Below are 144,179 nucleotides of genomic sequence, written 5' to 3'. Positions count from 1 at the left end.
AGCCACGTCATAAATATTCAGTGGCTAAGCAATATACACAAATCACCACTGCTAGAAGAAAGCTAGAAGTACATGTGATTATCAGTCAGATTGACCTGCCCTTCTTAAGTATTGTGCCAAGCTTGTTAAGGTCCGCAGGGGACTGTCCGTGCGGACGCATCATTTCACAGCACAGGAAGGTGCTCCTATCTCCAGCAGATTCTCCTTAAGGTACTACTGACATCCATAGAAGATGGAGGCCTTCAGATACTCAACTGGGGCAATACCTCTAGCATCCCCCCCTTACATGCCTATCTAGGTTTGTAGATCTATTCCTGGGACAGAGTTGCCCAGGGCTTGGAGAGAATGGGTCAAGATATTGAGTTCCAAGCTTGACATGGGCTCCGCCAGCCTGGGTAGGAGCCACATGTCAACCACTTTGCTCCTGTGCTCTTTGCAGCCTTTGGTGAAGTACAACAGGGCTCAGTGGGTGTCACCAGAGAAGGAAGGGGCAGGCACCATCTGTATTGCATACTTGCCTTACAAGGATCTAGGCTCTTATTTCAGCACCAGTTGGACAAGATCCATGAGATGTTATGATTGTAATTGGTATGGTTGATGACATAAAGGCTATCAGGTAATGTCATTCCTTAGAGATGGTGACATCTCTGAGTTCTGGGCTTACTGGATGTATTAGTGATTGCCCACACAGAATCTCATCCAGAGGCAACCATACCATTTCATGATGACATGGATCTTCTCTGAAGTTCCTGAAGCAGTATTGGTCAGAAGCAAGGTTTTCTGGAACATGTGGGAGTGAAGTGAGGACTTCAGGAAGTCCACTACCCTGGCAAGGAGCTCTGCTCAGCAACCAATACAATACTTCCTATGAAACTATTTTCCTGGCAGTAGCCAGGAAACTCAGGACTGGATGTGAGCTATTCCTTCCTTGGATTACTTCTTCCAGAATGAGACTGATCCCTTTGACTGGTATTTGTGACGTGGTAGTTTTGGCTACATCGCTTTGGCTCCCGGCAGGCTCTATGCACACACTCGCCTAGGAGCTTTTTGGATTCGTGGATAAAATACACACACAGTTAATTTTTGACATGTCATGACTAGCTCAAACTCTGGACACTCCTAAAACCTCCCTTGTTAGCAAACTCTCCCTTTCAGTACTCCTGAGACTCTTAAACCTTCCCCTTGCTACTCCAGGCCCAGTCGGGAAAGTAGCCACTGGCCACTTCCCTGAATTCTTACACAGCTGGTTGGCTTTCTCCCCAGCAGCTCTTAAATCCCATTCTTCTCCCCCAAGTCATGACAATTCTCTCACTTCCTCTCTCCCAGTTCCTAATCCACACAATCTAAAAGTTCTGCCCCCCTCCCTCCACCAAGCCATTGGCCATTGGCTCTTTACTGATCAATCAAAAAACAACTGGGGACAAGAACCTCCAGCATTTAGACAAGCAGATTCCCGATTAATTCAAAGCATTAGAACCAATTCCCAACATCACATCAACGGAAAATTAGGTGATTTCCCTTCTCTTTCAGGCATGCTCTTCTCTTTTGGCCTTCTGGGAGCTTCATTTGGACATCATTTGTTATTACCACATATATGCATCTTTGCCTAGGTGCATTTTCCCAGCTTGTCTTCTGGAGTGTTCTCTTCCGTGGTGAAGTCCCTAATGAGATTCACCATGTTTCTGTAAATAAACCCTCATCCATACTGCTGTAATCAGCGGATCATTAACAACAAAGATATGGATATAGAAGGGAGACTAACATTTTCACAAGCAAAGGTAGCTCCACAGTGATATGAGTTATCGAACAAGCTACTTTGGAAAAACCAAATGAGAAGATCTTTCCTTGGCTCGGTATGTTCAGATGATGTAATGTTTTAATAGGCTCCACCTTGTCTGGTAGGATCACTTTATCTGCACATTGAGAATGAAAAATATCACTATCTACCCCCTACCAGTGGCATTTACTATGGTGGGGTCTGTGTTGTGTAAAGCACACAGTTCTGTAGACAAAGCTTTGCTGGATAAGAATTCACAACTAACAAAGGGAGGGGTCTAGTGATCTTGCAGCTTTTATTAGCACTGAACAATCACAGGATGAGTCTTTAAGAAAGTCTTCTGGGAACTTCTTCCACCTAATGTGGACATGCTGCGTTTAGTCATGTTTGAAGAATCACCAAGTGAGTCATCCCTGTTCAGGAAGGAATTCACTTTGCTACAAAGTAGATTGCTGGAATGGCTCCTGAATGTAACAGGGAAGGAAGGGTGAAAAATGGGAATGAACTGTGAGCAATGGGAATGAACTTCGTATTTCTTTAGCACTCCGCCTTTCCTGGGTCATTTCTCAATTTATTTTTAAAGCCAAGCATATTCTTTTTTTTTTAAATTATATATATTTTTTATTTATATGAATACATTGTAACTGTCTTCAGACACACACTAGAAGAGTGCATCAGATCCTATTACAGATGGTTGTGAGCCACCATGTGGTTGCTGGGAATTGAACTCAGGACATTTGGAAGAGCAGTCAGTGCTCTTAACCACTGAGCCATCCCTCCAGCCCAAGCCAAGCATATTCAAGATAAGCATATCACACATGTGAAGATGCCTTTGCTTGGTATTTGCATATATATGTATATATATATATATATATATATATATATATATATATATATATATATGTATATTTGCTCTGAAATTGCAAGCTTTTCTTTCTTTTTAAAATTTGAGAATTTAATTTTCATTTAAAAAATACAGACAGGGGATCAGTCTTTATGGTTCAAAAGCCGAATAAACTGTTTCTTCCCTAAGAAACTCACTTGTGGGAACAGTTTTGGAATTTTGGTTTCTTTAAAAAACACACACATATTACAAGACTATGTTTTTGTCTTAATCCCAGGTGTGGGGCTATTCGGTTGATTCAGACTGTCCGAAGCAGCTGACTATGACTTGCCAAATGGTCTAGCAGAGGCATGGTTTTGCCAGCTGCAGATAGTTTCTGTGATTGTGTGGCATTTGGAATTCTGGGAACTTTTCAGAGAGTAGCCTTTTAACAGTCCCTTCATTTTGGTTAACACTTCCTGTTTGTTTCTCCCATCTTCCCAGCCTCTTCCTATATAAATATTTCCTACATGGCATCTCCTCTCTACCTAACATCCACTGGTCCTTATATCACTTCCCCACAATGGCATCTTCCTATATTTCTGGCCTCTTATAAGTTGAACATATAAATTTAGAGACTCAAAGCTCAGACTCACATATGAAAGAGAACAAGCAGAATATGCTTCTCCTGTGCTTATGGTACTTCAATATATATATACGTACATATATATGTATATATATATATTCAGTATCATCTTACTCAATTACTTGAAATTTTCATTTTTGCTTATAAATGAATAAAATCTCATCATGTGTAGGGAAGCTGCAATAGAGATGTAAAATAAATAAATAAATAAATAATCGGGAAAAAACTCCATCATGTATCTGCACCACATTTTCACTATCCTGTCAGCAGCTGGTGGACATCTAGGCTTATCCCATATCCAAGCTATGCAACTGAGTGACGGTGAACATGGGTGAGCAAGTATCTTGATAATAGGATATAGAGTCCTTTGAGTATGTACCAAGAAGTGGTGTAGATGGGTAATACAGTAGTTCTACTCCTATACTTTGAGAAATTCTCACACTATTTCCACAGCAGTAGTTTGTGCTCTCACTGACTGGCTTCCTCTTTCCTTGCCTGACCAGTATTTGTTGTCATTTAATTTCTTGTTTGTTTTGTGTGTGTTCTTTTTATTATATTTTATTACTTAAAATAATTTTTTAAAATTTAAACATATTTTAACATATATATTCTTTCCCTCTCCCAAGTCCTTCCAGATATTCTCCCCCATACCCACCCAACATTAAGTTCTTTCTCAAAAAAAACAAATTACTCAATAAAACAACAAACCCCCAAACTAAATGCCTTAGTTAGGGTTCTAATGCTGTAAGCAGACACCATGATCGAGGCAACTCTTATAAGGACAACATTTAATTGGGGCTGGCTTACAGGTTCTGAGGTTCAGTATATCATCATTAAGGTGGGAGCACCGCAGCATCCAGGCAGGCATGGTGCTGAAGAGTTGAAAATTCTACCTCTTACTCTGAAGGCCAGTAGGAGAAGACTAGTTCTCACACGGTTGGGAGAAAAGTCTCATTGCCCACCCCCACAGTGACACATTTCTTCCAACAAGGTTATACCTCCTAATAGTGCCACTCCCTGGGCCAAGCATATTCAACCAACACACTAAATAAAAACAGAAAATAAAAGTACATCCTAAAGGAAATACAAAACCCCCCAAACTCTAAACACACACACACATACACACACACACACACACACACACACATGACACACACGAGAGAGAGAGAGAGAGAGAGAGAGAGAGAGAGAGAGAGAACTGTGGAATCCATTACATGTTTGTGAACTACTCCTAAACATGAGGCCCGTCCTGGAGTGGTTTATATCCCCAATGTTGCCGGGCAGTGGTGGCGCACGCCTTTAATCCCAGCACTTGGGAGGCAGAGGCAGGCGGATTTCTGAGTTCGAGGCCAGCCTGGTCTACAGAGTGAGTTCCAGGATAGCCAGGGCTACACAGAGAAACCCTGTCTCAAAAAGCAAACAAATATATATATATATATATATATATATATATATATATCTCCATATATATATATATATATATATATATATATATATCCATATATACCCATGTCACTCTATTGGAGAAAACCGATTTTCTCTCTCCCAACAGGTAGGGACAGTTCAGTTATTAACTTTTACCCTAGTGGCTTGGTATTCATTTATTCATTCATTCATTCATTCATTCACTTACTCATTTATTCATGGACCTAGAATAAAACCAAATAATAGTTGCCAAAAGAAAAAAAATGTAGTGATAAACGACTGATAACGATAATCTACTATACACATAGATCACGGGCTTGTTCAACCAACATCAGAGAAGCTTCTTCCTGCAGCAGATAGAGACAAATATGGAGAACCACAGCCAGACACTGACTGAGAGTAAGAGACCTTGAAACACTCAGCTAAGGCCGTCTCCATCAAACCCTTTCCTCAGAGCTCAGGGAACTCTGCAGAATAGGAGGTGAAAAGAGTGTGTAGTGACAACTCTGGAACTTTGGTTTCTTTTTAAAAACACACAGAAATATTATAAGAATATGTTTTCACTTTAATCCCAGTTGTAGGGATATGGGGCTGCTTCAGACTGTCCACAGCAGCTGACTGTGATTTGCCTCATGCTCTAGCATAGGTGTGATTTTGCTAGATACAGATATCTTCTGAGACTGTGACATTTGGCAAGCTGGACACTTTTCAGAGGGTGTATAAAAGTCACGGAGAGAGGTTGTTGGTCACTCGGGGGGTTGGTTGGAATTTGTTAGTAATTGTGCTCAAAGAAGAAACAAAATAAAGAGAATTAGATTCAGATTCTCTCCTCCCTCTATCCTTCTTTCTCTCTTACCTAGTGATAGTAGTGAAATCTGCGAGTATAAAGGGTAGGAAAACAAAGATCTCACTAAGTAGCAAAGGTCAACTACAAGACTGTAAGAGATAGAGAGGATGGAGCACACCAAGAAAACAAGGCCTTCTAAATGAACATGACATCCATGTGACCTCACAAAGACTAAGTGTGCATGCACAGGGCCGGCATGGGTCTGCACCAGGTCTTCTTCAATCATATATACTATGGCTTCCAGTTTAATGTTTTTAATGGGGTTCCTGAGTGTGTAAAGGAGTAGGATCTCTGATCCTTATGCTTTCTCTTGAGTTCCTTTCCTTCGATTGACTTGTCTTGTACAACTTTAAATGTGATAGTTTTGTCATATCTCATACATAATTTTGTAATATTTAAAAATATGAGTAAATGTCATTTGATTTCTTGATGATAGATACTCTAATTGGGGTGAGATGAAATATCAAAGTCGTTTTCATTTTCATTTTTTACTGGCTAATGATGGTGTGAACCATTCTGGGTACTTATTACCCACTTGTGTTTCTCCTTTTACGCATTTGCCATTCAGATTTACAGCTTAGTTTGGACTGGGATGTTTGTTTTGTGTTGTAAATATTAATCCTTTTTTGTACAAATGATATACTTCCATTCAATAGGCTGCCTTTCTTTATGTTGATCTTCTTTGCTATAGAGAAGCCTTTTAATTTCATTACGTTTCACGTATCACTTATTGGTCTTTTTTTAAAGCAAGTCCTAGTACATTAGTGCTACAAGTAATTTTAAGAAAGCTCACTTACAATTTTTGAGATTTATTTATTTCTATGTGTGTGGAGATTTATAACTCTAGTTCTTACTGGAGTTCTAAATGTTTATGACCCATCATGTGGGAGCTGAGATGCAAACCTAGGTCCTTGGCAAGAGCATGATCCATCTCTTCGGTCCCAGAAAGCTATTTGGAGAATAACTTTCAAGTTCTTCACTTTGTTTAAAACATTTACTATTGACACAAACTTTAGCTCTTAAGATGGAGTTAATTAAAGGGCAAAATTGAACCTGCTGAGAAGGGTATTATAAATGCAGATTTTAAAATATGATATAAAGTAACCTATGTTAGAAGACCATACACTTTTGATTTTAACACTTATGAGGATGAGGCATGAGGCGTGGTTTAGAGGTGTGAGTCCCAGAGGCAGTCACAGAGGAAAATCCTTTCTCAATAAAATCTCAATAAATTCAATAAAATAAATCTATGTTTTTAGATTTAAAAAGAAGCATTTTGATATGGGTTTCTGGACAGCAGATTAGTAAAGGTAAGAAGAGTTCATTGCAATGAAAACTTGTTTGGTTAACAGTCCTGAACGGCTAGGCAGCTGGGCTTCCAGCTGAGGGGCAAAGATTTGAGTGATTTGTTCATGGTGAGCTCATAGTGAGTCAAATAATTAGTAGAACCGATAGTGGAGACTTTATTTAAGAACTTACTCATTGTGGTGGAGCAAGTACTGCTTGTCCAGGCTGGGCTTATCAAAATGGAAGGCACCACAGTAGAAGAAAAGAAAAGAGAAGAATAGAGCTATTATGGTGGCAAAGGGGAAGGTTCTGTATACTTCAGACTAAATAAATAATGTAATTATATCACATTCACCAGGAGGATTAAGACCAAGATCATTCAGCAAAAACCAAAGCATACAATTATTTTAATTACATTTAAGAAGAGCAGAAATAAATATTAACCTTGTTCTTCCTCCCTTCTAATTTCCTTATTAAGAGTCATAAAATAAGTAGTTAAAGGCACTCTCATGAGTATCCCTCAACTCCTCCCCATAGTCTTCCCTTTAGAAAACTGGCCTTTCAAACTGAATCTTACCATACTCCCTTCACTAAGAGGAATGTGAAAAACAAAATCACATAACTAACAAGTCTTCATCTGCTTTTGCTGGTGTGACAAAACATCTGTGTCTAGGTGGTTTGTGATAAACAGAAACGTATTCTTTCACTTTTGGAGAAAGAAAAGTTTAAGACCAAGACACCCATTCTGGGGTGGGTCTTCTTGTGTCATGACATGATAAAGGCCTACATGTTAGAGGGGTCATAAGGGGAAAGGGAAAGGCAGTCTCTCTCAAATGCCCAAGACGAAACAAATCCACCCCTTCGTAATGAACCTGTCCCTGTGATGAAAATATGATCCCACTCATGAGGGCCGAGGCCCTGGCCCCAACACCTGACAGAATTCTCACGATGACAGTCTAATTTCACCATGAATTTTGGAAGGGACAAAGATATGGTTCATAACAAGGTATGCTGGGTTCATCCATTCTAAGGATTTTCTTGCAATGGGATCAGGTGGCAATACATAAAGCGTCACAGCTTTTAGAAGTGTCCACTCGCCTTTCATAATAATTTGAAACAGAACCAGGGGATAGGCATCACCATCATGGCAACTAAGGCTCTACAACAAAAGAGACCAACAGGGACCTTACCTTGTATTTTGAAGAACTTGCTCACAGAATTCCTGAGGCTTCACAAGTCTGTAAGTACCACGTGCTAACCGATTGCGCCACTGGAGCATCTGAATTCACAAGTCTGAAATGTGTAACACAAACCTGAGAGAAATAAAGTCCAGCCTAATTTCTGCGTTTGAAAGAAAATTCTTTCCTTGCAGAGAAACCCTTTGGTTTGCTTAGAAGACAACAGATTTGAGGAGGCTCATACACAGTACCAAAGGGTCAGTGATGGTAAAGGCTACATTTACAAAATAATGTTGAGTTTGTTTTTGTTTGTTTTTCTCATGTGCCATGGAACAAAACAGCAGCTCAGTAAACTTAAGAAATTCAGACAAGTCATTCACCTAAGAACTGAGTTAAGAGTTCACTAAGAGTTCACCAACTCAATTTTGTAGTCCGTCTCTTGAATATTAGTAGGAGGGCTCTTACTATTTTACATGAAAATTATTTTAACCTCAACAGAGTTGCTTTCAATGTTTCATGATTATTTATATAGAATCCATTCTTTTTATTTGAAAGATCATTTTTTTGGGGGGGGGGTGTCTGTGACTTGTTCACTTCCTCTAAGCTTTGTGATTCCAAAGAATCCACCAAGCTTAGAGTTTTACTTGTCCAATGAAGAGACACTTGGACACAATGCCTTCCTCCATTATACCATCAGGAGAGCTAATTCAGAGGTGAAGAGAGTGGTTGGCACGGACAAAATTAAGACACTCAAATTACAGTGTATTGAGTCATCCAGCTTTGGAGCCAAGGGAATGAAGGGAGAAGTTTGCCATAGTTAAACCAGGTTATGGTTATGGGAGAAGTACCACAGTCCCCGAATCCCTTGTGCACCATGCACATTCCCTCCCCTACTTTGCTGCATGACTATTCTTGGCTCTTTATATGACTTTGAAAATCAGAGTTGGGCTGGTGAGATGGCTCAGTGGATAGAAGTACTTGCTGCCAAGGGTGACAGCCTGAGTTCAATTCCCAGGTCCCACAGAATGAAATGAGAACTGACTCCTGCAAGTTATCCTCTGATTTCCATGTGTGTGTCATAGTATTCATATGTGTGAACTCCCCACCCCTACCCAAATAAATAAATTTACATATGTATATATGTAAGCATGGATGTATGTATGTGTATATGTGTGTTTGTGTGTGTGTGCGTGTGTGTACATATGTGTGTATGTGTACTTAAGAAAAAGAAGAAGAAAGAAAATCAGAGTTAAGAAACTCAAGGGCAAATACACCTAGATATAACTCAGCAAGCCAATAAGCTTGGTGAGCCACTACCATTTTGTGTGTTGTTTCTTGGGCTGAGAATACATGGAGTACCAACAATCAGAGTGTGTTACCACAGCCATGGCTACTGTGACCATGAATTAGTTTTTACGTATTTCTGTCCTGTAAATAACACTTTCTCACCATATTCTCTATCAACTCTGTCTGTTTTGGTATGACCTAAACATTATCAATGTACTCTTGATATTTTCATCTCATAATTTTACCTGCTACACATGCGGTTTTTGTTGTTGTTTGTTTTGTTTCTGTTTGTTTGTTTTGTTTTTCCGAGGCAGGATTTCTCTGTGTAACCCTGGCTATCCTGGAACTCACTCTGTAGAACAGGCTGGACTCGAACTCAGAAATCCGCCTGCCTCTGCCTCCCAAGTGCTGGGATTAAAGGTGTGCGCCACCACATCCAGCTTGTAGGTGCTTATTTACTCATTGTTTATATGTTTACATCCTCTAAGACTTATCTTCAAATCATAAACTGATATTTCATTTATTGTTTATGCCCTACATTTTCTAGACTCTTACCTACACTATTTACTTTGTCTTTTCTAACATAATATAATTTTAAAAGAATTTTTATATTACACTTTTAGAAGAAATGATTGCCAACTTTGTAAGCCTGGAGCTCAGTAGGTAATCTTGACAACCCATCATAAACTACAACTTCATTTTGGAATTTTACCTATCACGACTTGGACTCGAAGCCAACTACAGATACAAGTACAGATTACAAGCATGGTCTTTGAGCTTGCATAACTCCAAGTCGAAGGAGAACAAGCCATGACTATCACAGAGAATCATGTCACAGTACACAGTAGTATAAGAGAGGTGGAGATGGCATCTTTTGGAGACTAGCATTATCTTAGAGGAGACATTGAGGTAGGACTTGATGAATAAAGACTTCCGAGATTCTAGGCTGCATGCAGGACAGCCGATAGTACACACCATGCAGAGACTATGTCGAAAAACAAGAGCACACAGCCTGAGCAGGGCAGTGGCAAGTTCAGACTAGCTGGAGTACAGCCTTTCTAGGACTTGAAGGATTAATAAGGTAAGGTAATGTATATGTATGACGTGGGGAACCATATAGGCTTTGTGTTAAGATGTTGGACCTTAGTGGTGATTATAAAAGACATTTAAGCTAGGGTATGACATCATCAGAGTTATCTTCCCAGATATCACCCAGTTTGGGTTAGATGGCTTAGATTCTGATCTTGGTTTCTACCTCAAGGCTCTGAGAAACTGTGGTGTGCTGCCAGCCTCTCCCATTGTGCCCAACCAGCACCCATGAGCTAACATCAACTTCTTATATCGCTCAGCCAACACTCCCCCTTTAAGCACACACAGAGCACACACTGTACTTTCCAGCTGTAGCCCAAGATGATGTCCCCACCTATCTGCCTATGCATATCTTGGCTGTCACTCTTTGTAGTACAATTCTGTCCATGCCAATGTAAACCGAAAACGTACAGAGCATCATGTTAGAACTTATTTGGGTCAACTTCCTCTTTCCACGCTACAGTGATTCCCATAAAGGAGTTTGCAGTGTTTTACATTATTGAGTTCTTAGTCACGTGTGACTATTCACAGCTCCCTGAATTTTCATTTGAAAGTCTCATTGCCATTCACCTTCAGTCAATTAAATTTTCACAGAAAATTTCCAGGAAACCATGAAAGTACAAACTTTCTAAGCAATACAAAATAACATTATTAACCATCTACGGGCAAAGCATATTTTTTTTCAAGAATATTCAAAGGAGTACAAATGGCTGATGGTCCTGTTCCATGGTTGCAGTGTGGGTCGGTGTAGGAAGCAAAGAATCCTTAGCTCTGCTGATGGCTTACACTGACTGAACTCCAGGCTGCAGCTGCCCCTGCTGGCTTCTGAAAAGGCTCTGCTTAATCTGCTTGAAGACAGTGAAACTCTTCTTTTGTTGTGAATGACAAGCATTCAGGTGTCACTCAGAGTTGGGAAACGCCCCTTTCTACCAGAGCCTGGGAAACTGTATAGGTCCTGGACTGAATGAAAGTGTTCTCTCCAAGAACAAAGGCTCAAATATCTGTTATCTGTCAGGCTCTCAGGAAGCAATCCAACAAGGATTTAAATTAAAGAATGCTTAAAATTTAGTGGGATGGTAAGAAATGGACAGACACTTTTATTTTTAAACTCCATTTTGCCTTGGTTTTATTAGAGGTAGGAGACAAAGCAATTTTGATGCTGAGTTTTAAGTTAAAGGTATTTAGACAATCTTAGTGGGAAAGAACAAAATCATAATATGATCTGGAACCTTTTACTCGATAATACATCATCAAGGGTTTCTTTCCAAGACATTGCTCTGGGAGTATGCATATAATTAAGTCTCCAGAGCATTGTGCATAGTAGTGGCCTTATAATTAAATTAGTTCAAAAAGCAACCAATAATGCCAGACTCCTTATAATTCAAAGGGCAGAAAAAATGTGGAGAGAAGAAGGAAAAGGGAGGTTGCCAGAATTCAAAAGAAAAAAAGAAGTAGATTCAACGGAAACACCTCAATTTCAGATGATCAGTGAGTGGATGCCGAGTGAGTCAGACTCAGTGAGTCTGGTGGCTGAGGAGGGAGGGAAGGGATAAGATGCCCTGGGGCTGGAGTTACAGGCATTTGTGAGCCACCAGACATGGGTACAGGGAAGTTTGCAAGACGGTGGGAGTGCTTTGAACTGCTGAGCCATCTCTCCAACCCTCTCTAATTTTTGTGGGTTTTAAGCCTACTTGATCATGGTAAATGATCTTTTTGATGTGTTCTTAGATTCACTTTGTAAGTACTTTTGGATTCTGTCTTTAAAGTTTATAATAAGTACCTCATCTCAGTGTGAATAAAAAGGACAGATATAGTACAACAAGGTGTTTTTAAAAATATGTGTGTACTGTGTGTACACGTATCGTCTGTGTACTACATGTTTGTCTGGTGTCTGTGGAGGCCAGAAGAGGGCATCAGATCCCCCTGAAACAGGAGCTACAGTTATGAGCTGCCATGTATGTGTTGGGAATTGAACCCTGGTCCTCTAGAAGAGCAGCCAGTGATCTTAACCACTAAGCTGTCTCTCCAGCCCCACAACAGGTATTTTTGATACCCATATTAATACACACATGCACACAGATATGTATAAATAACACATATTTAGGGAAAAAGCAAGAGAGGAGACTCTAACATCTCTTATTATGTCTAATTTACATTTTAACTGTTGTCAAAGGTGTATCTGCATAGGAAAAGACATAAAACAGTATGTAGAAGGGTTGGTACCATGTGTCATAGTAAGTTTTTAAAGAGCACCTTGAAGTGTGTCACTGAGGGACAAAAGAGGGCTATTATGAAGACACGACTCTGGGACTAAGAGAAATAGAGTGTCTTGATACACTCAAAGTAGTAATTAGTAAATGTCATGTTCCAATGCACGTCTCGTACTTCTGGTTTCCAAAGTACCTGGGATTCATCTGCTTATGTTTTTTGTGCTTGTTTGAATACGTTTTTAGTCTTATTTTATTACTAACTTACTGTGGGGCTTTCTATAAATCACTAGAGCATGTTGTTCCTTGTTCAACTGTAATATACAGATATCACCTAGTTTTAAGATTATTGTGAAGATTCCTTAGTGACCTGCCTGAGAGCCACCAACAACTCCAAGCATACCCTTGACCAACAGTTCACCCCTATTCAGGAATGGTCACTACACACACCTTGACAATACCACCCAACCCTGCAACCTTCCTGAGGAACATATGTCTAGCTCCTGCCTTCCTGCACACCCTGGTAGGAAGGCCCAAGTTATGCTGTTAACCCAATCCACCCCACTTGCACACTTGGCCCTTCTCTCAGCCGACACTAAATTTGTGCTGCCAAATCCATCCATCTCCAGGATCTTAGGGTAATTTGTATCTAGGGAGGAGTATGACACTCATACCAGCAACTCACCCTACCCTCTTGCCAGAGGACCACTGTACCTTGCCTCCTGCACTGGCTGGTTTTGTGTGTCAACTTGACACAAGCTGAAGTTATCACAGAGAAAGGAGACTCCTTTTATGAAATGCCTCCATGAGATCCAGCTGTAAGGCATTCTCTCAATTAGTGATCAAGGTGGGAGGGCCCAGCCCATCGTGGTTGGTGCCATCCCTGTTCTGGTGGTCCTGGGTCCTATAAGAAAGCAAGCTGAGCAAACCAGGGAAAACAATCCAGTAAGCAGCATCCCTCCATCGCCTCTGCATCAGCTCCTGCTTCCAAGTTCCTGACCTGAGTGAGTTCCTGTCCTGACTTTCTTTGGTGATGAACAGCAGTGTTGAAGTGTAAGCTGAATAAACCCTTTCCTCCCCAACTTGCTTCTTGGTCATGATGTTTGTGCAGGAATAGAAACCCTGACTGAGACACCCCGTCAACTCTACTCTTCACATACACATCCTAGACTCACACCACTAACTCCACAAATATCCATTGCCTGAGGAAACTTTCTGAACACCTTCCGGAGACTCCTGAAGAGTGGCTATGAGAATCTGTTAATGCTACCAAATCTCTGCTCCCTCCATAGCAACCTTACTTTACTCGAGCTGAGCTTACACTACTCCTGATACCACATTGACACCGAATTGCTCAAAGGCTGAGCCCTAAGTGCCATAGAGCTGGTCAATCACCTATACATTGAGTAGGCAACAGAGTTCTCTACATCCACTCAAAAAGAAAGACAAAATTTTCATACCAAGAAACACTTATCAATGACACGATTCCATAATATGCAAATATACAAACATCAGTAAGTGAAATAGTAAGTCTCTACTAAATTACTCCCATTGTAATATTCCCCCAAGAAAAGTTACTTAGAAGATAATGATTTAAAATTAACAATAAAAATCATGATCAAGGAACTCAAAGTGGGCCAGGCAGTGGTGGCACACGCCTTTAATCCCACCCCTTGGGAGGCAGAGGTAGGCGGATTTCTGAGTTCGAGACCAGCCTGGCCTACAGAGTGAGTTCCAGGACAGCCAGGTACACAGAGAAACCCTGTCTTGAAAAACCAAAAAAAAAAAAAAAAAAAGGAACTCAAAGTGGGAAAGTGGGTAAGAATAAACACTGAAACGAAGAATGGAAAAACACAGAGGCAGTTGAGCAAAATAATGAAAACAATTGAAGCCACGAGCACAGACTTTAATAGAGACAGAATCTCTGAGCAAAAACCAATATGATATAAAGCTGGAAATAAAAAATTCAAGAATTCAAGTAAAAATTCAGGGAAAAAAGATGAAACCCAAATAGCTGAAAGGTATCTTTAAAAACTCTTCAGCGTCCTTAGCAGGGAAATGCAAACTAAAAGTATGTCAAAATTCCATATCTTTCCAGTTAGCACAGGAAAGATCAGAAAAACAAAACAAAACAAAAAAACACAGAGACAAATGCTGGTGTAGATGGAGAGGAAAGGAACCATTAATTTTCTGCTGGTCAAGGTGCAAACTAGTGTACCCACTATGGAATCCAGTGTAGGGGTTCTTCAAGAAGCTACAAAAAAAATCAGTCTACCATATGATCCACCTAAGCCACTCGAGTGTATACTCAATGGACTCCATGATGTTACAAAGATACCTGCTTATCCATGTTCATCACCTCTCTCTTCGCAACATCCAGGAAAGAAACAACCTGAATGTTTACCAACTGATGGATAATAAAAATCTGCCATATGTTTGCAATGATCTATTGTTCTGCTGTTTTAAGAAAAGATAAAATTATAAAATGTACAGGTAAATGGGTGGAGCTAGAAAGCATCATTCTGAGTAAGGTAACCCAGACGCATAAGGACAAATGTCATGTTTTTCTCTAGTTTGTAGATGCTTTCTTTGAATTTTCACATATTTTTTTTGAAAGGCCTATAGAGGACAGGAAATTATTAAGGGACTATGGGGAAGGGCTTTCAAGAGAAGAGGGACAGGATGCACTGGTATAAAGGGTTAATGTGGAATAATGGAAAAAAGGGTGTTAAATTGGGGTAGGAGTACAGAATAAGTTAGAGGTGAGAGTATGGGGGGGGAACTAATATTAAAGACCTTTCAATATATTCTCATGGGACCCCATTACTGTAGTGTATACAACATTAAAATGGAGTCATCCCATAACAAGGCAACACCACCTCCAATGGACACCAAAAACTGATAAAGTCCATTGAGTGCCAGGAATAGGTTACCACAGAGCTCTCATTATAGTCTATTGTGTTGCTCCTACTTACCATCCAGGAGTTGGTAATAAGACCCTCTTTCTTGTTAAACATGCCACATACTTGAGTGATAGCGAAATTAAGCTTGTATGGCATCCCTTCTGTCTGGCTTTCGTGATGCTGGGAGGTGCTATGTATACTACTTAGGGGCTGGGAAGTAATCATTAATCATATTGTACTGAACACTACAGTAGTGACTGGCCTAGCAAGATTTATCCACTGGTGTAGTAGTGGTACAAACATCAGTGGAGTAACCAATCACTTTCTGCTTAGATTTAGGCTCACTCCACAAGATGAAACCCATAGCTAGCACCATTATCAGGCTGAGAACCTGTGGCTAGACAGGGCCTAGGGTAGATGCTACTACTATTATTTTTCAAAGAGTATAGTATTATTATGGCTACTAATGGCTTCATGATGCCCATAGATCAATGTATCTCTCAACTCTCATCTGAGAATTGCTGTAGACTATGAGAGACAGAGAGCCACAACTGACCAAGGTACAGGGAATAAGAGACTGGAGTCTCTTATTAATAAGAGACTGGAATTCCCAGCCACAGATGGAACGTGCATATATCATCTCCACCTTCCCATGATTCAGGGATCTTTATTGGGGAGGTGATGAAAAGGTTGTAAAATTTAGAGGTGATGGAGGACTACAAACAAGCAGTGTTTTCTGGATACAGTAGAACAACTTCATGTAGTGGTTTCAACAGCACACACTAAGTCTGTGCAAGCCTAAGCCAGACCAAATCCTAGTGTAGAGAAGGGAGTTAGACATGAAATCCTACTTCTGGCTGTGGAACAATTGGCAATTGTTAGCTGCCAGGATTGGGAGAGATAGCCCTTGTAAGTCGACATCAGTCCAGTAGTATACCACACAGTTAAGTATATTTTAACAGCACAAATTGGTCTTGATGGGTTACCAAGAAAGGACACAAAGCTGGGTGGGTATGGAAAGGGGGATAATAAGTCTGGGAAGATTTGGGCCTTGTGAAAAAAAAAAAAGGTTAAAAACTACATCTGTGAAGAATAAGTTATACATCGAACACCGTGTGAATGGTTGGCACACTGCAGAAAGTCTACAAGAGGATGGAGTCTCTGCCAATTCTTGGGATTTTGTCTGCATGCCACTGTTACCAACAACCTGTGAAATAAGAACAGTTGTGTGCTTCCAAAACATCATGGTGGCAACAAAGATGAGGTACATCCTCATTTTCAAGCAAGAAATCAAGAGGAAAGAGTAATGGTTCTCAAATCACGTCTACAACATTCCCAGAGGTGCTCTGTCAGATTCTACCAACTTGAGAATTACCACCTTTTTTTTTGATGCTTCCACTTTGGGTCCCCTAGGAAGACCAAGTAAACCTCTAGGTGAGGCCCCATCTGTAGAGTTTTGGTCTTGTATGACCTGTTTATACTGAGGCAGTGTCCCCTACTGATCTCTGGCTCTGTTCAGCGACATTTTTTCCTCTTAAAGGACAGAGTATGTACAATTGTGGCCTAATAGCTGTATTACCCCATCTTATCAAATCTAAGATGTCTGACCATCTTCTGTTATGTCATCCTTTCTCCATCATCTTCCGTTTTAACTGCAGTTTTTCTCCTTACATATTCAGATATGTTCTAACCTGCTCTGATTATTGTAATGAATACTATACATTTTAAGGTAACAATCTATTTCTCACATTCTTCTATTTGCACTGATGATTTTGCCTGTATGTATGTATGTATGTATGTATGTATGTATGTATGTATGTATCTATGAGGGTGCCAGGTCCTATGGAACTGGAGTTATAGACAGTTGTGGGCTGCTATGCGGGAGCTGAGACTCGAACCCTGGCACTCTGGAAGAGCAGCCAGTGCTCTTAGCTGCTGAGCCACCTCTCCAGTCCCTATTTCTCACATTCTAAAGTCTGGGAATCCTGAGATCAACATGCTTCCCTATTTGACTACTATCTTAGAGTCTCTGTTCTGCACAAAACGTCACAACCAAGAAGCAAGTTGAGGAGAAAAGGGTTTATTCACCTTACACTTCCATATTGCTGTTCATCACCAAAGGAAGTCAGGACTGGAACTCAAGCAGGTCAGGAAGCAGGAGCTGATGCAGAGGCCATAGAAGGATGCTGCAAACTGGCTTGCTTCCTCTGGCTTGTTCAGCTTGCTTTTTTATAGAACCCAAAACTACCAGCCCAGGGATGACACCACCCACAATGGGCTGGGCCCTCCCACCCTTGATCACTAATTGAGAAAATGCCTTACAGCTGGATCTCATGGAGGCATTTCCTCAAGGGAGGCTCCTTTCTCTGTGATAACTGTAGTTGTGTCAAGTTGACACACAAATCCAGCCAGTACAGCTACTGTGAGGGTTTCTTCCGGTTTTGTAGATGTCTGGCTTCTTCTTGCTGTGTCCTCACATCCCTGCCTTTGTTGAGTGGGGAGAGGCTAGTGACTGTCCTTTCTGGTGCATCTTTTTACAAAGGCATTAGTCCTGTCATAAGGGTCCTGCCATCATAAGCTTACCTTCTATCATTTCCTTCCTTGGGCATTAGTGACTCAACACATGAACTTCCTGGGAAACAAACAAACAAACAAACAAACAAATACAAACAAACATCTTCTAGCATTTGCTTGTATACTAAGATTGGAGTCAAAGGTGGAAGGGAAGGAAGACAGGAGCCGTAATATGTCAAGATGTGACACAACTAGTAACAAGAAGAAGAGGAAGAAGAAGGAGAAGGAGAAGGAGAAGGAGAAGGAGAAGGAGAAGGAGAAGGAGGAGGAGGAGAAGGAGAAGGAGAAGGAGAAGGAGAAGGAGAAGGAGAAGGAGAAGGAGATAAAGAAGAGGAAGGAGAAGGGGAGGGGGAAGAAAATTTAGAATAATTACAAAATTGTGACAATCACAAAAATTATTCTTGATAGATGTTGCTAAATGAAAGCACAAATCTCTTTACACACACAGACATACAGACATACACAGAGACACAAACACATACAGAGAGAGAGAGAGAGAGAGAGAGAGAGAGAGAGAGAGGACATTTTCAGCAGATTTTAATTGAGCTCTAACTGTTGAGAGCAGCTGAAATCTGAAAGGCTTTACCAGGTCAAAGGAGAAACTGTGGGTTCAGGTCCAAAAGGGTGAGTGAGGCAGGCAGACAACAATGGAGAATGCTGGGTCAACAGATAAGAGCCCAAGCTTAGCCAAAGCCTCAAGGATGGTAAGGACTTCTCTGCTTGTTGGTCCTTGACTCACACTGGGATCAGATGACCGATGAGTAGGGCAATGCTAGTTAGCCAGCACTTATGGGGGCCAGGTGAAGAGGTACACCCCTTCCTCAGTCTGATAAGTTCCTGGCCTGGTTCCCTGATAGGATTTAAGACTCTCACGAGCCCCTATAGTCTCAGTTCACCTTGAAAACTTAATATGGTAGCTTGCTTTCTACTCTAAAGGAATACAGTCTAATACACCTTCATGTCTTCCTTTCTAGTCCACGGAACAAGTCCTTCACTTCATCTGCTTGCATGGTGCCAGACAGATGGCGTGGTTTGCTACTCCATCCTGGTGTGCAGTAGTCCCCCTCCTCTCCTTCAAAGTGGAGTAAACAATGTTGGAGTGTCTCAGGGCAAGATCCAGCCTGAAAACCACACTTCTCTCCCTTCTCTCTCTGTCCTTCCCTCCCTTCCTTCTCTTTCTTTCCTTTTCATATTATAGAGTAACTTAAAGTAAGGCATATCTTGATCTCAATAACTTTTGTTTCATTCTAGTCTCAATTACCGTTTTCAATCATTTTATCACCCTTTACACTTACATATGTGTGTATCCATCCATATAAAGGCCAAGAAGGGGTTAAGGGGCTAGAGACTCCATAGGACTGGTACTAGTATTCTGAAGGTAGAGAGCTGACACAGGAAAGTCTCTGTAGAGGCCAGATAAGAAGTTGTCACCTGAAGGCAGGCCAGGTGACAAGCAGTTTTCAGTGTCACTTCAAAGTGAACTGTGTGTCATGTGCTGGAGACCTGGGGACAGATCTACCCTTTGACAATTTTCCTGGATAAGTGACAGGTGATGGGTTACTCGATCTGTCACATCTGTCCTTTCATAGTCTCAGGTGGGGGGAGGGTAAATCTGTATAATTGATAAGATCAAGGGTCAAGGTAACTGCTGCATTTTGATAAAGTCACTGATATCATTATTTATTAATGCAGATAAATGACCAGTGTGTGCCCCGGTGATGTGCTGGCAGATGGTAGCTGTTTGCTTGTACAAACACGATGCAGAGTCATTCTACCCTGGCGCTTGTACTCAAAACAGAATATCTCAGTTAAACTCCACTGCTTTATAAAGGGGAACGACTCGGGAATAGGTACAGCTTGGAAGCTGGGGTTCTCTACAGCAGCGTACCTCAAAGCAGGCCAGCCCTTTCAATAGGAAATTAGGAAATAGACAAGCTTAGAAGAAAAATCAACACAACTGGAGAGGAATGAGGGTATTGGTGCATACATGAGAGGTAAAGGAAGTTTTAAAATTAAAAAAAACAGATAAAATTATCTTTTAGCAATTCAGCTTTATGCTATTACTCATTCCCACGCCCCAACCCCCAACAAACAAACTCCCCTCCTTCCTCCAAACGCACAAAGAACCAAGTTGTAAAGAATGACTATCTCCAACTGCCAGTCAAGTTTGGTCCTGCACAGTTAGTAAGGGGAGGTGGGGAGGGAGAGGGGAAACATGACTCTTAAGAACTTGGCTCTAAGCCAACATGACTCAATAGCTATAATTTGCATTTGAATGCAATTAACTGGGCCAGTGCTTTGGGGGTAATCAGGCTGTCTGCAATACACACAAGCTGGAAACTTAACAGAAGTCCAACACACTTAACAGGGGGTTTTGTTCTTTGAATTTCCCCGAGGATGCGGGTATCTTAGCTGTAATTTTCAATTTAAAAATTATCCAAACTTTATCTTTTATTTTTTGATTTTTAATTAAAGGACGTTTAGTTACTTGCCATTTTTTTCCTTAGAAGAATAATTTTAGCACTTTAGCAGAAAGGATCTAGAAGCTTCTAGCAATATAGATAGATTATTTTTAAAAAAGAGAAATTCCCATTAATATTAAAAATAGAGATGAAAAAATGTCCACATTGTATGTAGATAAAATTTTGATTTTTCAGTAATGTTAAGATTCATTAAAAATAAATTGGCACAATTGAGTGGGTGGTGGAGGTCAGAAGACATGGCGCTGAAAGTGATCTTTACCTATACTTTGAAGGCAGACCGGTCTGTCTGTCCCCCAGACCTTGTGTCAAAACCACAAAACATAGGTAGCAAAAACATGTTAACAATTGCTTTTCTATATAATGAATGAATGACTCCTTCAAGAATTTAAGCTAACCCTTTTCTCAATTTTCAGCATACAATCTTCAGAGACTACACATGTAGGATATGATGTTTCTAAACTCAAAAGAAAAGGGGAAAAAAGTACACAGTGAAACTAATTTTGGAGAATTTAGAGCCCAGGCCAGGGAGTTGTGTAACCTGGATTTTAGTTTGTTGCAGTCTACTGGTAATTTATTGTGTAACACCTGTGTTACCTGAGGATTGTAGCGGAAGTTGGGGGCTAGCAATGGCAAGGGCCTTCAGTTCTCCCCTTAACTGTAAGATGAACAGAGGTGGATTGGAATCTAAGATGGCTTTGATCTCTAAAATGGGCTAATGTAGAGACCATCAAGTGCCCTGGTTTCCTTTCTGAGCCTGTGAACACTACCCTTTTCAGACACTGTGGTCTGGAAGCAGTCTTCTGAGAACTACAACCAGGAGGCAACTGCTTATTTACTATGAAAACATGTTCTGTGTCGACATCAAAGCATAGTATACCCTTCTTCTGGAAACCACTGATTTACTTATTCAACCGATAAGTACGGGCTGCCCTCTTGGGTATTCTACAAGTTCTGCCTTTTATAAATTGTTAACCTGGTTGAAGAGTTAGAAAATGATTATTACCACAACAAAGACAAAAGGAAAACACAGTACAGATCTGGCAGAAGGAAAAGTCCTGGATATGATTCAAGTGGAGGGGTGGAGTTATCAAGGACTGACTTAGGTCTTGCTTTTGTTTTGTTTTCAGTTGAACCTGAAATATACATAATGATTTTTATAAATAAAAGTTGTTGGAAAGCCTTCATTTCCTGCATATATGTAATGCAGTCATAATAGTTATATGTTTATATGTACTTTTTAGAGTCTTTGAGAAAATTAATTCATGTCAGTACTTAGCACAACACATGTTGTTACCATTGGAAAAAATTACATAAAGACTCATAGACGACATGAAGCTCATGAAGAAGGAAGAACAAGTGTGGGTGCTTCAGTCCTTCTTAGAAAGAGTAACAAAATACTCATGGGAGCAAATATGGAGACAAAGCGTGGGACAGAAACTGAAGGAGGGGTCGTCTGGAGACTGTTCCATGTGGGTATCCATCCCATGTGCAGTCACCAAAGGTAGACACTGATGTGGATGCCAGGAAGTGTATGCTGACAGAAGCCTGATATAGCTGTCTCCTTAGAGGTCTGCCAGAGCCTGAAATATACAGAGGCAGATGCTCACAGCTAACCATTGAACTGATCATGGGGTTCCCAGTGGAGGAGTTAGAGTGAAGACTGAAGGACCTGAAAGGGTTTGCAGCCCTATGGGGAGAGCAATAATACCAACCAACCAGAGCTCCCAGGGTCTAAACCACCAGCCTGGGAGCACATAGGGAGGGACCCATGGCCCCAGCTGTATATGTAGGGGAGGATGGCATTGTCAGGCATAGGTGGGAGAGGAGGCCCTTGGTCCAGTGAAGGCTGGACGGGTGGGAAGGTGGGAGTGGGTGAGTGGGTGGGTGGGGGCACATCATCATAGGAGCAGGAGGAGGGGGGATGGTTTAGGGGGTTCCTGGCTGGAGGGGAGAATGGGGAAAGGTGATAACATCTGAAATGTAAATAAAATATCCAATAAAAAAAATTACATAAAGAAAACCATCCGGGGATAGATTTGTTGTTCCTGTTGTTGCAGTATTAAATATTAGCTTGTTAAGATTTTTTTTTTTTAACCCAAAAAGGTTTCTGGGCAGATGGTTGTCTAGACATGCTTTTTCAAAACCAGTTGTTTGCATATGGAGTTATAATCAGAAGCTAAAAGAAAAAAATTTTTTTGCTTGCAGCAAAAAGGAAGAGCTGAATAACTTTTAATGAGTGATTAGAATGTGGAAACCAGAAAAACAGAGGAGATGGCCTAGAGGGAGAAATTCTGTGAGGCTGCTGCTCCACAGTGTGCGCTGTGGCTTCTCTGCGGCTGTCTGTGCAGGGCGCCCTGGAAGGCTCTCCCTTTGTTAGACAGGTGCACCTTCTCTGAAGGATCTATGGAAATGTCCATAGAAAGACTTCTGAGTAAAACAGAAACCATCACTTCTGCCTTGAAGCGAACATTAGAAACAGAGGGAAGAAGACAAAGGACAGCAAAAGCAGCAGAATGTCACCTACTGATAATGAAGAACAAGAAACAAACCCTTGAGCAGACAGGAGTATAGCGCCAGCCCCCTTGGCAAGACGTCTGTCCAGTCACCCAGAGAGAACCCTATCCTTAGAAGGGCTTCTTGGTTTAATGCTCCTTTGTCTTGTCACTCTTAATTTTATCTTGACGCCGGTGTTTTGTTAAATGAGGCCTGATTAGACGCTGGTGGGAAAGCAGAATAATATGATATGCAGCAGGCATTTTCTCCTCTTCTTGTGGCTCTGTTCTTAGGTAGCATTTCCTAACCTCTCCTAAGCCTAGAATTCTGCATGTGACAGAGCTTCCCGGAGAGGTCAGTGAGATTCACAGTCAGGGAGACTAGGAGGTAGACACCTGTGCAGTTGAGGAAGAATTTGACATTCCAAAACAACATCAACAGGAACACTGACACCAAAGAACTCAGGGAGCCAACCAGTGGCTCGCTCAACGCTGAATGAAAGGAACGGAAGGGTAGTTTTTCTTCACAGCCCTTCCGTTGCTTTTGAAATTTAATTTTAACATATGTATATGCGGGTCGGGGAGTACATATGTGTGCTTCTGAGTGCCAGTATCCTCAAAGTTGAATGAATGGGGTCAGGTCTCCAGGAACTGGAGTTACAGGCAGTTGTGAGCCTCCAGGTCTGCGTGCTGGGAAGAACTGCCCAAGCTCTTTACCTCTGACCCTGCTTGCCAGCTTCCTTATTTCCTGTTCACAAGTGTTAATCCCAAAAGATGTGAGAAGAAAGACCACAGACTCAACTCATCAAGGCCAAATTAATCAAAGCAAGCTTTTTTATTCTTGTACACCAGCTGCCTCATCTAAGGTGGGGTTCAAGAGGTCAGCATCGAATGTGAGCAAGGTGAGGTTTTGGTAGCTCAGGGGGAAGAGGTTTCCAAATGGGGGATTTGGTGGGCAAAATAGGTGGAGTTGCAGGAATAGAACATAAACCTAACAAGTTAGTCATAACGATCTCCCGGAACAAAGACCTGCTTGCAAGTTGGTCATAAGGTAGTCATAACAACAGGTACTTCCTTTGAAACAAAGGTAGGGTTACAAAATGGTTAGGGCAACTCTCTGAAGCAAAGGATGGTTGTCATTTCCTGGAACAGGCAGCTCAGAACCATTTGAAGTTATGGTGACAGGTGGAGCATAGCTCAGTCCTTGAGAAACATACTGAATCATAAGCAGGAGTGAGTCTAGTTTGTCTTTACTACAAGATGACTTTCAAGCCCAAGATGGAGGCAGGCTGGTTCATCACAAGCCTGAGTTAGTAGAATGGAGATGTACTAAGAAATGAAAGACCTTAGTGGTAGAGCATGCACCATGTACAAAGCCCTGGGGTTGTCCTCTGGGGTGGACCTCCCCAGTCCCAAGCTGATACCACAATTTCTGAGTTAGCCTTGTGCAATGTTTCTACTGTTCACTTAAGAAGGAATGAAATATGTATTCATGTGCGAATTTACAAATAGGAACTGTATAGTTTTTATGACTTCATGTGCATCCAATGCTTTTGTATTCCCATTTGAGCTGGCATGGCATGATATGAAGATGAAAAGTAAAAACTCGTGGAAATAATCTAAAAATTTTATGGTATGGAGAACTATGTTTCTTTACAGATGAAACATGCTAACTAAAGAGACTTGAGAAGGGGAAAGCCTCATATTTTTATTCTTTCAACAGTATTTTATTCACATCTCTAACACAGTTATCATTATAGATTATGGTTATGCATTAGTAATGCAAATCTATAAGTCGACCCTTGCTGAGTGGTGCTACTTTGCAGTGAGTGGTCAGGAAATCCTCTTTGGAAAAACTGAACTTAAATGGATATTGAAATATTCAAAAAAAATGAGACCATGAAAGACTTAGTGATAGAACATTCCAGGTAAAGGGAACAGCTACCCTAAAGACCCCCAGAAAGCAAACAATAGGGTATCCCCAAAGCAGAAGACTCACATCACCAAAAAGCAGTAGTTAAGTAGCAGGCAGAGTGGCTAAAGATGAGGCCAGAGTGTGAAGGGCTGGAGCGTAGAAGAATTTAGGCTCCTTGTGTTAGGTAACCATTGGAAAGTTTCAGGTCACAGAACGACAGGAATGGCTTATGTCATCCTGTTAGTATGGAGGCAAGAGTGGACTTTTTATAATTATAGAATTTACCCTTCTCGGTAGCATTTGTTATAGGCCTATCGTAATTTCTAATGTACTTACAGACTTTCAAATCCCAGAACTAAACGGTTAATTCTTTGTAGTTGTGACATCCGCCTATTCTCCACATCACTAATGTCTAGCACCTTTTGCGCATAGCAGTGGCCTCTGAAACATTCAGTAAATAAACGTTCGGAACAGGATTTAAATCCTTGCATGGTAAAAGCTCTGACTCTGGAATTTTCTTTAATGTAATGTTATTAATTGGAATAACTAGAAGGAAATATTACTTATAAAGAAATCTCCAACAAATCTTATTTCAGATTAACCATCGATTTTAGAACATCCAGCATTTAGGGCTCTGAAGTTTGACATGGCCTTTGCCTAAGACCATGCACATTATGAACACAAAGCCTCAGCTATTACTGATGCTATTTGACCAGGCATGTCCGTCTGGTGGTTTGGGACTAGAGATGGTGTTAATCTTTAAAACTGAGGTGTTTTTACATAAAGATTTGATTTTTCTTTTTCACCCGAGGAACAACAAACATGCAATCGAACCAAAAATGTGGCAGCCCAGCATCTGCATTCCAGTAGATCTAGTCCAGGCAGAACAGGGACAGCTACTTCCTTAAGAAGGGCCTGTCTTCTCTGTTTTATTTTATATATTCTCGATTTTGCTTCCTCCACCCCCTTAAGCTTCCTGCTCAGTTCTTGTAGCATATGTTTTGTGGCAGCTCTTTTTGAGACACGTAGGTACTGTTGCTATTTACAGTTGCTATATGTTGATCTGTTGTTCTTGTCCTTTGTGGGACATTTATCGCAGAAATGAGGCGGTCAAACCAGATCCATCCAGGCCTGGACCTGTCAAGTTAGGACGAAATGTGGCTTCATTATGTTGGTGGATAAATATCGAGGCTAGGGCAGGCTCTCCAGAGGGAAGCCAGAGGACAGCTTTGCTACCAGTTTGGGACACAGAGGGACACTACAACCTTCTTTGTCTTCCACTTATGTTGTCTGTAACGATTTGAAGGTGACAGGTAAGAAGCAGAGTATGCAGAACTATCGCTAAGAATAAATACCATAGGCCATCTTCCCATGGGTACAGAAGGTCCAGACTTCTTTCTTAACTGAATGCACACTGCCTCCTCGGACACTCTCTGAGCAGGGCGATCAGGTGTGTGATTTTAGCTTCTATCTGCTTGGGCCAGTGCTTTTCTTTAGATATCGACATTTAATCTGTTAGACTGTTTTGTGTGAACCCACATGTTTATTTACAGAAATGTACGGAACAGGCCACAAAAGATACTCTGTGGCAAAGCTAACAAAGGCTGTTTCCACAGTGCTATCTAAAGGCATGTGGAAGGACAATGATGACGTGCAGAACACACAATGGGACACTGTTGACAGAATCCCGGGGATCCCGGGAGGAGCTTTTTTGAAAGGCCAGCAGGGAGAGAAAATCCATTTGCAAGGATCTACCACGCTGCACGCCTCCATGGAAAACAGTTGTGGAAACGTTTGGCAGTACCAGGGTCCGGGGCACTTAGCATGTGCATAGGACTGAACAGTAATGCACTGAAGAGGCTAGGTGTGTGTGTGTCTGCGTGTGTGTGTGTGTGTGTGTGCGTGTGTGTGTGTGTGTGTGTGGTGTGTTGGGGGCAATCGTTCCATGTCCCAAGGGATCAGGCAGAGGGCAGAGCCGGATCTAGGAATGGGGTCAAGGTCCGTGCTGCAGAAGGAGCAGGTGGCTGCGGGGACGCGCCTCCGGGGGATGGGAGGGGGAGGGGGTCGGCTCGCCTCCGCGCGGTGCCGCGCCCGCCTGGCCGTGCCGCCGGGGCGGGGCGCACCGGACCGGCCACGGCTGACGCAGGGCAGCGCCGAGCCGGGCGAGTGGGGGCAAGGGGCGGTGCCGCCCTGAGTCACCGCCCCCTCCCGCGCCACCGCGCCGCCACCTTTCCATTCAGTCGCCCAACATGGCTGGAGCACGACGCTGAGCCCTCACCACCGTCATCGCCACCGCCGCCGCCGTCACCACCGCCGCCGCCTGCCCGGATCGCTCGGAGACCCGGGCGGCCGCAGGCATGTTGGGCGCCGCGGACGAGAGTTCGGTGCGCGTGGCTGTCAGGTGAGCTGCGGGTGGGAAAGGAAAGCTGTAGCGAGCGGGCGGGCGGGTGGGCTCTCCTGCTGCCCTCTCCGGGGCCCGTGCGTCGCATCGCCGCTTCTCCGGGAACAGCAGTGGCCGCCCCCGCACCCCCCAGACCCCCGCGGATCGGGCGCCGCTCGCTGCACGGACGCCTCACGTTTGGCCTCCGGGTGAGCGCCGCCCGGTGTCCCCGGGAGTCGCCGCCGCGGCTGCCGCCCTGCAGGTGGGCCCGAGGTATCTGTCCCCCACCCCCTTCTCCCCGGCCCAGCCCCCGCCGCGCTGGCTCGGAGCCGCAGACAAAGCGTCCCGGTGACAAGCGCGCGGCCCGCGCCCACTCGGGTCCCCGCGATGCCGCGCGTCGCGACACCTGGCCTCGCAGGTGTGCTGGTGGGGAGAGTGTCGCGGGACGTCTGCACCCGCGGCAGGTCTGGAGAAGGTAGGCAACGTCAGCAAGCCGGAGGGTTAGATGGGCGACTGGGAGAAACAACCTGAGGTTAGTTAAGCCCCGTGGATGTTGACAGTGACATCACACATGCCTGGGGTTGAGTTTTGAAACTCTGGCTATGTTACAGTGTTGTGGTTAGTGACGGTGACATGGGTATTAGATGTAATTTGGCTGTTTTGATGCAGCGCAAGAACTCCGACGGTTGCTCGTGGAAAACTGCAGCATCATCACGCTGAAAAATTAATGAAGCATTCATCCTAGACCGAGTGCATGGCTTCCATTGCTCGGATAAAATGCTGTTAACTCATTTACAATTTAAAGATTATAAAGTTAGCCTGTCTTCAGAGAAAGCCAGAATTAGTAAACATCTGCTGTCGACGCCTCTTAGTTGAAAAAAATTATTGAAAGTTACATAATGTAAGTGTTCCTATGGTTATTTTAGTGACAAATCTTGATTAAGCCCAGAAGTGGCAGTTTTGCATGCCCTAGGTCTTTGTCTTAAAGAATAAAAATAAAAGGGGAGGTATTTTGATTCCTTTATTTTTGCAGATAATGAAATTATCATCACAGAATGGAGGTGACAGTTTTACCATTCTTTACACACTCCTGTTGTAAAACATTGACATTTTTATTCCCCTGTTATTCCAGGACTATATTTTCCATCACTACATGAGACTGTTTCACCTACTCATCCTACTAACTTTGTTTTGGCCTTAAAATATGAATCATTGTGTGTGTCAGGACCAGGGAAATGGAAGGCCATTAAGAGCCAGTTTTATTAGGACCTCTGATTATGAATGGTGGGGGAGGGGAGAGAAGGACCCAAACACAAAATGAAATTGAAAACGGAAATTTTGCTTGTGAGAAACCATCTTTTAATAAAGATTTGAGATTCGTATGCGTGCATCTTCAACAATGTCATTGTGTGAATTTGTTGACCATTCTATTAAATCTGAGCTTGCTTCCAGTGGAAGTGAACAGTCATGACTAGGCCAATGGTGGTAATGACTAATAAATATCTTACAGTACGTTACAGAATGATACGGGTCTGAGTTTTGAGGAGAAGGTTTATCTGTCGTTTGGCTTTCCACATGCTAGGAAAACAGGTGTGAGCCATTGGGGTGGCTACAGAAACGAACAGAACTTGTTGACCTACATGGTGAAGGTTCAGTTTAGTGAAACTGGGATTTTTTTCCCCTCTATTAAATACATTGCTCTTTTGTCTGAACTTTCTAAATTTACTATATACAGGTTAAAAACTGCTTATATTCTCATACCATTACAATATTTATAAAGTACTTGTGCCAATGGTTCTCAACCTTTCTAATGCTGCGTGTGACACTTTAACACAGTTCCCCATCTTGTGGTGACCCGCACCCCAACCATAAAATTATTTTCATTGCTAATTCATAACTGTAATTTTGTTACTGTGATAAATCATAATTTAAATATCTGTGATTTCCATAGGTGAGCCCTGTGAGAAAGGGTTGTTTGACACTGCCCCCCACCCATCCCTTCCCCAGAGAGGTTGCAACCCACAGGTTGAAAACCACTGGCTTAGACACTTCCTAACAGATGTATTGGAATTCTGTCCAAGTCCATTATCCTGATTTCTGAGCTAAAATTCAGTAATAAATGTTGTACATATGCCATATATCAGAGTCAAGACAGTGTTCACCTGTTTTATATCCATGACTTTAATGCTGTTGTTTTTATGTCTATCTTACCCATGGGAACAGGAAGATTATTAAGTCAACCTTCCCAAATTAACTGGTAGCATATGACAGAAACAGTGTTTCAACCCAGACAGCTTACATTTACAACCCAGGTTCTTACCCCCAAGCCTGTACAGGTGAGAGACAAGACTAAGCCTCGGCAAGTATTACTCAGCGTGAAAGGTCATCTGCTTCTTCCTGATCCTGTACTAGGTCAATTACAACTGAATAGCCTTGGCTGACTCCTAGCTTGATATCCTAGAGGAGAGAGAGAGTTCACAAAGAGAGAAACTGAACTGAACTTTTCCTGTGTCCTCCAAGCCAATCTGTTTTCCAGTTGTGGCAAACTTTATCAGCAGGAAAGGTAAATGTATACAAATGTTGTGTCTGGACACAAAATTAACAGAGGCTTTGACCCATCTTTCTCCTTTAATGAATAACGAGTTGATGGGCAATGGAGACTGGGCTGTATTTCTTAAAAGCAAGAGCTTTCTCTAGGTGCTTGTGTTCTAGTGGACTTAGAGGTTTTGTAAAATACGCACCTGAGACATATACACCTTTGGGAGAGGGGAAGATGCTCACCAGAAAGTTTCTCACTGAGGGAGAATAGTTTTTTATTCAGTTTATTTGAAGGATATTTTGGTATTTGAGTTGTCTGTAGGCTGTCTTTCATTGAGACATAGATATAGATCGAGAAGATAATTCTCATGTTCACTTTCATGTGGCAGTTGAACCCCTGAGATATGGTTAAGCTACATCCTAAAATTTAAGTTTAAATTAATCTTTTTTACATTCATTCGTGGTGTGCGCATGTGTGTGTGTGCACGCACACACCTTTGTGACAATCAGAAAACAATCTGTGGGACTCCTTTTTCTCCTTCCTACCATGCAGAGTCTGGGAATTTATCTCAGGTCAGGTTTTAAGCCTTGACAGCAAATACCTGCTTACCTGAGCAATATTTTTGACCCACATTTAAATTTAAATTTAAAAGCTGGTCTTTGATCCAGTTACTAGAAACTTTTACTTATGCTTGAGTATCTTAGTTACATGGATTTACTTTTCCAGCTGTAAAATTTATGATATCTAAATACTGATAAACTGTTTCTGATGAAAAGTTTGTGTTACGATTAATCTGTGCATTAATGCATATGCTCAGGGTTTTGGTCTGAAAAATGAAAGCACTTAGCTGGATAACTTTGTCTTGTTTACATGTTGAAATATTTTGAATGTCATTGAATTAAATAAAATATTAAACTTAATTTTGTCTAGATTTTTCTTTTCAGAGATGTGGCTAGTATGAACTTTAGAGACCATATGTGTTATTTTATATGTTTACTAGTGATGTCGCTTTAATTAAGTATAAGGAAGAAGTATCAAGTACAGCTGCTCACAGACACAGAAAGAACTGCACACGAACATACCCTTAGACAGAAAATATACCAAATTTTGAGCATTAAAGTGTGTGGTTCTATGTGTATAAATGTACATGCATGATCATATAAACATACATACATGTAGAACACTACTTCATAGCAATTGAGTGGCTGGCTTAGGTGGATGGCACTTACAAAATCGAGCGCACCACTCATTCTATTCTCATCTTAACTGTCCTATTCTGAATTGACTGTTCGCTCAGCTAGAAATTGAGAAATCAGTTGAGCAATTTAAATTCTTTATGTAAGACATTGAGATATTATGAAATGATGTAGCCCTTTTTCGTTTCCTTTCTCTGAATGTTGACAAGAATTTGTTACTTTTCCCTTTTCAAAAACCTTAGCTTGCAGAATTCACCAACGAATGCTTATCAACGGAGATTCAGAAAGGCCCATTATATTTTCAAATAATTGTATATGGCAACTAAAATTTTTGTCCTTGGCTTTGGCAGGGCTCTAATATCCTTGACAGTGAGTTTGGATTAGTGTATAAATCAAATCTTCCTTCCTTCTTTCCTTCTGTCCTTCCTTCCTTCCTTCCTTCCTTCCTTCCTTCCTTCCTTCCTTCCTTTTTTTTTCTCCTGAGACAGGGTTTCTCTGTGTAGCCCTGACTGTCCTAGAACTCACTTTGTAGACCAGGCTGGCCTTGAACTCAGAGATGCTACTGCCTCTGCCTCCTGAGTGCTGGGCCTAAAGGCATGTGCCACAGTGCCCTGCTCAAATTTGTATTTTAATTTGCTGTGTTCTTAACTTACTGAAGCTTGTTTTTTTTTTTTTTTTTTTTTTTAAATTTGCAACAGGGTCAAACTGTGGTGCCCTGGTTAGTTTGGAACTGGCTTTGTAGACCAGGCTAGCCTTGAACTCATAGATCCACTTACATCAGCTTCCTTTGTCCCGAGGGCTGGTATTCTTAGTTTAGGAAGTAATAGGAAGGAAAGAGAAGAGACCAAAGAGATAGAAAGTGCTATGAATAGAAAGTCAACGATATCCTTTTATTTATAAAACACGGGTTAATTCTTTTTCTTCAGATAGGGATTAATAACTGTCTTAGTTTGCTCTCTATTGCTGTGAAAAACACAAGGACCAAAAATAAGTTGGGGAGGGAAGGGTTTATTTGGCTTTACATATCTTGATCACAGGAGATCACTGAGGAAACTCAGAGCAGAAAGTCAAGCGGGAAGAACCGCGGTGGAACAGTGTTTTCATATATAACCCAGGGCCAGCTGTCTAGAGGTAGCACCACAGTGTGCTGGGCCCGCCCACATCTGTCATTGGTCAAGAAAATGCCTTACAGACACGCCCACAGGCCAGTCTGACGGCTGCAACTCCTCAGTTGAGGTTCTTTCTTCCTAGAGTTTGTGTAAAGTTGACAAAAACTAACCAGCCCGTAAGCGTAAAAGGTGTGGTAGAGTAAGTTTATTAGTTTATTAGAATGGCACCGGATTTCAGTTTTCACATTTCATTATCGTTGCTGCCCAACGGCTTCCTGCCGTCTGATTTGCTAATTGCTTGCTGTTCTGATGAGTAATTAGAGGGTAGTGAATGTGTACCAGGACTTTCAGTTTAGTGAAGCCAGTGAAAGCAGACATTACCCGGGAGGCTAATGCCATAATCTGCTCTTTGGTTTTCATCGATTTTCCTTCCAAACAATGCAATATTTATTATTCTGGGTTTTCTTCCCTAAGACAGACATACTACATGCCTGTGAGACTCTGACTTAGAAATCATTATTTTCTGTCAAAATCATTCATGATCTGGCATTATCTAGATTAGGAAGCAAGATGCATATTTGTAAAAGGCAATATAAAAATATGTATAATTAGAGGAGTTTTAATCATAAGCAGCAAATTTGCTGGTATTTTAGTATTTCCGTCTGAACCGGGCACTTATGAACTGTATTTCATCTGTTTTTCCCTGTGGATTAGCTGTTTAATCTTCTCAGAGGATTAAAATAGTTTTCCTTTGGTTGCAGCTTCATTTCAAGCAAATGACAGTAGAGTCAGAGAACCTTCCATGATTCTTATGAAATATTGCTGAATGTTTAAGAATTACATTAAAATTTCTTGCCATTTGTTTCTTAGGAGTCATTGAATTGTGTGTTAAACATAATTTTGGTGTCCTAGAATTATTGGCAAAGTGGATTTTAAAGCAGAAGGCCCCTTCAGGAGGCGAGCTGCTCAGGCCCACTTACTGAGAGTTGACAGCAGAGGCCCAAGATGTAGAAGCCTCTGTTTGAGGGCACAACAGTCTTCTGTTGATCTGCAGTGCGGATCTAGGACTTCATACTTTCCTTGAATCATCTTGAAATCAAGTATCATATATAACTTGATAACACTTGGTACCAACAGTTTTAACCCTTTAACCATATATAACTTTTATCATATATAACTTGATAACACTGGGTACCAACAGTTTTAACCCTTTAAGGACATGAAACTTTAGTTGGTGCTGAGTGTCTCCACTATTGATGCCCACTAGTTTTACTTTATTAATCCCTCGACTCTGGGACTCAACTAGTAATTCTAATAAAGACCTTGCAAAGGTAAAGAAAGACCCCTGTGGTAGAAATTCATCTCTAAGGTTTTAAGATTCTGGCATATTAAAACATGAAAAATATCATAACTGTGTTGTAAAAAATACCATACAAACTTTTGTTTCAATTTGGTTTTTTTTTGTTGTTGTTGTTGTTTGATTTTTAAGGACAGGGGTTCTCTGGGTAACAGAACCCTGACTTTCCTGGACTTTGTAGACCAGGCTGGTCTTGAACTCATGGAGATCCCTCTGAATGTTGGGATTAAAGGCGTGTGCTGCCACACCTGAGTTATACAGGCTATTTTTAGTATTTATATCTAACATATTGATGCTTTTGAAACAGTCATATAAATGCAATAGCTAACAGTCTAATTAAGAAATAATTTAAAGCATACCCTCTCTTCCCTCCCTTATGAATTGTAGGCCTGGGGCATGTGGTTACCGCCTAAGCCCCATCTTGGTTCTTAAGTGTTTTTGTTTTGTTTTGTTTTTAGTTTCTTTTTGTTTTTCCTCCAATATACTAAAGAATTGTCACATCTCCTAGTAATAGTCTTACTTTAGGGAAGATGGCAGGGGAATGGAAAGGAGTGGTAGGGATTATTTGTAGAGATTGTGAAGGAGATACAGAGACAGAAGTCTGATTTTTGAGAGCGCTGTTTGCAGGTTGCTTCTCTACATAGAGCTCAACATTATTTCAGGATCTCTCCACCTTGTTTCAGAAGGACACAAAGAATGCAGCTTGTTTTGGTTGTTAGGGAGGCCGGTCACCTAAAATGTACGTATCCCTTATAGAGAACTCTTTGGGTCACTCTGTTCTTAGGGTCACAGTCGTTTTTCCTATAATGCCTCCCTCCTTCGTCCACAATAAAATACATAGCGCTTTTTTTTGTTTCTTTTATAAAGAAGGCAGTAATGTGTTATACTGATGGCATCATGACAAACAAACAGTTGAAGGTTTGTTATTACTGACATGAAGCAAATAGTTATCTAAATGTCCAGCCGTCATTCACACTTTAACCTCGGGGTTAATCTAATTGGGATCGTTCAGCTGCATCCTCTGTTTCAGTAAGAGGAAAGAACAAGAAAAGAGTTCAACTGTGGGTGTGGAAAGATAAGACTCTTAGGCCACCTCAGCAGCTAAAAATCTAAGGGTAGATCAAGGATTAGACAGAATTCTCCACTTTGAAAAGCTGTGTCTGTCACTAGGCATGAAGGTATCTCAGATTTCTGAATATGGTGAGGTAATTATATATATATGTGTGTGTGTGTATATATAAAATGTGTATACATATCTAATATAAAATATTATATAAATTCTTCAGAGTAGACATTCACATTTTTTTTTTTTTTTGGCATAGCTACAAAGTCAGCAGTGTTCTGAATCAGACAGACTTCTTCCAATCAGCAGAAGTAAGAGGCTTTAGGAAAGACAAGGGATAGTCCATTATTATGGTGTGCCGATCAGGCTCAGAACATTCGCAACAGGATTCGTTCTAGTCTTTAGTGTTTGGATCACAATTCATTTATTCATCACATAATTATTGAAGGTCAGTCGTGTACTGGTATTACATAAACTATTGTGGTGGTAAATATTAATAATAAGTGCTATCTAGACTTGTGGAACAGTAGGGCAAGCCCTGGATAGATGGTTAGGTATCTGTTGAAGTCTGGGTTCTTGCCTGTGACAAATGTGGTCTTGACTGGGTACTCTCTTCACTTACTTCAGGAGGTTCAGGTTCTGGAAAGGATTAAAAAAGATGACCATGTATGTAAAAGTACTTTTACTTCTCATGAACATGGAAAGTGATTTTTGCCATAGTGGTTTTGCTGTGAAAGTAATATTACAGATGAATTAGGTAGAGTGTGTCTTTCCTTTATGTTACAGACTCCAGTGATTGGCTTAGTCCTTCTAAGGTGTGTGACCCATTGCTGCCTGTTTTTGATTGTTTTATTGCTTTTATCGCAGCGAAAGGTACAGCAAAGTGTAAATACCTAAGCCCCTCCCTGTCTAGCCACCCAGCTTGACACATAGAAACCACATTCCACCTTCTTCTGCTGTACCTAATTTCTCTTTTTACAGTTTAGTAGAATACACCATTTTAATTCTTTCTTTTCATAGTCTTTCAGTTGACATGGTGTGTGTATGTGTGTGTGCATATGTCTGTATGTCTGTGTAAGTGTATGAGAGAGAGGGTATGGTTACTACCATACTAACAATTAATTTTTGAGTTGAACTGTTATTTATTTGTTTCACATATCATAATAGGGTAGGGACAAAATTAGATCCTACATTCTGAGTGTTCTTTCTGGATTGCTTATTATATGAGTTTTGAAACTATAGCTAACATTTTCTTAATGCTTTTTCTATGTTGGCAACAAGTCTTTACATTGTAGAATGGATTTAAGAATACATTAGTGTATAAACTGCAGGGCAGAGATATCAATGTTACAATAAATTTATTTGTTATTGTTACTGTGTATGTATAAAATGATGCATTTGGACCCTTCGACAGAGGTCAGAGGATAGCTTTGTAGGGTGAGTTATCTCCTTCCAACTTCATATGGGACCCAGAAACTAAATTCAGGTTCAGGATTGTGCAGTAATTATATTTACTGAGCCTTTAGCTTCTGAGCTGTCTGACCAAGCCCTCTTTTTCTATGTTCATTTTCTCTGGTATCTGGAGTTGATGGGGTAATGAGACACATTTGAAGCCATTGGAAGCCTTATTTGTGGAAATTTTCAAAGGAGATCAGTACTTAGAAACAGGAAATGCACCCGTACCTCCTCAAGTCTGATTGTCTCTAGGTCAGTTTTTAATTTTATAAGGAAATTATTTTATTCAATTTCCCCCATTATTGAAGTAATATCACATTAACAAAAGTACAGATGACAAAGACAACCAGCTATAGTTCACTGTCTAATACAATGACAGAATTCTGCTGTATTCTTTCAGTCTCTTATGTGTTTCCCCATCTCAGCTAGATAATTGGCATGTATCCTTTGTAGCCTGACATCTTCACTTTACAGGGTATAATAATTTTCCAAAAGCTTACATTAAGGAAGCACATTTTGAATACACGTTCCCTTCTTTCTTCCAGTAGTTGAATGTGATAGATGTTATAAATTTAATCAATAAGCATTGTTTAATACGGATGTAGATGTAAAAGCCATGCTGTCTCCTGATATCGTTGCTGATGCATATTCACTGGCAGTGACTTTACAAGTCGCCTTTTTTTCTGGGGTCAAAGGTTGGGGGTGCTGCTCACCCAGAATAGGCATACTTCTGAGAAAAAGGTGTAATGATGGTTAATTCGAACTTTTCACCTATACCCAGATCAAGTCACACTTATGAGAGTATTATAGGCATTTGCCTTAAGTACGATTCCAAACCACGGATGATGAGCCGAATACAGGTTTGTAACAGGGCCGGCCGTGTTCCTTGAAAATGAGAGCCTCTGTAAGGCATCTCTCTCACTTTCTACCTCAGTTCAGCCCAGAGGAGTTCGCTTCCAGCAGCCTATTGCTCACCTAGTATGCATCTCTCCTGCCCTAAATGGGATGTTGTGGCCTACCCATTGAACTCGAGATTGCAGATATCATTTCTGGCTCTGGCTTCCTCAACCCAAATGCGGCCTCTACGTCTCTGATTGTCCAAGTATGCCATATAATACAGTAGTGTATTCTGTGTTGAATTTTCACTGGCCTGCTTGCCCTTGGCAGAGCATTCTAGTTGTCCTTGGTTTTATTTTTAAACTAATTTCTTATATAATTAGACCTTATTCCTCCCTCCCCCACCAATTCGGTTCTTGTCTTTGAATGTAAAATTTCCTTCGTTAGCGTTAGTTTATAGTTTTCTATTGTTATGGGATATCTCATTTTTAATTTATCTTATACATGTTTCCTGTGACTGTTGCTCTCAACACTGAATAATTCAAAGGCTTTCAATGATATTGGATTTTTAAGTTTGAGCATAATTTGATACCAGTTTTGTGACAATTAGTGTCTTTTAATACTTAGATCATATTTATTCTATTTTTTTTTTAAAAATAGTTGTTAGAAATATGTGGGTGGTTGTGATCTGTCAGTTCGGGTAATTTCAGTGTCAGGCTAATAAGGCACGATTCTGAGGTGGGTGTCTCACTGATCTTGTCAGCTTTGCTCATTTGTGATGTATGACAACTGTTCCTGCCCAGAAGCAGCTGTTCATGAGGATCAGTGAGGATGACTCGGGTCAGTCTGTTAATGTGGGTGAGAACTATTTTATCTATGTTCCAGAATTTTCTTCCCTTTCACTAGAGTATTACAAGTGGAAATAGGGCTTCAGTTGCTCAATAAATGTTGAAAGTCTACGTGACCTAAATAAATGAAAATAATTTGTAATACATTTGTTGCTGAAATTAAAGGGATAGTTTAATATGTTATTTATATTGTTGGCACTAGTAAATGTGTGATATATATATATATATATATATATATATATATATGTTTGTGTATATATATATGTGTGTGTGTATAAGAGCATGTATGTAGCTAAGTGTTTTTATATGTATTTGTATATATAAGAATATGTATGTATATATTAAATAAGTAGCTATATCTGTCTGACTTTTCGCAATGATGTCAGAAATATACATTGGCACTTAGTAAATCATTTTAAGTGGCAGTTACTACTGCTATTATTATTTTTTTCTATAGCAGACAAATAACTTGTCAGAGGAACTATTTAATTCAGTGAAATACTTTGGTTAAGGCATTTGTCCTGGATAGCTCTTCCTCATCCCCCACCCTGAGTTAACTGGACTTTAGTAAGACAATGGTCACTGGCATCTGTTTGTTTAAAATCAGGGGCATTGGACCTAATTTACATTTAAATGTTAATGGACATACATCACTTTGAATGTCTGGATCAGTCTTAAACCCTCAAGGAAGTTAGAGCAGAGATCTTTTGCTATACCAAGCTAGCTATTATTTTAAGTTTTGTTTCAAGTAGTACAACTTACTGTTGGTTATGCTTATACTTTTAGAGTCTTAGTTTTTTTTTTTAAACCTATTTTGTTTGTCCTGACTTGGGTTTTTGCCTTGGTTGGTTTATATTACTCTTTCTGGATGTTGAAACCAAACACAATTGATTAAGTAAACATTTAGAATTTTCCTTTCTATGAAGGAAACTTAACCTTTTTATATTACAATCAGGATTTTTTTTTTAGCCTACATGGGTGTCTCAAAACTGAAAGTTGCGATCAGACTGTGTTTGCCCATGGGTGCCGGCCCCAGTCTAACCTAGGGCACTTTGTACATCACTCCACTTTGTGTCATCAAGGCCTGTGGCGAGTTAGCTGTCCAGCTTTCTTTTTTATCCTATGGCACTCTGGAGGCTATAGTGTATTTGGGGATTAATGTATACTGTAATCAAGAAGGCATGACTTTGATATAAAACTCATGTGAGATACAGACCCAGGCACACACATACAGACATACCCCTGAACAAAACTAAGAAGCTGAACAAACCTGGATATATAGTATAAAATATATTAGCATTAATAAACAGAACAAACTGATGCTTGTTTTCTAATATTCACTGATTAGAATTTATTGAGAAACTTTGAAAGTTTTGTGCTTACCATTGCATAAATATAAAAGTAATGGCCCGACTGGCTTTTTGTTGTGGCCTTAGAATGTGTGTGTAGGGACAGCCGGGCATTTAATAAAGCCAGTAGTATGAAGCTAAGCTCCTATGTATTGCAGTTGTTCACTGGGAGGCTGGTGTGTCTAGGTCAGTTTTTGTGTTTTTCAAAGAAACATCACTAATTAGGGGTATGTCTTAGTTACTTTTTTTTTTAATTGCTGCTAGGAGATACAATGACTAAGGTAAATTTTAAAAGAATTTATTACGGCTCACAGCTCCAAAGGATTAGTTAAAGTCCATGGTCACCGTGTCGGGGAGCATGGTGGCAGTCAGGCAGGCATGGTGCTGGAGCAGTAGCTGAGAGCTTACAGATAGATAGATAGATAGATAGATAGATACATAGATAGATAGATAGATAGATAGATAGATAGATAATTCTTTCCAAGCAGTTCCTCCAAATGTGGACCAAGCGTTCACGTATGTGAGCCTTTGAGGGCATTCTCATTAAAACTACCATAGAGTAGAGTACAGAAGAAGGACGGAAAGGTTCGAAGGCACCGATTTTGGTTCTGTGCTGTGCCTTTATTCCCAAGCGAGGAACAAAGCCACGCTCACATAGCGTCTACAGAGGAACTTCTAAGGGCCGGTTGGTTTCTTCTCTCCTTTTGCTTTGCATTTCCTGTGAACTTAGTTTTATTCCTTCTAAAATTGACATCTTCGCGCTTATTTACGAGATACAGATTTATAATTTAATAAATTGTAAAAACACGCAGTCATTAAATTGAGGTGTTTGGAGCCTTCAGACTCTTCTTTGGTTATTCTGTAAATTGTAGCTGTCCTGTGCCCTCCAGCCCTGGGACTACTAATTGTGTCCGAGTCCCCATTGGCCTGCCTCCTCTTTCCACCCTCGGAGATTTCTCTCCCACTTTTTGCTTCTGAGTGATGAGCTTTCCCTATCAGTTTCATTTTTTTCCCCACCTCTCCTCTCCTCACTGAGCTGTCAGTCCCCCACGCTGACTCACAGGTAAACGGATGCGGGGATGAAAGGTGGTTGTTGAGACCAGCGATACTCAGAGAACTAAGACATTTCTTTATCTTCACGGGGCGGAAGAGCCATCTGAATCTAAGCTTCTGAAACGAGCACCCATGCTACTCACAGTGCATATAAGTAATGATAAATTCTATTCACAATCATAGTTTAAATCCCCACATCCATAGTACAGGTCATGCTTACGTATTCCAGGTGCTTTATGAATATTCAAATCAGAGTCATATTCTATATTTACCTGAAAAAAAGAATAAAAGCACCACCAAGAATTTCTGCTTCCAGAAGCAGTCATCTTTGTACTTTTTTGAGTATTAGATATAGCTATATGCCTATAATAACACTTCTTTTATAATCGAGTCTTTAAAATGTGTCTTTTCCAGTGTTAGTCTTTCAGTTTAACTTTCTTTACGTCAGTTCCCCTGATCCATTCTGAGGTGGTGGTGTTGTAAAAGTATCCCGTGGAAAAATTATGTGATACCTCTTATGACTCAGGTCAGGGTATGAAGTGAATAATATTTTTGTTGTGTGTATTACATTTAGTAAATATGTACCAAAAAAAAAAAAAAAAGAAAAGAAAAGAAAAAAGAAAAAGAAAAAAGCTCAGGGTATAGCAGGAATTACTTAAGATATATCCTAGTATCAAAATAGTTGAATTGTTAAGGACAGTAATGGTTCTCGTCTCTGACCATTCCACTTAAATTTGGTTCAGACTAATATATGTCACTTTAGTTCAATTCAACTTGCTATTGAGACCTGCCGTGCAGGACGAATTAGATGTGGATTTTGCCCGTAAAGAATTCAGTCCAAGGCCTGGGGATGTAGCTCCACAGAAGATTACTTGCATAGCATGTGTAAAGCCCTGGATTTAACGCCTAGAAGAAGAAAGCAGAGGGAGAAAAAGATGAACTCAGCTTAGGTAGGAGAATCTACATGTCAATGCAAGACCTAATGGCTATTCCACCAAACATGCCAAAAAATGTGCTCATGTTCTGTGCAACCTGTTGGAGGAGTCTGCCCTGGCAGCCATTGGGATCACAATAGCCACCTTTGTAGGCAGCAGGAAGGACTTCATATTTTCCGTAGTAGCAGTGTAAGCACTTAATGATTAAGTCTCATGAAATCCAGTCTTTGCAATGTCATCATCTTTCTCATTCTGCTTAACCTTTTAAATGTGTTCCCAATTTTGCACTAATCTTGTCTTTTTTTTCATCTTCGTTGTATAAATTTCATCATATATATTTGATCACAAAGATTTATGAACAGCTGTTCATTCATACCCATGAAAACATAAGGACACACATACATCTGAATATGCATGTACATCCTTACACATAAGCTACGTACCCTTTTCATGATAGTTAATAACATATACTGCTTGGTCAGCTTTGATTTGACTGTGATAGACACAATAGCCTCTGTGGAACCTTTCTAGAATATTTCCTTTCTAATGCCATTTTGATAAAACTTAAAAGTCCTCTGTTATTTGCATATCTTTTTTTTTTTTTTTTTATGTATCCTCGTCAATCCTGGTGGATTTTTTTCCCCTGAGTAGAATGATGGTGTGTTTCATCTTACAAAGATCTCAACCATATGTAGTGACTGACTTACAGCTACAGTCTGCTAACCATGGACAGAATATAGCTAAATTTTATTTAGCCTCTAGTTCCTTGTGGGTTAGAGAGAGAATACCCAGAACTTCTTCTTCTTCTTTTTTTTTTCTTTTTGGTTTTTCGAGACAGGGTTTCTCTGTATAGCCCTGGCTGTCCTGGAACTCACTCTGTAGACCAGGCTGGCCTCAAACTCAGAAATCTGCCTGCCTCTGCCTTCCAAATGCTGGGATCAAAGGCGTGCGCCACCATTGCCCGGCTTACCCAGAACTTCTTATCTGAGTCTTCTGATCAGTTTATGTTACTCTGATTTTAAGACGACAGTGCTACATGCCTTTACTCCCAGCACTTGGGTGGCAGAGGTAGGTATGCTGAGCCATTCGCCACTGGTCGAGTTCTGTTGTCGTTAACAGCTCCCATCTTCAGTCTTCCGTTAGGTGTGCCTTTACAGTAGGCTGCTCTTGTTGTAAGGTAGTATCAGGCACATGGTTTCCCAAGAGGAAAATGAGTTTTAGAGGAAACTGATGTTTTTGAGAGTCATGAAATCAATCGCTCTGTGTTGTGTTGATCGTTGCTCTAAGCGTTGGGCATTGCGACACGAGGATGTCAAGTTGTTTCTGGACCTGTGAGCTTGGGTCATAGGGAAGCTGTCTGCTTTGACGATAAACATTGAAGAGTCAATACTTAGTTGGTTGCAGCCAGGGAAATGCATGCTGAATTTTATTTAGCCCCTGGTTCCTTGTGGGTTAGAGAGAGAATACCCAGAACTTCTTATCTGAGTCTTCTGATCAGTTTATGTTATTCTGATTTTAAGACGACAGTGCTACATGCCTTTAATCCCAGTGCTTGGGAGGCAGAGGTAGGTAGCTCTCTCTGAGTTCCAGATTAGCCTGTCGTGGAACTGTCTAGGGAGTTCCACGACAACCAGGGCTATACAGAGAGATCCCATTTTGAAAAACAAACAATAGAAAATAAACGAAAACGATGTGCTAGACTCATCTAGTCAATATCAAGAATTAAAAGTCAGGGACTTAGTCCCATGTTCTGTTCTGTCCTACCTTGTCCCAGGTTTCTCGGACAAGAATTTCATTGCATTATCTTCAGATTGTTTTCTATCTCTGCTACCATGCTGAACACATCTCTACTGATCTCTTTGCCTCTTTGTTCCTGACATCACCCATGTTTTCAAGTTAGACCATCTAACACTAACAAATTTCTAATGACTTGCAACGTCTGACCAGATCCTGTTCTTAAACACAGGGCCATTCCTCTTGTCAGAGGCACATTCAGGGGCTCAGAAGAACAGAATAGTCTTTCTGCTTAATCATTTTTCTTGATTTTTTAAAAAATACTTAATGTAGGCATAAACTTATTTTGCTGAATGAACTAAACCTTTATTCTCAGTCTTTCAATAGCTTGATTTCAGGAACTGAACTTTTGGCCCTGCCTTGTATCCCTGTTTAAGGCACTTGTACTGACTTTGCTATTCACTGTGCCTTAGTTACTGCCTGTGTTTCTGCTCAGTTCATCATTGAACTTTGTTTCGGACTAACATTAACAAGACATCACTGTATTCATGGAATGCTTAGCACAGACTCTCCCATCTATTAAAGTAAGCAATTTTTTTGTCAATTAATAACTAGCTTCACAGTGTCCAGGACAGTGATTAATTCATGAGAGACCTTTAATATTTGTTGGGCTGACTGAAATTTTGCTGTCAATCGGAATAGACCATTGTGGAGTGTCTCACGCCTGCTAACATCTGCCTGAGGCTATTGTACATCTATTGAGACTTTTATCTCATATTCAGGATATTCTTTGCTTACTACTGTGTATATTGATTCTGATCTGCCTGCCTGAAGGCCGTTCTCCCTAGGGATGCTTTGGTGACACCATCATTGTCTGACCCTGTGGGACTGTCTGGTCTTTTGGGTATCAAATTGAGTTGTATCAAATGTTTATCATGCTCATATAATATTCTGTAATAACTATTTAAAAACTTTTAAAATTGCTTTTCCAAGAGTGATTTTTCTGACTCTGTTGGTATTACTGTCAACTAAATATCAAGTAGATCTTTTGACAAGGTGACAGCAACAGTTGCATACATGTAGTTAGTGACCTCAGAGCCATGGCAGCTGTGCTATTGTCATTGAATAAACTTTAGAGTCAGAGAGCATGAAATGCTTTCAGTGGAAACATAACCTTTCTGTTACTGTCCCTTGTGACAGGGAGTGTAACGTATCTAAGACATTCAGTGAAGGGATTTGAAGACTTCTGTTGTTACAAAAAGGAAAGAGAAGATACATCCCGGTTTCTGCGTTGTTTGTGGAGGCTGAGCTATCCCAAGTCACCCAAAGCAATGGCAAGTTTTTGAAGGACATAAAGTGATACCTTATTAAAACTTTGGTTAGTTTGTGATACACACTGTGGAGTAATATGTAGAATTTTCTAGATAACGTTAACCCCACAGTCCACATTTAATGGCCAAACAGTAGGCTGCTTGAATACAGGTAACCCCAAATGCATGCATGATTTTTTTCACTTCCCATGTCCTGGTCAGCTGTGAAATCATTTGCATCAGTGATTCCTTGTAGTATTTAGTGTCTGTCTGAATTGGTTTTATTTTTCACAGAACAAAGACATGAGTGTGATAAGAACATCTGGTGATACTTTCTGCTTGTTCCTGAGACCAGGGATTAGGTGTTGATGCTCTGTTTAAATGGAGTAGTGAAGAATAGCTATCAGCAAGAGGAAAGAACTGACCAGTTGTTTCCGAAGTAGGAGAAAGAAGCCGGGCATGCAACAGAAGCTATTATTTTACCTATTTAACCTAGAAACGATGGCTTTTAAATACTACTGTTGTCAAAATAGAATTTCAGTGGGCTTTGTCCCTCATCCCTCACCCCTCTTGAATCTAGAGCTCTGTAAGCACCTGCAAGCATTCTACTGAAGAACTACATCTTCAACTCTAGTTATTCTGTAACATGCCTCCTAATGTACTGTTTTCTTCTTTTTAAAGATAAAAATGAGGTAGGTAATTCAGATGCGTATTTGAATTAAAGAATAGAAGAGAAATTGTGTGGTCTTGAGAAGAGAGCATGGTGAATGGTTCCTTTGGCTTCAAATCTCAAACCCATATCACAAATCCCCTAGAATAATAGGAAGGGGATTCATCTTTGCATATTTTAAATGAGAGATTATATTTCCCTTATTTTATAAATATGCATTTTTTTTTTGTTATTCCTGTAAACTATACAAACTTGTAAGCCTAGAAGTAGTTTGAGCAAAGCATTAGTTCGAGGCCAGCCTGGTCTACAGAGTGAGTTCCAGGACAGCCAGAGACACACAGAGAAACCCTGTCTCGGGGAAAAAACAAAAGAAAAGAAAACAAAACAACAAAACAAAAACCAAAAACAAAAGCAAAGCATTTAAAAGCAAAAGCATTATATCTTGAGGGACAAAGAGGCACTAAGACAATTTTGAAGTAAATATTTATAAAAATTTCTTATCTAATTATAACAGATGTACTAGTTATAATAGATGCATCTGAAATGTCAACATTCATCAACTTAGCGGTGGGAGAGGCTTAAACCCATCCAGTTCCTATTTCCTGTGGTGTGCCATTATTTTTAGTGACTAGTTAAACATCACTGTTTATTAGCAGATGTCTAGAGCAGGTAATACAGACATAGAGCCTGTTTTAATGGTCACACCATGTTGTCGTGTGCTTGGGTTTTAGGTATGCTATAATGCACCATTAAGCATTGTATTCCTAAAAAATGATTTTTTTTCTGTGTTCTTTGGTGGTTAAAAATGAAACCATTCTCAGTGTGGAGGTGTATCCCTTTAACTCTAGCATTTAAGAGGCAGAGGCAAAGACAGGCAAGATGTCTTATGCGTTTGAGGTTAACCTGGTCTACATAGTGAATTCCATGTCAGCCAAAGCTGCATAGTGAGATCCTGTCTCAAAACATCAAAACAAAACCCAGCCAATTTTCAGATAAACTTAAATGATATTTATTAAATTCCTTCTATTTAAAATGTGATGGATTTGAAAGAAGTACTTTAAGGCATAGTGTTCAATAGATTTTCTTTAAAATGTGATGGATTTGAAAGAAGTACTTTAAGGCATAGTGTTCAATAGATTTTCTACTGGCTCTTGTTACATTACAGACTTTAATCAGGGGAGTAGTGATAGACACCTGAAAAACAACTTAGCAATAGACTGGCTCAGGATGATATGAAGTTTGAGGCCAACTTGGGCTACATAATAAGACACAGTTGCAAAATAAAAATAAAATTTAAAAGTACACATATCATTTAGGAGGTTTGGGGTTGAACCTGAGACTTTGCTACCCAATAAACTCATCACTGCTGATGGATCAGTCAGTGGATAGTGAGGCTCTAAGATACAAATCATATCACCAAATAGTTGACCTTTGTATTTAAGGACTGGTGTCCAGACACATTAGACTTTAAACAATTCTTCATGACAAGAGGTGATTGAGAGCTAATAGAGATATGGACAGCGTTAGAGATGGAAGTTGGGTAATGACAACTTGTCTATAGACAGAAAGCAAGCAGGGAGGGAAAGGAAAGGCTTTGCAGAGAGGAGGATGCTAACAGAGAGACCAGTGTGAAGGGCTTGTGAATTCTCAGGGTATCCTCTCTGCAGGGGAGGGAGAGAACTCTACAGTTTCTCAGCTTTCTAATATGTAGAAAGATGTTGTTTACAGAAGTATTTTGAGGTATTCTCAGCTTTGACTTGAACGGGTGTCCAGGAAGGCTGGGATTCTCTATACAAGATAAAACATTGCCCATACACATAACGGCAGTTCGTAACCATCCATTTACTATTTGTCTGTCACTGAGAATCTGTAGTTTTCTCGTTGCATATTTTCGTTTCATGGTTGAGCTAAGCTTAACCAGCTCCATGTTTCCAGTCACCAGGGTGAACAGGCAGTCTTCTGTTTCAAACACAGAACCGTCTGTTAGTCAGAAACATCTGACGACGATGTGGGACTCTTAGCAGTCAGCATTGGAAAGTGTGTGTTCACTTTATAAAGTGGCTGCGAGGAAAAGTGCTCATAGCTTTTTGTCCCTTCATCAGGAGTATTTACAGTACTGTACGGAACTTTCCAATAGTGCTTTGCTTGACTGTCACCATCTGGCTCTACTGTCATGTTACTAGATGGCTATATTTTACAGCACATCCTCGATTTGTTTTACACAAACATTTTTTTTTTTTTTAAAAATAAAATGTAGTCATTCTTAAAATTCTGCAGTTATTCTGTAAAGGCATTTAAAAATAATCCTGTATTTTTCTACCTAGTCTCTTTGAAAGCCATTTAATGTTAAGGAAAACTAAAAAATAAGTTGTCAACATATAAGTTTGCCATTTAATAGTTTAAGAGTCTCTGTTTTGTGTTTTAATAGCTATCTTCTATTTCTTTTTTAATTTTGAAAAAAAGGTCTGAGGGAAATATTCTTTCTGTAGGAAGAATTTGTTTAGGATTGTGAGCTTGAAATAGTAACGAATGATCTTACTTGGAATAATATAGATATTTCTGAAATGGCATGAAAGTAGTGTTAATATCATGTCAATTTGCCAAGAAAAAAATTCAAGATTATATAATTTTTTGAAATGTATATAATGTTCAATTAGGAATATAGCAATAGTCTTATTTATTTTAAAATTATGTATGGCATACCTTCAGGACTGTTGATGTGTTTTTACAGTGCCACCTGTATCCTGAATGCTGATTGTGGTGGTTTAAATGAAAATGGCCCCCATAGGCCCATAGGGAGTGGCACTATTGGGAGATGTGACCTCCTAGGTGTAGGTACTTGTGGCCTTGTTAAAGGAAGTGTGTCACTGCAGGTAGGCTTTGAAGTTTCAGAAGCTCAAGCCAGGCCCAGCGTCACTTTCTCTTCCTGCTGCCTGGTGATCCAGATTTAGAACTCCCAGCTACCTCTTCATGCATGCTGCTCTTTCCTGCATGCTGCCGTGCTTTCCGCCATGACAGTAATAATGGACTCAGCCTCTTAACTGGAAGCCAGTTTTGCTTCATAATTAAGCGTTTTCCTTTATAAGAGTTGCTGTGGTCATGGTGTCTCTTTACAACAAGAGAACAGAACAGTGACTAAGACAGTGGTGATTATTACATTATGAGTCCAAACATTTATACTAAAGAGTATCATCCTTAGGGAAAAGAGAACTTTTACTTTTAATAGCCAAAAGCTTCTGGCTTTTTTTTAAAACTTCATTTGGATATATTTATTTTTTTAAGTTATGAAAAAGCAATAATTCAGATTATTATTTTTTCCTACTACATAGGGGGAGGAAACCTAAATCAATACCTAAAACAACTTACTCTTTCTGAATTAAAAATAGTTTAAGGGATCTAGAAAATATGATAAATATAGTAATTATTTCATGTGAATCTTCTTTCTAATCTAGGTATTTTACTCTGGTTTCGTTAACGAGGTCGAAAGAATGAGGTAGTTTTTCACCATCTGTCAATGGAGATCGTATATTAGTGTGTATCAGTCTGTGGGTGCTTGATAAAATGTGTGGATTCTCAGGCCCGTTCATCTAGAACTCATAAGCAGGAGTCAGTATGAGTAGCAAGCTCCCTCCCACGTGATGCACCTGGTTCTCTGAGAAACTTCTGCCTGGAGGTATACCTTCAAAAGTAACTCATTAACTCAGCATTAACTCAGTTTTCATTACATGTTCTAAACTAGTCTTAAAAGAAGCAAGACTTCGCTGTTAGGATGATTGTTTTATCTAGAAATGTACTTAAATATTTTAGTTTTTGATGAGCTCTCTTGCTTTGGTTCATAGCAGGATTGCAGTGTTCTTATGTTGAGGTTGTGTTGCCATTTTATCATTATGGAAAGCCAGTGGGGTGGGTACACAGGTGTTGTCATCTTCATGTCACATACTGGAAGTTAGACTAATGGGAACTGAATAACCTCTCCTAAGCCACCATGACAGTGACAGCTGAGTTGGGCGAGAATATATGATTTAACACCTGGTCAATACTCTTTCCATCCTACCATGTAAGTTATCTAAGCTAGAAGTGTCAAACATATGCATGTACAAACATATAGAACATGTATGTATGTAATATATCTATATCTATATATCTACATATCACAGCTATTATTAGACATAGTTGAAAATTCTGATTATAAAAGTTGCTATGTTGCTCGCATTTTAGCAATTTTTAATTTTTGAGATCTGGGATATTTTTAGATGATAAACTTACTTATCTTAAAACCTTTAGACTGAGTTCATAAGGGCAAAGGCCATGTATTTTGTTTCTTTGTTTCTCATTGCCTAGCCTGGTCTTTTGTAGAGAACGTCCAGGATTTCAACAAATCTTTAATGAATAAATAAATGCACGTGTGAAGGAACAACTTAATAGGTTTTTTTGTGTCAAAAAGGAACATTTGAAAAAAATCCATTTTCTTGCACATTATTATTGGTCATTATTGGACTCTCAATTTCTAAGCACGGATGACACACATTCTTGAATCATGTGCCACTGTATTTTTTATAAGTGGAGACACAGTAGTCAATTATCAAGAAGCACAGTGATCTTGTGAATATATACTTTCATAAAAGTATGACTATATAGTACAGGGCACTGTCAAATTGCTTTGTAACAGTTTTTAAGTTTTCTGGAGACCTTCAGTAAATAAAACAAGGTGTGCTGGTTAGTTTTACCAACTTGACTCAAGCGAGGGTCATCTGGGAAGAGGAAATATTAATTGAGAAAATGTTCTATAGCCTGGCCTATGGGTCAATCTACTGGAAAAAATATTTTTAAATTCAGAATTGACATGGAAGGACCCAGCCCACTGTGGCTGGTGCTACCCTTAGGCAGGTGGTCCTGGGTTGTATAAAACGACAAGGAGAGTGAGCCTTGGAGAGCAACCCAGTAAGCATGGTCTCTGCTTCAGTTCTTGCTTCCAGGTTCCTGCAGTGCCTCCCCTTCATGATGAAAGGTGAAATAATCCCGTTCCTCCTAAATTCCTTCTGGTTATGGTGTTATAATAGAAAGGAAAGTAGCACATCGCGGGGCGGGGATTAATTTTGAAGCAGCGTGATTTTAGAAACATTTCAGAACTCTTCAGAGAACACGTAAAGGTCCCGGTTTTAAACCTAACATGGGACTATCATGCGAGCTGTGTGGGCACAAGAAACAAGTTTCTCCTTGTTTCACTTCAGATGTGATTTGACAGTACAGTATTGTTTCTAACATCTTGTTCCATGTTTAGTAGAGAGATTCATTTGAGTAACATATAATACGATTTTCTTAGTATCTCTTCCCAATGTGTATAAAATTCCCTTAAAGGGACAGTGCTCCTCTAGAACTGGATTCTTTCTTTCTCAGTCATTCATAGTATTCCCAGTGTGTGTTTTAATAGGGTACTTATTTTCGTTCATTGCCCTGTACAGTTGCAATTCAGAACCAGTTTGAGAAAGTTTATTGAATCAGTGGTTTAAATGAAGTTTTGGACAAACTGGTTTCTATGTATTTGCTTAGTTTTTTTAAAATTCTGTACAACCAAAAACCCTGACATCTTATTTCTTAAAGGTATATATATTAAAATATCCTTTTCTTGAACATACTTGGGAGGGTTTAAGCAGAGGAGATGTTTTGCACACTTATGAAGTTCTGCCTGTTTAATATTCTGGGCACTGGTTTAATTCAGTTTTTGGTGCTGAGCCAAGAGTCCCTCCATGCAGTCTCAGCTTGTTTTGAGCCTTGGTTTGAGCTTGCTCCACTGTCTGGATAACTCTGGGAGTTGGCCTTTACTCTTTCCATGTCATCAGCCTGTAATTGTCAATATCCTAAAATTTGTCCTTAAGCAAGTTTCACACTAAAACGTGTTTTCCAGAATTTTCTTTTTAAAGACAAGTGAATAAAGACTTTGCTTTGAGTTTTGCTTGGTATTACTCCATTTCCCCACCTATTAGTCTTGCTACTTTGACCTGAGAGTAAATTCTGGTTTTGGTTTCCTTCTCTAACTGTTTGGCTCTAATGAAAATTCTGAAAACTTCTACTGCGGTGGTTATTCTGCAGAAGTGTTCTGATGTCCCCCTTAGTGTGCTTCTTAATGGCCTTTTCTTGATTTTTTTTTAAATAATTATTTGCTTTTAAGTTTCCATAGCATCTATGAATTTCTCTTTAATACTTCATTTTATCTCGCATTTAAAACATAACAGGTTGACATTCTCTGAAACATAACAAACTGTGAGGATAAATTTTTGTGTGGTTTATCTTGGCTTCTTAATTACCATTAATATAGCTCTCTAAAAATCACTTGTTTCATCATTTTTCTTATGAAATTTATGTAAAAGATGATTTTACTACTTGATATATGGTTGTTTAGCACATTAGATGATCTTTTTTTGACCCTTACGACTGATGAATTATCAGAGCTTGACATCTTGATGTATTTCTCCCCAGTTTTCAAGTAGGAATAAGATAGAAAAGCTTCATCTCAAACAATCTTTTCTTTGATTTTGAATCTAATAATAGTGCTTGACACTCTAGAATATTACTAGAATTAGCAAGAAAATAGCATTACCTAAAGACTTCCCTTTCTGCCCTTCAAAGACCTGAGTGCCCAAGCTCAGCGAGCATCCAGCTCGAGCAAGGAGATGTGTGGGCCTTAGAAGAGAACCTCAAGGGCTGGAGAGATGGCTCAGTAGTTAAGAGCACTGACTGCTCTTCCAGAGGTCCTGAGTTCAATTCCCAGCAACCACATGGTGGCTCACAACCATCTGTAATGGGATCTGATGCCCTCTTCTGGTATATCTGAAGATAGCAATAGTGTACTCATATACATAAAATAAATAAATTTAAAAAAAAAAAGCAAAAGAAAACGAAAAGAGACTCAAAGAATGGATGGATTGCCTCCACAGGAGAAGTAGATTAAAGCAATGTTAACTCTCTGTCTACACTGTTCTTGCTCTCCTGTGAGTAGACGTCACCTCTGCCATGCTGTACACAGGAGACATGGTGGTAAATATCATAAGTACATAAATGATGACAATGATGCTGCTTCACCCTTTCTTTTCCGTTGATTCCCCCTAATATTTGGAATAAATCATTTGAAGTAGATTTACATAAGATAGATTTAGATTTCTTTACCTTCACTGTCTATTAAATTAGTGCTTTCTACCCGGGGTTTTCAAATGGGAAGTCTGTTTATTTAGAGAGTCAGTTGTGACTTAACAGGTGTTTGGTAGGGAAAATGGCATGATTTCATATCCTTTGTTTTTCACCAAACATCTAATACTAATTTGGTTCTAATGGAAAATTTGTCCAGCCTGTTGTTGCTAAAGGTTTTGCAGACCAGATGTTTCTGCCTCACAGCTGAAATCCTGGTTGGTTGTAGGTGGGGCTAGATTAGCTCAGCCTTTTCAGTTTCCTTGTTTGTTATTGTGGGTGCCCTCTCTGGGTTCCTCATAGGACCTGTTTTCTTACCCCAGATTAATTTTCTAGCTTTCCTCCTTTGCAGTAGTGATGCCCTGGTTAGGCATATCTATCTCTTAGTCTCTTTTCATATCTTCTCCATTCTTGCCCCCAAATAGGTTAATATTACATCAGTTTTTGACTACTTCTCTGGAGCCCGCTCGTGATACCGATACCCGTTTCTTTTCATCAAATAACCAACCGTTGCTGAGCCTAGCTGCCTTTGTAGTTGAAGGCCTTAGTATTCACTTTTCTTTCTTTCTTTCCCTTTTGTTTGCTTTGGGCTGCTCCTGACCTTGTTCCCCCCACATCCAAGCCTGTTTATCAGGGAGCCTGAGCAGGCAGCTAGCCCTCTTGAGAATCACACAGAGAGCAGATGGTCTTGTTTTTGAGACATGGAAACAATGGCACAAGGGAACCATGTCCCTTGCTTTTGTTCATTCCGCCGGGAAGGAGCAGAGCCAGGATTCAAATCCTGATCCCTTAGACTGACACCAAAATCTGTTCATCGGTGCAGTACACTACTGACCACGTGTGCACAGCCTGTGTCGGTGAGTGCTGGCATGACTGTATCTGAGTTTTCTGTGGTTTTTCTTCCACTCTTGATTGGACATTCTAGTGAATTTTTTAAAAATGTTTTGCTTATTTGTTAACAATTTCATACATACATGTATTGATAATATCCACCCCAACTTCCTCCTCTCAGCCCGTTGTTTTAGAAACCATAGTCATCAAATACAACACCAGGCAATCTGTCCTAGAATTCATGAAATATTAGCCTCATAGACCAGATGAAGATGTATAGTCAAATCAGCAGCTTGGTTTGGAGAAGCCAGGTATCTTGGAAGGGAACTCGCATGTGCCAGTTCTGGGCTTGGGTACCAGTCATGAATGACATGACTGCTCCTAGGTATGGTTGAGGGGAAGGTTTTAATGTAGATAGGAAGGAGGAAACATCCAGAGGCATCTGGAAGGGTCCAGACTGAACTGGGCCATGAGAGGAAGAGAAGGGAGAGGAGAGGGAAAGAGTTAAGAGGACCAAGAGAGCACATAGAAATCAAGAGGGCACATAGCCAAAGTCGCTGAGTTATATAGGTATCAGAAACTGGGGAAGAGACATGAGGCCCAGCCCATGAGCTGGAGAGGTTTAAGAGAGGGAATAGGGTGAGAAGTGTTGGGGGCAGGCAACAGGTACTGAGTGAGATTTGTTCTGGCTTTCTCTGAGACCTAATATTAATAGTACCCCAGCTAGTCATTATATGTACCAACTAAAATCCCCAGTACCAGAAAAGGGTTACTTCTTGAGTTGATGGCCAAAGGAGTCCCCTCAAACATTAAGTCTATTACTGATATTATTGGTTGCTGTCTGCAATCTGATGGCAAGGCTCCATTGCTGAATGTCATTGAACATGGAAAAATAGAGCTGGGGCCCAACTAGAAGCTTCACCTTTACTGACTAGCATTCACAGTGCTGGAAGGTAGAATGCATAATACTGGAAGAGAAAAATAATCAATAGCACACGGCCAGTGCCCTTAGATCTACAATAGTGACCTGCTAGTAACATATACTTGTGCAGTAGTGACACAACTGTTACAATAGTGACCAACTACTTTCTGGCTCAGTTTAAGGCTACTCCATGAGCCGGAACCCATGTTTGACACTGTTAAATGGCAGGAACACCAGGCAAGGTTGTCAGTGTTACTCTGCTCAATGAACATAACAAGAAGACGACTCCTAGTCATAAGATGGATCAGTGCATTGCTCAGCACCACCAGAGACGCCTTCTCTTGTAGTAGATAGTAATTAACTGATATACCCACAACTAGACAATATGCAGACAATGAGAGGCTTTTGAGTACTCAGCCCTAAATAGAATGTCTTTCTCAAAAGCCTTTGCTCAAGGTTCAGGGATCCATGTGAAAGAGGAGATGGAAAGATTGTTAAGAGTCGGAGGTAAGTGACCCCAAGGAAACATCATCATCTTCCAGACACAACAAGGTGAGTTCCAAATAAGACTTCACAAAGACCGGGACAGCATAAACAAGAACTGTGCAAGTTCTATCCAGACAAAACTTCAGCATGGAAAAGGTGAAGCGGGCACAAAGTCACACCACTAACCACAAAGCCATCTGTAATTGGGAGCAGAGAAAGAATGTTTCCCATCGAAGTAACACTGTATTTATAACAAGCACACTCCAGCCTAGGGCCTATGCTCAGGAGGAGGTAGACAACCCAAAATGGACTCCTTGGTGTGTGTGTGTGTCTCCTCTTTTGGGAGGTTTTGTTTTGACTTTTTTTTTTGAGAGAGAGAGAGAGAGAAAGGGAGAGAAAGATGGAAGGAGGGAGGGAGGGAGGGAGGGAGGGAGAGAGAGAGAGAGAGAGAGAGAGAGAGAGAGAGAGAGAGAGAGAACCCGATGTGAAGATGATCTGGGATGAGTTGGAAGAGGAGAAAAACTATCATCAAAATATATGAATTTTGAATAAGACACTAATTACAGAGTAAGGCAGACAGTGACTAAAGAATGACAGCTGAGATAGCCCTCTCCTCCATGCATATATTGTACACATGAGCACTTGCATGCACATAGAAAATGAGTCTGAAAGAGACAGTTGTGTCTCAAATCCAAGCAGGAAAGACAGATCAATGTGTTTATTCTTAGGTTCTTTTAATATCCTCCAGTGATCATTTCTGTTTTACAGACAGGAATGTGAATGTGTATTGTTTCCCATTAGCAAGGTTTTTTTTTTTTTGAAAAACTTAAGGTTTTTTTTTTTATCATTTTATAAGAGGCAAACTAAAGTAAATATATGCATAATAAGAAGAACAATACACACAGAGACACATACACAATACAACCTGATGTGTTTATTTAATGCTGTGCATATGTGCATATGCTGACGTTTTGGGGTGAAATGAGCTTTTGGGCTCATTTCAGAAGAGACTGACCCTCCTCTTAGCAGCTATTGATTGCATATCGTTTAATTTAATTGTTATTATTATTATTTTTTTAAAGTCAGAGGCATACTATGTAGCTCTGTAGTTATGGCTGGCATTGAGCTCACAGAGATTATATGGCTGGCTTTAGATATTTGGACTTCTGATTTCTTATGAATTATCAGAACTATACATATTGATACATCTGCCTCCTGAGTGCTGATATGCAAGGCATGTATTACCATTCGTAAACAAAAATTAAATACATTAAATTCATATACATACACATAATTTATTTTGTGTGTCTGTGCATGCCCATGTACACACATGTGCATCTCATCACACACCTTCATAGTCAAGCTTGGAGGAGTCTAGTCACTGTTTCCACCATGTGAGTTCCACGATTGAATTTAGGTCATCAGATTCAGCAGCAGGTACCTTTAATTGCTGAGACCTCTCTTTGGCCCGACTACCTAAGTATGACTGGCTTAATAAAGGTAAAACAGCATGTAAATACCATATCTATTATGCAGATTCTCATAGACAAGATCTGTAGAATCTTTGTGAGTTTTGTTGACTTTGGATACTATTTAGGGTTAAGGAATACTGTCTGTAAAATATTAATATATGAAGATCACAAAATTGCACGCCAGTTTTAATGTTTAAATAAAATACATTAAAAATTGTGTGCCTGTTAATGTTTTATTTATGTCTAATTATTTGCAAGGAGTTAGCCTGGAGTAGCAAGGGAGACTATCTGGAGAGAAACATATGTAATTGTCTTTAAGATTTGGTTAAAGAAAATGAAGTTTATATTAATGAAAAAGATAAGTAGACAAAGACTACATTTGACATTCAAATGGCATGTGCATTACAGACTGTACCAGACTTATCAAAAGAAAAAAAAAATTGGCTTAGAAGAAGCTCTGCTTGGCTGCCCCTGAGCATTGATTAGCATCTGAATGGTGGAGTGAAAAGAGCTGAAACCCAGCATTCCCAAAGAGGAGCGTTAAAGATTTCTGCCAGATTGATTTATTGTTGTTAGATACTCAAGGCCTGGCATAGCTAGGACTTCTCTGGTCGGCCGTGCCACTGAATCCAATTTCTTAGGCTTCGGTTGCTGTTTGGGGCTCAGCACTGTATGGTTTGAAACCTCATCCACTCTTCTCTTTCCGTGCTCTTCCTAACAAAGCTGGAAGGTGAGACTCAAATGATGTGATGTGAAGTCACTCGAAAGCCCCACACAGTGTCAGGTACATACTCATCTGTGGTTCGACGCTCAACCTTGCCCAACCTTTCTTTGCAATTTTTTTCTTTTCTTTTCTTTTCTTTCTTTCTTTCTTTCTTTCTTTCTTTCTTTCTTTCTTTCTTTCTTTCTTTCTTTCTTTTTTGTAAATTCTCACTCCACTGTGATCATAGTGATAATTAAGGTTTTAGTCTTTTCCATCAGTCCTGTGGAGAATGTATATATAAAAAAAAATGTCTGTTAGCCTAATAGAACTTGGCTTAGTCTTGGTTTCCTAGACAATAGAGCCAGGAACTCTTGCTCTTCCAGGAGTACAGTTCTGGTACAGCAAGACTGAGGGAAAAATGAAGCCAAGCAGAGAAAAGATGGAGGATACAAGGCGCCTCATGATTGATTTGTAAACACAAGCCACAGTTGTCTGTGTGAGCTATCTGGAAATACTCAGTCCAAACCATCAGAGGAAGCAAAGGGGAATCCTGTATCTTTTTTTTTCTTTCTTACCCTGTTATTTTCACAGGTGAGCCTTTGTATGTAGCCCTCAAGGGTCCTGCTACTTGGGCATCTGTGCATGGCTGCTGGAGAGTCGGGTCTTACAACCCATGGAGTAGGTCTCCAGTTGGGTCTAGAAATGGAAGGAGGCATCTGTAGCCAAATGGCAGCAGGTCTTATGTTCTGCTATGGGCTCCCTCTAGATGAAGCTGAGACAGATTTAAGTGGTTAAACGGTCCTGCAGGAAGGGCTCAGAGACCTGCGAAGGATTAAGACTGAGTTTGGTACACAGCAGATTCTTGATGATGCTACTTATTTCTGAAAGATTTTCATGTGACCATGTTCATTCCTAATGTAAATATCAAATATCATTCTTATAGGATGTATTTCCCCACAAGCTCAGCCTTATTTACTCTTTGACCATTGAGAGCAGTGACGTGACTGTTCTGAATCCCTTCAGCCTGGGATTATGAGAACACAGTGTCACAAATGCTCTCAGCTGAGGAAAGCACCAACTTCTTCTTTGTCCCCAGCTGAGGGAGCCCCTCCTGTGGTCAGTTTGACCTTTCCACTTGCCATTTTACTTCCTGGCCAGCATAAATGATTGACGGACGTTATGTGCTGACTACATGATTCAACAAAGAAACAAAGGAGTAACCGACTGCTTATGAATGCAGCCGGTCTTGTGAGCGAGCCTGGGAGGGCATGCTAAGCAACCCAAAGGTAATCTCCTTTATGCACAGCGAGATACATTATACACATGACTGCAGTCAGAGGGCAGTGGTCAACAGTTGCATTAGTGGTGGGAATTGCAAGAAGTGGTGATTGATGTGTGCCTTGGTGGATACTGTGGAATCTGATATATGTATGTCTGATCATTCTTTGTAGTTTTCCGTGCCTGCCTACCCCCATCTAGCTTGAACTATCTATGGCCTTAATTTACTGAAAATATCAAATATTTATTTACCCTCAAAAAAAATTAACTCCATGTCCCGCTTGTTTATCCTATGAATCTTATTCTCTGATTTTTTGCGATTATTTTTATATTCATTGTTCTTTGCTTTTTAGAAATTATTCTGGTTTGTAGCATTTGTGCTAACCGTTATTTAATGTCTGTGACACAGATGTGTTTCCCAACTAAATTGTAATCCTCTGTGAACTCAAAAACATGGTTCAAATCTTTCTGTACAGTTCAGATGGCATCTCTTATCAAATGAACCTTGGCTATCTAAATTTAGAATTCGAAAGGTAATTTGGATGAATTTTGGATGAAGTCTTCAGTATACACACCTCCACTGTTTACCATCTAAACCCGAGGATAAACGAGATCTGAAATTTGTTCCTGAAATTTGCTATCAGAACTCTTTTCAAGCTGAGGGAGCCCATGTGGTTAGCTAGCATCAGATACGCATCTTCCAGATACGTGCTTCAGAGATGAGGTCAGCACACATTATACTGAGATCCCAGCCACGGCTCCTTCTATCTTGAAAATAATAAATAATTATACACCATTATTATAATGCCGGTTACTCAATTATATGATTAGCATCACAGTGAGGGCTCCAGCCAGGCAAGCAGCTTAACGTAACCTAGGGAACGTCACAGGGGTTGGAGAAGAGCCATGTGTCAGCTTGAACTTGGCTTTCCGTCATTCATCTGTTACTTTTCTCATCTTTAAAATAGTGAAAAATACTATCTACTTCAGGTTGCTGTGCAGCATGGAAACAGTCTGTGTGAATGGTTGTGTAATAGATACTTAATGCAAGGCAGGTGTTCTGTTGTGTTATTCCTCGGTACCATGGGTCATCTCATTTGCTTCTCGAACGTACAGATCTTCATTTCTTTAAAGTAGCTAGGCCAGGGCTCAGTTGTTATGAGTGCTTGCTGCTCTTACAGAGGATCAAACTTTGCTCGCAGCACCCACGTTGGATGGCTCGTAGTTGCCAGCAAACCCAGCTCCTGGGGATCAGATACACTTTTCTGGCCTTCTCTGGCACTTGCACACACAGGTAACTCTAAACACATACGAGCACATAAATGAAAATAAATCTTTAAAGCCCTGACTTGCCTGGAATTTGCTATGTAGACCAGGCTGGTCTTGAATTCAAAGAGGCCTGCTTCTGCCTCCTGAGTGCTGGGATTAAAGGCATATAACACTGTGCCTAGCCCTTGATTTTTAATGAGCAAGTTTTATGGTTTAGAAAACCGTCTTTACTTTACATACATAACTTCTTGTTAATTTTTAAATGATATAACATGAATCGCAAATCATGTTTGGTATAACACATGAAATTCATACCATCACCTCCTGTGATATAACAAGGCTCGTTGTCTTAGTTTTTTCTTTTTTTTTTTTGAATGAATTCTAGTCTCTTCAAGAATAACTGTCTTTTAAATTATTTTTAAAAGATTTATGTGTTTTTATTTATGTGTACGAATGATTACCTACATGTGTGTTGGGTACCATATTTATGTCCGGTACACACAGAGTTCAGGAGTCGTCACTGGATCCCCTGGGCTGGAGTTACAGACAGATGAGCTGCCATGTGGGTACCGGAGTGAAGTCTGGGTCCTCCATAAGAGCAGCAGATTGCTTTTATCCGTTGAGGAAACTACCCAGCCCCCAAGAACTACCTTTAAGAAAAGAACATCTACTTGCCTTTCATTGGAGAGTTGGCTTTTTCATTGGTTTCCCTATTAGAACAGCTCTATTATTTTACATAATAATCATGTTACATATTTCTGTCTTATAACTTTGTTGTACACCTCAAGTAAACAAATGTTATTTCAAAAGCTCCTATTTAGATAAATCACTTACATACATGAAAATGATGTGGATGTTCTGAGAAGCAGGGAGTGGCTTGCACAACCGGGGAGTAGCTCCTAAGGTTTCTTCCCCTTTAAGTAGCTTAAGTAGCTTCCATTTTTTCTCTTCCTATGAAAATGCTGGGTGGGAAGAATGCTGTTGGAGGGTTCAGCGTATGGGAGAGGAGACTCAAAGATGAATTAGCTGTTCATTTGCAGTCTCATAAAACACCAGTTGGTTAGATTTGTTGCTGTGGGTGGGAGAATGGCAAATAGATCAAGCAAAGAGAAGGTGTGCAGTATAACGTCGTAGTGGAGGAGATGAGGAAATTATCAAATCATTAAATCCAGAATTGTGTAATATATATCACAGCAGATTGAGGAACAGAAGGTGAAAACCACTTGTAACATTTCAAAATAGGTAGACAAATTAAATGTGAACTGAACTTTTTCAGGCTTCTGTGAATTAATATTTTATTTTATTTTTTTCCGAGACAGGGTTTCTCTGTGTAGCCCTGGCTGTCCTGGAACTCACTCTGTAGACCAGGCTGGCCTTGAACTCAGAAATCAGCCTGCCTCTGCCTCCCAAGTGCTGGGATTAAAGGCGTGCGCCACCACTGCCCGGTGTGAATTAATATTTTAAATAATTGTTATAACTGATAAGTAATGGCTGGGAATATAAGACTAACAGAGGACAGACCCTAGGCTGGGATTTTGGCATGCTCCAGAAATGCCATCCAATGGGAATAAATGTATTTTAACCCTTAGGAAGACTCTTTTATGCCTTTAAATTGCTTACAAATATTATTTGACTTTTGGGAATTTTGTGCTTGTAACAGTGGCAAGCTGACCCCAGTGGAAAGAGCTGTGTGGAAACCTGCTTTTGTTGCCAGTTAGGGCATCCCGATTATGTGTCGTAGGAGCATTCTTTATGAATGGATATCCTATGTTTCTCAGTCTGTACTATATAATAGAATGTTTGCCTTCTTGGTATCTAACTTCAATGTGTAAAGCTGATCTCTGAGCTTTAGGGGCATGAAAAGCACCATGTGACATGTGAAATACATGTGAAAGCACACATACATGTTATTTCATTAATTACTTTTCATTGTTCTCTGACTTTCAGGAGACTACTATGCACATACGTTTTTAATTGAGTCAATTTTAGGCATATAGAATGAATTTTAATCTATATGAGATTTTCTTTTTTTATTTTTTCATGGTTTCTGGCTTCATTTGGGGGGGGGGTTAAATGTATGTGAGTACGTTGTCACTGTCTTCAGACACACCAGAGGAGGGCATCGGATCTCATTATATATGGTTGTGAGCCACCATGTGGTTGCTGGGAATTGAACTCAGGACCTCTGGAAGAGCAGTCAGTGATCGTAACCTCTAAGCCATCTCTCCAGCCTGGGGGGTCAAGGGTGGGGATTTTTAATGTGTATTAATTTTCATGGTCTGATCTAATGGTACTGGAACCTGTTCTTTTCTAGGAGACTAGGTACCTTTCAAACTTCTTGCACAAAGGAGGCTAAGGTTTGATCTTTGTATGGAATAGTTTGATGCTTCGTAGTCCATCTGTATATCTCTATGTATTTGAACACTATATCCTCTTCAAAATCCCTGGGGTTCTCGGCCTGTTTGAGGGGCTTATTTCCAAGTTACCGCAGCCAAAAACACAGTGAAATTTCTGAATTTTAATTTTTGGCTTCTGTGCTCTGCAGATCCCTAACTGTATTGAGGAATAGGTGAAGAAGTGATAACTTGTTGGAAGGGCTTCCTCATCTGTCTGGGGGAGTGCTGGCATTTCAGGATTCTATCACCTTAAGCTGAGCCTTCTTACCTTCTTGTCTTAACCACACTAATGTGGAACATAGAGTTCCACATTAAACCAGTGAAGACTTTTCTTACTAGCCATTCAGCCGACTTCTAGTTGCAGGTGTTGCACAGGACTCTGTGAAGAGCTGAGCTTCCTTGTGGAGCCAGTGGAGACTTTTCTTCTAAACACCAACCAGCTTCGAGCTGCAGGTATTCATGTATTCCATTGCAGAGCTGAGCTCTCTGTGGAGCCGGTAGAGTCTTAGAGTTGACTTGTCTCTGAGGACTTTTATGAAACATCAAAAAGAAACCAAGATGAAACATACTAGTATTTTAGCTCCTAATTAATTATTAACATTTCCCTTTAAGCAGAAGCTTAGTTCTTCCTTTAAGTGTGTGCTGGATACTTTTATATCAACTTGACACAGCTAAAGTCATCTCAGAGGAGTCACCCTCCATTAAGAAAATGCTTCCATAAGCTTGGTTGTACACAAGCCTGAAGGGCATTTTCCTAATTAGTGATTGATGTGGGAAGGCGCAGCCTGTTGTGGCTAGTGCCATCCCTGGGCTGGTCCTAGGCTCTTTAAGAAAGCAGGATGATCAAGCCATGGGGAGTTATCCAGTAAGCAGTACCTCTCCATGGCTCCTGCATCCAGGTTTCTGCCCTGCTTGAGTTCCTGTCTGGACTTCTTTGATGATGAAGAGTGATATGAAACTGTAAGCCAAGTAAACCCTTTCTTCCTCAAGTTGCTTTGGTCACAGCAATAGAAACCCTGAGACAAAGTGTAAATGGAAATTCTCAGAAGAAAGATCAAGTCATGACTGCACAAAGATTCCACAAAGCTAAGCTTCCAATCAGAAACTCAGGACTGTGGAGAATTACGATGTTGCAAAGCCAGATACAAATTATCTTGGGCTCTTTTTAGTTCCCATAATAACCACTCATCATCCACCCTGGTGTCTCACCTAACATCTTTTTGACTATCAGGTAGAAGCTTTAGAATTAGTCTGAGCTGAGTGCTAGCTTCCGACAATCCAAAACTTGAGGGTTGTCATCAGGTAGCGGCTGAGGCCTAGAGTAGAGTTTCCTGCATTTGGTTGTGATTGGCACTGTGGTCTCCCAATAGTGTACTTGGAAATCCCTTAATGTGAGGTTCTTTGTTCTAATATTAAAGTCTCATGTAATCGCTTTTGTTTTGAAACATGTTATTCCAAATAACGCAAATCCAAGTTCTCAGGCTATGTTGACTTCTGTTCTGCTTATCTCCTTGTCCCATTGAGGAGAAAGCTGTGCTTGGTATTGACTCTGGCTTCATTAACGGTCAAAGTGGTAGTTAATGAATGTTTTGTCACCACATCATAAAGCCCAGTGGCTTTTCAGCTGGCAGATCCCTCACTACTTTGTTCAACTTCTAAGTCAGTAAAGTTAGGGTGGCAACTACTTCCAGCTGCCAGAGTCCATGTTAGTTAGGGCATAGGTTGGGCTGCTTGAACAAAGACCGCAAATTACAAGGGCTCAATTAAAACACAAGTTTGCTGCACTTCAGCATTGTAGGTAATTTATAGACAGCCTAGAGCCGGGGTCCTAGGATCCTGTTCTGTTGTCTCACTGTTCCTTACGTGTTGGTCTGGTCACATGATTCAAAATGGTATATCACTTTGCTCTGCTCTCTGGACAGGGATGATTCATCTTTTGTACATAAGGATATACTGTCTGCTTTAACCCGGACTTGACCATCTAGCTGCTAACACGGGGGCCTAAGATGTGTAGGGAAATTGGGTAAACAATAGCGAAAATAAAATAAATAAATAAAAACGAGAGACTGGATTTTTGGGTATGGTTAGCAATTTATGCCATAAAATGTAAAGCACCTGATTGAATTTTTGAAGACTAAGAGAAAACTGTATCCTAAATAAACAATCTTTACCACATTGAAGGTTAATGGTTGGGTAGGATAGTTGTAAACTACAATAGTCTAGGCCTTTAGCACCTGCCTGTGTGGTATAGAAAACACAATTGCCTTTATAACAATTTGCAGTTCACCTTCTAGAGACCACGGTGAACATGCACGTGTGCATTGTATTTGAAACCATGTGTTTAAAAATTTATTTCTTTACCCATGAGTTTTTCCTCTCATTAACATTTAAGGAGGGATAAAGTACATTGTAGACCCAAAATAGCATCGAGTCTCAGTTTTTACATCGAGATCCCCCCTAACTACAAGGAAATAAAATCTGTAATGGACAGCTCAACCGGAAATGTCCGAGTCTTCAAGTCTTATTCAAAAAAGGTAGTGTCCATTTTGCATTCTCCATTTTGTATATACCGTCTAGCACTGTGTGTAAAGTTGACGTTCTAGGAGGGTGTGCAGCACGAAGGGAACAGTTGTGAGGAGTAGGTAGTTCTTATACAAAGCTCGCACTACATATTTGATTTATATTTATTAGCACCCAGTGAACTCAAAGATGCCTGGCGTAGGTGTTAGTGGCCATATCCCAAAGGCTACTTACCTGTCTTCTTCGCTGTTTGTTCAGTGGCTACTTTCTCATCTCTATACTTAATTTCCCATTCTTGAAGCTGAATCAAAACTTTCTCTCTGCCCACATCCCCAAAGAGAAGTTTTGACTATGGTGCATGGTGTTTAAGGTGGGGCAATTATCCAGGGATCTTTGCCACCTGTTCCTTGCTCTGTGTCATCAATCCCCTTGGCTTGAGTTGGACAGTGACTATGACTTCCTGGAAATTAGTCGAACAGGCCAAAGTGATGTGATGTCCCTTATTATATAGAGGAAGGCTTGGCAGAGCTTCTCCTGTATGGGAGGTCCACCGGGCTGGAGGTTAGGTTGGCATTTAAGATCTGAGACCTGGCCATGTGCCAGCAAGAGAATACAACTCTCACTTCTACTCAATAAGCTACTGAATTCTTCAATAACTTGAATGAGCTGAACTCCAGCTAAGAACCACCCCAAGCCTAGTGCTTACATTCCAGCCCTGTGAAACTCTAGCTGTGACTTTTGACTTATAGAAATGTGTGATTTGTGTGTGTGTGTGTGTGTATGTTTGTGAGTGAGAGAGAGAGAGAGAGAGAGAGAGAGAGAGAGACAGAGAGAGAGAGAGAAAGAGAGAGATGTACACATGCATTAGTATGTGTGTGTGCTTGTGTGCATCCATGTGTATATTGAGGTCAGAGTTATAACTTACTGCCTTATATTTGGGGACAGATCTTTTACTGAACCTGGAACTAACCAATTCAGCCTGACTGCCTGGCCAGTGAGTTCTGGTGACACTTTTGTCTCTCTCCTCCCCGTGCTGTGGGGTTACAGGTCTGTGTTGCTGTGCCTAGCTTTTTTATGCGAGTTGGGAATAATCTAACACAGGTCCCATGCTTGCATGGCAAACATTTTACCAACGGAACCGTCTTTCAAAAGCCTCCGTGTTTTCTTAGACCTAAAGTTTAAAGTAAATTTGTTACATAGCAGTAAAAATGAATCCTGCTGCCTGAGAGGCAAAAAAGAAAAACAAAGAAGAAGTTCATGTTCTACATCCCATCTCCCTACATCCTGATGTGATTACCAGTACTGGGGCTGCCTGTCCAAAGCTGGCAGACTGGAGAATGCACCCTAGAGCTGGATCTACATATCTCAACTTCTGTTTCATTTCCTTGGTTGAGTTCGGCTTGTGAACCATGTGCCTGTTTACTTGATGGATTTGTTTTTAGATGAGCATAAAGGTGGGCTGGTCTGATCTTAGTGGCCGCGCTGTAATTGTTATGATTGTATTGGCTTCCACGCTCTGAGTCAACTCACTGGCCCAACAGCCCTCTAGAAACAACAGATTTAGTAGTTATAATAGAAATTTTCTTAGGTTAAAAAAAAGTACACCTTGGCTGATTGATTTATTTTCTGTTTCTTCAGAATGGGTTGATTATCTCAGCTAAGGTTTTGAGACAGTATGGCATCAGTAGTACCAGAAGATTATTCTGTATTACCCACGTCCTCCGCATCTAAATGTGAATTTTCATAAGCCCCCGTGTGATCTGCATAGTCATGTAGCATGTTGAACTGCAGTTGTTGGGTTTTTTTGTTTTTTCTTTTTTGATTTATTTCCTGTATGGCATAACAAAGCTATAGATGGTAGGAACTTAAAGTTCGTTTGTTCTTTCTTTCTTTCTTTCTTTCTTTCTTTCTTTCTTTCTTTCTTTCTTTCTCTCTTTCTACTATGTATTTCTCTATAGAGCACACACAGTATTATACAAATAAAGTATTGATTTTTTTTAAGGGAACTGACTCTGGGAGGATGTTTTTCTCTGTTTTCTGGAAACAATTGATTCTTGCAGTTGGCTTCAAATCTAGTTTAGCTCACCATTCTGTTGAGAAGACAAGAACCCTTATAGTTATCTTTTCTAAGGGGGAAGCTAATGGCTTTAGATAGCTCTTAATGTCAAAAACACAAAACAAAATCTCTAATGGCTTTTCACTCAGCCTTTAAGACTCAGGTCCGACCTTTACCTGCCAGAGTTAATGGATAGTGATCGTTTCCTCAGTCAATGTAGAAAGAAGATTCAGTCCATTTATCAAAGATACTTTGTTCTCTAGTGTCTCTTTAGAACGTTCAGGAGGTAAACTGTCTGAGGGGTGAAGCTACCTTGCTCATTTTCTTTCACTTTCAATTCTGAGTACACGTCAGTGGTGATGGGCATTTTACAGGTAACGGGCACATTAAACAGGCAAGGTTCACAGGACTGCTGTTTGCAGTGTTTCTTTCAAACTTCGTGAGCTCATGTCAAGTTCCATGAATGGCGGTCATCTGACTTTCTAAATGGTTTCTAAAGCAACCTGAAAAACGAAGCAACTGTATCTCAGCTATTGAAAATTTGATTTTTATTGAAAGGAAATTTCATTTCACATGCTCTTGTATGGCTTTTAAAAAGTACAGTATTCTAATTGTGGGAAACTTTTAAAATTATTATTATTTAACAAAAATTGACTGGTTGCTTCCTTGAGTCTTACTGATATTCTTCAGGTCAGGTCTGCCTCATTAAACTTAGCAAGCATGGTAGCTCAACATACACAGTTATTTTCATCGTGAATCCAATGCAGTATAAACATAATTTTAAAATTATGTCTAGTATACTGCACCTCTGAAGAAATTTCTCTAGTAACATATCTTCCAAAATAATTAAATACACAGTGATGTGGAAAAAAAGTGCTCAAACATGATTTATGGTTTTGGTAATAATAAGTTATGTCTGTCTGGTGTGGTTGTGTGTGTGTGTGTGTGTGTGTGTGTGTGTGTGTGTGTAATCTGGTGTGTGTTTGTTCGTGGGTATAAGGTGCATGTACCTTATATAAAGGCTGGAAGACAGCTTTGAGTAGATTCCTCAGGAGCCATCCACCTTGTTGCTTGAGACATATTGGACCAGAGTAAGAAGGTCAATTTTTAAATATTTTATTTTATGCATACGAATGTCTTGCTTGCATGTAGGTTTGTGTAGCATGTAGGTACAGCGCCCTCAGAGTTCAGAAGAGGGTGTTACATCCCACCTTGTGGGTACTTGGAACCGAACCCAGGTTCTCCTCAAGAGTAGTAAGTGAGTGCTCTTTAATTGCTGAGCTGTCTCTTCAGCCCCACTGAGATTGTATTTAATAGGAAAAATATGGTGGAAGAAGTGTCATTGTTTTGGGGGTTGTGGCCAGAGAGGCCCCTAAGAGATGGGGTCTAGGTCTGCCTCCAAACATTGCTGCTCCTCACAGCTTCAGAAGGTTTGGTGCTGGCCTAACAGTGTGTTGGAGTCATTCGGATAGATATTCACAATATAGAATCTGGGTCTCACCTCTGGAAATTTCGATTTAACATGTTTGGGTGGGACGTGGGAATCTACATTAGTGTTTACGGAGAACAAAGTAAACACATTGAGCTTACCAGGCCGTTCCTTCATGGGGCCAGGCCTGAGAACCGGTACCATTCTTATCTGTTGTTAGTACCTGACACTCCCTCCATGGCTTCAACCTGTTTTTGATGTGCTGATTATTAACACTCTTCCCCGTCCTTTTGACTAAGATACGCATCTCCACAATCTTATAGGATTACCTGCTATTAGTGCCCCATGAGTAGACTGAGAGTGTGTCACCGTGTACCTGTGGTCCTATTTATGACGGTTCCCTTGGAATGATTTCTAGTTGTGTCCTCTTTTCTTCCAAAAGTGACCAGGTTTGCACGGTAGATTCTAAGATGGTTGTTAACTATGCCTTACAGTTTGAGGCACTCACGACCTGTTCATATGAGGCTGAAGGTCAAGGATCAGTTTCCCTTACTATTGTAACAAATTGTCACAAGGATAGTGGCTTTAAAAAGCACAGAGATTCTTTTCCTAGAGATTAAAAAATTGTAAAACGGGTTGGCAAGTTTGTATTCTTTCTGGAAGCTTGGGGCAAATCTTCCAATGCTGCCTTTCCTTGTTTATGAAGCCACATGTATTCTTTGGTTTTTGATCTATTATTTTTATAGAGTTGTATCAGTTTTTCTTGTAAAGGAATAATCTAGTAAGATAGTATTGGTGGGCAGTATAAAATAAAATACTCTGTTTTTTTCTTTCAAAATCATGTATAGTTTCATTTGTAACTTTACAAGATGGGTTTTTGAAATTCCATGCATAATTGTGATAGACTATGATGTTGTATCTTACTTTATTTGAGATGGTTTTCTATGCTTCAGGCTGGCCTTCAACTTGCTACTCTGTAGCTAAAACTGACCCTGAGCTCTGAATCCTTCTGCTTTTACTACTGACATTACACTGCTGGCTGTAGTATTTATGCAGCGTCTTATCTCTTAGGAAGCAAGAGGGAAAGGGGTCTTATGGTTCCTATAGTGTGTTAGGAACATCTAGAACAGACAGCAGATGGTTCAAATGGGACAGAGTCTGCCTTGATGTGGTATCTATTTACTGGGGTGGACTAGAGGAGGTTTAAAAGGGGGACCTCGGAAACCTCAGTGGCTTGCTATCATGACAAAATAATAGCTGCCCTAATTTTTAGAAATTTAAAAATAAATACAAATTAATTCACATTAAGACTCAACTGGAGAACCAGTAAGTAGTACAATGATGAAAATCATTCAGAGCAGTAGACGTAAGGAGGACAAAGGCTCAGTGTGGAGGATCTGCTGGCGGCAGTATGCTAGGAAGAGCAGCAGTGTCAAGGAGGTACCAGAAGAGCAGGTTACAGATAGGTGTGGGCAAAAGAGCCTCGGAGAGTGGGAATCAGGTCAGGTTATAGGGTGAACTAGAAAACTGCCATTGTGGCATGAGATGAGATCAGACTCCCTCAAGCAACAAAACAAAATCAGAGTTAGCAAAGACGGGCATGCCGCAGGAAGTTCACAGTACCCACAAAACTGGATCGGGGACAACAGGGCCTTTTCTAAGATGGTAAGGAACTCAACAGTGGCCAACTGTAAAAGGAAGAGATTTGTGTGGCAGTTCTTGTCCTTCTTGGAAAATATCTTAACTGGTCAGTTAGCAAAAGGAAGGCTTATTTCTCCCCTGGGACTGGCTAGCTGATCTTGAAAAAGGTTGAGGAACACTGCTTTTATGCCTTTGCAAATATGGGCTTGACTGTCTGCATCCTTGTACTTGGGTTGATAGTAGTGCTACTGGTGTAGTTTTGTAAGGAACTATGGGTTCCTGCACACACAATGGGACATGTGCAGCATACCAACAATGGGATGCTATAAACTCCAGTACCATGGTATTATTTATTACTCCTTAGCAGGCATTTTTTTTGCAGTACTAACAGGAGTCACTAACATTCCATTCTTTAGCATTCAATTCACCCAATTCAGAGTAAGGACTTATTTTACCATAATAATTACAATTCCCTCTAAACCAAACTAGTTACCTAGGGAGTTCTGCTCCTTGCTGAACAAGTTCTCTTATTGGTGATAGAGGGAGATACAAGCGATACAATGGTAGAAAACCCCTGTTTTGTAACAATGTAGCTCAATTTCTTAGCGTTCTTGCCTTGTATGCAAGAGGCCCTGGGTTCTGTTTTCTACAACACCTTCCCCTCTCTCTAACACACACACACACAGAGAGAGAGAGAGAGAGAGAGAGAGACAGAGAGAGAGACAGAGAGAGAGACAGAGAGAGAGACAGAGAGAGAGACAGAGAGAGACAGAGAGAGAGAGAGACACAGAGAGAGAGACAGAGAGAGAGACAGAGACAGAGACAGAGACTCCTTGTTTGAAAATAGGGGAAACTGTTTGGGAAGATTGGATTCAGTGGGAGAGGAAACATCAGAGAAGGGAAGGGAGATGTGTGTGAAAATGACCAAGTTCATTAGAGACATGTCTGAAATTGCCAATGAATGAACAGAATGCCATAAAGTTCCTAATGGAGCTGGAGGTGTGACTCAGTGTAGAGAACTTGTCGCTCTCGTCGAGCTCCTGAGTTCAGCTCCCAGAACCCACGTGAGGTGGCTCACAACTTCCAATAACTCTAGCTCCAGGGGATCTGACACTCCAGCTCCAGGGGATCTGACACTCTCTCCTGGCCTTGGCATGTGTGGTAGACAAGCACACACACACACACAAGTACACACAAAAAAAGGTTCTTGTTGTGTCCCATACTGACGTGAATGACAGCGTGAATAAGTCTTGATTAATCATAACTGAGAAAGATAATTTTGGAATTGTGCATTTTCTTTGCTAACGAAGGTATAAAACACACAGCTTGATCATCTTTGTTTAGCCGTATAAATACAGTTGTGTGACTGCATACATAGGTAATGTTCATTGCTGAATGTGTATATGCTTAGAGGAGCAGTTTCACATTTAAATTCTCAAAGACGCAGGATTTTCAAAGTGTGCTTAAAAAAAATTAAAGCAGGTTAAAGGATCCGAAAAAGTAAATATTACATTCTTGATGAAAGACCCAGAGTCATTTGAGATATTATGTTGACTGGAGAAGAACTGGCTTAGGGGATTTTCAAGCGACCGTGTAATAACAGTACCAGCACTTTATACACACACAGGCTTCATTACCACGTGTGTCTTGTCTGTTCAAGATGCTGCAGTGTGGCTCTGGCAGTGATATCTTATACATGTTTTATGGGTAAATGAATTGAGGCTGAGAGAGTAACTTAACCAGGGTCACGGCTAGTATGGATAAAGACCTATGTAGAGTTTGATATCTGATCACAAGGTGGCAAGCTAGCTTTTTTCCATTTCATGAGTAGTGGCAGAAGATACAATACTCCAGTTGGAGTCTTAAGTTCTTTTATTATTCACAGTACCTTCAGTTCTGCGATATACATATTTCCAGAGGCTTTTTCATTCTCTCCTGACCCGCTACGTGCAGTGCAGAAGTACCCATTGTGGGGATGTTGTGCATGTAGTCAGGGCATGGGGGAAACTTGCAAAGAAGGCTCGGTGATTCACGGAAGATGCTTCCTCTTAAGGTTGCATGCTGAAAACAAGATTTGATCTCTTGGCTTATTTAATATATTCAGCTATAAAAATAGTTTGGCTATTGTGAAGGAAAAAAACAAAACAAAACAAAACAGGAAGCAAGGCATGATTTTTGACAAAGTGACTAGATTCAGTCTCAGAATGTCCTGTGACTTTCTGATGGCACCACTAGAGTCACAGTCATTTCCCCAGTGTCCACCAGAACATAGGCTGGCTTTCTTGTGCTGGAGTTTACAATAGCAAGGAAGGAAGAAGACAGAAGACACACAACTAATGATGGATATGGTGTGTGGCAACAAAGAAGTAGTTTATTACTTCCTTTAAAAGGCTGGCATAGAAAACCTTTGCTATGTTTTCTTGGTTAATTAAAATATGACTCGAAACTATAGTGACCCTTAGAAATGCCAATCTAGGCTCTTTATGTGATAGCTTATAGGAAATTAGAGCTGGAGCCTCACTGGATACTGTTCAAGAACGAGTTTCTTCTAACTAAGCAGTGCACAGCATTGGGCCAAACTCTTTTAAGCTGATGTAGTTTATCTCAAGGATGTCTGTGAGAAAACCCTTGTGCAATTACTCTGACTTACATAATTTATAAGATATATTCTTTATCTTTAGAGAGTCACTAGTGGAAAAACAGAAATTCAATTTGCTATCTATTATATGAAAATCACCAACAGGTTTCTGGGAGGGGAAAATAATTCAGCTTGAGGAAAGGTAAAGGATGTTGAAGTCTGGGAGAGTTTGAAATTTTATAAAGAGTTGACAGATACGGGGGGTGGGGGGAGAGGGGTCAACATTCCAGGTAGATGGCAAGCCACATCTGTAGTACAGGAAACACATAGGTGAGAGCTAGTAATGATGAAGTCTAAAGAATCCCACAGTGATTTGATGTGAATCAAAGTGACTCAGATGTGCATTCCTATAATGCAGGAAGAATTCACATTCGGCCTGGGATCTAACAACATTGTTAGATCCCAGGCTGAATGTGGACATTTTTCTGACGATGACTGATGAAGTTAGGTAGTTTGCAGAACTGGTTAGGTAGTGGGGAATTAGAAAACAAGGATGTCACAGCAGAGGTTAGGAAAATATGAGGTTATGGATCAAATTACATTTTATTCTCTTCCATTTATCTATCTGTCTGTCCATCCACCCACCCATCCCACCCAGTCACCCATCCATATGGATCAAGTTACATTTTATTCTTTTCCATCTGTCTGTCTGTCTATCCACCCATCCACCCATCCACCCACCCATCCACCCGCCTGTCTATTTATCTATCTATTGCAAGATAGACTCTTGCAGTGCATTCCTGGGTGTCCAAGAACATGCTATGAAGATCAGTTTGGATTGGAACTCACAGAGATCCGCCAGCTCCTGGCTCCTAAGTGCTGTAATGAAAGGCATATGCCACTACATTTGGCCTAGAAAGGGTTTTTCAAGGATGCTGAGGTAAGACGACCTGCATTCTGTCAGAACTCTGAGTTCCATTCGAGTGGAGGAGCTGCGGCTGTACCTGAAGGGAAGGGTCAGACGTGAGGAGAGGGCTGCATTTGTTCACGTTTCCTCACCTGAAAATTCAACAGCTTGTGTTGTGTTCTCTTTTACACCTTCAACCCAGTTACAACAAATTATAGTGTTTAGGACTTTATAATTATAGAGGTAGCATAATTATATGTGTAATTATATATTTGTAATACTTTAGATGTATAGATAATAATTATAGATAAGTAATCTATAATTATTTATATGTTATATATAGTTTACCAATGTAATCTTGATGTACAATATTAGAATATTTTATTCTAAATACCTATGCCACCTGTTTCACACAAAGCTCTCTTTAGGAAGCCACTTGAAATATATTTAGTTGTATAATTATACATTTTAAAAACTTGCAAGAATTTCTTTTTAATTTTAGCCAAAATGTTTATATTATAAAATGTACAGTTCATCATCTTGGGGTTAGATGAGTGTGTTTCATGGTGTGGTGCTGGTACTGTACATAAAATTAGTAAGAAACAAGAATTGGAAGCTGTACAGCAGCAAGTCGCACATTCCTCTTCGTTTCTTTTCGTTGGTAAGGGCTGACATTGTGGTTTTTTTTTTTTTGTCTGATCTCAGATATTTTCAATATTGTGGTTGTAGCTACACAAATGTTGAGCTCTTTTCATTAGAAGCAATGAACTTGCAGTGAAAAAAAATTTCACTCAGGTGTGATTAGGGATTTGGCCAGCTTAAAAGACTAATTTTTGAAGTTGGATTGAAAGAATTTCGCAGGGGACCTTTGAGGATAGTTCCCACTTCGCTGTGTCACGGGAGACCATCTCAGGGAGACCATCTCAGAGGTTGCCTTCGCCTGTGTGTGGCAGAAAGAGGGTTCAGCTTGTCTTGTTGGCTGCTAAAACCACGCTCTCTCCTCCGCCCATGCAAATGAATGGACCTGGGCATCATCTGTATTTTAGGCAGGTCCTCCCTTCTATGAGCGAGGGTAGTAATCAGATGAGTGTAGGTCAGGAGGTCAAGGGAAAGACAGAATGACAGTGGCATTCTAAAATGGGATGGCACATCTGCAATTCAAATGGCTCCTAAATTTTTCTTAGTTATGTCGAAACAAAATGGAAAGTAAATGATCCAGTAAGTCAGCTTATGGTTACAATACTTTACTTAAGATCAAGTAACTGATTTCAAAGAAGAGTCCATTGCTTATCTCCATCATCAGGCTGTGCTTGCGTTCTATCACAGTGAATTTCTTATGCTCTCAGAGTGGCCTAGCTGTCCTGAAACTGGTCAGGAGCAGGGGCCTGGAGTTAATGAGGTGGCTTCTTGGAGAGAGAACATACTGAGCTCACACATGATTTTGTGCTGGAGGGCAGAGAGGCCATAGGAGCATTCAGATTAGTTGATATCTGAATAGAGATTGAAAAAGATGTTCAGTTTGGTAAAGGAGCCTTGAATAGAAGTGTCGGGGAGGGTTCCTGGGGAAAGGGAACATGGATTTGAAGGCACAAAAGCAAAAAAGTGTCCAGCTTGTTTGCGAAAGGGTGAAAGCCCTCAGCACTTTCCTAGTCAATGGAAATCCTCTTTAAATGCAAGGACTAGCGAGAAGAAGCAGAGAATTACTCTGGTGGAGTTTGGTGACCCCCCAGGACCTGCTTGTCTTTCAAGTATCAATATGCATTGTGCAGAACAGACCTCTGGGGACAGGACTGGGTGGAGGCTTTGAGAGGCCTTAATTAGGGTGGTGTGAAGGATGAGAAAAACTGCGGTGGACTGAAGAGCTATTTCAGGAATAATTAACACTCCTGAGCTAGATTCGATGGACAGAATACAGAAGAGGGCGGAGCTGATATTCTCTTGAGGTGCTGCTGACTGTGCTGTTTCTGTCTTCAGACCAGATCAGCAGCCATTCTCCCAAAGATAGCTGGAGCTGGATACGGCTTCCTTCTCATAACTGAGTGAGGCAGAGCAGGGCAGGAGCTGATTGGAGACAAGATAATATTAATTTTGGCAAATGCTGATTATTGAAAGCACACAGAACAAGAGGGTCGAAGGTGCTGTTACCATAGGCTGTTTTACAAATGTATTACTTTTTTAAATTATCTTTTTAGGTTGGCATACAGAGTGACAGGCTTTGTCATAGCGTCTTCATCATTATGCCGGGTGTTGTTAGACTTTTTATTCTCATTTGTTCCTCTCCCCAGCTGCCCTCTCTCTTGACATTTCCTCCTTAAGTAGTTTCTTTTCACCCACAACTCTCACCTACTGCTTTCTTATTGTATTCCTTAAGAGTTCTTCTTCCATCTCAGGATCCTTCATTTAGATTTATGATCCATACACATTTATATAAATACATGCATAAATAATTTTAAATTTAGGTTCACTGGCTATTTTATGGTCTCTAATCATAGATTATAAGAAACTTTTTTTTTGGTTATTTTACTTATTTAGATTTTAAATGTTGTCCGCCTTCCCAGTCTCCCCTCTGCAACCCCCCCCATCCCATCTTGCTTCCCCTTTGTCTGTAAAAGGGTGCTCCTCCACCCACCCACCCACCCACACCCACTTCATCACTCTTATAAGGAGCTTTTTAATTGTTATATACTATCTTTTTGCAGATCTATATCTATATCATCTTATCTATAGCTATATATTTGCAAAGAGATATATATCCTCCAACCTCCTTTTCTGCCTCTATCTTTGTGTGTGTGTGTGTGTGTGTGTGTGTGTGTGTGTGTACATATGTTCACAGAAGTCAGAAGAAGATGTTGGATCCCTATAGCCATAGTTATGTCCAGTTAGGAGTTACCTGTTGTGGGTCCTGGAATCAAACTCTAGGCCTGTGCAAGAGCAGCAGTGTTCTTACTGGAGAGCCATCTCCCCATCCATCTTTGTCTTTCTATAATACAATGTCCTACAGTTAAACAGTGCTAGATCTAGAAAGAATTATGGGAATTATGGTTCCCTTGTGCCTAACAGACTACTGGTGGTTCTTACGGTCATTTGAAGCAAGTGTTATTGGAAACTCTAGCAAAGAAGAAAACTACCATAAGGAAAGAAATACCATTGCATTAGTAAGTGGAGTCTGTACTTACTTCAGTATTACCTTTCTATCCTTCTGTCTTTCCACCACATCTGGACTTTTAGTTGAGTTACTCTTAATAAACAGATGGACTTGTTCTACCTTACTGGTCCTGGGTTTGTTGACCTTTGACCTCACAAAACAGGCACGGGGCAGGAATGCCTTTAAAATCTGTTACTTTCTCTGTCTTTATCCTTTTGTATTTCAGCTGTGTGGTTGTCATGTTTTTCTGTGTTAAACTGCTTGTGTTTCTCCAGGGCCAGCAGGGATCTGTCAAGATAGCTACTGAGTACTGATGCTTATGCCCTGGACGCCATGTCTGTAGAGTAAATAGAATGGGCCTAAAGTCTAGTTTGTTCTGTTATGAACACATCACCATACTTACTTTCTGTCTTAGTTAGGGTTTTACTTCTGTGAACAGACACCATGACCAATGCAAGTCTTAAAAAGGACAACATATAATTGGGGCTGGCTTACAGGTTCCGTCCATTATCAACAAGGTGGGAAGCACGGCAGCATCCAGGCAGGCATGGTAGAGAAGGAGCTGAGAGTTCTACATCTTCATCTGAAGGCTGCTAGAATACTCACTTTCAGGTAGCTAGGATGAGGATCTTATAGCCCATACCCATAGTGACATGCCTACTCCAACAAGGCCACACCTCCAAAAGTGCCACTTCCAGGGTCAAGCATATACAAACCATCACACTTTCATTCTTTGAGAACAAGCCTTGAACATACAAACAGAGTTTAGAATGGGAAGTACTAGCTTCTGGACAGGTGGGATGGGTACATGCCATGGTCTTCTGTGTGAAAGGAGATAACCCATAATAATTTCCCTGGCCTTTGCTTTAGAGAGAAAATATACGAACTTCTCTTTGTATCTATTTTTAATTTGTTTTTGAAAACTCTTGCTTCTGATGTGTCTTAGTACATGACCAAACAGTAAAGTTGTTATATACATGTGTACCATTAGAAAATGATTACCTATATGTGTGTGTATTGTGGAAGTACGCTTAAACATGTTAAAATACTGTAAGTCACAGTCAAACGTGTTCAGAAACTGCTGGTGAGAAGTTGGAAAATGTGAGTCAGGGGTTTCAGGGTATGAGGGTTTAAATATTATCTGTAATATTTCATTTTTATGCTGATCGTTGGAGATTAAGAGGAAAATGACAACTGAGTGGCAGAGTTTATTTGACTGTTTATTTAGTGAAAAGTATCTACCCCATAAAGATTTAATTTTAGAAGGAACTTTATACTCTTGTTCATTATTTGGGGATTACTAAGTAACCCATTGGCATTATTAGGCAAGTCATTTTATTTACTGAAGTTAATTCAGTGTAAGTTGATTTATTTAAATTTTTTGGTCAAGAATTCAAAGTCCTTAACTTTTTTTCCTGATTATTTCTTTTCTGATGATTTTTTTTCTTTTCTGATTATAATAATTTGTAATTTCTTTTCTGATTCTTCTTCACAGAATAAGACCTCAGCTTGCCAAAGAAAAGATCGAAGGCTGCCATATCTGTACATCAGTCACACCAGGAGAGCCTCAGGTCTTCTTAGGGAAAGATAAGGCCTTTACTTTTGATTATGTGTTTGACATCGACTCCCAGCAGGAGCAGATCTACACTCAGTGCATTGAAAAGCTCATCGAAGGTTGTTTTGAAGGATACAACGCTACAGTGTTTGCATATGGACAAGTAAATGCCTTATTGTCTTCGTGGGAATTATAATTCCGTTCCATTTCCATTGTCATGTCTTGTGGCCTTGGTAATATGAACCATCATTCTCTTGCTCTTTTGTTCAGACTGGAGCTGGGAAAACCTACACGATGGGGACGGGATTTGACGTCAACATCATGGAGGAAGAGCAGGGCATCATCTCTCGTGCTGTTAGACACCTATTCAAGAGTATTGAAGAGAAAAAGACCTCAGCAATTAAAAATGGGGTCCCCCCTCCTGAATTTAAAGTGAATGCTCAGTTCCTTGAGGTAATAGACTCGTTGTCAATTTCCTTTAAATTTTACCCATCACAGCAGGTACTTATAATGGGATATTGCTGGGCTTTCGTGTAGTGCTTTGCATACAATACTCAGTCGATGTTGTTTAAGTAAATTAGCATTAGTTAATAGGTAATGAATATGCCTTACGTTTGGATGCAAAATAGTGTTGACATTTGTACTATAAATGCTTTATAGTACCTATAGATTAAAAGTACAGTTAACATTGTTTATTTCAGAACATTTCCTTAACAAGCGATAGAGGTAAACTCTTGTGGGTAATTTGGATGAGCATATAAAGTGCTAGAAATTACGAAATTATGATCAGAAGGGAGGGGACCATCTGAGAAACGGCTGCAGAGGCTGGTGTCTGTGCAGTATGCCAAGATTATTCGGTCAGGATGGATTTCCAATAACTAGTCTGGTAGGGAGTTACGTCAGTAGAAGAAAATGTAGGTTTTTGCATAATGCTGTAGTTAGATGGACTGCCACACTATAATTCTGAATTGTGTTGGCTTTGCATATGCCAAGAAAGTTTTTTAAAAAAATGAGAGATAGGGAAAATGAATGTCTCAATGAGTAAAGATGCTTGCTGCCAAGCTTGAGGACCTGAGTTCCATCCCTGAGGAGAGAACCAACTCTCCACAAGTATACCATGGCATGCATGCCCCCCCTCCCACACACATAAAGAAATACATGCATATAGTAAAAGATAAAACAGAAGTAAGCCACCAGGGATAGAATTATCATCTTATTTGCCAGCTGGAATCACAACTAGCATATTCACAATTACCACATGATGGGATCATCCTGGGTGCCCACTGACAGATAAATGCATAAAGAAAAGGTGAAATGCACACACATGCATGTGCCTATATACAGAGTGGAGTACTATTCAGCCTTAAGAATGAAATGATGCAGATTGCAAGAAGATGGAGGGGACTGGAAATCATCCTGTTACGTGGAATAAGCCAGACTCACAAAGATAGGATATCAGAGTTTCTTTTGTATTTGTTCAACATAAGTAAAGGAAGGGAAGGCACTGAAATAGAAGAGAAGGGGAGAGAAAGGAGAAGGCAGGTGAATATTTGCCTGAGGTACATTGTATCCATACGTGAAATGTCACAATAATGCCAATCTTTTTTGTACATTCATGATGAGAAAAGAATTAGTAAATGAAAATGCACTGAAGAGGATAATTATAAGGAAAAAGAAATACAGTTTTAAGGTGAAACTGTAATACTTTTAAAATTCTTAACATCTCTGAACTTTCAGTTGGGTGTGGTGGCTCATTTCTTGGAACCCAGCATCTGAAACGCTGAAGTAGGGCCTCCGTGAGTTCAAGGACAGCCTGGACTTCTTAGGGAGTCCTAGGCTAGCCAGGGCCACTCAGTGACACACCCTACCCCCAAGGACAACTTAATCTAAAACCCCAGGCAGCCAGGGCTACCTCTAGGGAGACCTCACACCCAAACCCCCAACCCCAGCCTCCTCCCTCAAATAGAAAGTATCTCTGCCCTAACCTTTGGCTTTGCCTGCATCTGAGACATACTGGCTCAAGCTTGCTTATTTGTCTTTTGTTTCGGTCTTGCAAAGTGGTGGTAGGTCATCTTAGCTTTTGTGTCTGGGTTGTTTGCCATGATTAAGTCATTTCCTCTTTATTTTTATAGCTAAATCTGACATTCACTTAGTGTCCACAAATTTATGATAACATAGTAACTCATAGCTATATGAAGAAATAGCTGTCACTTTTAGGGCTGTCGAGGATGCTGAGGATACTCTGAAGCACATCAGGGGCCCCAGAGCCACTTCGAGAGAATTAACCATTTAATCTTTTTCCTCAGCTTTATAATGAAGAGGTCCTTGACTTGTTTGATACCACTCGGGATATTGATGCAAAAAATAAGAAATCGAATATAAGAATTCATGAAGATTCGACTGGAGGAATTTATACCGTGGGAGTCACGACACGCACTGTGAATACAGAACCGGAGGTGACTGTGTCGTTAATACATAGCATAGGTGGCTTTCGAAACTGTCATTACTGATAGTACACTCAAGATACATTCATACAATGGCTTTCCTTCAGTACACTGGAGTTAAGAATCTTGTCTGCCTTCTTTGTGTTGTTGGTTTTTTTTTCCCCCAAATGAAAATCATTATAAAAGTGTGAGAGCTCTAGCAAGATGTGTGAGGTACCTGGTGCCCAGCCCTCCATTTTCAGAATTCCCGTGATGGAAGGAAAACCAATCCCCAAATTTCCAAATGTTGCTTTCTGATCCTACACACACACTATGGCGCACACGCACGCACGGCCAAGAATCAATGCCAAAATGTGATGCTGATGCTAACTCCTTAGCATAAAACCACCTAGAGAGGCATCCTTGGCAGATGATGCAGTGTCTGAAGTTGGGTGCAGTGTATGTATCGTGCTCTTTCACAGCTACAGAGGGCTAAACAGTGCCGACGTGTGAGGTTATAATCTGTTTGTTCTTTGCTTGTGACGTTCAGGATTGCATCTTGGCTTTTGTAGGGAAACATTTAAGAAAAAAAATGATCTAAAATAAATGAGAAGAAAAAACTTAAAACAGGGCAGCCTAACTGATCCAGATTATTGTGGTGGAGTTCGTCGCACCAAAGCCTTCTACTGTAACAGTTTGAAGTGGAAGCTGCAAATGTCAGTATAGGGGCGGACAATGGAACTTAGTGTTTTCTCCTAGTCAAAAAAAAAGAAAAGAAAAAAGAATGCACCATTGTACTGAGAAGTTCAGCTCTAATGCTCCTGTAACACAAACGACAGGATGAGAGATCTTCCTTTATATCCTTCAGCACAGTGGGTTTTAGCTGTCAGCTCAGACAGAAGGTTGGCTGGGGCCTGGGCTCGTGCTGTCCAGTGAAGCCTTTCTTGCCCTTTGCAGATGATGCAGTGCCTGAAGCTGGGAGCTCTCTCGCGCACCACAGCCAGTACCCAGATGAATGTGCAGAGCTCTCGTTCACATGCCATTTTCACCATTCACGTGTGTCAAACCAGAGTGTGTCCCCAAACAGATGCTGTAAGTTCATGTTTTTCTTGTTTTTTAAACGTTCAGCCTTTAGGTCCATAAATCCTATGCCTCTCCAGAGAGGGGATGTTTGATCCAATTTTATTTAATTTTTTCTTTTTAAAAAAAAAACTATTTTTTTTTAAAATTTACTTATTTTATACATGAGTACACCACCATGGCTCTCTTCAGACACACCAGAAGAGGGCACCAGACCCCATTACAGATGGCTGTGAGCCACCATGTGGTTGCTGGAAATTGAACTCAGGACCTCAGGAAGAGCAGTCGGTGCTCTTAACCACTGAGCCATCTCTCCAGCCCTATTTTATTTTTTCTTTCACTTAGGTTTTTTTGTTTTGTTTTTTAAAATTTATTTAACTGAAGCTAGCCAATCGTGTTAGACTTTGGAAAACAAACAGAAATACAGAATATCCGTTATGACCAAGTTGAGATGTCGTTCTCTATGCTCTCTGCAGTGAGGGCTGTTTGCATATTTCTGTTTGTCAGCAGAGCTGTTCACTACAGGTGGATTTGGCTTCCCAAACATTTTCTCTAATGTTTTCATTTATGTTTTCTTGGCCATGGGACTGTTTCTCTAGCTGTAAAAGGGAGCAAATGTGGACAAGGGGTGTTTGATGTCACACTAATGAAGCATTTTCGGTTACCTACCGCCATCCCAGGAGAACGTAACTGATAACAAGCTGATCTCCGAATCGTCGCAGATGAATGAGTTTGAAACGCTGACTGCAAAGTTTCACTTCGTTGATCTGGCGGGATCGGAGAGACTGAAAAGAACTGGAGCTACGGGCGAGAGAGCCAAAGAGGGCATCTCCATCAACTGCGGGCTTGTAAGACCACGAGGGACACGCGCCCTCTCTGCTGTCCCTCTCTGTTTAGCTTGGTTGGCTTGGTGTTCAGTATGTAGTGCAGGCTTGCCTCACGATTCTCCTGCCTCAGACATTGCCATCCTGGAGTTATAGATGTGTGTTATCAGGTCCAGCTTTTTTTTTTATTCTCTGCTGTAATTCATAATATATCTCTATAATAAACCCTTCTTCTCTGACTTAAGGGATGAAGTAACAGTAACACATTGATCTTCTGACCACATTGTCTATTCCCCTCCCCCCCCAACACAGGCTTTCTTATATGTTAGTTTGGCTCACTCAACGTTTATAGTATGTGCAAAAGCTTATATATGGAACAAAGTTTTTAAACTTCTTTCCACATTTGAAAACATACATTCAAAGCAAGCCCTTAAAGTTAAGTATTTCATTGGACAAGACATAAAGGTTGCCTTGGCTGACATTTTGTGACACTCGTTTTATTGATTGTGTGGATTATTTGAAAGTTTTTTGACAACTTATTATTATTATTATTATTATTATTATTATTATTATTATTATTTGTATCCTAGAGTCTGATTTTGTTGGAATGTTGTCCAAAATCCAGAGATTTATCCAATTTTTACAAAAATAGCTGGCAATAGGAATTAACTTTAATACTATGCCACCTAGTGGTATTTTGATAAGAAAATGCCTTGTGGTTGAGTTAGCAGAAGGTTTCATTCATTGTGTGCAAGAAAATATTTTGGAATAATCTTAGGTTCATAGATTCCGGAAAAAGAGGCCAAGATACAGTATGACTCATGCCACTTACTGGATGATGACTTGGTTTTTTGGTTGTCCGTGTATTTTGGTTGTCTCACTGCTGAAAGCTAATATGACCAGTGTAGAGAATGTGTTCCTCATAGAGACCAGCCCACCCATGGCAGGAAAAACAGTATCAGTGGCAGAACGGATAGCTATAGAGTTTTTTTAACGATTTATCTTTTATAAATTTGGGATATTGAACACATATAATTTCATTATATTTCTAAGGTCAGTATTACTTGCTTAGCGAATCCTTGCTCAGGGAAATGACACTAATATATCTTGTGTGGCTACAGGAGGTTTTAGCCACATAAAACATCTGTATTATAACAAGGGACTTTCAAGGAGCTTGGAACTTACTAAACGTTTGATTTAAATTGAGAAAAAGTTCATAATACGAGTTAGTAGTCTTGTCAAGATGCAACTGAGCTCCAGGCATGGTCAGACTTTGTCAGTCTTTAAACATTTCTGTTTTTAAGGACAACCTCTGGATTTTAAGTGTTATGAGCAACACGTGCATTACTAACCTTACGATGCATTTGGAGATACAAGTGTAAATTAAATTCCAGCATGGGTTCTTAGTTTGTATCTTGTTTTCATTTTGTTTCCTCTAGGCTGTCATTAGTTAAAAGCACTCTAAGTAATAGTCATATGATTTTCCTCTCTCTCCTTCTCTCTGTCAGTTGGCTCTTGGAAATGTGATCAGTGCCTTGGGGGACAAGAGCAAGAGAGCCACCCATGTCCCTTACAGAGACTCTAAGCTGACCAGACTCTTACAGGATTCCCTTGGGGGTAACAGGTGTGTATTCATCCAAGAATGATTACGCATCATTCTTAAAGTGGATCTGTAAGATGATTTTAAGAACTGCTTTTATTTTAAAGCAAATTAACAAGGCAAAACAAAAGCGGCAATTATAGTAGATACCTAAAATGTGTAAATCATTTTATGTATAATAATCTCAAGTAGTACTTATAATATTCTGGGGCAGTGATGGTATTTCTATTTTATTGATAATGAGTTAGTCAGGGTAGTTAGACAATTTATTCAAAATCATGCAATTTTTAAAGGAAATCACTAATGCATGCTTGTCCTACAATAGCCTAGCTTCTGATTCACATACAGGAGATGCCACAAAAGTTTTGACAGTAAGTGGAACCTTCTCAGTTACCACAAAGTCATTTAAATATTATCAACAGTTTCTACAAAGTCTAAAATCGGAACTTGTTTTGCATGTAGAAAATGTCAGAAACTGTGAGTTGAGTGACATGCAGGGTGTTTGATGATTAGCTCTTGGTTTCTGTGCTCTTCCCCTGGAAACCTTTGCACTGTAGGACTTGATAGTTAAACATTTTCTTCTGCTACACAATCCCCTCTTTTCTTTTCCATTGACTGTATAAATGGAAACTTTTCTTTTTTTGGCATTTGAATTAATTCATAGCCTAATTCAACAAGTAAAACATGCTTCACAAATTTCCATTATTATGCTTTTAGTGGTTTGAAAGTCATGTTTACAAAATAGACGCCACACAATGAACAATCTGGGAATCAAGTCTCTTTTTGGACAGCTTTTTTTAAAAAAGACTTTTGAATAATTTTAAATTTAGGTCTAAAATTAGTTTGCCTTAGAAATAGACTTGTTTAATTCATCAGCATTTAAAAATATTCTTCCCTTTATGTAATATGGGCATGGTCTTCTCTCTCTTTAAATGTATTTTGTGTTTGAATGCATTATGGCTTCCTTTGTTGCATGTTTTTAACCTTGTTTTTATTATTTTCTGTCAGTTTTTCAGGATCAATCTAGGTTTCATAACAAAGTAAGACACTGTTTTTGAGCCCAGTGAACATTTCTAACTTTTACCCACCCTCCCTCCCTCCCTCCGTGCCTCTCTCCCTCCCTCCCTTCCTTCCTTCCTTCCTTTCTTTCTCTCCTTTGTTTTCCTTTTTTGTTTTTGAGACAAGGTCTATCTGTATAGCCCTGGCTGTCCTAGAACTTCCTATGATAGACCAGGCTGGCTTTGAACTCACAGAGATCTACTTGTCCTGCCTTCCAGCGGCTGGTATTAAAGGTGTGCACCACCGCACTCAGCCCTATATTTCTTTAACGTTGTAATTCTATGACTTTAACAATGAAACAAAGCAGGGCAGCTGCGTGTCTGCTCCTTACACATTTATAAAGTTTGAATATTTCATTCCCTGGAAAGGTTGCTTGTTCTGCAAGTGTGTTGAGCTGTTTTCACTGGAGAGTTTGCCTGCTTGTTGAGTTTAGTCAGTGGCTCCCTACCTGTTTCCAAATGATGAGTTACCCTTAGAGGAGATGACCCTTTCTGATTCCAACCTTACTGTGCATCTATTTCTGCCTAAACTTTCAGGATTGAGCACCTAGTTCAAAAGCATTGTCTGTTGATTAAATTTGGGAAAGTAAAATAGCAACCCCCCCTTTTTTGTAGCTTGTACAAATCACACGTAAACTAAAAATAGAAATAAGTTTAAGCATCACATACTTATGTACATAATTTAAACTTACAGTTTTCAATAAACCTGCTTTTATATGTTTTTATTACATATATGTATATATAATTAATTATATTAGACATATAATTACATGTCTAATTATAACACTGTATATTGTAACTTAGAAATTTATGCCCCAAATTCTGGAAATGGTGAAAAACATAGAGCATGAGTAAAACCAATTATAATTCTAAAGTATAATCTATATTCCATATATATTGTTTTGCTATGCTATACTGTACAGATGAAAGAAACAGATCACCACATGACCAACAGTTTCTTCTAAGTTAAAGATAGTTTCTTTAAGAATAGTAAAAAGAAAACATTTTTGATGTTTGCTTAGAGCATTTAGCAAACTAGTTCTTGAGACGTATACCTCTGAGTTTTGTTTAACATATGATATTTTTTCCTTCCTTGCTCAGTGATATCCAGCTCCTCTCCTTCCGACTTTCATAGTTCTCACTTAATAAGCCCCTGATCTTAATGATTTTCAAAATATTTGTGAACTGCAAGCCTCCCTGCCTTCCAATTCATAGTTGAGTACTACTGTCCATAACTGTTCTCCATTTGCCCTATGTGTGGCTCACAGCATGAGTCTGGACTGGTCTATACTGTCAATGAGATGAGTTCATTGGTTACAGGAGGTTCAGATGCTACAGAGGCTTGTAATGTGCGCATGTTCAATCTCTGGTCTTATCATTTGTAGTATTGGATTGTAGTAAGGCTTTGCAGAATTGGGGCTGCAGGCTGCACTTCAGACTGTCTTCTAGTCAGCATCCCATCAGTTCTTACTTTTAGTTGGCTACTGTATTTTCATTAGGAAGGCATACTTAGAGAGGCAAAAATTGTCTCAATTTAACCATCTCTCCAAAATATTATGTGTACATCATGCTTGCTTATGCATTTGTTGAATAATACAACAGGATTTTTGATAACTAAGATGCATCCAAAGACCGTGCTACATATTTGGAAGTGTCTTGAAGAATTAAACTCCCATTCAGACCTTTAGGGTTTCAAGTATGTAAAATGTGAAGGTGATAACAGCAATCAGGTAGTGGATAAAAAGGAAATGTTCTAATGGTGCAGGGGGCGGAGGGAGCATACTGCTGAGCGGAGTGTTCACTGACAGATGCTCAACAGTAGTCCGAGCAGAGAGAGGGAGGAATGAGTAAGAGCTGGTAGAAGAGCCTTGTATGGTAGTGCATCTCGTTAATCCCTGCACTCTGTAGGTAGAGTCAGGTACATCTCTGTGAGTTCAAGGCCAGCTAGATAGCTGAGTTCCAGACCATCCAGGGACATACAGTGAGACTCTGACTCAAAAAGAAAAAAAAAATAGGAAAAAGAGAGAGAGAAGATATAGAATATGACCTTTTCATTTGCTGTATATTTGAGATTGTTTTGTACTTGCTATCCTCCTGCATCAGCTTCAGCTTCCTCAAAACAACTGGTAACATCCTTCTAAAAAGGCCCAGTAGGACACAGTTGAGATTCCTGGAGGGAAGGAAACAATTAAGGAGATTACTGATTAAGATCGGTTACCATTAAATTTCTACTAGGGTGGGTAAATTGGGTCTCTTAATGAAGGTTTGGGCATGTTAAATATGTTCACGTTTTCTGAGTTTGGGTGTGTCCATGAAGAAGCCAGAGATTGATGTGGCTATTTTCCTCAACTGCTTGCCACGTTAGTTTTTGAGATAAGGACTTTTTCTGAATTTGGAGCTCACTGATTGGCTAGATGGTCTGTCCAGCAAGCCCTGGGGATCCTCCTCCATCTCTACCTCTCAAGTTCCAAGATCGTAAACTCATTTAAGTGGCTGCTGGGGTCCAAATTTCATCCATTATGCTTTTTGTGGAAAATGCATTACTTACTGAGCCATTTCTGTTTATACAGTAGATGGCAATGACATCAGTGCCAAGAAACAGTGACATTAAAACACAAATCAATACACTCATATTGTCCGGCCTCAGGTTTCCAGCATGTTTTTCTATAAATAGTTGCATTTCACTAGGATACAGTAAGCGGTGAGGCTTCTATGGAAAACAGAAGCTTGAACAGTTGCAAAGGGATCAGCCTATGTTTGCTCAACATCATGCCCTGAGGCAGAACATTATGGGAGTCGGAGCCTGCGGCAAGGGATGCTGTTCACGTAGTGGTTGATCAGGAAGTAGAGAAAGAATGCCAGCGTTCCGCTGTTCTTACATCAGATCAAATTGGATGGCAAGTGTCCAAGGAGAACCTTCACGTGATTCATTGACAGGCAGAATAGCTGGGGTATATACGCATTTGACTATTCGATTTTTGATGAGTCAATTTAACATGACTTGTATTTCCATTGTTTTCCTGTGTAGTCTGTTCAGAAGTCTAATAATAAACTGATTATTCAACCACAAATGATATTTTATACTGTGAAAAGTCAAGATATACTATATGCTTCTTTCATTTGAGCATGATTACATTTTGAATAAGATTCATGGCTGAACCAAGCCAAAATGTCAGTGAGAAGGAAAAATTTTTTAAAAACAATTTAAATTTATTTTCTATGTCTATGTGTGAGTGCCTCCATTACCACTTGGTTGCAGTACCCAGGAGGCCAGAAGATGGTGTTGGCTCCCTTGGGACAGGAGTCACAGGATTGTGAGCTTACAGGTGGATGCTGGGAATTGAATCCAGGTCCTCTGCCAGAGCAGCCAGTATTGTTAGCTGCCAAGCCATCCCTCCAGCCCTTGTAGAATTTTTTAAAAAAAAATAACTTTAATGAAATTATTTTCAACCATATTTATAGTTAAAATAATAATAGAATTATTGTATGCCCTGCCTCAAAACATTTGCATAGAATTGAGAGATAAATGCATACGCTCATACATTGTCAAGTTATTATGAATCAAAGAACATAATATATATCCTTTCTCCCATGTGTTATCTAAGTAAACAAGATCCTTCTGTTAAGATGGTCTTGAATCATGAAGGCTTTTAAAGCTGACTTTATTTGTAAGTTAGTAACATCAATGTTTTAGGATCTTCAAGGGAAGATGCTATTTAAATGGCAGGAACTTGAAAAATGTGCATTTCAGTAGTGGCGTTTATTTGTTTAACTAATCATTATTTGTAACTTCCAGCCAAACAATCATGATAGCATGCGTCAGCCCTTCAGACAGAGATTTTATGGAGACATTAAACACTCTGAAGTATGCCAATCGAGCTAGAAATATCAAGAACAAGGTGATGGTCAATCAGGACAGAGCCAGTCAGCAAATCAACGCACTCCGGAGTGAGATCACGCGCCTTCAGATGGAGCTCATGGAATATAAAACAGTAAGCCAGAAGCACAGCCTGCATTCTCTGACCGACCGAAGGCTCCTGTGTCATGAAGACAGTCTTGACTTTCTGGAGTGGCTGTGTGTATTTGCCTTTGGGGGGTAGTCTTCGGGAGGTCAGACTGTCTAGAATTCTTCAAAAAGGCTCCTTACCCAATCTGTAATTCTCCTGACTAATGCACCGTGAAAGATTGGAGTAGAAGAAATGGATTTTTTTGCCTTGGAGTTGGGAAGATAAAAATCCTGTTGGTTATAGACCCGTGTGATCCTGGGGTATCTTGAAAGAAAACTCTAGTGTACTTAAGGCTTGTATTAACCAACAGGGGGACTTTTCTTTTCAAGGGCAAAAGAATAATCAACGAAGAAGGCGTGGAAAGCATCAATGACATGTTTCATGAGAATGCTATGCTACAGACAGAAAATAATAACCTGCGCGTAAGAATAAAAGCCATGCAAGAGACTGTTGATGCGCTGAGAGCCAGAATCACACAGCTCGTCAGTGAGCAGGCCAACCAAGTTCTTGCACGAGCAGGTATGTGTTTAGGGTGGGGTCAGTGGGAGATTAACTTCTGAAGGGCATGAAACACACTTTGTGTTGATTATTTACTCCAAATAGTTGGAGTTGAAATGCTGAACTTTGACATATAACCTATAATTTTAAGTTAAATACCTAATTTAAAAATCAATAAACAAAATGTGCTCTTTGCAACATTTTTTTTTCATGATCTGTTCATGCCATTGAAGGCAGGAGATTTGTTGTAGGAACTGTGTTTTTATTTTGATACTAACTTTGCACACTAGGGCCTCACGCATGGCAGGGCAAGTGCTGAGCCATCGAGCTATACTTCTAATACCGGAGTCTTTGTTTTCAAATAAAATTTTCATTTCATATTTTATCTTGCAGGTGAAGGGAATGAAGAGATTAGTAATATGATTCATAGTTATATCAAAGAAATCGAAGATCTCAGGTATAGTTTTCCATAACGTGTCAGTGTTCATGATATTTCTGTGCGCTGGGATGAATGTTTAGAAGCTGTTATTGTTGCTATTTCAGGCCTGTGGTCATGTTAACTTTAGAGGACCAGATACTTGGCTTTCCCATACCGTCATATTCCAAAGCTAATTTTCCCTGTCTCCTTTCCCATGTTACCTTTCCATATTCTGCTCTTACTGTTATTGCTAGATGTCTATTGGATATCACCAAACCCAAAGTATAGGACAGGCCTACCCGATGCTGGTGACGTCATCCTGGTGACATCATCCTTAATCCTTTTCATGCCTGTGGATCATGTTTTCCCATCACCTGGAAACAGGTCCAAGTCTCTGAATCATCTTTCACTTTTTAAACTTTCTATTCCTTCCTATTTTTTTTTTTTTTTAATCAACCTTACTTGCCTTGGATTTTTTCACAGAATCAACTTTTACAACCTAAACTAATGCATAGTTTTTTAAAGATTTATTTATCTATTGTTCATATGAGTACACTGTCACTGTCTTCAGAGCACCAGAAGAGGGCGCATCACATCCTATTACACATGGCTGTGAGCCACCCTGTGGTTGCTGGGAATTGAACCCAGGACCTCTGGAGAATCAGTCAGTGCTCTTAACCACTGAGACAGGCATGACATAAAGAGGCCACAGTCTAGTAGAGCATTGTAACTGGACACATGCAGGAAATTGAAATGTCATAATTTAGTAAAATAAAAAAGTCTATCCATGGTCTATGGATGTGGAGAAGTCTGTAGAAGAAAAGATTTGGGAGTTATAGGAAGGTGACACAGGACAGAGACATTGAGCACTCCTGGAAGATTTTTAGTTTCAATGGTCTGCCCTGACACTTAGTTATTTTTCAACCGGTAAAACCCCAATCAGCTATGTGGGGCTATGTGGGGAAGTGAGAGGGGAACCCCTCATCACTACCCTCACAATTCCATGTCTTGAATTTGTGTTGTTTGTCCCCTTTTGTCCCTGGGCTATTCTAATCGTTCTCAGTGACAAGTACTTTCTCTATTTTCTGCCTCAACGAAGTTATTTTTGTCTCTTTAATGCTTCAAAAATCAAAGACAAATAAGATACTGTAACATAAAGTTACAGTAACATAAAGCTATTTACTTGATTGTATCTTTAATGAATGTGAGTGTGTGTGAGAGAGAGAGAGAAAGAGAGGAGAGACAGATGGGAAGAAACAGAGAGACAGATGGAGAGACAGAGATGGGAACAGAGAGAGACAGGTGGGGAGAGAGAGAGAGGGAGAGAGAGAGAGAGAGAGAGAGAGAGAGAGAGGAGAGGGGGAGGGGGGAAGGGGAGGAGGGAAGGGAGACAGGGGAGGGGGGAGAGGGGAGAGGGGAGAGGGGAGAGGGGAGAGGGGAGAGGGGAGAGGGGAGAGGGGAGAAGGGAGAGGTGAAAGGGGAGAAGGGAGAGAGTAGGAGAGAGGAGAGAGGAGAGAGGAGGAGAAGAGGAGAGGAGGAGAGGAGGAGAGAGGAGAGAGGAGAGAGGAGGAGAAGAGGAGAGAGGAGAGAGGAGAGAGGAGGAGAGAGGAGAGAGAAGAGAGAAGAGAGGAGGAGAGAGGAGAGAGGAGGAGAGAGGAGAGGAGAGAGAAGAGAGGAGAAGAGAGGAGAGAGAAGAGAGGAGAGAGGAAAGAGTTTAATACCGTAACATGTGACATAGATCTTTGTGCATTGTGTCCTGGTTCTGCACAGCATCCAGCCTAAACAGTCAGTCTCTGCTCTGACCAGGAGTGCTCCTCCCTGAGCCATCGAGAATATTCTCAGACCAATCTTTCCTTACTTTGCAGACCTCTTATTTACTTTGCCCGGAGAAACAGCAGCTCTCTTAGTTTTCGAAAGGCCTCCTCCATTTGTGGGCAGCTGCTCTTCAGCTCCCTTAGTCCCTGGTGTCTGGCCAGTGGTTGCTGCAGCTTGTGTTTTCTGGTGCTTGTGGTCTGCTTCCTCTCCTCCACCCTGCTATTCTAAAGCTGCATGTAAACCATTGGCCAAGTGGCATGACTGCTTCATTGTTTCCTAGGAAACCGCCAGTATCATTTCCACTCCTAGTGACTAAAAGCAGCATGGAAGACCTTCTCGTTCACAGTTAGGAATTTTTCTTGAGGCTTTAATAGGAAAGAGATGACTCATAGGCCAAGTTCAGTCAGCTGTCAAACCCACCCCTTATTTGGGTTAATCCTTATATTCCCAACTTTGACATTGCTTTGGTGGCTCTTTCATTAGATGGGTCCCAGGCCTGAAGAGTAGTGAACTAGAATCCCAGGTTTATAATGCACCACGTAAAAGTAGCTGACATATTGAACTGTACATGAACTCTGAGTTCAAGTAGGAGTGCCTGGGTTGACGTTTAGGTTGCTTTTACCTGATGTTTACTTCCCCCGCATCTCTGGGCTTTAGTGTGTTAGTCTGTAAGAGAAGATAATGCCTGCAAGACTCTCAAAGTTTGTATGGGCTGTGAAGACCATGAAGATTCTTTTGTTTTGTTTTTAAAGATTTATTTATTTATTTATTTATTTATTTATTATGTATACAGCAGGCCAGAAGAGGGCACCAGATCTGATTATAGGTGGTTGTGAGCCACACCATGTGGTTGCTGGGAATTGAATTTAGGACCTCTGGAAGAACAGTCAGTGCTCTTAATCTCTGAGCCATCTTTCCAGCCCAACTGTGAAGATTCTTAATCTGCAGGGTGCCAGCAGGCTCAGGGTGTCAACTTTTCAAGCTTTGTCTTCACCTACTAATCCTCTTTTAATCCACACTCCTGTCAAAACGTATTCTCATGAAGATTTATTCCCAACTCCTTAAACTAAAAGAAATGAATCTGAATGATCTGAATGTATCTCAACTTGGGTATTTGTTTTAAATCTTATTTTTCAAGTTATGAAGTCATAGGAGTGGCTGTTTAGTAAAATGAAGCAATCACCATTTGAATTTGAGGATATATTTAAACTTTTGTAGAAGTAAGAAAATAGCCCACAGTGGAGGAGTTAGGGGAGGACTGAAGGAGCTGAAGGGGTTTGCAACCTCATAGGAAGAACAACAATATCAACCAACCAGGCCTCTCAGAGCCTCCTGGGACTAAACCATCAACCAAAGAGTATACATGGGAGGACCCATGGCTCCAGCCACATATGTAGTAGAGGATGGCCTTACCGGGCATCAATGGGAGGAGATTGATTCTTTCCTTGGTTCTGTGAAGGTTCGATGCCCCAGTATAGGGTAATGCCAGGGCGGTGGGTGGGGAGCACTGTCATAGAAGCAGGGGGAGGGGGTTGACGGAGGGGAAACTGGGAAAGGGGATAACATTTGAAATGTAAATAAATAAAAAATCCAATTCAAAAAGTTGTTAAATTTCTACTGTTTCCAGAGCTGAGAACAGAAGCAAACATTTTGCTTTATTTCTTCAGTTATTCTCAGTAATATATTTTCATAACAGCGTGTCTGTCATCTTTCTGTTCTTTGAAATACAACCATGCATCATGAACATTTCTTTTTAAATGTTAAACATTTTCCTGATGATTCGTTTTTCAGGATTCTATAGCACTATTTTGTATTTATAATTAATTTATTTTACAGCTGTTGGACAATGACATTTCTAATTTTTGTAAGAATTGCTATTATTTTTAATGATTGTTACGGTTTGGCAAGTTTTAAGCTCATTACGTAATTGGGTCTTATAGCAACCCTGTAGAAAATACTTTAATCCCTGTTTTACACAGGGAAGAGTCGGGGCTTTTAGAGACTAATAATCAGGCCAGATCTAGTAAGCGTCCGATGAAATCCAAGCCGGGATTCTGGTCCTGTCCTGGGACATCGAATACTTTCTCCCTCTCATCAGTATAATGCAGTGGCAGCATGTGTGTTTGTGTGCTCCACACACACGGAGTGCAAAGAGAGGAATAAAGACATATTCTCTGTTTAGCCAATAGAAAAGCAGCTTTCATTCATGTGCTGCAGTCTATGGAAGTGAGCCCACAAGGTTTCAGCCCCTACTAAATGCATGCAAGCCTTGGAAATTATATATATATATATATATATATAGATAGATAGATAGATAGATAGATAGAGAGAGAGAGAGAGAGAGAGAGTCTAAAATACATATTTTTGGTCAGTGGTTTATTATATTTTCTTGTACTTTTTTTTCTTCATTTTGGTTGGTCCAGGCTTTGCTCGACATTGACAATATAGAAAAATATGACATATAGGCTAAGATGGCTGTGTTTCCTGTGTGCACAGTGCTAATGGTTGCACAGCAGTGTCCTGGAGTTCAGTGCTACAAAGTAAACTTAGAGATGCCTGCATAGTGTTTTTTAAAAAAATGTTCTACTGTAATAAAAATTGCTCCTACTTAAAGATATATATGTATTTTTTTTCATTAGGGCAAAATTATTAGAAAGTGAAGCAGTGAACGAGAACCTTCGGAAGAACTTGACCAGAGCCACCGCGAGGTCTCCGTACTTCAGCGCCTCCTCAGCTTTCTCTCCTACTATACTGTCTTCAGACAAAGAAACTATCGAAATTATAGATCTAGCAAAGAAAGACTTAGAGAAGCTAAAGAGGAAAGAGAAGAAGAAGAAGAAAAGGTAGTATTCTAAAACTGAGCATCTTTCTTTCTCAGGACATTTGATTTGTAGTGGCAGTTTGTATACAGTCTTGTCATGCAGTTAGGAATACATGAGAAATTATTTAAATTAGCTTACAATTACGGTGATAGACTTTGTAATGGTTTATCTCTAGGTGTGTGCATAAGAGAAGTAAGTTTAGCTATTAGCGTGTAGTAATGAATAGTGCTTAGACTGTGACAATGATTAGATTTTATGTTGTTGTTTCATGTTGCTGCTTTTGCATTCCATCCATCTTGCTTTCATGCGGAGCTTCTGTGTCCCACTGTCAGTAACAACAGAGTGGCATTCACCTTTCCCATTTCCTAATAGAACTGCGTAGTCTCCTAGATGTTCTAACCCTGCTACGAAATAGATTAACTAAAGGCTGACTAATCCATCAGAGTATCATTCAGTCACTAAATATTTCCTGCAGGGTTTCTAATTGGATTATACAAAAGTCCTTCCTGTTATTTCAGGTTCTCTGAATCTCTCAGGGAATTATTTAGCATTCTACCATTGCGATGGGCCCACCTGTGTCTGATAATATTTTCCCCCAAAAGTCAGCTGGGAAAAGAAAAGGGAAAAAATTGAAAACTTGACCATTTGTAATGTGTGAGTGGTTAAATACTCAAATTACTTACATATTTATCTATTGATTCTATAGTGGCATCCAATTATTTACAAAGAATATATTTGAACACACCACCGAAATTCAATTTAAACAATGTGGCTAGATATACAAAGGGAGCCCAAACCATCTTTTCCACTGTCTTGTTACAGAGAGTCTCTGAAACATTATAGACTTTTTACAGGCTGTTTTGTTCAGTTTATTTTAAAATGTATTTCGAGAACAAGACATTTCTTCCTTGAACAGTCAGTTGATAAAGTTAGTAGAAACTTGAACCTGTTAGGCTAGCCCGGCTTGTATCTTTAAGGTAGAAAAGAATAGATAAAATAATTAAAACAAGTTACACAGGATGACTAAGGGGCATTGGATTCCTGAGCTAGTAATGTTTTCATAGGCACTGTTCATGCCTATGGTAGCAATAATAGGACAGAGGTCATGCCTACCTCTCCATGATGGAGGTCAGCAGCATAAGGACCACAGGGTTGTGGAAGTGAATGTTCACCTTCTGTGTGAATGAACATAAGATGTTTTCTCCAGGCTTATGGTTTACTTGCCAAGTTCACTTCAGTAGATGGCGTGACTCCTTTTTAAGGGCCGAGGCACTTGGTGTTCATGAGTAAGCAGCCATAAGTAGAAGTGTGTTTTTCAAGGTCATGAGTTGAATCATCCTTTCCATTTTAAATGAAATTTAGATAATGCATTAGTAACTTGTTAAATATAAAATATGAAAAATGTCATAGTTAGGGTTTTATTATAGTGAACAGATACTGTGACCAAGGCAACTCTTAGGAGAACAACATTTAATTGGGGCTGGCTTACAGGTTCAGAGTTTCAGTCCATCATTATCAGAGCAGGAGCTTTCAGGCAGACATGGTGGAGGAGCTGAGAGTTCTACATCATCATCTGAAGGCTGCTAGGAGAAGACTAGCCTCCTGGCAGTTATGATGGGGATCTCTAAGCCCACCCTCACAATGACACATTTCCTCCAACAAGGCCACACCTCCTAATAGTGCCACTCCCTAGGCCAAACATCTTTAAGCCACCCCACAAAAAATAAATAGGGATCCTAATAAAATGTTTTGTGAAAATGCATGCTAGTAAGCACTCAGTTGATAAATATTACTAATGGAAAAATACTTGCTATCTTATTTTGTTATATTTGTTCCGGTTATATTTATCTTGGAACTTTGCCCATTGTAAGGGAAACAAGGCAGTTATTTCATGTTGCTCTTCTGTGATTGACTCAGGCAGTGTATGATGGAGATCATATTACATGCTAATCATAATGTCTTATCAAATGACCCAGCTGAGGAAAGCATATACTTCATATACACATGGGCATGTGGGTGGAAGGACAATATTGTTGAGCATAATCAACCAGCTAGATAAGTAAATGATTGCAGTGAGAAAACCAATTGGTATTTCTAAAGCCAGCACTCAGAGAGCACTGGGTGAGCGCTTTATTGAGCACATTTTCACATACAGGCCCCACTGTGCCACTTTGTCAAACACATCCGTGGTACATAGGTGGTTTGTTTGCTCTAAATGTTTATTTTGTGTACTGTAAATTATAAAAGTCTGGAGAGTCAGTGTGTGACCCACAGAACTGCACATGAAATTCATAGAACTTAATGAAATTAGCCTTGTTCTACAGATGAGTTTTCCAAAAACTTGGGCTTCTGACATGGCTCAGTACAAAGCAAACGAACACATACAAAACGCTTGCTCACAAGCCTGAAGACCTGAATTCAGTTCTCTGGGAACAGTCAGCTGAAGGAGAAATCTACCTACTGGGAGTGTCCTTTGCCTTCTGTGGGCACATCCCACTTATATAGCTACACACACCCACACACATTCTATCTCTCTCTCTCTCTCTCTCTCTCTCTCTCTCTCTCTCTCTCTCTCTCTCTGTGTGTGTGTGTGTGTGTGTCTCTCTTGCACACACACATGCACGCATGCACACACACACACACTCACTCCCTCACACAGACAAACCCACATACACATACATACACGCATTAAGGAAACCCAAACAAAAAGCATTTCACTAATTACATTTAGTTCTTTAGTAACTTTTAGACTTACGTAATATAAATTCTTGTTTTAAAAATATAAATGAAGTCCAGGCCTGAAATAAAGCAGACACAAAACAAAGGGCTTCATCATCAGCAACAACAACGATGATAATAATAATGATAATAATGGAACATTTGGATTTTTACCAGTAAGCCCTGTCATGTACTTTAAACATTGTAGCCCCTTAGCATCAGCTCAAGCCTAGACTGCCCTGATCTAGGGGCAAGGGAGCACCTTGTTTTGTGTATATAGATAAACAACATTTACCACTCACACATTTAGTCTGATGCCTTTGGATATCTGACTTTAAATGACCCAGGATACAGAATGGGTTGGGTCTTTCAGACTCACCCTACTTCTTAGTGGTGTTGGGTTGAAAGTGTGGAAACACAGATTGTTTTGTGCGGACTTTTCCTTTTTCTAGTCACTGTGCTTGACTCTCTGATCCCTGAGTGAGCATCTCTCTGTAGGCTTTTTTTCTCAGATTGCTAGTCTCACATTATAATTAATAGCACTACATAAATAGGTTGAGACAACCACAGCCCAAGAAATCAAAATCACATGAAACCGTACATCCTAAGATTAAAAGAGAACTGACTGAATTATTTATAACTCAGCTCTGTCTTCATTCTTTTAAATATGGATGATTCCAGAAGGATTCTGTGGGGTTCTAGACAGAGTATGTTGTGTACAGATTGTGACATGCTTAATCAGAGCCTAGCACATCTGTGTTGTCTACATGACAAATATTCATATATAGTACATTCCATTGAGTAAAGATCTCTACCTTTGAATAGTGGATATTCTTTAAGCTATAGTGTGAAACCTCTATCTGTTTTTTTGTTCTGTTTTGTTTTTGCTATTCTGGTTAAAGAACAATCTTACTAATGGAAAGTACTAAAGTTCCCATTATATCTCCCCCTTTGCCTTAGTGAAATCTTGCTCCCAACCTTGTGAGATTTTTATCTTGAATTAACAAGATTTTTTTTTTCATTGATCGTGTAACAGTCATATTCATTTGTCTGTAATGCCATCTCATACAATTTTCATATGAGTTTTTAAGTTTAGATTTAGTGATGATTTTATGTGTAATAGAAGAAACAAAGTCAAGTTCTTAAAGTAGTAACTTGTATGTCGTATTAGTATGATCATTATGGTATAAAGGCATTACTTCATAAAGGTCTCTTCATGATACCATAAAAGTCTTTTGAAAGATTTAAAAGAGGATGTTGTTGAAAGTAGGCTTTACTTATGGGGAAAAAATTAAAAATTGATAAATTTCTGGCTAAATATAACAATAACAATCCCAACAAGACTTGTTGACTCACATAATTGAGACCGCGTTTTACTGTTAAACAACTTCCACATGTTATCTGTGGTTTTTTTCTTAGCTATAATACTATGAATTTTCTGCTTTGTGTTCATAGAGAATGTATTGCCTTTTTACTGTGTATCTGTCCTTTAATGATATCTCTAAGATTTATTTTAACGTCTTGGAGCTCACGTACCATTCACCTTCTTACCACTTTTGCTTTTACTGTCTGGTTTGCCCTTCATTGGCTTGGCCTTCCCATACTGTGCCTCGTGATTTGAAGGCTACAGAAACTTGAGGAAAGCGGTCGAGAAGAAAGAAGGTTGGAATATTTCCCAGGTTTTTTTTGTTTTCTTTTAAAATTAAAGTGTCATTTAAGTACTTACTTTCCATTTGCGAGAAAATGTGTTATAGAATTGTAGATTGCTTGGGACTGTATTAGCTGTGTTCTCCTTCAAGCAGTGACTTCTATAGAAATAGTAGAAAAATGTAGATATGTAAGAAAAAAGAACTCTGTAGCTACCTGAATTAAAATGCAAGCAATTTCACTAACTTTCAAACAAACTGCCGGAAGTATGATGATTACTTAACCATTTTTAGTAAAAGTAACTTCATCATCAGATTTACAAACAAACAAAAATCAGCATTTCTGTATCTAGGGGGAGCTTGTGAGCAGAGTGGGAATTATTGGCTGGGCAGTGATTGGCTTTCTGTTGTAGCAAATGCTAAATGCTAATGCATGGTTAGATGCTTCTTTCCCTTATTTGCTGTAAGCTTTTAGGAAACATTAAAATGGAAAAAGGCAGAAGGAACTGTGATTCACAAGGAGTTCTGAACTTCAAACTAGAAAGATGTTTTTAACTTTTCAAATGTTTTTCAAGTGAACATTAAAATGTGGGCAGCTCCCCCTTTTCCATTTAAAACCCAGAAGTGAGTTGCTGATATCCATATCATGGATATCATAGTATGACTATTTATTTAGATAAGTAAACATTTGATTGGTGCAAGAACCATTATTTATAGAGTTTTCTAAACATTGAAAAGTCATCAAATCATATAACCAAACTGATTAAGTATTTTCAAAACAAACGCAGTCATCCTAGAAGCTCTGCATTAGAGAGCGTCTCTTATTTAAACTTGAAACTTGAGAATTTGTACTCAATGGTTAAATGATTGATTTACTTCAGGTGTATTAAATCATAAATTAGTTTATAATACATTCCCCTTAGTTATATTCCATAGTTATATGCTATATTGAGTCTAGATTCTGAGCTTATATTCTGTAAGGTTATAACTTAAAAAATATTCTGTAACTAGAATGTGATTCTAATTGTAGCCCACACAAGAACTCAAATAAGCATCATTAATTTATGACAATGTATTTATCAGAAAAACTAAAAAATATATAAATGCAAGATTTCTTCTCTTTAGAAAGTGCAGAATATGATGAATCTTTAAATTTATGTGTGGAAACACGTTACCACATTAAATTATTCAGTCCTTGAAATATATCTGGAGATATATAAGTAGAGACTGCTTCAAACTTTCACATGACCACATAGGACCGCAGAAGGAGGGCAGTTTAGTGTTCTAGGACTGTATCTCAGTCATCAGTGTCTGTTTCAATGACATAAAGATCTGATGCAGTAGTACAGATATGGAACCTGGCAGTCTGTACCCACAAGTTCTTGGGGATGTGAGTGCTTCACTCTGAGAGTCAGCACGTCTGCTCTTAGTCCCCTGTGTGGAAAACGTCTCAAGGCCACAATTTCTGTTTTATTTGCCAGATAAACATATTAATTCCTTATGTTCCCTCCAGTTCCCAAGATCCTGATTTTGTAAAAGCTCTAACTTTAACTATGGTCCATTATTCTTTAGATATCTATTTGGGATATCAATTTAACATCTATCAAGAAAAAATTGAGTGCCCGAGAAACAGTATTTATTAGCATTACGTTTAAAGCTTTGGGTTTAACGGTAACTCTTAGAAGCATATTACTATATAGCTGTGATGTTGACTTTTCTGTGTTAGAGTGCAAGGAGAATTTATGACTGGAAATATGAGTGAATGATAATATCCACTAGACTGGATGTTAGCTACTTGAGGAAGCAGGAGGGTGTGTTAGTCAAAGATCCTTTATAAAGTTGGGTGGCCACAATTCCAAGAAAAGGGATTTCTGAAGATACAGTAATATAAGAGCCAACTCTGATGGAGATTGTATACTACAACAGTCATAAATAGGAAGGACTGCATCCGGGAGGAGGAGGCGATCTAATGAGAAACGTGCTCCCTCTCCCCCCACACATCCTCTTAGTGTCTTAAATCTTGGGTCAGTCTCTAGCACAGTAGTGTTTGAGTGTGTGTTATTGGCCTTTTAATGGCTTTGTCAGAACTGTTCACTCTCAATTGGGTCCTAGCTTTCTCCCAGTTTATTTTCCTCTAGTACAGTGATTTAATGACATTCATAAAAGTTTGTTGCAGTTTATTTGACTCTACTGCCTTTCTTATTGGCTTTTACTTCTCACTCCAAAGCTCAAACTGTGTTCTATGCATCTTTATATTTTAAATAAGACTTTCCCATTCCACCTTTAGGTATGCGAGATACATAGGACTACTCAAACACGGGTATTCATGTAACTCAGCGGGAGTGATTTATTTAATGGACAGTAGTGTAGTTTATTATGTGCAGGCCCTGGGTAATTAATTGAATGATGAGCCAAATACATGTGACTCTTATTCTCAAGAGACTTTTAGTTCAGTGAGACTGAAGATCAAATAAATAATCACATAAATAAACAAAACCTGGAAAGTACTTATGAGGGAAAAAACACTTATATTCTTATTGTTCTGAGTATAAAAATATATGTAAGAATAGGGGGCTGGAGTTAAATATTAGAGTTTAATAGTAACAGGGCCCAAATGAGGTCAAATTATTTACTTATTACCTAGAAATAGGCCCCAATAGTACCAATCCGGAAGTTCTTTAATGTAGTAGACTATCTAATTGAAATAGTGACAATCATAAAGCTCTTTTTAGAGGAATTTTGTTTGGAAATATTGCTTTATTTGAATGTTCTTTTTTAATCCTAATGATCTAAAATTTCCACTGTAACACAAACCAGATGGGTTATTTAAGATTTTTTTGCTATATTAAGACTATTTTGCTTAAGTGTCAGAGTCTAGTGAGCTGAAGTGTAACTTCTGTGCATAGTTTGTCATGCATGGTAAACCGAACAAAGAGCTGAGTGATATGGGTATGCGAAAATTCACTCACTGTACTTGGCTACCTTTGCATAAGACTCCCAGGGCTAAAATGAGTCTGTAGGCATCGGGCAACTGGAGAAGAAGTCTTTGAGTTTTTATGGTGAAACTTGTAATAGACCCTAGAAGTTCTTATTCAGTCAGAGCGTATCCTGAACTTCAGACAATTTTTGGAATCAAAGGCCCACTCTTTGAGATTATAGTGCAAAATCACCCTATGCTGGGCAGATGTCCTAAGGGGGGAAACAAACAAACAAACAAACAAACTTACATAACCCAGAAATGATGGATATAGTCGACAGATGCAGACTAACTGTGGGCATAGTGATTTTGAACCTTTAAAATTATCAGGATACTAACAAGAATAATTTTATGCCTTTGGATTTCGATGAGAAAAGTTTTCCTGAATTTAGATGAGGAACCAGAACTTTCCATTTTGGATTCTTTTTTCATTTAAATTGTAGTGCATTGTAATTAATTGGCTGCTACTGTGATGTAAGTTTGTTGTCTCCTGAGATCTAATACTTCACTCGATGACCTGTTGCCTATGTCTAGAAGCTAAACTTTCTTCAGTCATGTAAAATTTTACTTGGTTAGCCAAGTGGTGATATCTGGTCCTCGTTAATTGTCAGACAGGGCAACCTGGCTTAGCTGAGTGAGTAACCTTTTGATTTTTTTCTTTTTTTTAAAAATGTTGATGGAAAAAATCTGAGAAAAAAAACCCAATACTTTCCCTTTGTCCTTAGCTCTTATTCTTTTCTCTTTCTGTTTTTAAAGTGTTACTGGGAAAGAGGACAATGCAGACACTGACCAGGAGAAGAAGGAGGAAAAGGGTGTTTCAGAGAAAGAAAGCAATGAACTAGATGTGGTAAGAACAGGATGGTAAACATACACTGTAGTCATTAACTTATTTATGGGAACAGAAGGGAGGTGGTTACCATAGCCATGGCTTCCTCTTTGCTTGAGGACTTTTCTCCTCAACTGTGAACTTTTAAGTACTGGCAAATCTCAGTGTGGTGCTTTGTGAAAATTGTGTGTGTGTGCACACAGATAGGATACTATGAGAGATAAAGAGGCTTTTTTGGGGGGGGGGCAAATTTATTTCGTAATAACAGAAAACACTGTTAGTGATTTTTGAACTAAGGAGAAGCAAAATTCAGCATCTGTGGAAGAGGCTTGGTGGATAAATGCACTTGCCAGGTACAGGTGTGAGGTTTTTCTGAGATCCCCTGGCATCCACGTAAAAGCTGTGCATGGCCTGTGACCCAAGCTGGTATGTGAGGACAGATAGTTTCTGGAAGTTCCTTGACCAGCCAGCTTGACCAAGAGAGCAAGTTCAGATTCAGTGACAGGCCCTGTTGAAGGGAATATTGTGGAAAATGTTAGAGGAAGACACTGGATATCCTGCTCTGGCAACTGCGTGTATGAGCGTTAGTGCACACACACACACACACACACACACACACACACACACATGAGCATGCACACACAGACACACACATACATACACACACACCGCACACACACACTGACAGTCTCACGCTTCTGTGGTGTATCCTCCAGCATCTCTCTTACTGAGATTTGCTTGCCAATGCTGTTCTCTTAATGCTTCCCGTTTTAGGAAGAGAACCAAGAAGTGAGTGACCATGAGGATGAGGAAGATGAGGAAGAAGAGGAAGAGGAAGAGGATGACATCGAAGGAGAAGAAAGCTCTGATGAATCAGATTCTGAATCAGATGAAAAAGGTACCTGCCCCTTAGCACGAAGGCAGAAAAAACATATTGGCAAGCTATTTAGGTTTTGGTAGAAAACTCAACATTTTTGATTTTATCGCCAGTGAAAGCAATTTTCCTGACCTGTAAGACCACACTAGACTCCTGCATGCTCTAGGCAAGAGAGATGTTCTTATCTGTGCTAGATTTGGTCAGTATGTGATTTTTACATTTCTTAAGTGTATGCAATACCTGCTATTGGCCAGTGCAAACAGTCTGTCTTTTTAGACTATGGTATGTCCAGAAATTTTCCCACAAGGCTGCTGAGTGACTACCTGAATGTAAATAATGGCTTTACATTCTTGTTTTGCGTGACGATGACCTCTTGGCCTACTTTCGGTCTTCTTTTTTTTTTTTTTTTATCTTCTGTGAATAGCTAACTATCAAGCCGACTTAGCAAATATCACGTGTGAAATTGCGATTAAGCAGAAGCTGATTGATGAGCTGGAGAACAGCCAGAAACGGCTGCAGACACTGAAAAAGCAGTACGAGGAGAAGCTGATGATGCTCCAGCATAAGATCCGGGACACGCAACTGGAGAGGGACCAGGTGCTCCAGAACCTAGGTGGGTCATTTGCAAAGTCTCACTCCTTCCTCAGGGCGCATGAGCCAAATAGCTTAGTCATCATTAAATGACTTGAGTTGATGAGGAAACAGAAATGAGCTGAAACTTCTGGGGAGCTGGAGAGATGGCTCAGAGGCTAAGAGCACTGTCTGTTCTTCCAAAGGTCCTGAGTTCAATTCCCAACAACCACATGGTGGCTCACAACCATCTGTAATGAGATCTGGTGCACTCTTCTGGCCTACAGGCAGAAAGCTGTATACATAATAAATAAATAAATCTAAAAAAAAAAAAAAAGAAAGAAAGGAAGGAATGAAGAAAGAAAGGAAGAAAGAAACTTCTAAGACAGAAGGGCTCCGGGCATCCTTGTGTCCCAGGAACTGGGTGTTCTGAGTCTATAAATAAATTCTGTGTCTCAAAAACAATGTATTTTACTCCCTTGCCCCCAGGCTCGGTGGAGACCTACTCTGAAGAGAAGGCAAAAAAAGTCAAGTGTGAATATGAAAAGAAGCTCCAGGCCATGAACAAAGAGCTGCAGCGACTGCAGACAGCCCAGAAGGAACATGCCAGGCTCCTCAAAAACCAGTCTCAGTATGAAAAGCAGCTCAAGAAACTGCAGCAAGATGTCATGGAAATGAAGAAAACCAAGGTACCAAGGCTGCTCCTGCTCAGCTTGGATGCCCTCGGGTTGGATAGCTTGAAACAGAACCGTTATTGTGGTTCTTTCCTGAGCCAATAAAAAAGTAGCCCATAATATTTATGACCCGTTTACAGATGCTTCCTGGGTCTGTCTCTCAGATCTTACTGTCCTTCACCCAGGGAAAGAGCTAATACCTAGAGTGGTGTTATCACTCCCACGCATGGAGGAGTACAAAGAGACAGTGCGAATTCTTGCATCGGTTTCTGGATAGGGATGGATTATTATAAATCTTGCACCCAAATCAAGTAGTCTCCTTAACAAAGCCACATGGACATATTGTAAGACGTGAGGAAATTATGTTGTGTAGTTGCCATAATAGTAATAGCCATGTTTATTAGGTTGTTCCCTGTACCAGGCTCTAGAATAAGCACTTTCTAGTATTAGCTCATTGAATTTTCATAGTTTCATAATTTCATAATTTTTATAATTTCATACAAGGGTATCATAGGTGAGAAAGGCAAAGCCCACAGAGGTTATATAACTTGTTCAGGCTCACACAGCTACTGATTGTAAGTGTCGAATCTGCATAATAGAGCATTAATTAATTTGGCAAAAAAATATGTTGGAAATACAATTTGCCAAAACAATCATCAACTAAAATATAGAGTGGATGCCACATGCTTCCATAAAAGTTATTTGGAACAAGAGAATTCCCGTCTGTGTGATCTACTAGATATATCTGGTGCTGGAGTAATATTCAGTAATGCACATCCGTATTTTAGGTTCGCCTAATGAAGCAGATGAAAGAAGAGCAAGAGAAAGCCAGGCTGACAGAATCTAGAAGGAACAGGGAAATCGCTCAGCTGAAGAAGGATCAGCGCAAGCGAGATGTGAGTGAGTCCCTCTGTTGTATGGAATTCTCCGCTTTGTATAAGGGAGTTCCTCTGTTCTATTGGAACACCCCGCTTTGTATGAGGGAGTCCCTGTGTTCTAGAAGAACACCCTGCTTTGTACAAGAGTGTTCTATAAGTGGGGGAAAGTTTCCTAACTATAGTTAACTATAGGTTGAGGAATATGAATAAGCATCGGTTATATAAAATGACTTTTATTATCATATGTGGATTGCAATTCAGGCTAAAAGATTAGGGCAGATTCACGGTGAGGGATGCAGGCAAGGAGGAGATGATAAACCAGTCCTCTATAGAAGATACTTTTCTGAGAACTTAAAACTTAAAACATTTTTGTCTTCACTTCAGAATTCTACTTTCATGAATTCAGATTTTGAAAAGTAGTCTAAATCACACTTTAAAAAGTGTTAAAATCTTTACTTTTTATTACATTTGGTTAGAGAAAGAGAAGAAGGGGAGGGAGAGAAAGAAGGAGAGAGAGAGAGAGAGAGAGAGAGAGAGAGAGAGAGAGAGAGAGAGAGAGAGATTGATTGAGAGAGGGGTATACAAGTGATATGGTGCTCAAATTGAGGTCAGACAGAGGGCAACCTTCTGGAATTAGTTCTCTTCCTCCACCATGTATGTCCTGGGGATAGAACTTAGATTGTCAAGCTTGGCAGCAAGTGCCTTCAGCCAGTGAGGCATTTTGCTGGCACAGGATCTTCACCTTAATCTCATTTATAAGTAGAAAAAAAATGTTTGCTTGATATTAGAAGGTGGGAACTGAAGCAGACACCATGGAGAAATGCTGTTCACTGGCTTGCTCTCCATGGCTTGCTACCTTGCTTTCTTATACAATTCAGAACCTCTTGCACAGGGGTGACATTGCCTGCAGTAGACTGGGGTCTCCCGTGTCAATCATTAATAAAACAACAACAACAACAACAACAACAACAACAACAACAACAACAGCAACAACAACAAAACCCAGACATGCTCTCATAACAGTCTTGTGGAAACAACTTCTCAGTTAAGGCTCCCACTTCCCTGCTGACTCAAATTTGTGCCACGTCGACAAAACGTTAACCAGCACACCCAAGTTACTATCAAGTACCAATTGATTAGTATACACTGTATGTTTTCCATTGTATGTATGAAAAAAGAGCTCTTGGAAATAGTCACATCTTTTCCTATTTGTGCCTCAGAGACTACTTAAAATGTCGAAGAATGATTGAATGGAAAAACACTTGTAAAATGTTTCATGGTTTTATGGTTTTTTTTTTTTATTTGATATTCCTAGCCTTCGGGCATGCACAGCCATGGTGCATGCAAGAGTGGTGGTCAGGGGACAACATTCAAGAGTCAGCTCTCCCCTTCCACCATGGAGTTTGCGGGGCGTTGAACTCAGGTTGTTACATTGAGATGTTTCAACATATTGCATCTTATTTACAGCATCAACTTAGACTTCTAGAAGCCCAGAAAAGAAATCAAGAAGTAGTTCTGCGACGCAAAACTGAAGAGGTATGGCCAATAAGCTTACTTACTGTTCTTACCTTGGGATAAATAATGTATTCTTTCTTTTCTTTCCTTACTTGGTGGTGCCAGGGATTAACTTTCGACCTTTGCATATGACTTACAAATTATCTGCCCTGCTACACAACTCCTGTAACATCATTTCTATAGACAGAGACTAGATAAACTTTGATGCTCTTGCAGGTTACAGCTCTCCGTAGACAAGTGAGGCCCATGTCTGATAAAGTAGCGGGAAAAGTTACTCGGAAGCTGAGCTCATCTGAAAGCCCTGCTCCAGACACAGGTTCCAGTGTGGCTTCCGGGGAAGCCGATGCATCAAGGGCAGGCACCCAGCAGAAAATGAGGATTCCGGTGGCAAGAGTCCAGGCATTACCAACACCTACAACAAATGGCACCAGGTCCTGCTGACTCTTTCTGGTTCCTACAATCTTTGTGGGTGTTCATACCGAATGCTGTGTAAATGAAACAGTTCTCATTATTGGGCGCACACGATCACATAAAGGGCATAAGTAATTATATTTGTCTCTTTAAATGATTATAGGAAAAAATATCAGAGACAAGGATTCACTGGCCGGGTGTTCACTTCTAAGACGGCCCGCATGAAGTGGCAACTGCTGGAGCGCCGGGTGACCGACATCATCATGCAGAAAATGACCATTTCCAACATGGAGGCAGACATGAACAGACTCCTCAGGGTATGGACAATGGAAGCTACGTGCCTCCTTAGCTGGCAGTCCTATGTTGTGTCAGGAAACATTAGTGAACCCCAAAAGACTACCAAGAAGCCAATTCCGACGTTATCGTATTGGGGTGTCTTTATTTAAGCTCAAGCTTAGGCTGTACCACTGTCTCTGATTTAGGAGAATGGGAGGGGCTCTCAACCGGTTTCAGGCAAGAATTTATAGATAGAGGCAAAAAGGGGGTATCTAGCCTGGTAGACATCAGATGGGGCGGGGCATTTTGGCGTTTAAGATGATTGGCTGGTGCTGGGAGCCAAACCATAAACTTAACTTCTGTTTTCCTCCTGATTGGTGGTTGTTAGGAAGTGAAGTATCAGGGTATTTGTTGGGGAATCACCTGGATACTGGTGCTAGGTGCACATTTTTGGGGGAGGGGGGGTAGTCTGGAAACTGGTGCTAGGTTCTGGCCTGTTAGTTAACTCAAGTACAACCTTAGGTCAGGTTCTCTAAGATGGAGTCTGAACACAAAGGATCTGGTCTCTCACTTACTATGCCGCATTTGTTCCTTGGAAGCGTCGGATGCCCTCTCTAGCGTCGTTCTGTCTTGGCTGTACTGTGTACGAGTAGATAAAGGTCATTTCTTCCAATCCAATGTGTTTTGTCTGTTTGTTTTTTATAGCAACGGGAAGAACTCACAAAAAGGCGAGAGAAACTTTCAAAAAGGAGAGAGAAGATAGTCAAGGAGAGTGGAGAGGGAGATAAAAACGTGGCTAATATCAGTGAGGAGATGGAGTCCCTGACTGCGAACATAGATTACATCAACGATAGCATTGCCGACTGTCAAGCCAACATCATGCAGATGGAGGAAGCGAAGGTGCGACCGCCAAAGACACTTGGCCTTGGTTTTGTTTGCTTTTGAGAGAAGGCCTCTAGCCCTGGCTGTCCTCAGACTCTGTGTGCATAGACAGCAATGACCTTCAATTTCTAATCCTCCTGCCTCTACCTTCCAGATGCTAGAAGTATGAGTTGATATGATGCTCAGGGTCTTAAGGATATTTAAGAAATTAAGGAAAAGAACTTTTGTACTGTATGTCTTTAAAAGTACTTTGCATTTTTATTTAATTTAAAAAACTTACTTATTTAATGTATGTATGAGTGCTCTGCTGCATGTACACCCGCCTGCCAGAAGAGGGCATCAGATCCCATTACAGATGGTTGTGAGCCACCATGTGATTGCTGGGAACTGAACTCAGGACCTCTGAAAGAGCAGCTAGTGCTCTAACCGCTGAGTCATCTCACCAGTCCCCTTGAAGTTTTATATGAAGGTATTTTCTACTCATTGGTTTAATCTGATTCTTAGGTTTTCCGCATGAAACAGGTGTTGTCTAGTCTTTGGATTTCCCTACTGACCTTGGGATAGTCTTTATTATATCACATGAATCATATATTATATCCTGCCTTGAATCTTTAACTACTCAGCTCTGTCTACTTTTGACTGGAACACATGTTTCTTAGTGTAGGAATTATGTTATATTTTCCTGAGCAGTTTCATCGACTTATCCAGTACTGTCAAGTAAATATAAGCCTATTGCCTTCTGTTTAAATATATCCAGATTAAAGTAATGATTGTTACACACTGGTTTGATGTAGGAAGAAGGGGAGACATTGGATGTCACTGCTGTCATTAATGCCTGTACGCTGACAGAAGCTCGCTACCTGCTAGATCACTTCCTGTCAATGGGCATCAATAAGGTGAGACTTAACTCTTCTATCCTTGAAAGCCTCGGTTGACTGATTTGGCATTACACGTCTCTCTCCAGTGACCCTCCGCTGGGTAAAAAGAACTAAAAAACTGAAAAAAAAATTTTTTTAGAGCTAAAATAAAATGTTATATCAGTTTTACTGGCTCTCTTACACTTGTGCATTAGAGCAAATAAACAAAGAAATTGAGCCCATTTTGTCTTAACAAGGGGTTCTCAAGAAAACAGATTATGTATCACAATTGGCTTGCTACTAATTTTGTACAAGTCAGAAGAAAACCAGAGAGAAAAACACAGTGTAGCTTCCTACTATTTTGAATGGAAACTTGATTTGCCACCAGTAGGATACTCATTCCCTTGAAGGTGGTTGAAGGTGGTGACAGTTGAGTCACTTGCTCCCCACACTGGACCTCTGTTAGACCCTTAGGCTGTGTAATCACAGTCACTGTGTGCCAGCAACGTAGGTCTTGACCCATGGGACCTTCACACGCAGGGACTGAGGCTCTGGAGGATGGTATCTTGCACAGGGAAACTTCCCTAAGAAGTCTGAACAAAGTAAGTAGCAGAGCTGGTTCATGTAGTGGGCTTTGTTTTCCTAGATGGAAGACACTTCACTCTTGTGGTTGTTGTTTCAGGGTCTGCAGGCTGCTCAGAAAGAGGCTCAAATTAAAGTTCTTGAAGGTCGACTCAAACAAACTGAAATCACCAGCGCAACCCAGAACCAACTCTTATTCCATATGCTGAAAGAGAAGGCAGAGCTGAACCCGGAGCTGGATGCGTTGCTAGGCCATGCACTGCAAGGTAATTTGGATTAAGCCTCACTTAGATCAGTTGCATGGTAGCTTTGCCCTTTGGACACTGTATCTACATCTCCTTCCTCTATGGCTTGTTTGAATAGATGCTATACTTAATGCTTTTAATACATATCCTCTCTTTAATTTGCATGTGTATGTAAATTTGGGGGAAAGTACTGACTGTCATTCGAAGAAACAATTACCAACTTGAGGTTATTTAAACTCATTAAACCACTGGGTTTTATGGGTAAAGGAGACTAGGGAAGTTTCTGAATTGGTTATTTAAATCACTTAAAAGATTAACCGAGTTTCATTCCCTTTACACTGCATACCTAACTGTGCTAAGTCACATCTGTGTTCGTTATGGCATCTATTCTGTACCCCTAAACATCGGGACATAATCTTGTGCTATGTGAGAGTTTTAACTTCGGATTTGTTTTGATTGGAGTATTGCTTTTTGTTTCCTTCCGCTGTTGTTTATCCAGATCTAGATAGCGCCCCAGTAGGTGAGTATGTTTAGCTTTCTGTGTACCCAACAGTTGCATGAGTCACTAATTGTCCTGTGCACTAATTGTGCTACCTTATTTGAAAACGTTGTATTGGTAGACACTGTTTTTGCATGATACTGTATTTATAATAAAAAAAATACTAAGTCTTTTTTTTTTTCTTAAGCATTCTCTGTTTTGAAATTCTTAGACGGCAGAAGAGGTATGCTTTGAGCTCAGGTGCAGAATTCCTAAGTTCTTTTTTTTTTCTTCTTACAGGAAAATATGGAGTTTATGTTCCTTTTAAATTTTTAAATATTCCTATTAACTTTCATCCATTGTTTTAACCTCATAAATAACTTTTATCTCTATATATATTTTCATCTAGTCTGTCTAAAAATAAAACTAGGAATATATTTTATAAATTGAATATAATGCAAGGACTTTATTTGAACTACTGATAGCATGTTTTAATTATAAGCACCATATTTTCAGCCTAAAAGAGGCTGTAGAAACCATTGGACACAGAGGTTTCGGCCTGTTTCTCGCTTGTGACTTCCACATGACCTATTCTCACTGGTCATACATATCTTTACCTCTTCTTCGTGGTGATATGAGTAGAATCAGGAGAGGATGAATTTCATTGCTAGTGGTATGTTAGAATGCTAAATTTGGAGCAGTTTTATTTAATTAATGTAATTTACAGATGCGATCTTTTGTGTCTTTTTTTTTTTTATCTTTTCTTTCTTTGATTATACCACTCTTCAAAGCTTTCTGAGTACTTCTTGGTAAAGGAAAGAAAAATAACCCAAAAAATAAATGCAGTTACCTCTCTGTGTGCTTAGACTAAACACAGCCTATGAGGCTTCATGTTTTAAAATGATAAACAAGGAAAACACAGGACCTATAGGATTTTTATACCACGTGTTACTGTGAAAAAAATAATTCCCTGAGGCCGACTACAGTGTATAATTTACACACACACACAAACACACACACATACACACACAGGTAAATGACTGTCATTTGAACGTACTTGTCAAGCTATGACAAGGATGAATAATAGTAATTCCATGAGGTTGACCATGATGTACATTTTATTTGTGTATACACACACACACACACACACACACACACACACACACACACACACACGTCATTTGGAGGTACTTTTCAAGCTATGATGAGGATGAATAAAAGACTAATCAGGAACCATTGATGAAAGGGCACCATGTTCCACTGAGTACCTTTTTGACATCCTGCATATTGTCAAGCAGACTTGCTTCCTCTTGCCTTCAGTCCCTTCCCATCCCTGGCTCTTCCTTTCCTGTCTCCTTTTCCCACTTCCCCTCTTCCTTTTCCTCCTTGTTGTGCCTTTTTTCCGTCCCTGCCTTTTCTTCCAGTCCTCCCATCCTCCCACTTTGTTTTTCCCTTTCTATTTCTTCATGCTCTCATCCTTTCTTCTCTCTGTTCTTTGTAATGTCTCAGCTTAACACGCGTTCTGTGGTACAAAAGGGGAAATATTTAACGGCATTTTGTGCAGGAAAATATCAGACTGCTTATTTGATGAATAGTATTAATGTTTACAGTTGTTTTGCTTATAGAAGCCAAGAGTGTAGATGTTGTCCATTGATAGAACCCGTCGGTCATGGCAGAAAATTTCTCTAGAGTTTATAGCTATAATATAAACTAAGAGGAACTAGGGGCAAAACGTGGAAGGACTGAAGTAATGGATATTCCGCTGGCAAAACAAGACAATCATGGATAATATCCTCATACAAACTTTACTCAACTTTGTAATTTTGTCTTAACCCTCGAGGATGAGAAGTGGACTGAGAGGTGATTGCAAGACTAAGCATGGTCCTTAGATAATATTTCCAACTATTCTTAACCCTTTGTGCACTCTGGTTGAAGAAAGGAAACATTAGAAAGGAAGAAATGAGTTGACTCCTGTCTGTAGTGTTCTTACATAATATAAATGGGTGAATCATGAACACATATATTTAAATTATATCATAATATTATTTAGTCTTGTGAAATAAAATGTGAGTTAAAAGACTGCATGTATCTTAGGAGCTTGCTGGCAGAGAGGTTTTTTGTTTTGTTTTGTTTTCTGTAGCTGTTTGAGCTACTGATTTCCTACTTATCTACTGATTTCTTAGTTTTATGTTTTGTTTCCTAGTTTTTACTTTTGGGTTTTTTTTGGGGGGAGGGGATTGTAGTTGTGGTTTGATATTTTTCTAGCCTGCTACGGGTGTCCTGATGTGGCAGTTGTTCGGTCCTAGTAGTTTACAGAACTGTTTGCATGCACACCCATTATTGTCTGTGTCTTCTATGTACCTGTGAATGAGATGCATGCTGGTGTGTGACGTCTGAATATCTTTATATGTACTCTTTCTGCCTGAGACTTTAAAGGGGATGAAATATTTTACTGAGCTTAAACAATTGGTACAGAATGTTGATATGTAGAGGGTGTTAGTGATTGGCCCAGTGCACTGAAGGGGGCTCAGCAAGCATTTGTTGTCACCTTCTTTTTTTAGCCAGTGGATCTGTGTGTTTGAATAGGACATACATAAAAAAATTTTACTCTAAAGTAGTGGTATGTGCTCACATAAATATAGAATCTATTTCCTATTCTCTGTCTGGTACTGGTTTTCCACGTCTCACCATTCAAACTCACGTTTTTTTCTATACTGAACACCTGTCTCCTCGTTCTAGCAATGCAAGGAAAGGTGCTTCTGAGAAGTGTTTCTCTTCAGTCTGTATTGACTTAGAAGCCCAAACCAAAGTGGCCGTGTTGAGACGCTGATCTGACGTGCATGTGTTTAGCCTAGGCACGAGGTCCCCATCCAACTCCTGCAACCCTTGCACTTCTCACTTTGTTCTAGAAAATGAAGAGGACAGCAGTGACGAAGATGGCCCTTTACACAGCCCCGGGTCCGAGGGAAGGTGAGAGACACAGGGGCTACCGCACTTGACTTACTTCTATAACATTTTCTCTTAAGACTTAGTTTCCCTTTTTTATTTTAATTATGTGTATTTGTGTATGTCTGTGGATATACATACACAGGAGTGTGGGAGCCTGCACAGGTCAGAGGAGATCAGATCCCTTAGAGCTGGAGGGAGGGAGCTACAGGCGGTTGTGAGCCGCTCACTGTGGAGCTGGGGACGGTACTCAGATCCTCTGTAAGAGCAGTAAGTGTTCTTAACCACTAAGCCATCTCTCCTGCCCGTTGTATAGGATTGTTAAAACTTGAATCTTACTGCATTAAGCAATTATCTTAAGATAAAAATTATTTTGAATTTTATGATTTAGGTGATGGCCCTAGGAACAGCAATGTGAAAGTTAAGCAAAGCTGTGCCTGACTCTCATACATTTTAAAATTAAATATGGGAATATTTAAGGAAGAAAACCGAATTATTTTTTAATAAATCCACCTGGATTTTAAGTGTTACCTTTCTGTGTTTTCCATAGATATAAGTTTTTCATAGTTATAAATACAAAGGACATGCAATTCTGTATAGTAAGTTTAAATTTAATCTCATAATTGATCTTTATTTATGCACAGCACGTTGTCTTCAGACCTTATGAAGCTTTGTGGTGAAGTGAAACCTAAGAACAAGGTAAGGGAAATTACAAATATTGGGGAAACACTTGTTTTTTATTTTACTATTCAGCTGATAGGCTTCAGGGTTGGTTGTCTCTTTAGAGTGGCCGTGGGAAATGCTTTTACTCAAATTCTCTCATTTGAAATTAAATAAGATCATTAAATAATTTAAGTTATTAAGTAAAAATTACTAAATATAATTATAAATAAAAATGAAATCTCTTTAAAAATAAAGAAATTTTAAAATAAGATATTTATTTTATATTCTCTAAGAAGTAATAATTTAACAAATTTTTTGAAAAACTTCTCAGCGGAAGCCTAAGCTTTGTCAGATTTTTTCCACTGTTTATACTTGATAAAATATAATACGGGAGCCAATTCTTAAGCCATTGGTTAGCTAGGTAGTAGGCTGTACAGTGACGGGCAGTATCAGCCATTTAAACTGACAGGGGTGTTGGTGAGATTCTAACACTCAAGCTTTATGCTTGTTTGTTTTAACTGATGCTTCCTTTTCATTATTCTGAAATTATTTTAAAAAAGTTTAGGGGGAGCTGTAATACAGATCTATAGGAATTTAAAACTAGGTGATACCTGGTTTTGAATGTGCAGGCATCACAGGGTACTTTCAAGGCTGAACGGTTGTACTTGACGTTAGATGAATTAACTCATGGCATCGAGTCAGCAGAAAACAGGGAGTACATGCAGCACCCTGAACAAGTGCATAGAATCACACCTTGAAAAGTAACGCTGTGCAGATGGACAGCACGGTTTTAAGGATCACCGAAGTTGATCAAGAACGTAACTGGGTAATGAAGCTCTCCCATCGTGCATGTGCTGTCCTATTGCATCATGAAGTTTTTCTCTCTTTTTTTTCCTTTGATATGAATATGGGCCCAAGGTTTTCAGATCCTTCATTTCCCCCAGCCCCCATGATAAATCTTAATTAAATATGGATTTTTTTTGGCATAAATTTTTTAAAAAATACTTGTGAGGCTAATGAAAACACATCTTGAGATTTTTGTAGTCGGGTATTTTTATAGTTGGTATTTTGTTGGAGATGATCAAACAATTTACCAAAACTCAAGACGTTCCATTGTGGGTCAGATCCAAGTGTAAGCAGAAAGGGGAATCTCCTAAGGTCATTTTCATTGTCTAGGCTTTGTGACATCGTACTCAGTGACACCAATGTGTGATGCCGGAGGAGAGACTTGTGAAGTGGTAGCGTCTGAACCACTGTGGTAGGGCACGGTGAGGGGCTCTCTGCCCGAGCACCTTTGCAGTGGGAAGAGCCAGCCAAGAGGGTAAAAGGTGTCCACAGGGCTTTCTCACTCCAAACTCCCAAAGCCGCGCTTCTGCTTGCTAGTCCGAACTGTAAAGACACGACAGAGATCTCATTCCCTTTTCATTCTTTGAAATAATGGAGTCACTTATGATGTAATGAGGGTGACCGTGGCACCGTCTTGATGCAGAGTAAAAAGCTGGGTGAACTTTCCAGTGGGCAGAGTAAGCACACAATTTAGCATATAAGGAGAAAAAAAGCACTGAAAATAAAAATTAAAAAAATTCATATTAACAAAGCATTTAGTGATGGGCAACATTAGAATTTAGTTGGGCTTTACTGCAATGGATTTTCCTTTGGCTTAACTCCTTCCCATTCGCTTTTTTCATTTCTTTGTCTTCTCTGTCTGTCTGTCTGTCTGTCTCTATCTGTCTATGTGTCCGTCTGTCTGTCTCTTTTTTCTCTTTGTGTGTGTGTCTGTCTGTCTCTTTCTGTGTATCTCTGTTTCTCTCTGTCTCTCTATCTTTCTGTGTGTGTGTCTGTCTCTGTTTCTCTGTGTGTCTCTCTGTGTGTATATCTGTCTGTTTGTCTTTCTTTGTATTTGTTTCTCTCTGTCTCTCTCTCTCTGTGAGTGTGTCCGTCTGTCTGTCTCTGTTTCTCTCTGTGTGTCTATGTGTGTGTATATCTGTCTTTCTTTGTGTGTGTCTGTCTCTCTGTGTGTGCATCCTTTTCTTTGTCTGTCTTTGTGTGTGTCTGTTTCTCCTTCTGTCTCTCTCTCTCTGTGTCTCCCTCTTTCTCTCCTTCTCCCTCCCCATTCCCTCTTTCTCTCCTCCCCCCCCCCCCAGGGAGCTGGTCACTTGTGGCTGTTCAACACAGTGATGTTAGTGACCTTTGACTGACTTTGGAGTTACCACAGGCAGATGTACAGCATCCCCGTACTTTCACATCCTCACTTGTAAACAAGTTACCTCTCCTCACCTTGCATAATGAAGATTTAGAACTGTGCCTGGCACAGATGTGCAATCCAAATGCTGGCCGGTGTTGTGGCCTTGAACGGTGTTACCTGGCTAAAACTCTGCCTTGTCTCTGCCACTTTGTTGTTTTGACACACCTGGAAGGAAGGATATGCTAAGTGTTTTAATGCATCTCATATACCAAAGTAGATAATATATTTATTATCTGTTTTTAATAATAATAATAATAATAATAATAATAATAATAATAATAATAATAAAAACACCCCTCTGTTCCTCAGTCACATTCTGTGTGTAAGCTTGCTTCTGATTGCTTCTCTTTCCATTCTTTAACTAGGCTCGAAGAAGAACCACCACTCAGATGGAGTTGCTGTATGCAGATAGCAGTGAAGTAGCCTCAGACACTAGTGCAGGAGATGCCTCCTTGCCTGGCCCTCTGGTGCCTGTTGCAGAAGGGCAGGAGATTGGAATGAACACAGAGACAAGTGGTACTTCTGCTAGGGACAAAGAGCTTCTTCCCCCATCTGGCTTACCTTCTAAGATAGGCAGCATGTAAGTCTGGCCCCGCTATACTAACTCCCTTTCTATTGGCGTTTTCTTGTGTTTATTAATATGCATGTTGCTAATTTCTTATTTCTGTTTAAAAAATAGATAATCAATTTCTGGTTTTCAAAGTCATTTCTGTTAGGTACTGATTTTTGTTCGTACATGTGTATGTGTTGTGTATGTGTGTGTTGTATATGTGTGTGTTGTGTATGTGTTGTGTATGTGTTGTGTATGTGTTGTGTATGTGTGTTGTGTATGTATGTGTTGCATATGTGTGTGTTGTGTATGTGTGTTGTGTATGTGTGTTGTATATATGCTGTGTATGTATGTGTTGTGTTTGTGTGTATATGCGTTGTGTATGTGTGTTGTGAGTGTGTTGTATATGTGTTGTGTATGTGTTGTGTATGTGTGTTGTATATATGTTGTGTATGTATGTGTTGTGTTTGTGTGTATATGCGTTGTGTATGTGTGTTGTGAATGTGTGTTGTATATGTGTTGTGTATGTGTGTTGTATATATGTTGTGTATGTATGTGTTGTGTATGTGTGTGTTGTGTGTGTGTGTTGTGCATGTGTGTTGTGTGTGTCTGTGTGTATATGTGTTCTTGTTCATAGACAAGGACTGATGTTGAAGTTATATGTTGTGCCCAGTTGTTCTCAATGTATGCTTTGAGGCATGGTCCTTCTCTGAACTCAGAGTTAGCTCTCTAGGCCAGCAAGCTTCGTTCTGGAGATGCCTCCTTTCTCTGCCTACATTGGGCTGGGATTATGGGAAGCCTGCCAAGCTTGCCTGGTTTTTATGTAGGTTCGAGGCATCCAAGTTCCATTTGTTATTTTTGTGCAGTAAGCACTTTCTCTGGACAGCACTCTCTCCAGCCTAACCCGTAATGTTTTGGGCAGTCAAAATAATTTAAGATTCATTTTTTTTCTTTTTTGACTTGCTTTGTTTAATCTCCAAGTTTTAGGATAACTCTGAGTGATGATTATAGGCACAATTTATTTAGAAATACATTAGGTTAAAGTTATACAAATAAAATACATGCCAACAAAAGCTTTGAAGTCTCAGATTTGCCCCAGATTTTTTATATTCTTGTTCTAATAACCTGATGGGATTGTAAATTGTTGCTGACCCCTTTAAAGGAAAAACAACAACAACAAATTATAACCTTTGTGTGTTTCAGGTTTTCATATTTTATGTCATTTTAATTTTTTGAGATAGGGTTTCACTATGTAGCCATGGATGGCATGGAACTTTTGTTATGTAGACCAGGCTAGCTTCAGGCTCTCAAGTGCTGAGATTAACGATGAGCATTTCCATGGCCACCTTTCCTGACCATTTACCGTGAAGCTAATTTTATGCCTGGGATGAATGGGGTGGATAAAGTACTTTTATTGTCAGTAGGAAGTTGAAGAAGGAAATTCCTATTGGAAAAATATCTATAACAACAAAGCTCTTCTAATTAAAACAACTCATAGCACACAGTGTATGAGTATATTCTCCTCACTTTTGTTTTGAATGTGCGCATGTGTGTGTGTGTGCGTGTGTGCATGTGCGTATGTGTGCATGTGTATGTGTGTGTTGGTACTTTTATATATCAGTTCTTTTTAGATTTTTATTTATTATTTACGTATGTGAGTGATTTGCATGTGCGTGTGTCGTGCCTATGGAGGTCGGAAGAGCATGTCTGATACCCTGGAACTGTAGTTACAGATGGTTGTGAACCACCCTGTGGGTGCTGGGAATTGAACCCTGGTCCTTTGAAAGAGCAGCAAGTGCTATTACCCACTGAGCCATTTCTCCAGCTCCCCACTTGTAAAGATTTTTAGTGATGTTCTTGCAAACTAACTCTTATGTAGCAAATGATTTCTGATATGCACAGATGTGAGAAATATTACCCCTAAAGCAGCATGCAAAGCAGATAATACAAAGTATAATAAACTTGCTGCGTGTGTCTGTTTTCCATAATCTTCCTGTTTGTGAAGGCATTTCCATTATCTTCCATTCAACCATAGTAATCTATGGTCTTTAATTACACAGTTAATTTGAATGACAGAATTTTCCTGCATGTGCTTATGTGATTAATGTTGGATGCTGCTAACCAGTGTAGCCATGGCTTCAGTGCTGTGATAGGACGAGGGTGCGGCAGTTTTAATCGAGGTAGTGACACCGATAAGGGACAGCTATAGACTTGCATGTGTTCAGCGTTTAATGTGCCTTAGGGCAGGCACTTTAAGATCTTCAGGACTAAATCTGTGGCCTGGAATCTCCATTCAGGTAATATATCTATTTATAATCCTATAAATCTTTATGACAGACTATAGAAAATGTCTTTTTGACTTTGTCCCTTCATACAGTTTTCTTCTGTTTTCATGAACTTAGAGGGCTGGACTTAGAATTCCTTTCACTTTCTTCTTCTCTTGTTTGAGGCAGTCTCTTGGAGCCTCTGCTGGCATCAAGCTATGTAGCCAAGGCTAATAGCTTTATCTCCTAAGTGCTAAGACTCCATGCCTGTGTCACCCTGTCAGACCCAGGCTCTAGAAATTTAAGTTTGTCCCTGCATTTGGCGCCTATAGCTTATGGGATGCCACCTTCATTTCCTTATCACATGTAGAACACAGAGTTGCTGAAATGTGCTTTCTTCAGACATCATGGAAATGATAAATCTCATTTTTTTCATTTTTGAATATCAATTATGGAAACTCATTCCATATTTTTTCTTATTAGTATAACTTGCTGAGAATAGTAATATTCATCATTGCATTCACAAAACTCATAGTTTTAAGTTTTATTTATTCAGCATCCACTCCACACTTTTGTTTTTAATTCAAGGTTTTTTTGACACAGGATCTCGTTAATTGTATCCCAGGCTACGAGAGAAAGAGAGAGAGAGAGAGAGAGAGAGAGAGAGAGAGAGAGAGAGAGAGAGATCACTGTGTAGTCCAGAATCTAGAAATATAATTTCTGTTTCTATTGAACTCAGTATCTCAAGAACAATTGAGAAATACAGGACGGGAGAAGATGAATAATTTAATAATAAGCTGAATGGGCAAATCGCTCTCAAGATTGTTGAGTCTGATGTTTTACCTGTGAGAGCTTTCATTTAAACTCTAAATTGTCTAATTTTGAATTTGGTTTGCCTTATGGATGTGGGATTCAGATTTTTACTAACCTGTTGCCCCAGACTCTTAAGTGCTGGGATTATAAGCCTGAGCCACCACACCTAGCTTTCACAATCTAAAGTTAATGACAAGAATATTTTAATACTAAAATATATAAAATTACTAATTGATGTCTAAATCTAGTTCAGTAAAAATAATTGTCATTATTGGTTTTGTGTGACTACTTACATTGCTATTTTATTGTTTTCTTATTAAATTGTTTTCTTTTTCATATTCTAGTAGTTTCCTTCTAGTAAAACTTTTAAGATAATTTTCCCTCAGATCAAATAATTTCTGATAAAACTTGAATACCTAAACTATTTATTCTGTTTATATGGCAGTATTATTGATGTTTACATTAGAAGATACAGACTTTCACACAATAAAGTTGCTAACTTAAAAATTCACGATTATTGAGCTCCTAGCAATGAAAAATAAGTCATGTATTATTTTCCTATTCAAGTTTTATTCCCCCCTGCCAAGAAATAAATTTAAAGCTTTTAGGCCAGATTGGCTGTGGAGGTTTTTAAATTTAGACATATTAAAAATAGTTAAAAATAAAAATAAAATAAAATAAATAAAAAAATAATTAAATTTTTTTCCTATTGTAGTTCCAGACAGTCATCTCAATCAGAAAAAAAAGTGCCAGAGCCTTCCCCTGTAACAAGGAGAAAGGCCTATGAGAAAGCAGATAAACCAAAGGCCAAGGAGCATAAACAGTAAGTCCTGGTGCTTTTCATCTACTCAGTGGCTTAAAGGTCCCCTGCAGCAGACGCTGGCTGAAGGGCAGCTGAACTGTGTGCTTATGCTGGTTTCGCAGACACGCAAGAGAACCTTTGGCTTGGCTAAGCGATCTTCTGGCTTTATGGTCACATGTCCACTGTTCATATTCTCGAGCACCTTTCTCCCCGTTCACGCCACTAACCCCTTTTTCAGTTCTTTTCCTGTATCCTTGAACGCATTACTAATGCCTTTCGACTAAAAGTTATCAAGTTTCCCTTTCAACCTGTCTTCCGTAAAGAGTCAGGCTTAAAAAATTTCGCCTATCCTCTGAAACTGACTTGACCCTCTCTCTCCCTCAAGTGACCACAAGACTCTGTATTGCTAATAAAGCATGGCGTGTGGGACATTTTCTTCCTTCTCACATGTGACATCGTTCTCAGTCATTTCTTTTATGTCTCATGAGGGTTAATTAGCAGTGCGGATTATAGACTGCTGTTCCCTTCGCACAGGAGAAGTTGAGTGAATTAAATTATTCTGAAAAGCACCCCAGCCTATGTATGCTACCAATCTCCCGCCTCATTTCTCCAAAATGTTATTTGGAGAAGATGGGTCCATGGCAGAAAGCATCTGTGCCCATTTGTCTTGAAATACCAGCAAACTCACTATCGTCTTTTGTTTCATTAACATAAAGACATGTTCATATATTTTCTGTTCCTCAGAGGATAATTTTATACCCCCCACTCTCTTCCCTTGTGCCAAGAAATGACTTACACATTTTCTACTTTGAGCATTGGTGGAGCTGATTTGACTGGCACACTAGCTATCCTTCTGTTCATTCTCGCTTTCTGTAGTTTTAAAGAAGCTTGTTTTCATTGACTCCAGTGTCTCAGGGATCACTGAGAAATGGTAGACTAGAGGAAATAAATGATTTCAAAGCAAACAGCTCTTGAGCCCTTTGGGCCAGCTGCTTCATCTGCACAGTGAGCGACTTGCCTTACATTCTACGTAGATTTGTAATGAAGTTGAGCAGGCCTTGTAGATGTGGATTTTAGATCTGTCTAGGATGACTCTTTTTCTCCACTGCCATCTTGTGGCCAGTGTGACCAAGTCCGGTAACTTGTTCAGAGAGCATAATCTCAAGAAAAGAAAAGGAAAAAAAAGAAAAAAAAGAAAAAAGAAAAAAAAAAGAGAGGAAGAAGGAATTCAATAATAAAAAGATTTTTTTTTAAAAAGCATGTTTCTAGAACTTTCCTAACAAAGCAATAACCAACTAAAGCCACCTGTTTGATGTTCTTTTTTCTCGTAGCTCAGATTCGGGCGCTTCTGAGACTAGTCTCTCACCTCCTTCCTCCCCACCAAGCCGGCCCCGTAACGAACTGAATGTGTTTAATCGCCTTACTGTTTCTCAGGGAAACACGTCAGTTCAGCAGGATAAGTATGTCGTGGAAGAGAGCCCTGATCTCTCACCCCGGACTCCGCACCCCCCCAGAACAGTCTGTGCGGACCTTTCAGCCTCGCTGTTTGGGAGGTGGAGTCTGCCGTACTTTTGTATTTTTTAAATGGAGAGGAGCCATGTGGCCAAACTTAAGAGATCATTTCCCTGCTGAACATGGCTCCCTGCATCGCACAGTTGTGCTTTCAGGTGTCTTCTCTCCTGTTCCTGCAAAGTAAATTAGAATTAAACAAACAAACAAAGACCTTTGGACATTTGATGTTTCAAAACTTACTTGGATTTCTCAGCTTCTGAAAGCTCCCAAAAGTATCTAACTCTGCCTGACTATTGAAATGTGGCCAGTCTTTCACTGTTGGTAGATTAGACAATTTACAAAGACCACATGCGCCTAACATTTGGCGGTTCTAGATAAGTCTACCACAAACTCCAGTAATTGTGTTATGGGAGTAAAACCCTGATGGATAGAGGATGTGGGACTGGAGGTGGGGAAAGACTAGGATGTGGAAAATATCATTTTTACTAACTTAGAAGTAAAAACGTGTCCCCGTGCTGAGCCAGAACCTTTCTTCTGAAATGTCAGTGATAATATGGCTGTCATAATGGAGTCATGAGCCCTGGTTTGTCTGCTTGGAATTGGAATAATCCCTTTGTGAGTGTATGCACTTAACACCCCCTCCTCCCAGCCACGGCTGTTGGCTTCCTGGCTGTTACCGTCCCGCATGTGACATCTCTAAAATTTATAGGATGCCATTTAAAAGACCTGTCTAATATGCTTCGGTTGTATTAAATGGCTCTATAAATGTAATTATACTCGTTATTTGGAAGTCATTTTTAATCTGCTCAATTCACAGATCAGTTACTTATAGATTCTCTATCAGCTTGTTTTTTTTTTTAAATATACTCACTAGATGATGTGTCCTTTAGATTGATCTAGAAAGGTAAATATTGTACTTTTGAACAAAACAGCCCTAATTATCAGTAAGTTGTCCCATCAACGGAGGAAGGTAGAACGTTAGTAACATATCGCAGAAGTCCATCTTCACAGTATGTGAACAGTTGGTAAATTCCAGGTACTCTGCATTCATGGTAGTTCTAAATTTTTCTATCACACGTGGGATATGGTGGCTCACGGATGTAACCCAGCACTTAAGATGCTGAAGAAAGGGCCAGTGGGGACCACTATACATCCAAGGCCAGACTGAGCTACACAGTAAGTTTCAGAACAGTCTGAGGTACAGACTAAGAACCTGTCTCATTTTTGTTTATTGTCAGTCTTGACAGTCTTAATAATCTCCTCATAGTTTACTGGTTTGTTATGAGTATATTTAACGGACTGCACTAATTTTATGGCGATTATCCCTATAAGTAATATGTTGATTCAACTGAATTCATACTTTGAAAATTCCCTTCCTTTTGTATTCCTTTCTTTGGAGCCCCGTTTTGAGACTGTTGTTTTTCACGCAGACCTCACAGTTTGACTCTCCTCAGGTCTCAGGCTACTGCTACCTTCCCCATTCTTCTCAGGACACTACACAGTCTAAGTTCCTAACAGCCAACGCACAGCAGTCTGTGGGGCGGACTGCAGGATGACTGTAACTTGCCTGAGCAGTTATTACGGAGGAAGCCTCTTAGTCAGAACTCTCTGCTTTGGAAATAAGTTAAAACTATGGGTTTTTAAACATGCAAATATAGAATGAGTTTATCAAACTTCCACACTAGAATCTAGGTAAGACAGTAATGACCAAGATACATTCACACATGGTTACTAGAATTTGTCTTAGGATACTCATCAAGTTAAGCCTTGCAGTGATGTGGTTCATATACTTGATACTTTTCCTTGCCTGTTCCTGAGTTTTAGAAGTGAAGGTGGAATTTATGGGTCAGTAATAGGTACAGAGTTTTTGCCCCCTAAACTTGGTGGAAAATCAATGGCTTCCCCCCCCACCACTTTTTTTTTTTTTTTTTTTTTTTTTTGTCTAATTTAACTATATGTTAAACTTGCTGATTTCTGGTGCAAACCGAAAAACAAAAAGGGAGTTTACGAAGTTCTGTTATCCACGCTGTTGGTGTTCTGTCTGTTGTCAGTGTCTTTGCCTGTTTGGATATCTGTTCTTTCTCCTCATGACTTTAACTCTTTCACTGTAGGTCTGATGAAAGTGATTCCTCTTTGTCGGAGGTACACAGGTACTCTCTTCCTCTCTCTCCTACCTCCTTGCTCTCCTAGATGTCCTAAACGCTTTCCTAAGCAAATCTCAGGGTTTTTGTTTTCTTTTTTAATTGCATGTATAACTCATTGTAAGCCTTGTGAGTGCACTAATATTTTAAAACATTAGTTTTAATGTATCTTCTGAGTTTATCTTGTAATGTAGTAGCAAGCACGTGTTGTGAAAACTTAGAAGCTAGTTTGCTGTTGCCTGTAACCTTATTTTTTCCTGGTTTCACCACTCAAGAGGTCAGAGGGGCTTGAACCTAAGCATTCCTGCTGCTTCTAGGTCAAGGAATTACATAGGTATCTTTTCTTGTTGGTTTAAGCAATTTGAAGTAAAAGTTGTATTTCCTAATGGAATACTAGATTATAAAAGGTATATTGCCCTGACACAAATTAGAAAAAAAATCTTATATTTTATTTTTTAAAAACTGAAAAATGAAGTTTTAAGAATAATAGCATTACCTTTTCTCATGTTACTGATTTGGGGAGGGACTTAATTTCTTTCTCTTTCTTTCTTTCTCTCCCCGAACTTACCCGTTTGTCTCCTCTTTCCCCTTGTTTTCCTTATTTTATGGTCATTTTTCTGAACATCAGCAGATCCTCCAGAAGGTAGGCAAGGGAAGGGAGAAGACATTAATCTCACAGTATTATGACTCCACTGGTTTGCATGGAACAAAATGAACGTGGTTTTTTGTTTGTTTTTGTTTTTTCTTCTCCACTCAGATCAGCTTTATTGTACACATTTACATAATTTATTCTAAGTTAAAGAAATGTTGCCAGGCAGTGGTGGCACAGGCCTTTAATCCCAGCACTTGGGAGGCAGAGGCAGGAGGATCTCTGAGTTTGAGGCTAGCCTGGTCTACAGAGGGAGTTCCAGGACAACCAGGGCTACACAAAGAAACCCTGTCTGGACAAACAAAAACAAAACAAAACAAAACAAAACAAAAAACCCAGAAAAGAAAAAGAAATGTTTTAATAATCATTTTAATATTTCAGAATGTAGACAGGTTAATTAGGACACAATAAAAAATACCTTATATGTCTACTTTCAGTGCCCACATTTCTTCATTCTCTTAGTGGTACAGGGTAATCAATAGAAAATATTAACAGCCCTGATATGCTGGATGCTTTTGAATACTTTAATTACCTAGTGGATGCTTGGAATATTTTTAATTTTTAATATTGAGATTAGTTTTCTTCAGAACACTGAATAACCAGGGGTATTGACAGCTGTCCCAGAGGGATGCAGAGAGTCTAGAGTTGTGTCTCCGGTATCCACACAATGCCCTGGCAGGCATGGAGACCTGTGCCTGGGCAGCACTCGGGAAGGCAGAGGATCCCTGGAGCAAGGTGGCTTGTTACAGTAGTTAAAATAGTGACAGACTTGCCTCAACACATAAGGTGCAAGGTGGCTTGGGAAGACACCTGACTATAGCCTTAGGCCTGTCCATATTGTGAACACTTGCACCTGTCCCCACTGGCATTTGCCCACACATAACCGACGAACACATAGGCATGCCGCGCATACACGTGCAGGAACAAAGACAGTGTAAGAATAACAAAAGCTGTCTGCTTCCCAGGAAGTTAGCTGTGCTAATCATGTAACTTTATGCCAGTTGTTGCATCAGGAGACACAGTGTTGGTCACCTAAGTGATTTTACAGTGCAGCTGTGTTCTGAGGATGGTTGGCGTCACTGAGCCACCAACAGCTCTCACACGGCTAACTCAGTTCTGTTAGTGACTTCTCTCCTGTGTGTGCAGTTATCATAGCTTCTTCCAGAAGGATACCACCCTTTAAATGGTTGAAGCATGTCTGTAAACTTGACAGCACCCACACTTTTGAGAGTAGCATTTCTCCCGTTTCAGGTTTCATTTGTTTCAATTTTTACGTTACAAATAAGTTATTGGTATTGATTTCAATCTGAAATTTTGCATGCAGGCAGATAAACTGGAATATATATATATATATATATATATATATATATATATATATATATTTCTTTTTCTTTATATATCCAGAGATAATCTCAAGGGTCACTTTTGGTGACATGGAATTTCTTTCACTCCAAAGTTTAAAAAAAAGAAAGAAAGAAAGAAAAAGAGCTACAGTATAACAAGACCTTAATATAATATTTTTTTAAAAATCAGCCTGTTTACCTCCTCTATGTCTCTATTCATTTTTTTTTTTTTTTTGGCCAGCCTTCTTCAGCTATATGAGAACTAATTTACTATCTTTTGTGTATATGTGACACCACTCTAAATATTTAATGCTTCAATTTCATGGTTATGTCCTTCCCCCCATGTGTACTTTTATCATCTTGACAGTTTTATACTATTTTTTCCTTAAGTTGGAAAGATTCTGGTGTTCAGTGTTCATAAATCACAGCACCTAGAGCTAAAGCCCATTCCTGATGTGTCCTGAACAGAATGTAGACGGCCTGGCAGGTCATCCTAATGTGTTTACTTCTTGAACAAACCCCTTGGCAATTTCGGTAGAGAAACCACAAATAGTTAACTTTTACCTTGGACTCAACAGGTACCACCCTCTCTCCAGAAGTTAGTTCTCTTTTATACTTGGACAGTTGTCTCCTATCTTTGACTGGAGTGCTAGGTTTAAATTTTACCCAACGATCATGTTAACGCTACATATAACTGACTTCTTGTTTGGGTAATTCCTTCCCAACCCCCACCCTGGCAACACAGTACAATATCTTCCTAATAAATGTATCAATTTAATTAGCAAGCCACCTCCATTACTAGAGCCAGTGAAGGATTGATTAAATGCCAAAGATCTTCCAAATTGACTCTTTGCCTCTGGTGCAGCTTCTTTAGCATCTCAGTTCCATAGTTACCTCACTCTTTCTGAAGGGCGTTCTCTGACAGACATAGTATTCAGACTTCATTAGAGTCAGCATAAAATGTATACATTATATATCCTAGTTCATTATCTACTAACCCTAGAGGGAGCATCTCCACAAGATTGGCATGATTGTTATGTCTTACTGATGAACATTTACTTTTAAAAAGTCTTTATAACGCTTCGTCCAATATTTTTCTACATGAGGGCCAACAGGAAGTCAATATCTGAGGTGATTTAATGTGGTTCTGCCCTCTTTATTAATCCTTGATTTCTAAGAGTGCCGACAATGCTTTTTCCTCCTCGACAGAATTGTCCTTCAGAGAATTATGAGTGGTAATGCTAACAACTTAAAAACAGAAACATTTGATGTTGTAGCTCACAGCTGGAAGAATTAGCAATGCAATTGTGCGGCCTCTGTGTGCTGTCTTGATTTCTGGTCATCTTCACTCCTCCCGACACTCATCTGCATTCATAAACCCCCTTTAACATCAGGGGCAGACGATGCGTTGATAACCATTTTGGTCTCCAGTGCATGGCCTACCTCATAGACCAGATGTTCACGATGAGTACTGTGTGATACAGAAATAGTTTCTGTAAGCTGCTCCCCAAGAACTTGGCTGCCTGATACACCTTTTACTTTAAAATCTTTGAGGTTATCAAAGGTTTTCTTCCCACCCCTTTAAGTTGCTGCTGCTTGGGTATCATCTTCCCTTAAATGTCTTTCTAGCCAACATTTTTTTTTTTTTTTCCATTTTTCTTTGAGAACTGCTTTCTGTGTATCTTAGGTCTTATGTGTCACACTTTCCCCAGTGTATTCTCTTTAGGCTTAGAATTCCATTCAGCCTGTCATAAAGCCACGGCCTCGAGTTACTCATTTCTACTTCCTCGTTGGTCAAAACAAGGGAGAACTGTCAGAGGGATGAAAACGGTTAGAGAGAAAATCCAGGCGTGTCATCGTCTCTCACACTGCCTGCAGAACTGGTTACTAGTGGACACCTAATTCGTTCGTGTTCTGCATGGCTGTTGCTTCCCATGTTATCTACTTCCTTTTGACTAAAAGAATCAAGGGAACAGTCTGGATATTATTAATAACTGCTTATAAGGGGTTTTAAAAGAGGTTGTGGGGAAAAGTAAACCTAGTTTAATAATAAAGTTACTGAAGTCAATCTTTTTTCCCCTCCACCTCAGGGGCATAATCAACCCATTTCCTGCCTGCAAAGGAATCAGAGCATCTTCCCTTCAGTGCGTCCACATAGCTGAAGGGCACACAAAGGCTGTGCTCTGTGTGGATTCTACTGATGATCTTCTCTTCACTGGATCAAAAGGTGCTAGAAATGGCTGGAAGCATGGCTCAGTGGTTAAGGCTGCCGAGTGGTCTTCTGTAGGATTTTAGTTGTTGCCAGCACCCAAGTCATGCAGCCCACAACTGCCTGAAACTCCAGTTTCAGGGACTCTGGCACTCTCTTCTGACCTGCACACACACCTGCACTCATATGCACATAACCTCACATAAATACACACACACACACACACACACACACACAGACACACACAGACACACACACGCACACGATTTAAAAATGTAATTAAGAAAGGTGCTAGTAACCGTGTAATGATCATATGTATGTATTTAAAAATAGCTTTTAAACAGGATTATTAAAAGACTATTTAATTCAAGTGAATCTGATATGCTGATTTGAGGATCTAAATCCTTTGCTGTTTTGTTCCCATGGTAGAGTGTTGTTTAAATAAATTTTGCTGGTAAAAGAACCTAAAATAGTTCATATTTCTTCTGCTTTGTTTGTTTCAGATCGTACTTGTAAAGTATGGAATCTCGTGACCGGACAGGAAATTATGTCACTAGGGGTTCACCCTAACAATGTTGTGTCTGTAAAATACTGTAATTATACCAGTCTGGTCTTCACAGTGTCAACATCTTATATTAAGGTGTGGGATATCAGAGAGTCAGCCAAGTGCATTCGAACATTAACGTAAGTACTTTGAGAACAGTGGGAAGAGTGAGTGGTTATGTGTTTTTATAGAATATAGGAACATGTAGGGCTGTTTGTATATTTTACTTTTAAAAAACACCTACCTAATCCTTAGGGGATGCTTAAGTGTTCACATGAAAGCACAGACATAATACAGAGGAAAACTTAGAATACAACAAAGTATAGAGTGTGAGAAAAAAAGATGAACCGGACTCCACTGTTACCAAGTGTAGATTTCATCTTTTCCCTTTCCCAAATGCTAAGGTCATGATTGAGCACACCATTTACTACTTTAAGAAGTAATTATGAGATTTAAGTAAGTATCATCCTTGAAAAATGACTGGCCGTCATTGGTAGTAAGGAAGTGTTTACGACCTTTAACTAACCTTGAAATAACCAAGCACGTTTTTAGGACGGACACACTTCTGTATCCCCAGCTAGCATAAAGGTTATAACTACAAGTTGTTTTGGAAAGTTGGGGCAAGAGTCTTTTCTCAGTGTGTGTTGTTATAATGTCTTAAAACTACAAAACAAACAATTAGTATTTTGATTATAAAATTGACATCCTCCTTTCCCAAATTGAATTGAACTCAGTAACTGTATACGTGAGGAGAGGGAACACTGAATTAATTTCTAATTAACAGTAGAGACTGATAACGGTTAAGAGACAGTTTCTTACTTCAGAGTTCCTGTTTCCTGAACTAGATAGAACTCCCTATAGGAGAGGTCTGCAGATGCTCATTAATGTCAAATCAGAAAGATTGGTTCTTAACTCAGTATTTTAGACGTTAGCAGGGAAAATATTTCAAAGTTAAAAACATCTCATCATGTAAATTTATTGGAAGAAATATAAGTAAACCATGGTTAGCTTTTCAAAAACCAAGTGGAGGGTCTATTCCATTAAAGCTGACAGTAGTTAACTAACCTTGAAATAACCAAGTGTTATTCAAGTGAAATCACCTGGTGTTCATAATCTCAGAAACCAATTCTGATATACGAGTGAATACTGGTGAGCCAGGCCAGCAGAGGGCTCCGGAACACTGCAGGAGATTGAGCCGCCTCTGAGGCACTGCAGTATTCATTGAGATTTAATCTTGGACATGGAATCATTTTTAAAGGATGATTTAGTCTTTTCCATCTCAGGGCATGGGGTTTGTACCATAATAGGCACACACATTAAGAATTTAAACCATATTATTTTAGTTTATTCATATTTTAGTTGGCCGATACTCATTCATGGTGTGACCACCTGCTGGATGCTATGCCCGGCTGGCTCCGTGCATACACGTGGTCATGAGCAGAGGTAGCTCCTGCTGTTGTCTACAGAGAGGCTCTTAAGAACTCAGCTGCAAGCCAAACTCATGTCTGAAAACACAACTGACTTTGCTTTGTTTTGTACTTACTAGATCTTCAGGTCAAGTTACTCTTGGAGAAGCTTGTTCTGCAAGCACCAGCCGGACTGTAGCTATTCCTTCCGGAGAGAGCCAGATCAATCAAATTGCACTAAACCCAACTGGCACTTTCCTCTATGCGGCCTCTGGAAATGCTGTCAGAATGTGGGACCTTAAAAGGTAGAACTTTTAGGAAATGTATCTCTTGCATAGATCAAATACAACTTTAGAAACTGATAACACTAATGCTTGTGAAATCTAATTTCCACATGACCTCTAGTTCACATTTTTTGTCTGTTTGTTTATGGGACAATTTCTCTGTGTAGTCCTGGCTGTCCTGTAACTCGCTATATAGACCAGGCTGGCTTTGAACTGAGAGATTCACCTGCCTCTGCCTCCACAGTGATAGGATTAAAAGTGTCCCTTTTTGGCTCACATTTTTAAAAATGTTTCAACCTATATTTTATTTTGGGTAGAGCAAAACAACTTACGTATTCAATGAGGAAAAAAAGGAATGATTTGATAAGAGAGACTAAATGTGGGTTTCTTTTAACAAAGTGACTAGAAAACAGTTTTTAAGAAACTGTATTATTAATATCCTAGAAGTTAAAGGCATTGCTGTGTTCCAGCAGTTTCCCTTGAGACTGAACTGCCATAGAAGTTCCTTATTACCTTCTGACAACTGACAGCACACATTAAAAGAAAAAGAAGGGTGTGTGTGTGTGTGTGTGTGTGTGTGTGTGTGTGTGTGTTGCTATTTAGCCCAGAGTGGCCTGGAACTTCCTGAGTTCAAATGAAGGTTGGGATAACAGCTATGACCTATCACGCCTAGAATTGTTTATTCTTCCACCTGTCAGATATCTGTTCTGACATGTTCTACCCACGTTCAGTCTTAATGATGACTAATGAAAAGACTCACCTCTTTTCTCATACACACAGTGGCACATAGATGTGTATATATATGTATATACGTACATATGTAGATGATGTATGTGCATGTGTTGTATATAATATGTGCACGTATAAAATAGAATAACCTCACTTCTATAGCTTCATTGATGTTGTAAGCAGTGATATCAATGTTTTATTCAATTATAAACTGAGTCTAAAAGGATTAGTTATGTCTTTCATAAATTCACGTATTTAATAGATTGAAGTTTGGAGGAATTAAGATTATCTTTTCACAATTTCTTCGAATTTGGCTTAATTTATAAGCTATATTAAGCTTTTGGATAAGATCAAAGTAGTTCTGTCCCAGGATATTAGTTTAGCCGTTTCTATTTACTCGTTGCAGAGTTTCAAGAGGCAGGGCTGATATCTAAAGGAAAATCAATGAATTGTATTGTGAGCAAATATAGATGATATGAGTCTTCCATCTTGCTGTGAAGTGCTTTCAACAGTCGTTTTATTTCTCTTTAAAGGTTTCAGTCTACAGGAAAGCTAACCGGACACCTGGGTCCTGTTATGTGCCTTACGGTAGACCAGATCTCCAATGGACAGGACCTAATCATCACAGGCTCAAAAGACCACTACATCAAAGTGTGTATGAGTAGAGCTTGAATTACATTTTCTTGAGTGATGGGTTCGAGGTATTCACTAATCTAAACCCTGCCCCACTTCTCTCTTTTTTCTCCTTGTGACCACTGAGGGTCATTGGGTTTTTGCTTTGAAGAAGAGCAAGTGGGGATTATTTACTGGATTGTGGGTACCTTACAATGGTCTCCAATGATTATACTATTTAGTGTAGTTTATTCCCCCTCCTCCAGGAAGTATTAGCTGTCAATTGCTCCTTGGGGAGGGGAAGAGTCTCGTGAATGTCTCCCCCATCCATGACTAGTGTTGAGAGGCCCCAGGCTTCAGAAGGGCTTTTGCAGATAACCAGGGCTGCTGTGAGTTCCTGAGCTCACTGGTCAGGTTCTCCCCATCCTCTGGCTCTTTCTTGCTGTCCCCCTCTTCTGTCACGTTCCTTGAGCATTGCAAGTGTGACCTGGAAGTCCTTCTTAGGGCCGACATCACTCAGCAGTCACTTTTTTCTCAGCACTTTGCAAGGTCACTTTCTCTTAACCAGTCTTCTATCCCTGGATTTTAGCCTTTGCTTCTTTTGTTTTGTAATCTTTTCTTTATTTTTAGTTACTGATTTGGCTGTTTTTGTTTTGAGAAAGGCTCTTAGGTAGTTTGGGTGGGCCTTGAACTCTCTTTAGATATCCAAAATGACCTTGGACATCTAATCTTCTTGCATCTAGTTCTCAAGTGTAGAGATTATAGATGGGTACCATGGTACCCAGTGTCCTAGCTTACTTCTCTGTTGCTGTGATAAAAACACTGACCAAAACCTACTTGGGGAAAAGGGAGTATATTGCATTATTGGTTATAGACCAACATCAAGAAAATACAAAGCAGGAACTCAAGGTTGGACCCTGGAGGAAGGAACTGAAGTAGAGACCATAGAGGAATGCTACTTACCGGCTTTCTGCAATGCTCATGTTTGGCTAACTTTCTTATAAAGGTAGCTTCTTATACCTTTCTTATACATCTCTAGGCTCTCCTGCCTATGGATGGATGGTAGCACTCAGAATGGTCTCTTTCACATCAATTGTAAATCATGGAAATGCTCCACAGACATGCCCACAGGCCGGTCTTATGGAGGCAATTCCTCAACTGATGTCTTCTTCCCAGATGCGTCAAGTTGACAACCAAGCTCAGTCATCACACACAATTTTTTATTCCCTTCTAGGGATGGACACTGGGCTTCGTGCATTCTAGTCAAGAACTGAACTCACTGAGCTATATCCGCACTGACCGATTCTGATAGTATTCAATCATAGGTTGTCTTTTTCAGCCATGCAAAAGTGAAAAGATTTGGAGGGTAGCTTTGGGAAGGTGGAGAAGAGATCTGGGATTGACAAACTGGCTGATTTTAACTGAATACCATGATTTGTTTATTTCAATCTCAAACGCATCCATATATAACATCTTTGGCTTTGAGTGTCTCAAAGTGTCATGTTTATTCAGACATGAAAAAAAAAAAAACCTAATTGCTTTTCTTGAAATTTGCAGAAGATATGATGTGGAAACACAGTGTGTGAAATGGGGCTGAGGGTATTCCTCAGGGTCGTCCTACAAAGTTATGCAGTTAGCAGATCTTTTCAATATGCATTTGTGTGGCTTTGAATAAACACTTGGAGGCGCTTATCTAAAAATTGAATGGGATGACTCCTTTCTCTCTGGTTCTCTCCTGTAGATGTTTGATGTGACTGAAGGGGCTCTTGGAACTGTAAGTCCCACCCACAACTTCGAGCCTCCTCATTATGATGGGATAGAAGCACTGGCCATTCAAGGCGACAACCTATTCAGTGGGTCCAGAGACAACGGAATCAAGAAATGGGACTTAGCCCAGAAAGGTCTTCTTCAGGTAATTCAGAAACTCTGCAAGGTGTGAAGTGGATATTTCAACACCACACAAGAGTCTGTCCAGTAGCTTGGTGATGGTGATGGGGGTGGTTCTATTTAGATTATCATTGTTCAATCAGAGCTTTCTCTTAAAATTTTTTTAAAATAATTTTTAAATAATTTTACAATCTTTATTATAAAAACAACTTGCAAATAAATTTAAACATCACACACCAAATTTGATCGGATTCAAAGTCTAAACAACTGAGTGGTCTTGTATAGGTTAGAAGAGGCCTTTGGAATGGAAGCTGTGGGGCTTCACCTTAAATTTTATACTCTTAATATTAAATGTATATAACATTCGTTATCCTCAGGGGTTTAACTGGGAGAAGGTAAGCATTTTACTACTACATGCTAGGATGCAGTAGAGCTTTTGTGTAGATCTGTGTATTAAATACAGTCACCTTGAGGTGGAACAGTTGTAGTCACTCATTGTTTTTAATGTACATATCTTCTAAGCAGCACAGCACTTACCTGGTGTGAAGAGCCTCCTCGGTCGTGGGAGCATTTTCTCAAGTCCAGTGGGCAGTGGTTCCGTACACTACAGCGGGGCTGCACTGTATCAGTAAACTGATGGTTATCTTTCACTATTAGCTTTAAAGAAAAAAAATACTAGTGAACAGATAAGATTGTTTATAATTCTTTGCATCCATCTGTTGCTCCGTGGATATATTTGAAGGGATTACAACTGCTACCTGTTCCCTGCTTTCAACCTGCAACTAAAGACAGAATGAACCAGTAGCGAGAATGTCAATAGAAAACATTTGGCAGCAGGTGCATACACCATGTTCAGATGCTTTCGTAGGCATGTATTCATTTATTCATGATAGTGATTTTATATAGTGAATATAAATGTTTATGCATAAAATCTAGTCATGATATTATCTAATAGTGTTTTTGTGTTCATCATGATATATGTATATATAAGTATATATATTTTAATTCCCAGTTTTCTTAGGTTTCCATATCATCTAGCAAAGTGTTTGAATGATTTTATGAGGTGGTTCTTTTAATCCATATGCCAGTTTGTAGTTTACAGACTTGTTTTATTATGTATGTTTTGGGTAGAAAAAAGGAGAAAACTTTTCTGTGTTTTCTGAGTCTTTTAGATTCCTAACATGTCTTATACTGACAACACTGTAGAAACTGGGAAGTAACCTATAGATTTATTGCCTAAATCACTGAATGTATAGAAATGGACTTTGATAGCTTTTTAAGGACATTCTGTATTCCTTACACTGAGTTTTACCACTAAAGGCACTGTAACCAATTTTGATGTGACCACTAGTTTTCTAAGGTCCCTCTTAAGTTCTGCTTTCTCTCTTCTCTTCAGCAAGTTCCAAATGCACACAAGGACTGGGTCTGTGCCCTGGGCCTGGTGCCAGGCCATCCGGTTTTGCTTAGTGGCTGCAGAGGAGGCATTTTGAAACTCTGGAATGTGGATACTTTCGTGCCAGTTGGAGAGATGAGAGGTCATGACAGTCCCATCAATGCCATATGTGTTAACTCCACTCATGTCTTCACTGCAGCTGAGTAAGTCTCCTCCTGTAGCTCTGCTCTGGGTGGGTTGCTTGTACTCACACTTAAAAAATACTGCAGGCCATAAGTGTTTACAAACACTGAGCACAACAGATCCCTCTCTCATTATAGTCATCCTGGCAACTGGTTTAAGATGACTGATTTACCTTTTTAAATTCATTTTTAATATGATTTTGCTGTTTAGCCCAGGGTGACTTAGAACTCATCATCCTTCTGTCTTAGCTACCCAAGAGATGGGACTGTAGTGGTGTACCATCACACCTGCCTCCTAAATTATGATTTTTGGATCTCTATGATGAGCCTTGAATTTAGGCTGACCAGAATGTTAGGCTACTTCTGTACTGTGTGTATTATGAAGTCTGCTGACAGATCATTTTTGGTGACTTAGGGGCCCCATATGCTCAGAAGAGAAGGGGAGGGGATTGGGGAAGGATTGGAGGAGGGGTGACCAGAAGGGAGGCGGTGATTGGGATATAAAGTAGTGAATAAGTAAAAAATTAAAATTAAATTAAAAAAAAAAGAAAAAGAATTCATTATTGACTAATTTTGAAATTTTTTGTCTTCAGAAAAGCAGCTTATTTGCTATTATTTGTATTTAGAACAAATTATTTTTTAACAATTTTTGTGCTTCTTTCTCCATTTTATTTGTAAGAATGTGGTAGTAACATGTTTCCTCTCACCTCTGAGTAGTTGGAACGACAGATTCATTTCTTGCTTGTCTGATTAATCACAATGAATCTTCTATGTGCTGGGTCTTAATTTAGACTCTTATGAAGGGAGCAGAGAGCAGAGCAGACACAAATTTTACCTTCTCTTCTAGCCAGAAGCAGAAGAAAAGAGTAAGGTGAAAAAGTGCACCAATGACATCGGAGCAGGGGCGGGGTCACAGGTCAGGTGATTCAGAGTGGGAGGCCTCTGTGCCACGTGGTGCAGAAAAGTTACAGGCAAGAAGCATTCTATCAATCTGTATTTGCTTTTTCTCATGCAACATTGTACATGTTTTACTTGCATTAATTAAAGACCTCTTTAAAACAAGTTTCCCTGAGTAATTCTGAGATACATTTCTTGACATTTCTGCCTCTGTTCATGTCCATTTTAACTTTGATTTGTAGTGATCGAACTGTGAGAATCTGGAAGGCCCACAACTTGCAAGATGGTCAAATCTCTGACACCGGAGATCTGGGGGAGGATATTGCCAGTAATTAACAAGAATGAAGATAAACAGAAGACAACACTGTGATGATGCTCTGTGTATTGAAAACGATGTCCTGCACTTATTACTAATGGAATCAACTGGAAATATATCTCAATCCACTGCTAGATAATGTGTATCCTAATAAAATTATTCTGTCTTGTATGTGAAATATTAATATCTACCAACACTTATACTTCGTAAAATTAATGTATTGCTTGAATCACACTTTTACTGTGGCTGAATTTTTGTGCCTAGCTATAAAGAGACCCTTCGAATTATTTGAGTTATAAGACATCTGCTTTTGTGAAAGTCAGAAGCATATCCAGAATAAAACACGCCTACCTGTTAACCCATTCAAATAACGTGGTCATGGCTTACACATTTAAACATATATTGGAACTGTTAAATTATAATCCTTTCAGGAGGAATTTTGTCAGTGTATGGGGTTCTAAGTTTCAAAGCTCGATCATTGTAATGGAATAACAAAGTGAGGAATAATTGATTTTTCATAATTGACTAAGAAAGAACAATTTGTGCTGAAATGCTCATGTTTACCTGTATTGACCAAAGCTTTCAGTTGTTCTACGTTCTGTGCCCAGAATTGAAATGCTGTACCACCGTTGTGTTGTTAGTACTGGGCACGTATTCTGTGACGGTGAACTATTGATTTCCTAACAGAAAGATATTTTCATCTATTTTCCTATGGAATTGTTTCTATTATTACCTTTTAATTTCTTTTTTATTTAATAGAAATAGCTCCTTTCTCCTTCCTCTGATTTTTATATGCTGCTAAATATATTTTAAAGGTACTGTGTTTGCACACACTGGTAGCTATGATGTGTTTGCACACATTGGTAGGCTATTATCGTTTGTGGTGGGAACCCATGTAAATAGGTAGAATGTAAAGAGAGACTATCTTGCATTATGACTGTATGAATTTCTAAATGCTGTTTGATTGGGTTTTGTTACAGGATGTATAATTTATCTGTCTGCTCAGAATATTAATTTGTAAATTCTGCAAGGTAAATTTTATGTAATGGTATAACTTTTGAAATTATTGTCTTGTGTTATTTTTTTTTGTTATTTCTGAAAAATATTTGTTTGTAAATGAAAGTTTAGCTAGTGCTTAAATAAACACGTGCTATGAATTGTTTCTATTGTACTAGTCTTTTTCTAATTGTAAGAAAATTCCAGTATTGGCAAATCATTTTTGTCTGTGCGTGATGTGAGAAAAGATTATCTAACCATTCTTTTCTTTGTTCATGAGACATAAAATAGTTTTTGAAAGGCTCCAGTTGTAACCTCATCTTGATGCACTGAGGCAACACTAGTTAAACCAATTGATGTAATTTAGGGATTCAGACATAGAAAATAATACAAAAATTGATTGTAATAAATATGAGGGTAGTGACCGTGCATCCCTGCCCAAGAAGGACAATGACAGAGACCAGACGGCAGAGCGGAAGAGGCTGCAGAGGAGACGTCCAGGGTCCAACCTCTGTGTTGTATTATTTTACTTAGGTCCCAAATAGTACCTGTTTGTTTTATGTTGAGCTGCTCTACCTTCCTTTATGGATATGTATGGAGTTTGTAGGGGAAACATTTTTTAAAATTAAGAGATATATTTTCCCTTAACTTAAAAAAAATTTCCTATTTCCCAGCCTGAAAGCCCAACCACCGAGCCCTTGTTCCAGTCTCTGCTGTTCTTGTTTTCTATGGCTTTTGAAAAAAAAAAAAAGGCGGGGGCGGGGTGTGGGGGGGGAGATGGTTGTGACCCAAGGATCACACAAAAGCAGGCTAGGCATTAACAAAATACAAATCAAAACTGCAGTGAGAGGCACTAAGTGAATCTATGTGATGTCGTTAGTGGGTGCTATGGCCTTTTCCCACGAAAGTGGTAACAAAATGTAGCTGTTGCTACCCATGTGCAAGCTGTGGGTGTCTTAGTGGACAAAAGCTACCTCCATGAGGCGTGATTTTGGACATCGACACTGAGAATACAATGGCTAAATCCCATTGTCTGGAAACTTAGGAACTCCTCACTCTGCCTGATAACCTCCAGGAAGTCCTTTTCCTGATTTAAGTGGCCAAGTTGGTGGATGTTCTCCCAGCTGAGACAAGTAATGAAGAGTTCTGGGAACAGAGTTCCCCTTCCCTGGAAATGGCATAAGACGCCAGCAACGTAATCGACAACTTGTGGTGATTTTCTTGTCTAACCTTTAAACATTTCCTGGGGGTAAAGTGGCCTCATCTAGTTCATCCCAGAGGAAGGCCTCCAGGTCTGCCAGGATGAAGATGCGTTAAAGTCCAGGTTGCTGTACCCTTCCCAGGTGACTGGTGGTCTGAGGACAATCTCTTTGTGAAGTATCGTTGCTTTGTTTATTTGTTATTGCCATTTCCCACAAAGAAAGTAGGAAAAGGTTGAGGTTTAGGTTTTCGTTTTAGTTGGTGAAGTTTGCTGTTTGTTTTGAGTTAGGGCATCGTGATGGGGATCAAGTTGCCTCAAAACTATGATCCTCCTGCCTCTGCCTTCCAACTACTGGGATTCCAGGTTTGTGTACTGGACCATTTCAACTTATTTGGTTTTATTCCAAGTAAAGCAAAGGTATGCATAGATTTCCCCAATGAAACCAATATCTTTGCCTTAAGAAAAATATTTTCTGGGGCAAGAACACTAATTATGAGACAGGATCTGAACATCCTTATAAAGGAGGAAAGATGAGATCTGGCCTGCTGTGCTCGTCTGTGTGAGCAAAACCTGTGGCCAGACTTTGGCCACTTTGTGGGTTCCTTTTTATTCCACCCTTCTTCACCCGCTTTTCACCCTTTCAACCCCCTAATGGTAGATAGGAGAGGAAAAAAAGGGATAGAGAGGAAAGGGGGAGACATCATTAGATAACCTGCTGGTTAGAGGTGTCAAGTTCCTTTAGGGTAAGTTGGATTTTCCTCCTCAGGATATCTAATTTCTGCTTCCTCTTTCTTCTACTTAATGAGCAGTAACCAACAGCAACCAACAACCCACTGCACCTCTCAGGGCCCAAGAATTTCTATACTCTCTGAAAAGTCCCCAGAATTCCAAATGTCACACATTCACAAAAACTTTTGGCTGCTTGCGAAAAATCACACGGCTGCTAAAGCACGAGGCAAATCTTAGGCAGCTGCTGTAGTCAGTTCGAAGCAGCCCTGCATCCCCACACCTGGGATTAAAACAAAAGCATGTTTCTATTTCTGTTTTTTTTTTTGTTTTTTGTTTTTTTTTTTTTTGAAACCAAAATTCTCACTACAAAAACTAGATTCTGTCCTTCAGCAAAAAAAAAAAAAAAAAAAAAATCTAGATAAAATTTTGAAATTTTGCTTTATGGTTCTGGAGAGTTTCATTACAATACAAAATCAAAGTACAGTCTAATGCAGCAATAGGAGGGCCAGCCCCCAAGACACATTCGTGTATCACAATGATTCACAATCTCCAGTTCAGAAGTTGGTTCTACTCTTCACAGCCCAGGTGGGGAAAGCTCAGGACTGGTTAGAAGTAGTCGAAGCCAGTGCTTTTCACTTCAACTGCATTGAGCAGTCATCTGGAGCCTGGTAAAACACAGACTGCCTGGCTCTCTTCTAAACTTTTGACTCACAAGAATCTGTAAATCTAGCTACTGTACTTCCCAGATAACACAGGAGGTACCTTGAGACTCACAGCTCTGAGAGGATTCTGTCCTGCATAGCACTGAGAACCAGTTCAACTGGAACAGGGTTAGGCCCACTGAGATGCTTCATTTTCCTCAGGATGGTTGCTAGTCAGGTCTCATTCTTACTCTGAGGGTAAGTGTCACCACCCTATGACAGGGAGAAGTTAGTCACACATGTCTGTGTGAGGATATTCCCGAAGGCCATGCGTGAGAGGAATATAACTTTCAAGTAGTGATAGTAACAGCAGCTTGTGGAGATCCTGACCCCGCAGCTGCACGTGATTCCCCATTGTGTGGGATCGTCAGCGAAGTTTACTGGATCTGGAGATCCCTCCCTAGTGCTTTAAGGTTCTATAAGAACCTCCAAGCTATCAGTTGATGTAGGATTAATGGGAGAACTCACTGAGAGGCAAGTTGGAGGGATTTAATAGTTTCAGAATGAGCTTTCTGGAAAGTACCATGCCTAAAACTCCTGGAAGAAGTTTTGCTTACCTTTAATTTCAAATAAATGGAAAACTAAAGATTGATTTCTCTCTTTCTGAGAGGCAATGCTTAAGTCTTAGCATAGAGAGGTAGCAATGTGAAATAAAAATGCAAAGGAAAAAGGAGACTGGCTATTCTGGAGAGTATAAATGAATTTGGGTCTGGTGACCTGAGGAGCTTGGACTTTGTGTCTCCTGAAGAAGCTGAGACAGGTTTCTGATTGAGTGACAAACTATTCTATGGATAATAGAGGGAAGAGAACAGATCTTTATGTAGCAAAACTCACTTGAAGCCATTGGAATGATCCACTGGGATTGTTGCCTGGGCATGAAGTAGGTGCCAAGCTTGCAAATGGAAAGAATGCTCATGATTGGAGAGAGGAAAGATTCTAAAGGGTCTTTTGAATGTGACAGTACCTAGGTGATAGAGGAACCTGTGGCTCTGCCCTAGATTAATTTGATGTTTGTAGTGTCCTGGCAGAAAGAAAGAAGAGGTTAAAATATGGAAGCCATCCTTGACAGCTCCAATCTAGTTCTATGTTGACCGTGTACTGTCCTACCCTCATCTCCACTGCTACTCCATGCCAACATCTCCTGGCTTCTTGTCTTCTGTGGTTCAATTAGTTACCTTTCTGTGGTGATGGTAGAATTTAATTACAAAAATCAGCTTAGAGAAGAAAATGAGTTATTTTGGATTACTATCCCAGAGGGGAAGCCATCCTTCATATTGGAGAAAGCAGAGCAGCAGTGTAATGACCCACATGAGACAGTTATTGACCACCACCACGCTGATTAAGCCAATTATATTGTAAGTATTTTTTATTGGTGGCCAGACCAAGAGTGTGCTTGTGCCTCTGAAAAGTCTTTGGGGCTCAACTTCAGGGATACAGAGGTTTTAAAGGCAAAAAGTCTCACAGGCCAAAATTTGCACAAAAGTTAGATGAGGGTCAGAGTAACCTTGAAGCATTCATTTCTAGCAGAGGATAGTAGTTATTTTAAACACAACTTTCCAATTATTTTGATTAATACATAGTCCAGGCCATAGACATATCAAATTGTTGCTAAGGCAGATGTGACCATTAGGGGAAGAGGGTAGAGGGCTGAGAACTGTCTAAGCAAATACAAAATGGAGTCAGAACAGGGCAGTGTTAGCTTTGCCATTTCAGTGGGAGCATGAGGCTGACCTGAGCCAGGAAGCAGAGTGATCACATTTCATCTACGCCCCGGGAGAAGAAGACAGCATGAGGTAGATCAGGTTGTAGAACCTCATAGCCATGTACATCCTCCAGAAAGTCTCCAGTTTGTAAAGGTTCCATTACCTCCTTAAACAGCACCATCAACCATGAACCAAGCACTCAAATGCATGAGCTTACAGAGGATATTACCTGAAGTGGAAATTTCTGGTTTCTTTGGAGCCTCAGTTGTGTATGTGGTGTTTTTCTGGAAACCATTGTATGAGAGGATGTTTTGTTGAAGCAAACATGTGAGAGGATGTTTTGTTGAGAACAGACACATGGTGTTTTTCTAGAAGCTGTCTTGTGAGAGGGCATATGATGTCTTCTTGAAGTGGACACGTGAGAGGGCATGTGATGTTTAGAAAAAGTATAAATATAACCCCACAGACAGTGAGAGGGCACTCTTGCATTGGTTCGCCTTGCAATGCTTTGCTGGTCTTCGCTGATCTTCACTTGCTGTGACTTTATAGAAAGAAACGCACCAAAGAACTCATGGTATTTTAGCTGCTTCTGTGGACTCGTGCCAATTTGGCAGGATCTCATGGTTTCTTCTGGATCAAGCCTCTGCTACTATTTGGTGTTTAGTTTTCGGTGCTTGTCAGCTGTACTGGACTGCCATTACTGATTCATGTTTGGCGTTTGCTGATTGGCCTGGACTGCCACTACTGATTCGTGTTTGAAATCACTCCAAAGAACTACTTCTAAACAGGTCCACATCCCCCTTGTCCTACTAACCATCTTTCTCCCCTACCGTTGGTTGGTGCCAGAAGGGAGGTTGAAGTGTTTAAGAACTCTTACTAAAGTAGGTTGTGAAAAATCTAAGCCTAGAATTACCTATCCAAACCAGGGATGCCATCTGCTCTAGTCACACTTTGAAACATCTCCTGAGTGGTGTTTTTCAAGTAAAACTGTATTCAAGTTCCCTGTGCTTAGAAGGACCCAGAGAATCCCTACATTTCTCCAGGCAATGACAAACAGCTCTGGGACCAGTTCCTTAGGAACTTTTATCCAGCACTTAGAATCCTTAGTCTCTCTTTTTTTTTTCAATTTGTAATTATATTTATCTACAGAAAACTTAGTGTACATTTTTAGCCAAGTTTAGTGGCGAGTCCTTTAAGGCAAAGGCTAAAGAATCCCTAGACTCAACCCTCTTATCTATCAGATCTTACTTCAAACATGACCCCTTTATGAAATCATGATCCCCAAACACCAAGCAATGACGGACTTCACCAGTGAACTTCTTTGATCTGAAATGTTTTAAATTTACTTTTATTTATGTGTACGTGTGTGTATTCACTTGTCTGTGTGTGATTCTTATGGGAGCCAGAAGAGGGTGTCCTGAACTTAGAGTTACAGACAGGGAACCAAACCCTGTTCAGTTCAAAAGTAGCAAGTGTTTTTAAGCACTAATCCATCTCTGTAACATGAGACTGGTATACTTTTGTTTGCAAGGTTATTAGTTGTTAATTCAGTTTCTGTAAATGAAAGGAATTGATCTTTTTCTACTTGTAAGAGTCTTTGCACTTTTCGCAAGGCATTGCTCAGTCATGCATGCTGCTATGTGGCTTCTTATATTTAGCAGTGCTGTTGTGAGTAGGGATCTTAAGTGACCCTGTCGTAGAGGTGGTTTCTGAGTGAGGGCTCAGATTTGAAGCTATTTCTATGGGATAAATGTTCTTTCAGGAAACAAACAAAGGAGATGGAGATAGCCTGCTTTCTTCCCTTGTTTCTTTTTCCCTTATTTCCTTCCCTCCTTTCTCTCTTCTTCCCCCTCTCTGTGGTGTATGTATGTGTGTATGTATGTATGTATGTGTCTTAAGGTTTTACTGCTGTGAACAGACACTATATCCAAGACAACTCTTATAAAGGACAAGATTTAATTAGGGATGGCTTAGAGGTTCAGATGTTCAGTCCATTATCATCAAGATAAGAAAGAGGATGGTGAAGTCTAGGCAGGCATGGTACAGGAGGAACTGAGAGTTCTACATCTTTTCTGAAGGCAAACAGGAGAAGAATAGCTTCCAGGCAGCTAGGACAAGGGTCTTAAAGCCCATATCCACAGTGACATACTTCCTCCAACAAGGGCAAAACTACTCCAACAAGGTCACACCTCCTAAAAGTGTTACTCCCTAGGCCAAGCATATTCAAAACACCACCCTATCTATCTATCTATCTATTTATCTATCTATCTATCTATCTATCTATCATCTATCTATCTATCTATCTATCTATCTATAATCTTTTACTTATTTATTTACTTATGTCATTGTCGATAAAAATGTGTATCA

General features: G+C 39.8%; 1 protein-coding gene across 23 annotated transcripts; it reads left to right on the top strand.

Moving 5' to 3' along the window:
- The first annotated feature begins 27,098 nt into the window (after positions 1–27,098).
- Positions 27,099–137,644, top strand: Kif21a (kinesin family member 21A). Of its 23 annotated transcripts, XM_076911908.1 has the most exons (39): positions 27,115–27,334; positions 27,621–27,788; positions 77,079–77,301; positions 77,409–77,591; positions 79,445–79,594; positions 80,519–80,653; positions 81,322–81,489; positions 82,974–83,089; positions 87,920–88,115; positions 88,460–88,649; positions 89,022–89,085; positions 93,501–93,704; positions 98,025–98,063; positions 101,781–101,871; positions 102,625–102,748; positions 103,152–103,340; positions 103,787–103,986; positions 104,760–104,867; positions 106,317–106,385; positions 106,581–106,795; positions 106,939–107,092; positions 107,757–107,951; positions 108,728–108,829; positions 109,473–109,638; positions 110,117–110,137; positions 113,005–113,065; positions 113,686–113,740; positions 116,315–116,529; positions 120,292–120,399; positions 121,710–121,838; positions 124,002–124,040; positions 124,660–124,674; positions 128,114–128,250; positions 128,736–128,916; positions 130,323–130,487; positions 131,729–131,846; positions 133,549–133,719; positions 135,091–135,290; positions 136,409–137,644. In XM_076911908.1, exons 1-39 carry the CDS (start codon positions 27,291–27,293, stop codon positions 136,500–136,502), a joined length of 5,202 nt encoding a protein of 1,733 aa, XP_076768023.1. In that variant the 5' UTR covers positions 27,115–27,290; the 3' UTR covers positions 136,503–137,644. The 23 variants fall into 23 exon arrangements, with proteins under 23 accessions (XP_034373046.1, XP_034373043.1, XP_076768023.1 ...); XM_034517155.2 differs by lacking the exon at positions 27,621–27,788 and having other exon boundaries at positions 27,099–27,334; XM_076911909.1 differs by lacking the exon at positions 124,660–124,674.
- The last annotated feature ends 6,535 nt before the right edge of the window (positions 137,645–144,179 follow it).

The sequence above is a fragment of the Arvicanthis niloticus genome, chromosome 13 (assembly GCF_011762505.2).
Source record: "Arvicanthis niloticus isolate mArvNil1 chromosome 13, mArvNil1.pat.X, whole genome shotgun sequence".
Taxonomy (NCBI): Eukaryota; Metazoa; Chordata; class Mammalia; order Rodentia; family Muridae; genus Arvicanthis; species Arvicanthis niloticus.
The sequence above is the reverse complement of the archived record's forward strand: the minus strand, read 5'-3'. Positions and strand labels throughout refer to the sequence as shown.

Coding starts and splice junctions, on each gene's coding strand:
- Kif21a (XM_076911908.1), top strand. CDS start 27,291: ATGTTGGGCGCCGCGGACGAGAGTTCGGTGCGCGTGGCTGTCAG. Junction 103,987..104,759: donor TGGAAATGAAGAAAACCAAG/GTACCAAGGCTG, acceptor TCCGTATTTTAG/GTTCGCCTAATGAAGCAGAT. Junction 131,847..133,548: donor CAAAAGACCACTACATCAAA/GTGTGTATGAGT, acceptor TCTCTCCTGTAG/ATGTTTGATGTGACTGAAGG.